This window comes from Rhinatrema bivittatum, chromosome 8, assembly GCF_901001135.1.
Source record: "Rhinatrema bivittatum chromosome 8, aRhiBiv1.1, whole genome shotgun sequence".
Taxonomy (NCBI): domain Eukaryota; kingdom Metazoa; phylum Chordata; class Amphibia; order Gymnophiona; family Rhinatrematidae; genus Rhinatrema; species Rhinatrema bivittatum.
Window position 1 is genome coordinate 10,540,883 of NC_042622.1, and position 129,642 is coordinate 10,670,524.

General features: G+C 49.1%; 2 protein-coding genes across 5 annotated transcripts; one reads left to right on the plus strand and one right to left on the minus strand.

Moving 5' to 3' along the window:
• The first annotated feature begins 10,558 nt into the window (after positions 1-10,558).
• NKAIN4 (sodium/potassium transporting ATPase interacting 4) lies at positions 10,559-71,888 on the plus strand. Of its 2 annotated transcripts, XM_029614148.1 has the most exons (7): positions 10,559-10,921; positions 36,791-36,928; positions 37,450-37,530; positions 56,574-56,771; positions 63,955-64,015; positions 66,586-66,670; positions 70,983-71,888. In XM_029614148.1, the coding sequence occupies exons 1-7, from the start codon at positions 10,868-10,870 to the stop codon at positions 70,990-70,992; spliced, it is 627 nt and encodes a 208-aa protein (XP_029470008.1). In that variant the 5' UTR covers positions 10,559-10,867; the 3' UTR covers positions 70,993-71,888. The 2 variants fall into 2 exon arrangements, with proteins under 2 accessions (XP_029470008.1, XP_029470009.1); XM_029614149.1 differs by lacking the exon at positions 66,586-66,670.
• A 15,687-nt stretch (positions 71,889-87,575) lies between these two features.
• BIRC7 (baculoviral IAP repeat containing 7) lies at positions 87,576-112,687 on the minus strand. 3 transcript variants are annotated; one of them, XM_029614361.1, is made up of 9 exons: positions 112,040-112,686; positions 110,221-110,379; positions 108,926-109,025; positions 107,769-107,835; positions 105,827-105,872; positions 91,462-91,653; positions 90,401-90,448; positions 89,134-89,341; positions 87,576-87,961 (listed from the first exon to the last, which is right to left on the minus strand). In XM_029614361.1, exons 1-8 carry the CDS (start codon positions 112,593-112,595, stop codon positions 89,142-89,144), a joined length of 1,368 nt encoding a protein of 455 aa, XP_029470221.1. In that variant the 5' UTR covers positions 112,596-112,686; the 3' UTR covers positions 87,576-87,961; positions 89,134-89,141. The 3 variants fall into 3 exon arrangements, with proteins under 3 accessions (XP_029470221.1, XP_029470222.1, XP_029470223.1); XM_029614362.1 differs by lacking the exon at positions 90,401-90,448 and having other exon boundaries at positions 112,040-112,687; XM_029614363.1 differs by lacking the exon at positions 110,221-110,379 and having other exon boundaries at positions 112,040-112,685.
• Between the last annotated feature and the right edge of the window lie 16,955 nt (positions 112,688-129,642).

Genomic DNA, 129,642 nt, shown 5'->3' on the forward strand with positions numbered 1-129,642 from the left:
TGCAGATGTCATATTCTAACTTCCCAAAGACGTGCTGTGTTCTCAGGCTCAGCTCGGTCAGGCCAGAGATCCACGACAACGAGGCCGCACTGAAAGCTGATCTCAAGAAAACAGACGTAGACGTCACAAGCTGAGAAAAGCAAGCCAGCAGAGCCACATCTGCCATCAGGTGTCAGCCTGTCTCAGGGCAAAGCGCTCTGCCCTTGAAGCTAAAAAGAGAAAGGAAGGGAAGAGACACTCAACAGCAGGAAGTTAAGCCATGAAAAACTCATTGTAGTGTAAACCTCTCCCCTGTGCCGGAGGGGCCACAGAAATAACTCCAGACACACCTAATGCACCCACACAACTAAGGGGTCTCCCTGGGTGGGGAGCAGAGAACAGAACGATAAGTGATGACATAAAGCCCATTGCCTATAAAATCAGTGCATGCACAGTTACACAGGCATTAGGATTCTTGTACTCTACAGCAAACACAGACAAATGGCATTGAAGTAAAAAAAAAAGAGAAGATGTTATCAACACGGAAAAGTGGGGAAAATCAGGTTGCAATATATAAAAGAAAACTCATTAGCCCTACTCTGTATCTCAGTTCGGTTCACTTGCAAAATACTTCAGACTCCCACCTCAATTCTGGCCAGAATAAGAGCACAAGTTCATCGTTAAGTCTCACGTGAGTTCTGCTTTCCTTTTCCTTAGGTCAGCTGCAGCTCCACTTTGTGCCTGATGAAGCCGATGCAGGTTCTTGAAATCCTGAGCTCCGAGATTGGAAGTCCCGGGTCTCACAAAAAAATATATATAAATTCCCTCTCTACTCGATATAAAATCCTGACAAATCTTCTGAATTTCCCTGTGACTAACGGGCCGATTCAGTATAGTCCGTGGGAGAGCGGGCGAACGTCCACTCTCCTGGCGCGCACACAGGCCACTCACCTGTGTGCACGATACAGTATATAAATTAGGCCCGGCGGTAGAAACGGGCAAAAGGAGCATCGGCTGTCAGCAGCTTTGACAGCTGATGCTAAATTTTGCCGGTGACAGTTCTCGAGCCAGCTGACAGCCACGGGCTCGGAAACCGGACGCCGGCAAAATTGAGCATCCAGTTTTCGACCCGACAGCCGCCGGCTGACTTCAATTTTTTTTTTTCACTTTTTTTTTACTCTTTGGGACCTCCGACTTAATATCGCTATGATATTAAGTCGGAGGGTGCACAGAAAAGCACTTTCCTGCTGCCCGAAGAAATTAGCGCCTACCTTTCTGAAAGTAAAATGTGCGGCTTGGCTGTACATTTTACTTTCTGTATGCATTTGCATGTTGAGGGCGCTATTAGGTTCGGCGGGTTGGACGCGCGTTTTCCGCCCCTTATTGAATAAGGGGTAAGGGAAAACGCACACTGTACTGTATCGGCCCGTAAGTCAGCCTGATACTGAATGTATGCAGATCCTATTCTAAATACTGCTCTTCTACATGAAACAAAAGGCCACTAAAACATAAAAAACTGAATCACTGCTTTCTGGACGCTGCTGGATAATTACTATTGTACAGACGATGGCTAGGAGGAACGCTCTCCTCTGTCTGATCCGCCCTCTCTGTTGTGGTAGCAACCATGTGGCTGGGATAGGAACCTCACCTCATTGCTGTGTCCTTCTGTCCTTTCCTCACTCTGCCTGTCTGACTGTGCACCTATTTTTTTTATACCTAATTAAAAAAGTACATTAGCAGTCGATCCCTTGCTGCTCATTGGCTCTGCTCTGGGATCACACCCCAGGTTCTGACTCCAAGAATTGCCGTTAAGTCCATTCAAATCAAAACGTTCCTTCTTCCAAAATATCCAGTTAACCTAAGTAATTGTAGGCAGGTCCAGTTGGTGTCACTGCGGCCCAAGAGATAATAGCACTGGCCATGTCATCTCCCCTTGTAGTGCAACCAGAGGGTAATGTAACATTTGTATGGGCAGCGAGGACTTCTGTGGGCTTCAAGGGAACTCATTTGCATGGCTCCTCTCTGTCTGACCACCAAGGTACTGCTAAGTAATTCACAGGTCAGAGCAAGAACAGTATCTTAAGCGTCTGGTTTACAGTGGCCTGTGCTAGAGGGGTTTGTGACTCCTGAGCTATCTGACAATCCATACAAGAATATAAGAAATGGCCTGCTGGATGAGTCACTAATACCTGGCAGATCCTACAAAATACATCCTCCCAGGGAGAGCAGTGGCTTTCCTTCGTCTACCTGGGTTAGAAAGTGTTCTGGACTTTTCCTCCAGGAACTTGTGCAATCCTCTTTAAACCCTGCTATGCTCGTTGCCTCGACCACCAGCAGATTCCACAGCTTGAAAATGCGCTGAATGAGAAAGCACTTTCTCCGATTTGTTTTAAATCTGTTGGTTTCATGGAGTGTCCCCTTGTTTTAGAATGATTTTAAAAGGATAACTAACCCTCAATAATGTTATAATGATAACTAACTCAATAATGTTAACTAACTCAATAATGTTCTCTCTTTTTTAATGAGGCAGGTTTATTTACCTTGGTTCTATTTACCTTGGTCATTCTTTTGTTATCTCAGTGTTAATCTCTCTTTTGCCTTCTCTTCATTCCAAGTTGCATTTTATCCCTGTTTTATTGTAACTGCTACCTTATTCTTCTATCACATGTTAATGTTTTTAAGTTATTAAGTATTTATTCTGTTGTCACACCTTGTTATTTGTAAACCAGCATGATGCGACTCCCATCGCGAATGCCGGTATATAAGAAATTTAAATAAATAAAAAATAAAAATAAATAAACCCTCCTTTATTTACCTGTTCCAGCCTATGAATGATTTTGTAGACTTCTGTCACATCCCCTCTCGGCTGCCTCTCTTCCAAACTGAGGAGCCCTAACCTGTATAGGGAGCTGTTCCATCCTATTTCTCATTTCCGTTGCCCTCCTCTGCCCTTTATTAGATGAGTGACCAGATCTGCACACAAAATACAATACGTAATGTCAAGTTTAGAAAGCTGGTAAAAAAAATGGTTATTTGAATAAGCGTATGATTGTGGATGAAAAACGTCTTTTCTCAGATGTGCTCCTGGGCTGCTCTATTTTGGGGTTTGCTTTATATTTTGTTTGGTTCGTTTTATGATATTGATTTGTTGTTTTTCTGTAATTATGTATGTTTTATTTTGTTAATATACCTGGAGGCTTTGGTTAATGGCTTATCTATCTATATAAATAAAAATGTAAATGTTCATTTGTTCAAAATCTTAAATCTCCGAAAGTTCTTCACCGATTGCTTTGAAATTTTGACACAACGTTGCATTTGAATATGCGCGTGTTTTTATATCCCTATATTATATAGATGTCACACCTGTGACAGGTAAAAACATGCTTTTTTGGAAAAACAGCGCCATCTGTTGGACGTAAAAGCAACACACGCTATCTACAATATAAATGGGCTCTGACCGACGGACCGCAAATGCGCAGTACAGAGCATGCTCTACCGCGCATGTGCGGACTATAGAGCTCTGCGCTATGTGCTGGGTGTCACAGAGGGGAGGAGGAAAGGGCAGACGAGTCGCCGCTCCTCTCCTACTCATCCTATATACACTCTCAGATCTCTTCTTCCTACACAAATATAAGGACATAAGAACATGCCATACTGGGTGAGACCAAGGGTCCATCAAGCCCAGCATCCTGTTTTCAACAGTGGCCAATCCAGGCCATAAGAACCTGGCAAGTACCCAAAAACTAAGTCTATTCCATGTTACCATTGCTAATGGCAGTGGCTATTCTCTAAGTGAACTTAATAGCAGGTAATGGACTTCTCCTCCAAGAACTTATCCAATCCTTTTTTAAACACAGCTATACTAACTGCACTAACCACATCCTCTGGCAACAAATTCCAGAGTTTAATTGTGCGTTGAGTAAAAAAGAACTTTCTCCGATTAGTTTTAAATGTGCCCCATGCTAACTTCATGGAGTGCCCCCTAGTCTTTCTACTATCCGAAAGAGCAAATAACCGAATCACATCTACCCGTTCTAGACCTCTCATGATTTTAAACACCTCTATCATATCCCCCCTCAGTCGTCTCTTCTCCAAGCTGAAAAGTCCTAACCTCTTTAGTCTTTCCTCATAGGGGAGCTGTTCCACCCCCTTATCATTTTGGTCGCCCTTCTCTGTACCTTCTCCATCGCAATTATATCTTTTTTGAGATGCGGCGACCAGAATTGTACACCCTCACTCACTCACGTCTCTCCCTCTTCCACACACACATGCCCACTCACTTTCACACCCATGCTCACTTGCACTCAGCTCTCTCCTACTCACCTACATACACTCTCAGATCTCTTCTTCCTACACAAATACACCCTCACTCACTCACGTCTCTCCCTCTTCCACACACACACGCCCACTCACTTTCACACCCATGCTCACTTGCACTCAGCTCTCTCCTACTCACCTACATACACTCTCAGATCTCTTCTTCCTACACAAATACACCCTCACTCACTCACGTCTCTCCCTCTTCCACACACACACGCCCACTCACTTTCACACCCATGCTCACTTGCACTCAGCTCTCTCCTACTCACCTACATACACTCTCAGATCTCTTCTTCCTACACAAATACACCCTCACTCACTCTCACAGACCTGCTCATTCATTCTCTCTCCTCCTTTCAAAACACACTAACAACAGCAGACTCTGACTTTGCCTCCTGTGCTGCGGAAGTGGACGCTGCCTGTTTCTTACTCCTTGTTTGATGCACGGGCAGGAAATCGCAATGTCGATTGGCCAAGGCCAACAGGATGGGGCGGGCAAGTGGCTGGATACAGGAAACAGGTTGCACAGGAGCAGGTGGTGTCACAAGGAAGCGAGTTAAAAAGGTCCAGAGATGGTAGAAATCAATGTCGATTGTCGAGTTCCTCCTTTTTCCAGCGGCTCAAGACCAATGACCTTCCTTTCTTCTTTCCGGGTCCAAGCAGATTGGTTTTGCTGCAGCTCCCGGAAATTTCCGGTGTTGGCCTGGAGACTCGGGAATTCTTTTAGAATTCCCGAGTCTCCGGGCCAAATCCGGAGAGTTCCCAGGTATGCCTGCAGCTACACACACAAAACAAACAGATTTTCGAGGGGATGCCCCCTCGAAAATCTGTTTGTTTTGAGCGACATTGCGGACGGGATAGAAGGTAAGGTTTGTCTTTTTGCGGATGACACTAAGATCTGCAACAGAGTGGACACGCTGGAAGGAGTGGAGAGAATGAGACGGGATCTAAGGAAACTGGAAGAGTGGTCAAAGATATGGCAGCTGAGATTCAATGCCAAGAAGTGCAAAGTCATGCATATGGGGAGTGGAAATCCGAATGAACTGTATTCGATGGGGGGGGAAAGGCTGATGTGCACGGAGCAGGAGAGGGACCTTGGGGTGATAGTGTCTAATGATATGAAGTCGGCGAAACAATGCAACAAGGCAATAGCTAAAGCCAGAAGAATGCTGGGCTGCATAGAGAGAGGAATATCGAGTAAGAAAAGGGAAGTGATTATTCCCTTGTACAGGTCCTTGGTGAGGCCTCACCTGGAGTACTGTGTTCAGTTCTGGAGACCGTATCTACAAAAAGACAAAGACAAGATGGAGGCGGTACAGAGAAGGGCGACCAGGAAGGTGGAGGATCTTCATCGGATGACGTACGAGGAGAGATTGAAGAATCTAAATATGTACACCCTGGAGGAAAGGAGGAGCAGAGGTGATATGATACAGACTTTCAGATACTTGAAAGGTGTTAATGATCAAAAGACAACGACAAACCTTTTCCGAAGGAAAAAAATCAGCAGAACTAGGGGTCACGATTTGAAGCTCCAGGGAGGAAGATTCAGAACCAATGTCAGGAAGTATTTCTTCACGGAGAGGGTGGTGGATGCCTGGAATGCCCTTCCGGAGGAGGTGGTGAAGACCAGAACTGTGAAGGACTTCAAAGGGGCGTGGGATAAACACTGTGGATCCATAAAGTCAAGAGGCCGCCAATGAAGAGTGGGTGACTCGCCAGAATGATGGCTACTGCCTGGAGTCAATACCCTTATTAAATAAACATACACATGCTTACTGTGACTCCAACATCGCTCTAAGCTTCAACAGCAAGAGGAAATGTGGAAAAAAGGATTCACACTCACAAAGAGGGGCTTGTTAGCTGGCTTGTTACGGCGGTTACTACCCCAAATCAAATAAGCCTGATACTTCACTTTCAATGCATATACAGCAAAGTTCTCTGATTCAACGGCAGGGGAGAAGAAAAACTGATACTTCACACATCCAGCAGAGCTCTCTGCTTCAACGGCAGGGGAGAAGAAAAGAGGGTTCGCACTCACAAAGCGGGGAGTAGCTGGCTTGTTACGGCGGTTACTACCCCAAACCAAATGTGCCTGATACTTCACTTTCAATGCATATACAGCAAAGTTCTCTGCTTCAACGGCATGGGAGAAGACTTATACGTCACGCATATCCAGCATAGCTCCCTGCTTCAACGGCAGGGGAGAAGAAAAACAACCAATAAGAGCTAATAACATAGTCTGGGTAAAACAAATAAGCATGGGTGCAGCTTGCTTATTGCGGCGGCTACTACCCCTAACGAATCAAGCTAGATATTTCACTTGGATGCAGCTCCATCACTGCTCTCTACATTAAAGGTGGGGGTGGAAGGGAAATAGAACCAAGAGCTAAGAGAAACAGATAAGTATGAGAGAAAATATGTGTGAAGCTTGCTGGGCAGACTAGATGGGCCATTTGGTCTTCTTCTGCCGTCATTTCTATGTTTCTATGTTTCTATGTTTTGTTTTTAATTAAACATAAATGCATAACACAGCAGGTTTCACTAGGACTTCCATACATTTTGGATCAATAAATAATTATACTTTACCACACTGTAGAATGTCACCACATTTACATAATATATTATCACTTTTACTATGGATATAATAACATAGTAATGATGGCAGATAAAGACCAAATGCTCCATCCAGTCTGCCCAGCAAGCTGCTTAGGGTAGTAACTGCCACTCTTTGCAGGTTACCCCCATGCCTTCTGTTAAGGGTAGTGACTGCTGCTCCATGCAGGTTACCCCAATGTTTCTGTTAAGGGTAGTAACTGCCGCTCCGTGCAGGTTACCCCCATATTTTTGTTAAGGGTAGTAAATGTTGCTCCGTGCAGGTTACCCCCATATTTCTGTTAAGGGTAGTAACTGCTGCTCCATGCAGGTTACCCCCATATTTCTGTTAAGGGCAGTAACTGCCACTCCGTGCAGGTTACCTCCATGCCTTCTGTTAAGGATAGTAACTGCCGCTCCGTGCAGGTTACCCCCATATTTCTGTTAAGGGTAGTAACTGCTGCTCCATGCAGGTTACCCCCATATTTCTGTTAAGGGTAGTAACTGTTGCTCCGTGCAGGTTACCCCCATGTTTCTGTTAAGGGTAGTAACTGCCACTCCGTGCAGGTTACCCCTATGTTTCTGTTAAGGGTAGAAACTGCTGCTCCGTGCAGGTTACCCCCAAGTTTCTGTTAAGCACAGTAACTCCCAATCCATGCAGGTTACCCCTATGTTTCTGTTAAGGGTAGTAACTGCCGCTCCGTGCAGGTTACCCCCATATTTCTGTTAAGGGTAGTAACTGCTGCTCCATGCAGGTTACCCCCATATTTCTGTTAAGGGTAGTAACTGTTGCTCCGTGCAGGTTACCCCCATGTTTCTGTTAAGGGTAGTAACTGCCACTCCGTGCAGGTTACCCCTATGTTTCTGTTAAGGGTAGAAACTGCTGCTCTGTGCAGGTTACCCCCAAGTTTCTGTTAAGCACAGTAACTCCCAATCCATACAGGTTACCCCTATGTTTCTGTTAAGGGTAGTAACTGCCGCTCCGTGCAGGTTACCCCCATATTTCTGTTAAGGGTAGTAACTGCTGCTCCATGCAGGTTACCCCCATATTTCTGTTAAGGGTAGTAACTGTTGCTCCGTGCAGGTTACCCCCATGTTTCTGTTAAGGGTAGTAACTGCCACTCCGTGCAGGTTACCCCTATGTTTCTGTTAAGGGTAGAAACTGCTGCTCCATGCAGGTTACCCCCAAGTTTCTGTTAAGCACAGTAACTCCCAATCCATGCAGGTTACCCCCATGTTTCTGTTAAGGGTAGTAACTGTTGCTCCGTGTAGGTTACCCCCAAGTTTCTGCTAAGGGTAGAAACTGCTGCTCCATGCAGGTTACCCCCAAGTTTCTGTTAAGGGTAGAAACTCCCAATCCATGCAGGTTACCCCTATGTTTCTGTTAAGGGTAGTAACTGTTGCTCCGTGCAGGTTACCCCTATGTTTCTGTTAAGGGTAGTAACTGTTGCTCCGTGCAGGTTACCCCCAAGTTTCTGCTAAGGGTAGAAACTGCTGCTCCATGCAGGTTACCCCCAAGTTTCTGTTAAGGGTAGAAACTCCCAATCCATGCAGGTTACCCCTATGTTTCTGTTAAGGGTAGTAACTGCTGCTCTGTGCAGGTTACCCCTATGTTTCTGTTAAGGGTAGTAACTGTTGCTCTGTGCAGGTTACCCCCAAGTTTCTGCTAAGGGTAGGAACTGCTGCTCCGTGCAGGTTACCCCCATGCCTTCTGTTAAGCACAGTAACTCCCAATCCATGCAGGTTACCCCCAAGTTTCTGCTAAGGGTAGAAACTGCTGCTCCATGCAGGTTACCCCTATGTTTCTGTTAAGGGTAGTAACTGTTGCTCCGTGCAGGTTACCCCCAAGTTTCTGCTAAGGGTAGAAACTGCTGCTCCATGCAGGTTACCCCCAAGTTTCTGTTAAGCACAGTAACTCCCAATCCATGCAGGTTACCCCTATGTTTCTGTTAAGGGTAGTAACTGTTGCTCCGTGCAGGTTACCCCCATGTTTCTGTTAAGCACAGTAACTCCCAATCCATGCAGGTTACCCCCAAGTTTCTGCTAAGGGTAGAAACTGCTGCTCCATGCAGGTTACCCCCATGTTTCTGTTAAGGGCAGTAACTGTTGCTCCGTGCAGGTTACCCCCAAGTTTCTGCTAAGGGTAGAAACTGCTGCTCCATGCAGGTTACCCCTATGTTTCTGTTAAGGGTAGAAACTGCTGCTCCATGCAGGTTACCCCCAAGTTTCTGTTAAGCACAGTAACTCCCAATCCATGCAGGTTACCCCTATGTTTCTGTTAAGGGTAGTAACTGTTGCTCCGTGCAGGTTACCCCCATGTTTCTGTTAAGGGTAGTAACAGCCGCTCCATGCAGGTTACCCCCATGCCTTCTGTTAAGGGCAGTAACTGCTGCTCCCTGTAGGTTACCCCCATGCCTTCTGTTAGGGGTAGTAACTACCACACATGTTCATTCTCTTTCAAGTTAGGAAAGCCTTCATATTATTAATCATTTACCATTTTTTACCTGCCTAAACAATATCCATCTCCCCCCGCCACACACAATATTTATTTATTTAGGATTATTTGCTACCATGGGCAGGGTACAATAAAACATACACAGGCAAAATTTAGAAAGAAATGACAGAACAGGAGTGGCAGCAGATGACTGATAAAGAACCTTAATCATTGTTATTAAAGGACAAACGAAAAAAATGCGTTATTGTAGGGAAAATTGGTGTGGATTATTTTTCCTGCAGTCATCCCTCCTCTTTGAAGTTTTGTGAAGTTGGGAAAGGGACCGCTGTTGCCAGTTAGGGACACTGAGGGATTATCAGGAGAGTGCGCATTCAGGCTAGGACGCCCCTTTGCGCGCCCACCTCAGCAGAATATTTGCAGAATTGCAGTCTGATGCGGTTGGGAGAGGAGGTGCCTGAGCCTTCTCACTTTCACTAGTGAGGCTCGAAGATGAGAACAAATCTGAATAAAAGATTCCCCCCGGTAGCGAAGAAAATAATTCCTTTGCAGGGGTCCCAGAGAAGAGCTGTGCCAGCCTGGGTTTCTGCCTTTACATGGACCAAAATTCGGGGTTTAGGATGTGACCCCCATTTATCCAATGTAAGCAAACTGTCCTGTGGATGGGTGGAGGTGCACGGATCCTACATGTTTTCATTTCTAATGACCCAAATATAGCAGCACTAGTTGGACCGGAGTCGGAAACCAGTGCAGTGAGCGAGCCTACAGCCCATCCGGGATAAGTAAGAGCGAGTGTGGGTCCCTAATCCCTGGATGCACATAACTCGTGCTCAGGTCCTACTAAAGGGAACGGCTATAGCTGATCTTCAGAAAGTGCTCCACCGTCGCTCACCCAGGTCCTCTACTCCACGGACCCAGCTTCCTTTCTAAATCCAGCCCTTCTTTTCGGGGCACCTGCCGCTGGTCTTCCTCTGACGCTAGACTTGCCTTTAATGACGTAACCGCACCAAAACACACGTCACAGGCCAGCCCCAGGAGTGGCATTGCCTCGAGCCAGGACGGGCGAGCCGCTTAAAGAGGTCGGGCAGTTCCCAGCGGGCGATGCCCGAAACCCCTTCCCGGAATTTCGCCTCCTCCCCTGCGGAGTTCCGGGCTGACGTCACGATGCCGGGGATGACCTCATCGCAACAGCTGCGGAGGGCGCCTTAGGTAATGGAAGCTCCGCTCGAGTCCCGGAGCACGGGCTGGGTCCGCGTGCCTCTGCCTTTCCATCTGTACTGCGGCTGGGGGGGGGCCTCGGCGCTTATCTGATGGGCACGGGCAGGACCTCGCTTGTTGCTAATCGAGGCATTGCCCTTTTAAGCCTTGGCCCGCTGTCTCCTCCTCCTCTTTCACCCTTCATCCCCGTTCTCCGAGCCAAGCAGCAGTGCAATAGAGAGAGGGAGAGAGAGGCGCAGCATCTGCTCTGCCCTCTCAGCGCGAGCGGTGGGGGCGGGGTGCAGCCCGGGACAGGTCGGGGGCAGCATGGCTTGCTGCACCGCCCGCTGCACCCTCATCTTCCTCTGCACGCTGCAGCTGGTAAGTACCTGCCGGAGGGGGAGGCAAACTTTCCGGAGGGAGACCCTGCTGCCAGGCAGAACAAAGGAGAGGAGGGGGGGTCCCTCTTTGTGCTTTCGGGGCCCCCACCCCAATAAGTTTCTCCCGACGCGGTGCCCTGCCTCTTCCAGGCAGCTGAATCGGGGACCCGGCGTTATAGAGGGGGGGAGGAGTAAGGCCGGGAACAAAGGCTTCCTCCAGCGAGCGGGGAAAGCTCTTTCGGAATAAGGCTCCGGGAGTCTGCACTGCCCTGCCCTGGCAGGGTCCGGGCCCCTCCCCGCTCCGGCCTGCGCGCGCATGGGAACGAGCAGGGGGGGGCTAACAAAAGACTTCTTATTGTCTCTGGAAAGGCTCCCGGTTCCTATCTGGAGGCTTCCCCCGCTAGTCGATGGCTACTGGACCACAGGGCTTCCCCTGCTCTTAAAAGGGCAACGGCAGGACCTTCCCGAGCTGGCGCTGCAGGGGTTGAAGGAGGCTCCCGGGGCGTTTTAACGCTGGAAATCCGGCACCGTGCAGGCGTCGACACTGAACGCCCAGCCCCGCATTGTAGCCGCGCTCAATGGCGTTTGCCCTGCTCCCTCGTTGGATCCCTCGTCTCGGGATGCTTCAGGCTCCCAGAGCCCAATCTCCAGGGGGGTCACAGGTTGCAGAGCCTCCAGGGAGCCCCAAAGGGAAAACGTGGCCGCAGGGCGTTTGGGGGAAGCAAACCCAGGCTGAGAAAAAGGCACGCGCGGTGCATTTATTTTCCAATCTCTCAAAAGTGGTACCAACTAAAAGGTGCCTGGACGGAGCTGTGCACTGGGTGAGGGGGGGCCTGGCAGAGGGGGTGCATGCCGGGGCTTCACCTCCCGCCTCTTCATCCTTGCCCCTGGGCATTGCATGAAAATCCGTGCCCTGTAGCTGCTCTTGTCCGGCGGTATTGCTGTACCCTGATCGGTTTCCCGGGGGACTCTTGCCCTGCTCCCCTCTCTGCAGGGACCCCTGGTGCTAGAAGTGATTTGTAGCAGCGGCGGCGCTGCTCTGTCTCCTTGTGCACCGGAGAAAAGGTGACCGAATGTCATTCAGACACAGAAGGGGATGGCTTGGTGCAAGTTTGAGAGCTGTGAGCTGGGCCGCTCGGCCAGGCCAGCCCTGGCGCTTTCACCACTGGCACCGCTGCACGCACCTTGCACACTGCTGCTAATGCAAGCCGTTTTTTGTTTCTGTTTTCTTGCTCTGCTGCATCGGCTTCAGTACTCCCCCCCCCCCCCCCCCCCCCGACCCCTTCTCTTCCTGTTCCCTGTAGAGGGGGGGACGGGACAGGAGGGAAAGGGCTGGATTAGGGAGGAGGGTGGCTCTTGTCTGCTCCAGCTCACCACTTCTTTTCCCTGCAGGCTGCCTGACAGGTTGATGCAATAAAGTGCACCCAGACTAGCGCACGGGTTTATGCGCGGTTGGGCGCGCTAGATTAGCACCCGAAGCCATAAGGAGATCGGGTGCATGTTTTGGACGCACTAAAGAAATGCATAGCCAATAGCGCTCATCATATGTAAATTCCATGTAGATGAGGCTATTAACTACAGCAAATCGCTGGGCACCCAACTCCTGCTTTTTTAATATGGCGAATCTAACTCCAGCCCCAGAGATGGCATAAAGTCAATCCGCGAGTCACGGGCTCATGAGAAATTAAAAAGTACAGGCCTCTGGGGTTCCTCCTCCTTAGTATCGTTATGACACTTAAATTTACTGCTTGTGCTGTTGAAAAATAAATGTATATTGGCTTGATTTAAAAAAAAAAAAAAATCTTCTGGACACACACTTTAAATGCCCCTAGCAAGGGGCGCTTGGCTGTGGGCGTTTCCCGTCCAGAAGCGGGGATTAAGAACGGACGCTCGCCTTCAGCGCCCCATGCGTTTGAGCACCAGGGACTCCCAGTTCTCCCTTTTTTTTTTATGCAGCCCCTCATTTAAACGCCGCGTCAGGCGTCCAGGGGATATGACTGCGTGCGCGTCAGGGAAGCGGGCCCTCGGCACGCGCGTCCATTTTAACCCGCATCTTATTGCATCGGTGAACGGGAGGCACTGAGCAGGACGCTCCCGCTGCTCCATGAAGTCTGAAAGGAAGTGGTGGAAGTCGGCTTGCAAATTTAAATTAAATTCTCCTAACCTCGCCTCTAAGAACTGCCAGCCTGGGTCAAACTAAAGGCTCCCAGCAGCGGGAGCGGCCATAGAGGGAAGTGAGCAAGGCCCAGGGGATGCGATGAAGCCAGGGTGACAGCCCCGATGGTCGCCTGAAAAAGCCCGTGACTGAGCTGCCTTCCGTTCATCCGTTTCAGCCTCGCGCGTACTGCAGCCTGGCTGAAGAGGGCTGCTCACAGGGTTTTGGGAAGGGCATCTGTCTGCAGCTGTATCTTCGGAGGGCAGCGAGTCCAGCTTTCTGCCCAGGCGGGAGATGCTGGGATCCCTCTCCTGGGAGGCACTAAGGCAGCAGTGACTCGCACTGTAGTTGGAGGAGCAGTGCTTTGGGCTGCTGTAATATTTTTCAAATCTGATTTTTTTCTCTTCTCTGCATAAGGGAATCAATGAGGAATGCCTCTGTCATTTCCCCTGGATTCCTAACTGAATCTGGGGCTTTCTTCAGGGATGCCTGTGATAAAATGTGCACTCTCTGCATCAGACGCATCCCTAGGAGTCCTGGGAGGGGTTCGCTTTGCCCAGAGCCTGGCCCCACGCGCAGCTCGGAGCCGGGTGTGCCTGCTGATGCGCAGGCTGGGATTCCTCCCCGTGTGGCGAGGTGGGCAGGCTGCCATTCTTCTCTGGCACTGCTCTTCCATGCTATTCCCGTGGCTTTCAGGAGACCTCTGTGAGCTGTGCAGGGATCCGGGATCTTTCCATGAATTTTAGAAAAGCCGCAGGCGCCTGATCCGTCCTAGACATCCGGATGTGTCTCTGATGCACCCCAGAGCCCCCAGAAATCCCAGGCCTTTGCCGAAATCTGTGCTTTGCCCTTCACTCTTAAGATAAATCAGAGAACTCACGAAACGTTTTGTATACATATTTATTTATTTATTGATATTTTTACAAAGCAAACTTTGCTGCGGAAGCAAAAGTGAGATTTCACAGAAAATTCCAAGAATACAACAAAAATAGAAAAAAAGGAAAGAAGTTAATAGCAGGATCTGACTTATCATTAGCCCAGGAAATTGAGGGCAAAGAGTGGAAAACAATAGGAGATGACAAGATTTGTAATAATTTCCAGAAACACGGACAATCCTGACCTTCTCAAACCGCAGCGCTTAACCTCTACCTCAGCCGTCACGGGGGTGGGCGTGGAACGCTTTTTCACATCAAGGAGAACCGTAACTGATCTGGCGCAAACCTCCCCCCCCCCCAAAATAACTCGCTGCCTTCAGCGGGGGCATCTGAGAAGAAAGGAAGCCGGGAGAGCCGTCTCTTCCGAAGCTTTCCCCTCCTCTCCTGGAAATAATGCAGGCAGGGAAGCTTCAGAGGAGTCGGGGGACCGGCTCGTGACTTTCACAGAAGTTCGGGATTCGCCTGCCGTTCTTAAGAAACTGTGTGGAGACCCCCCAAGGGTTGCAAAACTGGGACTGGGTTGGGGGTGACTGGGGAATGGCGCTTCAGTGTCGGGCTGTGCTTTGCAGGGGATGTAAGGGTTATTTCCCCACAAGAGCCCGGTGTCCCCTGCCCCGTGCGGGGGAGGGGGGGGTCTATTCCTCAGCTGTCTGAGCCACCTCTCATGGGATTGCTGGCGCAGGATTGTTCTTCTCTGATCACAGCCACTGTCGAGGAAACTATTGCTTTGTTTCACTTTGCTTCAGGTTTCCTCCTTTCTTAATTTTTTTATGGTTTCATTAGGGGAAATTTTGTGTTTTACATTTGTCGTGTGGTGTGCACTCTTTTGAGTTGGTGCGCACTCGGGCCAATGCAATATTGGTGCAAGTTGAATGGGCGCTCGCGATCTCTTAATGCGCGCCAATCCACCTCTCCTGGGCGTCTAATTTAATATTTAAATGGTTGCCCGCGGTAAAAAGGAGGTGCTAGGGGGAATGGTGCTCATTTTTCCCATAGACACAAAATGGCAAATAAATGACCCCCTAAGTTTGTAGCTGAGGCACTGGAGGGTGAAGTGACTTACCCAGGGTCACAAGGAGCCTCGGCGGGATTTGAACTCTGGCTCCTCTGGTTCTCTGACCACTAAGCTGCTGCTCCTCTGCTGAAGACGGACTTTCACCACAAGAAGAACTGTAATGAGTTTGTTTTATTGGAAAGGGGGTGGAGGATCTGCAGTGACACGATTCACAGAAGTTTGGGGACGGAGACTCGGGGGCATTTGGAGAAAAGTTTCTTGTGTGGGAGGAAGAGAGAGAGAAGGGAGGCCCTGGGCTTTAAGTGCGTCTGAGCTTTCTTGTAGCGTGAAATGGTGAGGCTGGCACGCTGCCCGTCGGAGCTGATGCAGGAGGGATACTGTGCCAGCAGCCTAACTCCTTTCCTTCCTCTTCTTCTGCTTAATAAGATTAGATAGCTGGACAGACAGTGTGCACGTGGCTGGACGATAGAGAACTGGAAGGCTTCTCCCTGCCGTTCAGCCTCATTCACGGCAATGGAAGAGCTCTGACAGCCAATCAGGCTGTGGTTTTATACAGCTCCCCATCTGAAGGCACATTAAATGCCAAAATTGATTTTTAGCTATGTAAGATGTGAATTTACAGTCCTGGGCTCTTGCTTTACAAAGAGGTAATCAGGAGCTCATCAAACAGCAAAGTGGTTAGTGCGCATCTGAGCGGAGCAGCAAGCCTGGAGTTTATTCTCTAGCGACACCTGCTGGTCGCTTAGAGAGCAGCATAGAAAATGGCTCTGGTGAAATCTGCAGGCCTGTGAAAGACAAAGGCTGCAGTGCTCAGCCTGTTTAAGGACAGAGACAGGAAACTGCAAATCTGGAGAGCCACAAGCAGGCTTGGCTTTCAGGCCATCCACTCTGAATATGTATGAGAGATATTTCCATACGATGGATATCCTGAAAAGCAGGCCTGTTTGTGGCACTCCAGGACCGGAATTGCCCGCCCCTAGTTTAGGGGCATGAGAGGCAGATAAAAGAAGGATCCTTCAAGCAGGATTCAGCATAGGAGTAAGTCTGAGCATGCTCCTCCACGCACATTGGAAGAGTGGACTGAGGTGAGAGACTCTGCTCCCAGCAGCTGCCCTAAAATGGCTTAGAGCAATGAAACCAAAACATTAACAAATTCATATTAACACACTTTGGGGGTCATTTTCCAAGGAGTTACCGCAGGAGATACTTCCGCAAATCGCGCTAACAGCCGTTAACGTGATTTGCAAATGTATAATTGTGTATTCAGGGGGTGGAGCATATGTTAAGTAGGAAAGAGTTATTGTGTGCCACAAAGGAACCACAGTTCACCATGTTTCTGTACAGCCTCTTTCAGTATCCCACAGGGGGGGATTTTGAGAGAGAGAGACTCGAGGTGAGGATTAGGTATGAGTGTAGGGGGTTGGGGGCCACTTTGACATTCAACGTGAGACGTACGAACAGAACAGTGCTCTCTTGTGAAGATTTGCTGGCCTTCGGAGTGAGGAAACTCACTCCAAGATGAGATTTGGGCAATGTTCTCTCCACCTAGCTTGTTGTTGCCCAGGTAGAGTGTCCATCAAGCTAGGTGGAGAGAACATTGGCCAAATCTCATCTTGGAGTGAGTTTCCTCACTCCGAAGGCCAGCAAATCTTCACAAGAGACCACTGTTCTGTTCGTACGTCTCACGTTGAATGTCAAAGTGGCCCCCAACCCCCTACACTCATACCTAAACCTCACCTCGAGTTACTAGGTGGGCCTCTCATAGGGATACAAATAGTTGTCTAGGGAAGAGACACTATAGCAACTCCCTCTGCCTCTGCCTCTGCCTCTCCTCTCTCTCTCTCCCTCTCCTTTCCCCCCCCCCCCCGTGGGATACTGAAAGAGGCTGTACAGAAACATCGTGAACTGCGATAGTTTGTTGGTTGTTTTATCGCGCACGAAGATGGATTCGCGAATACATTTGCGCAACTCGCGAAAACATCGCGGCACGCGAAGTTTCCCCGCTGCACGAAAAAAGCCTCATTTGCATGGGAAACGCCCCTTAATGCGTTACCAATGCGATATTGGAAAATGAGGCCCTTTGTTGCCGCTGCTCTAGTGATGGGAGTTGGGTGGCGGTTTGAAAGGTTGTTGGTCCCATAACTCTGCTGCTCGTGGATGTTTGTAGGACAGTGTGGGAGTGTAAGATCCTGTTGGCGTTAATGTGAAATTCTGATCTACCCCTCTTTGGAAATCAACACCAAGTCATATAGTAAGATCTGTGGGCCCTTGTTGCTGTGGCGAGATGGGCTCAACCTACGGGGAAAGGCCTTGTAGGCTCTGGCGGAGCCACGCAGGGAAGAGACAGACTGGGAGCGTCACCTATTCCAACCCCTTTCCCCTTAGGTTCTGGGGGCCAGCAGGTCAAAGGTGAGAGTCTCTGTGGCTATAGGGAAGGCGTTGATCCAGGGTCAGAGGCAGGTGAGACTGGTCAAGGTCCAGGCAAGAGTCAAATCCAGCAGTCATACGAAGGACAGGCGAGGAGACGAGGTAAAGCTGGGGACCGCAGGAAGGAAGCAGCACCAGCACTGCACGGCCAGCGTAGGAGACCCGTTGCTGAGGCACTGGAGCACAGTCTGAGGAGCCTTTATATAGTAAGGGCTGAATGACGTCATCGAGGGGCCTCCCCAACGAGGGCCCTTTAAAGGGAGGAGCTGTGTGCGTGCACCTATGGATGCCTGGGGCAGGAGCAGGCTGGTGGCGTGAGAGGCCACGCTCGGCGGCGCTGGGAAGTCAGTGGTGTCCTCGCCACAGGAAGGCATTGACGGCATCCGAGCTGCACCGGGTGGCATCAGGGTGAGTACCTCAGCTTCCTAACACAAACATTACAGCAACAGTATAAAAGGAACATATTGTAACATGTGGAAATATATTATTTTAACATCGTGCGTGTATTAATCTGATTTTGAGAATAAACGATAATTAATTCAGGCACATTTTGTTTTTGCTTGATGATATATATATTGTGCCTGGGGATAGAACCTGCCGCTGTTATATATTTATTTAGAAACTTTTCTATACCGTCGTTTAGTAATGTACCATCACAATGGTTTGCATTTAGGCACGAAATAGGTTTGGTTTCTAAGTTATCCATGCGGTGCCAATATTTTACGGTTACATAGTTCAGTAATATACTCTAATTGAGAAGTGGGTTGGGGTTGCCATTTATATGATTGTCAGGATAATCATATATATGTGTATGCTGTTTTTAATTTAATATTTAATTATGAGTAAAATAATAAAATAATTTATATATATATATATATATATATATATAGGTGACTTTCAGCTGTGTTCATTTGTTATATATTAGAAAACTGAAACCCCGAGCAGCCCCAGCTGCTGGACAATGACCCAGGGTGGCCACATGCAGGTTCTGGTTTTCAGGACTGCAGGAGAGAGCCATTGTATGTAAATATGTCTCATGCATATTCATTGTGGCAGAATAAAGGAGCTCTCTAAGCAGCTGTGGAATGTCAGTTAGAGGCCCCTCCTCACCGGGAAGCAAAACGAATTTGCATAGCTGCAGGCTGTGGGGTTCTGGGGAATAATGCATTCCCTGCTTAGAGAGTCTGCGGCACGAAGCATCCGTTGCCCCCACTAAGTCCCAGCCAGGCAGAGCCCGCTGACCTCCCTCGCTGAAGGGTCACAGAGTGTGGCCTTTGCATCTTTCCTACAGACTGGAATTCTCTCTCTCTTCAGACGGTTTGTTGGGAGCTTTTTGTTTGCTGCTGCCATTTGCATTTTGACTATCGGGCAGTCTGTCCAATTCCTTCCTTCTGTGTTTAAAAGACCAAACTTAATAACACCCTGCAACCGAAAAAGAGGTTTTCAAAATATGGGACTCCAGATGCTGACTGGATGGTCAGAAGTTCCTCTCACAATGCATTAGAAATCGGTCCCTGCCTGAGGAAAAGGTGAAAGGTGAATAATCTGTGGCTTGTGCTGTTTAATGGGTCTGGGCGTGCGGACTCCACAATTCACAGTTCTGGTATTTGCCTCCCGCCCATGCCATCCTCACCAAGCTATTAGTTCACTATTTTTTGAAGCACTAACAGCGGCCGGCATTGTCTGGGAAGGTGCAGGGCTCTTGCTACCTCTGGCAGTCGGGAGGAGGAACTGAAGCAGCGGTGCCCACCCCGAGGGGTCTCTGTCTCTTTCCTGGGCTCCCCCTTCAGCTGCTCATTAGGATTCTTAGTTCTGCCTATGCAGGTTCTGACTGCTCTTGCTTAGAGAGAGATTTGCCTTCCTGGTGTTTATCCCACCTTCTTTTGAATTCTGTCACCTTCACCCCCTCCTCCGGGAGCGCATTCCAGGCATCCCCCACCCTCTCCGTGAAGAAATATTTCCTGGCATGTTCCTGAATCTGTCCTCCTGGAGTTTCATGGCGTGACCTAGACTGCTGCATAAGGATTTCACATTAGGTGACCAAGTCAACCTTCGTGCGATAGCAAAAAATGGTTATTGTGCTGATAAGCCTTGACCGGCTTGATAAATCATGAGGTGACTTGATAATATTGTGTGGTTCAAACTTAATAACACCCTACCACACAATATTATCAAGTCACCTCATGATTTATCAAGCTGGTCGGGGCTTATCAGCACGATAACCATTTTTTGCTATCGTACGAAGGTTGACTTGGTCACCTAATGTGAAATCCTTATGTAGCAAGTGAGATATATAAATATAATATATATAAATATAATAAATATATATATATATATATAATATATATTTCTGATATTTGCTACAACTTGGGTCTTTTCTTTGAAGTATATGACCTAGACTGCTACAGCTTCCTTTCCATTTGAAAACATTTTGATTCCTGTGCAATTTTAATCCAAGTCTTTTGATGCAGACCCCACAACGTTTTGGTCGCCCTTCTCTGGCCCGCCTCCATCCTGTCTCTGTCCCTTTTGAGATACGGGCACCAGAACTGAACACAGTACTCCAGGTGAGGCCTCACCGAGGCCCTGTACAAGGGGATTATCACCTCCTCTTTCTTCCTGGTTATTCCTCTCTCTATGCAGCCCGGCATCCTCTGGCCTTGAGCACCTTTTTATCACATCGCATCACTACCTTCAGATCATCAGACACTGTCACCCCGAGGTCTCTCTCCCGATCCGTGCACATCAGTCTCATCGCTCATTGCATACTCTGCACTTTTTGACACTGAATCTTAACTGCCAAACCTTAGAGCATTCCTCAGGCTTTCTTAGATCTCTCTTCATTCTGTCCACCCCCTCAGCTCTGTTACGGATCTTAGTGGCATCCACAAAAAGACAAACCTTTCCTTCTGCAATATCCCTCACAAAGACAGTGAACAGAAACCTAGAAACGGGATGGAAGCAAACAGCCCTATAGTCCATCGAGTCTGCCCATCCACACCATCAGTTTAGCTCCGACATCCCCTGCTTTATCCTGTACTTTCTTCAATTCAGATACTGTTTGTCTCCACCGCCTCCATGGGGAGGACGTTCCATGCATCCATTTTCCTCTCTGTAAAGAAATATTGCCTTAGACTACTCCTCAATCTGCTCCCATTCACCCTCATTCTAAAGCCTTCTTTTCTGTCTCTATCATATCTCCCCTATCTCGCCACTCTCTGGACTGACTCCAACTGGTTTATATCATTTTGAAGGATTTTTCTGGATTTCCAGAAAGCATTTAACAAAGTCCCTCCTGAGAGATTTCTTAGGAAATTAGAAAGTCATGGGATAGGGGGCAGTGTCCTATTGTGGCTTGCCAACTGGTTAAATGATAGAAAACAGAGAATAGAGCTAAATGGTAAATTTTCCCAGTGGAGAAAGATGAATAGTGGAGGCCCCAGGGATCTGTTCTGGGACCGCTGCTTTTTAATATGTTTATTAATGACCTGGAAATGGGAACGAGTGAGGTGATCATAATTGTAGACGACACAAAGTTGTTAAATCACAAGAGATTGTAAGAAATTACAAGAGGAGCTTCCATGACTGGGAGATTGGGCATGCAAATGAAATTTAATGTGGCCATGTGCAAAGTGATGCACTTAGGGAAGAGTAACCCAAATTATAGCCTCATAATGCAAGGTTCCACTTTAGGAGTCACCATTCAGGAAAAGGATCTAGGTGTCATCGTTGATAATACGTTGAAATCTTCTGCTCAGTGAGCAGCAGCAGCCAAGAAAGCAAATAGAATGCTGGGGATTATTAGGAAAGGACTGGAGAATAAAACAGAGAATATCCTAATGCCTCTGTATCACTCCATGGTGCATCCTCATCTTGAGTATTGTGTGCAGTTCTGGTCACCACATCTCAAGAAAGATATAGCAGAGTTAGAAAAGGTACAGAGAAGGGCAACCAAGATGATAAAGGAGATGGAACTATTCTTCAGCTTGGAAAAGAGACAGCTGATGGGGAAATATGCTAGTCTAATGAGTGCAATTTATTTATTTATTTAATTTCTTTTCCTATACCGATGCTCAAGACTAGGTCTTATCGTACCGGTTTACAATGTAACTGAGGGGAAACCAATTAACATCAAGGTAGAAAGTAAAGTTACATTAAACAGGGAGCATAAAACCTGGGCAATGGAAGACAGTACAGAGTTTAAACTAAGAAACAATTAGAGAGAGATAAATATATAAATCAACAAAAACTGTAAGATACAAAAACATAGGTTTATCCTAGGCAGTTATTAGCCTGGTATGTCCAGAGGGAGAAGGAAAGGGTGAGGTTGGGTGGGGGGAAGGGATTGGGGAGGGGTGGGGGAGTGAGAGTCAGTGATGGTTGAGGAGATCCTTCAGCGGTAGGCTTCTGCGAAAAGCCAGGTTTTCAATTTCTTTCTGAAAGTTGAATGGCATTGTTCTTGGCGTAAGTCTTGTGGAAGTGAATTCCAATGTAGTGGACCTGCTGATGAAAGAGCTCGCTTGTGAATAGTGTTGTGGACCGATGATTTGTTGGGGGGGCCTTGAGCGAACCTTTGTAGGCAGTTCTGATCGGTCTTGCGGAAGTATGTAATTCAAGTGGGAAGGTGAGTTGGAGAGTGGATTGCTGGTATACTGATTTGTGGATGATGGTGAGAGCCTTGAAAAGTATTCTATATTGGATGGGCAGCCAGTGTAGAATTTTTAGTATTGGTGTGATATGGTCCTTGCGACGAGTGTTTGTAAGGATCCTAGCCGCTGCGTTTTGCAGCATCTGAAGAGGTTTGGTGGACGAAGCGGGCAGACCAAGTAATAGAGCATTACAATAGTCGATCTTTGAAAACAGTATGGCTTGAAGCACCGAGCGGAAATCCTTGAAGTGCAAGAGCGGTCTAAGTTGCTTCAGGACCTGTAGCTTGAAGAAGCATTCTTTGGTTGTGGCGTTAATGAATTTTTTGAAATTCATTCTGGAGTCAAGGGTGGCCCCAAGATCTCTGACCTGGTTTGCTAATGGGATGCTAGCATTATTTGCGAGGGGGTTGTTGTCACAAGGGGAGATAACCAGTAGTTCCGTTTTGGAAGTATTTTGGAAGTATTTTTGGAAGTATTTAGGACCAAATTGAGACTCGAGAGCAGAAGGTTGATGGCGTGTAAGCAGTTGTTCCAGAAATTTTGCAATGGAACGAGTAAACATTAATCAGTTGGTTACTCTTTCAAAAACTACAAGGACTAGAGGACACACAATGAAGTTACTAAGTGATACATTTATAACTAATAAAATAATTTTTTTTTATTCAATACATAATTAAGCTATGGAGTTCATGGCCAGAGGATGTGGTGAAAGATGTTAATATAACTGAATTTAAAATGGTTTGGGCAAGTTCCTAGAGGAAAAGTCCATAAACCATTATTAAGGTAGATTGCAGAAATCCACTGCTTATTCATGAGATAAGCAGCTTGGAATCTCTCTATCCCTTGGGATTCTGCCAGGCACTTGTGAGCTGGATTGGCCATTGTTGGAAACAGGATACTGGACTTGATGGACCCTCGATCTGACATAGTTTGGCATTTCTAAGCCTAAGGAATGAGATAATTACCAATCTCATAACCAGTTATTTATTATTTATTTGTTGCTTATTTCCGCCCTACCTTTCTTCCTGGCTACTCTAGCCCCCAAGTTCAATGCCCCTGTTTTATGTAACTTTGCTTGATTCAGCCTTCTTGTTCTTGGTTACACTTGTTTTTCCCCCAAGTTCCATGTAAACCGGCCTGATGTGAATTTCTATTCGTGAAGTCCGGTATAGAAATATATATTAAATAAATAAATAAATTTCTTATGTTCTAAGATGCAGTCTACCAGAATTGTACTCTATACTCTAAGTGAGGGCTCACCAGGGACACTATTTATTTATTTTATTTATTTAACGAGTTTTATATAACTCCATCATAACGGTTTACAAAATAAGGTTATAGGGATAAAGGGGTTAACAAGGGGTGTAAAAACATAACATATTATTAGGCTTAGTAGTAAACAAATTCATGCTTAAGATCAAAACGAGTTCATTCTTATTTTAGAAAAGTATAGTTGTGCTGATATTCATTTAATCATGAGGTTGTAATGGAGGGCGTTGATGATTAGTTGATTCTTTGGGTGGTTTGATATGCTTTGTTGAACAACCAAGTTTTTAATTCTTTTTTGAGTGTTTTTAGGTTTTCTTGAATTCTGAGTTTAGTTGGGAGGGAGTTCCAAAGTTTTGGGCTGCCAAGGGATATCGCTCTATTTTGAGTAGAGGTGAGTTGATTTGAGTGTGTTGGTGGTGTTTTTAGGAGTCCTTTATTTGCTGACCTCAGGTTTCTACTTGGGGTATGGAGTTGAATGTAGGGGCTTAGCCAATTTTTCTGTTCTTCATATATAATTTTATGTATGATGGAAAGGACTTTATATTCGATCCTGTATTTTATTGGCAGCCAATGAAGTGATATGAGGGTTGGGGTGATGTTGTCATGCTTTTTGGCACCTGATTCTGATGAAGGTTGATGGATTGCCTCCCTTTTTCTGCTGCCCATTCCTCTCCCTGTGCAGCCAAGCATCTTTCTGGCTTTTGCGGCCACCTTAGGACCTGGCCCCAGAGCTGCTTCCCGAGGCGCTCCCCTAATCCGCTTTCTCTCCCCAGAATGACTTCCATTTATCATTACCCTATGTTTCCATCCGTCAATCAATTTCTAATCCAGCCCACTCCCTTTGGGACCCCTCCCAAGCTTCTCATTTTATTCCTGAGCCTGCTATGTTGGACCATATCAAAAGCTTTGCTGAAATCCGAGGAAAACACACATAGCGCCCACTCTTGATCTAATTCTCTGATCATTCAACTGAAAAAACCCATTAGATTTGTTTGACACCTTGCTACCTTGAATCCTGCAAACCACTGGATGTAGATGCTTCACAATCCTATGCTTCAGCAGAGTCTCCATTAATTGCCCCGCCACTGAGGTAGTTTCCAGCCTCCTCTCTGCTGCTACTTTTGTAAAGAGGGACCAATTCCACGGCACCACTCCCGTTGCAGTGGATCTACTGCCAGGAGCTCCCGTAGCATCCTCGGATGGGTCTCCTCCGGCCTCAGGGCTTTGGCCACTTTAGTTTTGCTCGCTCCACTCCACACAGATGTTGTGCTCTGTAAATGGGGAGGAATCTACCCCGCTCTCATCTGTATCCTTCCCCAGGTTAGTGGACACTTAGCCTCTCTGCTTGCTCCTCACCGTCTTTCAGGCTTACAATTCCACCTCTGGCTTCCCTCATTTGGAGAATGTTTAGTCACCTCACCTGACCTCTTTAGGGATCTTTTCTTCCTCTCGCGCTTTTGCTTACCCCGATTTCTTTCCTGGTCTCCTGCAGCTTTGCCAGATCTTCTTCTTCATCTCGTCCTCTTTGGCAGTTCCTTTGAACGTTTGAATTGCTGATCTCGTTGCCTTTACTTTTTCGGCCTCTTTGGAGAATTGAATTTGTGTTCTTTTCTTCCTCTTATTTACTTTTCATACGGAAAGATTTGTTGCCTTTCCTAAGCTGCTCCTCTCTATTTTTAGTAAAGTTGGTATTTTTGAAATCCAGGACTTTGAGCTTTGGGTGACTTCTCTCCTTTATTTTGGGACCATCCCGTCTGATCTCTGATGCTCAGGTGGGCACCTACCTTGTCTCCATCTGTGAGTACCAGATCAAGTGTCGCCCTTTTCCCTCGATCCAGTCTGCCCATCTACAATCCCTACCTCTCCCTCACAGATCTCCTGTGCTTGTCCCAAGCTTTCTTGAATTCAAACTCTGTCCTTTTCTCACTGCTATTCCATGCATCCACTACCTTCTCTGTAAAAAAAAAAAATAAATCATTTTCTTAGATGACTGCTGAGTCTTCCTCCTCTTTTCACTCTCATTCCATGACTTCTTGTTCCAGAACCTCCTTTCCATTGAAAGAGACTCATCTCCTGTGCATGAGGTATTTAAATGTCTCTATTGCATCTCCCCTATCTCGCCTTTCCTAACCATAATGTACATGTTTAGATCTTTAAATCTGTTTGCATTTGCTTTAGAAGGAAGCCCACTGACCATGTTAGTAGCCTCCTCTGGAGCGACTCCATCCTGTTTCTATCCTTTTGAAGGTGAGGTCTCCAGAACTGGACTAGGTATCCCACGTGAGGTCTCACCAGGGAGCTACACAGGGGCAGTGTCACCTCCCTTATTCTGCTGACCTTTCCTCTCCCTATGTGGCCAAGCATCCTTCTGGCTTTTATTGTCACTTTATCCACCAGTTTAGCCACCTTAAGATCACCAGATACAGTCACCCCCACTATACTGTACTGCTCCCTTGCGATTTTGGAGACCAAATAAATGAGATAAAAAGGAAGCATTTTATGGTGGGAGTAGTAGTTTTTTCCTGCCACTGTGCATGGCCTGGGAACGTCCTGCAGCAGAGCCGCTCACTAGCCTGATCTGGGTTAAATGTACAGAGCAGCACCCAGGCAGGGGGCCTCAGCCAGCTGCCCCTGCCATTCTGCCCCTTCTGCTGTTCTCTCCTGACTGCACCTGGCTCTGCCTCCTGAATGGATTGAAACGTGGGAACCTTGACTTAGACATTATTATTGAGAGGGCTTTCTTTATTTAGAATTGTTACATTTAATTAATGAAAAGCTTAATTAATTATTCAAACCCTATGGATCTCTTCCCTGAGAGTAATCAGGACAGAAGAGGCTGACTCGGCAGTTGTTTGGGAAGGAACATTTAGGGGATGAGGTCCTGCTCTGGAAAGGATCCATCATTGTACAATTCATCAGGCACACTAACCTTATGCACATCAAGCCAGACCAGCGGATGACGGGCTCCCATAGATGAAGGAAACTGAGCAAGAAGGTAGGCGAGGTGGCTGGAAGCCATGGCTGTCACCACATGATTCCCTGAGGAGGGCCAGCTGACTTGCCCATCTGCACTGAGATGGAACTGAAATGAATGTGGCTAGACTGGGACAAGCGGGAGAACCCACTACTCGAAAACTGTTCTCTAACCCTCTACTACAAGCAGATGGAGCGGTTTGTAAAAGAGTTAGACGTGCAACTTGTCACCTGGGCCTGAGGGATAGCAGGAATCCTCTGCAAGCTGATCTGCACAAAGGGTACAGCGTGGAACCTGTGAGCAACTTCCTGGAAGCCACCTGCACCCTAGTGTGGCTGGAAACTGACCACCAAGTGCAGAGATGGTCACATGGGGTGGCCTGTCTTTAATGCCACTTCTGTACAGGAGGGAGGCCTTAGCAAGTACAGGACACTTCCTGAGGAGTTTCACGTGTTCATCTCTTCTGGTGGTGCGCCTTTGCACAGGGCTTCCTGAAAATTATTATGGACAAATCATTCACAGGCTGCATTTTAAAGAATACAAGACCCAGCAGTCTATGTTCTGTGGATTGTTCCCAAAGTAACCCAGGAGGCTGTGAGGCTCCTCTGCTGCATCCAGAGCTGCCGCCTCTCACCCCAGATGGAGACTGCACCTGTCCAGGCCTGCCACAAGCTGAGCTGCTGCTTGCTTTGTGCCCACACCATCATCAATAGGCCTGAGGAGGAAGACGAGGAATGGAGCCAGTGACCCTGCAGGCCACAGGATAGCCAGGCTGGTACCAACAAGTTAGAACTCTCCAAAAATCAACTGGGTCAGCACCAGCAGGTTGGTGGCGATCGAGCACTATCTACCTTCCCATCTTTACCTACATTCTGTGAATACTTTCTATAATCTGCCACACACATCACGCATGTAACCTGATTTTTATCTAACTGCAGTGCATCTGGTACTGGTGCAAGAAACTCTACCAGGTGCTTAAGTTTTTTTGGTTTTTTTTTAATTCAGCTATTTTGCTCCAGAAACGCCTCACGTAATCTGCCACTTATTACACTTACAGGTAGATGTTAAAAGCCTTGCTTGCGCAAAACCACCCATATATGTGCACCTGCAGGCCACGCACCAGCAATGCGGATTTTAAGAAGCCGCAAAGTATGTGCGTGCATATCCATGTGCTCATCAAGAAGGGGGCGGGGCATGGGCGTTCCGGGGCGGGAAGCTCGTAGATAAGTAGGCGAGAGTCCAACCAACCGCAATCAATAAATAATACCAAGAGGAAGGACAAACACATCACTCACGCCCTTTCAAGTTCAGAAACCATCTTTTAAAAGATTGTCGTTTTGTTTATTATTTACTTATTCATTCCGGGCTGGGGCCAAGACTTGTGCGCGTGAAAAGCCGAGCAAGGCGCGCGTCGGCCTGTTATCCGCGTAACTTTACTTCCGGTCCTGATGAGGAGCGCGTCTGGAGATCTCGAGGTTTAGGGCTTTTAGCACAGCGTTGAGGGTTCACGTTCAAGTGGGGGACTTGCAGGATGAAGACCTTGGTATGAACTGGGCAAACTGGTGGACTGCTTGGAAAAACTGTTTTGGTTTGGTTTGGGTTTTTTTCCCCTCACACAAGCATCTTTTAAAATCCACCTGCATACATGCAGAAAAGCCATTACAGCCCTAGCCGAAATACGCGCGGGACATTTTGGGCGAGCCACCTGTAAAGATCACCCTGACACGTATGTGAGGGAGGGGTAGTGCTTATCTCCGCTCGTTCGCCAGTGCGTACGTATAATGGCATTCACATGGTCTTTTTACAATTACCCGGTCTTGGTTGTTGATCTCATTGTAGGTTGACTGCATCTTTGTGCTGCGTTAACGATCACTAGGGTGAAGTGTATATTTATTTTTTTGATTATGAAGCATATGTGTGTGCATATGCCTTGGAAAGTGCCCTGAATTCTGGGTATCATACAGACAAGCCCTCGCTGGCCTGGCCTGAGAATCCAATCATCAGCTCTTCGCCTCCCCTGCGTGGGGCTGTGAGAGCTCCTTCCGCAGGGGGGCACAGTGAGCCGCAGGTGTGCCGTGGCGATTGCTTCCTGTACCTGCGGGGAGAGACACGTGCCAGAACATGCTCTGCATACGTGTGGTACGGTTTGCTCTCTCGCTGTGTGATCGGGCTTGGGATACGGGGCGTTGAGGGCAATCTGTTTGTGTGACACTGCCGGTCCAGCAGTGGCCTCCTCATGAAGAGAATGAGAAGCTTTGCTGCCCGGGGCAGCTGCTGAGACGAGGAGCCGAAGCCTAGCTTAAGGATTAGAGTTCCTTGTGACCTTGGGGTGAGTCCCTTCACCCTCTGCAGTGCCTGAATGTAATTCACTTTCATGTGACTGAGAGGTGGAGTAGGAAGCAGCAAACCCGAAGCCTTGGCTGTTTGCTTATTTCTGTTCCCCCTTTAGTAAACAAGACCCCTATATAAAGCTACTCCATGTCCGACTCCCCTGCTGGTGCACCGGGACCTTTTCTGTGCCTGAGCAAGCGGGAAAGTGAGGGGGGAGGCTGGAGAGAGCCGAAATGTGCAGGGAAACATTTTTATTTCAAGGTGTGGGGGTTGGGTTTTGATTTGTTGTAAGGTTTTGTCTCCATTTGGTCCATTTGTTGAAGCGAAATAGACCTTAATTTTTTAAAGGATCCTTCGCTGCTCCAGCTCCCTGAGGCTGAAAGGCCCTGGAGCGACCCTGCTCCCCAGATCTGACCGCCCCCGCTGGGTAATGTGGCGGTGAGGCAGTACCACCTGCGGCCAGCCAGCCCCGAAAACCAAAGCCATTTATTTTACCAGCACGGGGGGAGGGGGTCGCTGCTGCCCCTTGCAGCCTTCACGGAGTGCGGACGAGGAAGGTGGGGGCGGCAGCTGACACCCCCCCCCGTAGACACGTTTTGGGGTTTTTCCACGGCGCCTCATTTTGCTTGGATTCCATTTTAGTTTGAAACGAGGCGAGCGTGCCTGGGGCCCAGTGAGATCTGGCGAGAGACGATCGGAGCAGCACCAGGACCCCCGGGCACTGCGCAGCTTCTCACCCTCCCTGAATCCTTCGGCCGGGAATGTGAGGCGATTTCTCATTCTCTGATGGGATTGCGGCTTATTTCTTTTAAAGAACGAGAGCTTACCTTGGGAAGGTTAGAGGCCCGAGGGCCTGCTCCCTGAATGCTTGACCTGCTGCAGGCCTCGCCCTGGCTTTTAGCCACGTTTGGGGTTTTTTTCTTCCCTTTTAATGGCTGCTTCTTGCTCTGCCGTCTCGTAATGGCATTTCTGTATATTGCAAGGCCACGCTAAATGAACATTTCTTCCCAGTAATTGTCTGATTTACGTTGGCTGAAACCTGCATTGAGGCCATACTTGGTAAAATGTGTAAATAAGCAAATATTGAAAATCGAGGGCCGGCCGTAGGGGCTGTAATTATTTTCATTAATCTCTCTTCTGCTAATGGACATCCCCAGTAAGCTAGCGACTGCTGGCATGAGAGCACAGTCCATTAAAGTGACCCCTCTGCTTGACTTGGAGAGTCCGTCTGTAGCGGTGCCAGCTGTTCATTGTCCACAGAGAGTCTTTCTTCAGATAGTAAGCACCAGTTCCTTAGAAATTGTTTTCTAGCGGGGACTGAGCATCCGATCCAAGCTCAGGATGCAGCTAGGATGGCATTGCTAGCGCTGCTGGGTCAGTCACGGGAGGACACTTCACTACTCGTCTACAGCAGGGCTCCCCAGACCCATCCAATAAGTCCCTCTCTCAAAGAGCTTACAAGCTAACTGGCTCCCCAAGACAGCGGGAGATGATGTGACTTGTCCGCGGTGGGAGAAGCTGCTTTCCTGGGGTTCAGCCCATTCCTCTAAGCACTAGGCCACACTTCCTCCTTGGATAGGCTCCAGCATTTGCATACCGATTGCAGATATCCTGAAAAGCCGACTGGCTGTGGGGTCCCCCGGGACAGGTTTGGGAAGGCCCTGGCCTAGACGGGTGGGACCGCAGAGACCTTTTTCTGTGATGGCTGCATGACGAGAGCCTGATGGGAAGGAGTAAGGGGAGAAACCGTGCCTGATGAGAGCTGGATAGGAAGGAGAGAAGCTGTGCAGGATGTTCCAGTCGTGTCTTGCTAGGCAGAGGTCGCGTGGTGAATGTTCCTAGGACTTTCAGCCGGTCTGTAGCTGCTCTTGTGAAACCGTCTGCTCAGGGGCTTTACTTAGCAAATGCTTTCTTCGTTTGACCTAATTAGTTGGATCAGCAGGAGCTCTAAGCCAAGGCAGCCCAGACAAGAAGGAGAGACCAGGTTGACGTGAAAGTATGGGGGAGGGGACAAGAGGAGACGGGACTAGAGAGACTCAGGAAGAATCCTCTCTTTCGGGCCGATACAGTAAAGTCCGCGGGAGAGCGGGCAAACGCCCACTCTCCCAGTGCGCGCGCACAGGCCACTCTCCTGTGCGCACAATTCAGTATGCAAATTAGGTCCGGCAGTAAAAACAGGTAAAAGGAGGCGCTAGGGACACTAGCGCGTCCGTAGCGCCTCCTTTTGGACCGGAGCGGCGGCTGTCAGCGGGTTTGACAGCCGACGCTCAATTTTGCCGGCATCGGTTCTCAAAGCTGCTGACAGCCACGGCTTCGGAAAATGGACGCCGGCAAAATTGAGCGTCCGGTTTTCGAGCCGTGGGCCGACTTCAAATTTATTTTTTTTTTCGCCATGATATGAAGTCAGAGAGTGCACAGAAAAGCAGTTTTTACTGCTTTTCTGTGCACTTTCCCAGCACCGGCAGAAATTAGCGCCTACCTTTGGGTAGGCGCTAATTTCTGAAAGTAAAATGTGTGGCTTGGCTGCACATTGTACTTAGTGAATCGCGCGGGAATAACTAATAGGGTCATCAACATGCATTTGCACGTTGCGGACGCTATTAGGTTCGGGGGTGTTGGACGCGCGTTTTCGGCCCCTTACTGAATAAGGGGTAACGTTAGCGCGTCAGAAACGCGCATCCAATGGAGGGTAAAGGGTGGGCTGCGTCGGATCGCACTGTCCTGTATCGGCCCGCGTGTAAAGATGCCAGGGATGAATAGTGAGCTGGGTGTCTCATCGTCCAGGAGCAGCCCAGGTACCTGCGGAGGCTCTGCCGGGACCCTGGGAAGGCCCCGAGAGAGGGGGAAAGGCCACAGATACATTTAGGGGTGGATTTTACAAGGTGCGCGGTTCCACGTGTGCATGGTTCCCTGCGTATCCGCGCACAAGAGCAGGCGGGGGAGGGGGGGATTTTACCGAATTACGCGCGGCGACACAGCGGGGCCTCCCCCAGTCCCTCCAATTAAAGAGCGGACTGGGAGGGAACTTCCCTAACCCCCTACGTAAGTTAAAGACCTTTTTTAATTTTTTTTTTACGTTACTGCTCCACTGAAGCGGAAGCGACTTGTGCGCGCGGTCCCGGCCGGCGCCCGCCCCTTTCTCAGCGCCCGGCACGTGTGCGCATAGCGGCACTTAGGCGCGTGGCTGGGGCCCGGCCTTGCATGGGGCCGTTTTTAAAATTCGTCTGTTAATGAATTGAATTAAACTTTCTTGCTTCTCGGTGAGCAGCGGGTTGAAGCCTTGATGAGCGGCGTTTCCATCCTCCGTGTGAGCGCAGATTTCTCTTGTCATGAGCCGCACTGGGCAGAGCCTGCAGCGCACACATTAATCCTGGTGCAGCAAGGACCTCTGTCCGCAGCCGGCTGCTCCTGTGGGCAGGCACCTTTCATGTTAATCCCATGCCCCTTCAGGAAGGCATTGGCTGTTATCTGTGCAGAGAGCTGCCCAGGCCTCACCTGTTTCACTAACTCCTGGGCTCACGTTGGTCTCTGAGTGGACTCTTGGGATTTATCTACACACAGGAAACCATTTTTGTGTGCATAAATCATATATATATATATATATATATATATATTTAACTTTTATGTTTATCAATTTCCAAATACATAAATCAAGTCAATACTTGAAAAAGAAAAAGAACTCAGAGTACATTGCCTGAGGATGTGGTGAAAGCTATTAGTGTAGCTGCATTTAAAAAAAGGTTTGGGCAAGTTCCCGGAGGAGAAGTCCATTAACCATTATTAAGGTGGAGTTGCAGATATCCGCTGCTTATTTTTGGGATAAGCAGCTTGGTCTCTCTCTCTCTCTCTCTCACACTCTCTCACTCTCTCACTCTCTCACTCTCACCCTTGGGATCCTGCCAGGTACTTGTGACCTGGATTGGCCACTTTTGGAAACAGGATACTGGGCTTGATGGAGCTTTGGTCTGACCCAGTATGGTGGGTCTTATGTTCTTACATAATTACAAAGCAAACTACAGTGTCTCAGAAAAAAAAATCACTCAGCAGTCTTATTAGCGCACCAAAAAGTGGATCCAAGTAGAAATGACCACAGAGAGAAGACAAATATAAAACAGAAAATTAATATCCCAAGAGCATCATTAAATGTATTAGAGACTACAACTTCCCACAGCCTCAAGAATGAAGCAAGCCAAGTTGGGGAAGCTTCATAAAACTATAAGAAGAATTCTGCATCCCAATAAAGCAATTTCAGGGAGAATGAAATATGCAGAGAAAATGTGATTTGTGGGCACAAACCACGTAATCTGTACAATACATTGTAGAGGTGGGGGGAGGTGAGCAGGTTCTCTAAATGAGTTTATCTAGCGCATAGCTCGACAGGAATGACCCTCATTCATAAACCAGGGGACGTTGGGGATAATTTCAATCTCTCAAATGTATTGCTAATGCCCTTCTTAGTACTGACATTGTGCCAAAGAGCAACCTCCTGCAGATCATAGAGAGTCACTTTATAGGCAACTTAGCAAGGTCCTCTGACTCAGGCCAGTGGCACCCAATAAATGTAAGACTAGATATCTTTCTGCCACATTTTCATGCTCTCTGGTTGCATCTCTTGGTACGTAAGGTTCTTTGCTTTCTCTGTATGATCCACAGAATAATTCCTGGGTACTGATACCTCTATCACCGGTGCCGTTCTTGTGTTTCTCCTTCACCACAGTATCTGGTTTTTGCACATTGTTCTTCCTATCGGTGGGAATAGGTGATCACAGCTTCTTTATTCTCTATTCTGTTTGGGTTGCGCTCCCAATATTTGTTTGGTGCATCAGTGCTATAATGTTTACACAGCTTCCAATGAATAAGCTGTGCGACCTTGTTGTGCCTTTCTGTGTGCAGGCCTTCTGACATCAGCACATCCTATCCGATGATGAGATGTGGAACCGTTGCCAGTTCTGTCTCACAGAGTCTGTATTAGTCTGTTAGGCCCGTACGTTTCCATGCTGGCCGTGAACCACTCATCTGTGCTCCACTATCCTGTGCTGCAATTACCAATCTCTCATCCACAGGTTTGAGTTCGCCTCTCCTCAACCATTGCTGTGCCAAACCTTGATCCACCTGGGGTTGCTGAAGTAGCTCTCTGTACCTGCCACTGCTGTGAGGGTTGTATGGTGGCCACACCGTGCACCTTCTTGGAAACCTGATGTAGCTGAACCCCTAAGCACACCATTCATCTCCAACTTACATAACAGAAAGAATCAAAACACAGCAACAGCTATTCAAAAGCAAGGCATCCCTAGAATGCCCCAGAAACCCAACATCTTTCTATCGAAAACTTTCTTCAACTGCTGGCTGCTCTGCAATCTATGAATTATCCAAGAGCTTTCAAGGTCCTTTCTTCCTCTGAGCCTTGACAGTCACTCCTCCTCCTCTAATGAGTCCACACTTGCTAAGAAAATAGGCCTGTGCGTTTCGTTTTCAAACAAAACGAAAAATGCAACATAAAACTTCTGTTTGGGTTCCTTTCATTTGGAAACGAATGGAAAGAACGCACCAGCAAAACTCAGGAGTTTGTTTCTTGACTTTAGTTTCAGAAAGTCAGCAGAAACCCCAAACCCTTATTTTGCATTCTTCCCACCCCCAGGCCCTGCGTCCTTTTCCCAGTCTGTGGCGTCGCCCTAGTCCGACCTGCCCTGGGGCAGAGGCTCTTGCACTATACTAGAGCGCTCCACCCGCTGCATTTTACAGCCGGGAGCCTCTGCCCCACTTGGCCTGCTATAGCCCCCTGCATGGGGTAAGCTAAGAAGGACGAGGGGGGGGGGGAATGTTCTTATTTGTTTTCTGTTCTTTTTGTCTTTCAGTTTTATGGTTATTTCTTTTCATCTAAACACAATGAAAGGAAAAATACAACAAAAGAAATTGTGTGTGCAGAGCATGAAGGGGTGAAAAGAGATGTGAGCACCCGAGCACTCATTTCTGCTTTTACCGCTCCATTTTCTAGTAGAGGTTTTTCCTTTTTTTTTTTTAGTAAATACAGAAGAAAACACAATTTAAGAATATTTTAAAGCTTAAAATGAGTAGAAAATAAGCATAAGAGTGGGAATAGTGGGCTTACCAAGTGCCTGGGTGACCCCCTGAATGCGGAAGGAGCAATGATCTGATCCCTTCCCAGGATAGGAGGGGAGGGGGAGAGGGTTCACTATTTCCATGGGGTCTCTGTGCCGTACTCTCCCCACCCCCTCCTCTCTCTCTTTGGCTCTGCTGATGCGGCTGCCTCCCATCCTCTTGCTTCTGCTGCGTGCGTTTTTATGTGAGAGAATCGCTGTCCAAAACCTTACGTCTGATTTATGGGCAGATGCTAAGTGAAAAATCCCGCTACAGCTACAACACCATTTAACATGATCTGATAACATCCTGCCTTCTAAAGAGCCATCCATCAGGCAGCAAACCCACAACGATGTGGATGCAGAGAGTCTCTTCCATGGAAGTGCCGGCTGTGGAATATTCCAGCCGACAGCCGGTGTCCTGGGTACTGATCCATGGACCCAACGTTTGGTGTGACCTGGAACAAATCAAACGAGGAGCTGCCTAGTCCCCCTGAGAGGAGAGGGACGTGACTGGCCAGAGTGCCTCTCTTACAAACTGCACCCCAGACTGCTTTCCCCAAACAGGGAGCAGTGACGTCAGCACAGAGCTATCGGCGCTGCTGGGACTGGCTCTGTGTGTTCTAGGCCAGGCTTTGTGCTTTTGGTTGTGGAAGGGACTTTTGCAGCCGCATTCCTCTCTCTGCTCTCATCACCTGTCACTGGCATTGCCCTCTCTCACACCCACCCCACTTCCTGCCTCGCTTCCGTAGGTTAGGACAGGGGCCTGATTTCGGCAGCTTTAATCAGTTACCCAAATGATTTATGAAGTCACTTTTTCAGATCACATCTAACTACCTGTCATGTAATGTTTTTATGCAAAGCCTTTTGTTTTATTTCTGTCTGTTTTTACTAGACTCTAAACTCCATGGAGCGGGCATTCTGTTATGTGTTTCTGTACAGTGCTGGGTTCACCTGGCAGCACATTTACAAAGATTAATAACTATGAGGTGCTTATCTAAGACAGTGGTGCTCATAATGGCCTTTAGGCCACCCTTAACCAGTCACGTTTTCAGGAGACTTCTAATATATGCGCATGAAATATAGTTGCATGTACAATATATGCAAATATAGTGCATTAGAAAATGGGGATATGTTGAAAGCCCGGCTGCCTAGAGAGGACCTCGGGATTGGTTTCAGTACATTGATCTAAAAGAGCATCAAAAGCCAATCAGATGCTTGATGGGATGCCAATGTAGACCCCGAAGTGAAATAGCTTCCAGGTCCACTTCCATTGCCATGAAGATTGCTTCATTGATTCTTTGCTCACAAACTAAATGTTTATATTTTTTTTTCTTCTCAATTCCAATGAAATATAATATAACATAACATGGATGTGCTTGGCTCTGGGGGCACTGTGTGCTAAGTCAGAATGCATCACGGCTCACCTCTGCAAAGAGCAGATTGCAAAGCTATATTTTGTTTTATTAACCAAGCTGGTCTCAGGGGAGCTACGGCCCCCAACCTGTCCTCACCTGCCTCGCATCAGGGAATCAACAGGTCAAATCTTGTCCCCGGTTCCCCGCAAATACATATGTCTTGTATTAATATTTGAAAAAGGTGGTGTAGAAATGTATGAAATAAATAAGTATTTCTTACTGAGAGTGTAAAGGCCACAGAGCAGGGACTGTCTCGTGTGTATCTGTACAGTGCTGTGTACAGTGAGAGGAGCCCTGTTTCCTGCCCTGCAGTGGGATCAGGGGTTAAAGTTCCTTCCAGTGCTGCTCTGTGCTCGTTTACTAATTGTAAGGCTGATTCCTGGGTCTCCCTGTCCTCCAGGACTGCAGTGTCAGGTTTTGGACCCTGGGGTTTACGTGGGACGGCAAAGCTCTGAGCAGTGGTCCGGAGGGAGGACCGATGGAAATGTAATGCTTTGGCCTGCCCTGGGCTCCTCCGTCCTGCTGGTTGCTGGAAAACGTGTGGACCGTAGACATTTTGCAAGGGTCCGGCTTATTCTTTCCCTTCTTCCTCTCACTAGCTGGCTGCACTGGAGAGACAGGTCTTCGACTTCCTGGGCTATCAGTGGGCTCCTATCTTGGCCAACTTCCTGCACATCATCATTGTCATTCTTGGGCTGTTTGGGACCATTCAGTACCGGCCGCGCTACGTTGTGGTGGTAAGTGACACTGCTGGACAGAAATGCAGGGGGCTCCGAAGATCGGGGCAGGCGGTTCTGGGTGCTCCGGTCCGCTTGATAAGCCTTCAGGGCACTGGCTCAGTAATATCTGCTTTCTGGCCTTGCTGTAAATGGATGCCAGTGCTGGGAACTGGATTGTGTCTCACAGCAGCAGGAAGATCGTAAGTAGGAGCTGCTGGGACTCCGTGGGCTGCAAATGCAGGGCCCGATCCATACCGGGCAGGAAGCAATGAACAGCTGCGTAACCCATCCCTAATGTTGTTGTTTTATCTTAGATAAAGCTGAGCTGTTTTACTGGCAAAGGTATAGCTCAGGACGTCTGACTTCTCTGCATGTGTCTCGTTTATAATGAACAGGATTCTAGCTCCGCCATTCAGACTGTTTCCGAGGGTGGTGGAAGACGCTCTCTCTCTGTCCTGGGACTGACTCACACATTCATCGCTCACATCTACTTTTTTCTCCTTCCAGCTGTAATTTCTGTTCTTTCTTTCCCTTTCTAGTACACCATTTGGACTGCAGTTTGGGTTACCTGGAATGTCTTTATTATCTGCTTTTACCTGGATGTGGGCGGACTTTCCAAGGTAAGAGAGAGAGAGCTGGTGAGCGATTCATCTCCTTACCTAACCCACCTGACACTGAGCCTGCTTTACAGTACACGTACCCCCAGGCGCCTATCGTAACCCCTGCCCCTCCCAAAACGTCCCTGCCCCCATGCTCCTGTTATTACACCCTATTTGATGCCCCTCCTCTCCCCCTGCAGATCACTGCCGGCTCCGCAGTCCCATCCTGACAGCAGGCCCCCAGAGGCTGCTGCTATCCCTGCTTCTGTAAGATGCTCTCTGTCCTTGGAGCAATCTCTCTGCCTTCTCATACGAAGCTGATTCCCCATCTCCTCAAGTCCCTCTTGATCTGGAACAGATTGCTTTAGGAATTGATTCGTTTTAATGCTGAGTAAATCCTGCATCCAGCAGAGCTGAGCTGTTAGAAGGACCCTTCTCAATACCAATTCACCTTGCTCTGTGCCCTCCTTTATCTCCCCTGCCCACCCATGTCCACTCTGGCAGAGCTGTGCTAGTTTTAAATAAACAGACAAGGGGGGATATAAATCAGTAGGGCTGCAGGGAGGAAGGGTGACCAGGGCTGTGCCAGCTGTGGGGGAGCTGGATTATGACCCCCCCTGCACCTGAAGGGGGCTGCCAGGGAGCTTCCCAGCATTACAAGCTGAGACGTGCATTCTCCAGGCTTCAATCTTGGGGGATCCACAGATTGGCCGATGAGAACATCGTATCCCTAACTTACAGGTCGATCCAGTAACGTGCAGTTAAAGATTGCCCGTCTGTAATGTGCTGGGAGCGCACAATACAGACGAGTAAGGCCATCCAGCCATACAGTCTCCAGTTTCACGCGTCCTTAGCGCTTCCTAAAATAAACACCTAACCCTTTCCACACCCAGCATGTAAATGAACGAAAAAGCTGTATAATGAAGGAATTAGCTATTCCCCTCCGATACTGTAACGGGCGCTGATATTATCTCCTTAACCTGTTAGTTTACCGCCTCCCCCTAGTAGGAGTTAGGACTGTGAGTCTAGTAACAAATCCATCGACACCGCTTAAGATACTCAAACACAATAAAACAATAAGCCTGGCACCCTCCTTGATGTAGTACGTCCCGGATGCCCCCCCCCCCCCAGCGCGCCCGCCACTACCCCTTTCATCAGCTGCATCCACCCATTATGCCCCTCACGGGCATGTCCCGCTTCACAGAGCGCTCCCACTCAAATCCGTTCATGGGTATATACCCTTTCGCCCCCCTCACAGCGCCATGCTACCACTGCGACCCGGAGGAGGTGAGGCACAGCGGCGAAGACAGACGGGAGAGGAGAAAAAGCAGAGCCGAGCAAAGCAAAAGCGTGCAGCAAGCCGGCGAAATAGACCTGCGAGCAGAGGCAATAGCAGCGGTTCGGTAAGCCTGGCACCCTCCTTGATGTAGTACGTCCCGGATGCCCCCCCCCCCAGCGCACCCGCCACTACCCCTTTCATCAGCTGCATCCACTGCGACCCGGCAGTCCCGTGAGGCCTACAAAAAAAAAAAATCCCCGGCTCCCGCGCCCCCGCACTGGCCCGCCGACTCTAACCCCCCCCCCCCCCCCCCTCTCCTCCCGATCGGGCAGATAGGCGGCGGCGACAAAAACCAAAGCAATTTTTTTTTTTTTTTCAAAAAGCAACATCACACATTGCATAAAATAATTTCTCCAGCCTTAAAGTGACTTACTTTTCTGAAGCCATCAGGAACATGATCTTAGCTCCTCCGGACGAAGACGAAGATGGCCGCCTGCACGGGGAAAGCGTGCAATTGGCCGCTGAAGACGTGACCTCACGTCTTCAGCGGCCAATTGCACGCTTTCCCCCGTGCAGGTGGCCATCTTCGTCTTGAGCTACGATCGTGATGGCTTCAGAAAAGTAAGTTACTTTTGCGACTTACTTGACAGATCCCAAAAGTAAGTCGCTTTAAGGCTGGAGAAATTATTTTATGCAATGTGTGATGTTGCTTTTTGAAAAAAAAAAATTGCTTTGGTTTTCGTCGCCGCCGCCTCCTTGCCCGATCGGGAGGAGGGGGGGGGGGGGGTTAGAGTCGGCGGGCCAGTGCGGGGGCGCGGGAGCCGGGGATTTTTTTTTTTTTTTTTGTAGGCCTCATGGGACTGCCGGGTCGCAGTGGATGCAGCTGATGAAAGGGGTAGTGGCGGGCGCGCTGGGGAGGGGGGGGCATCCGGGACGTACTACATCAAGGAGGGTGCCAGGCTTACCGAACCGCTGCTATTGCCTCTGCTCGCAGGTCTATTTCGCCGGCTTGCTGCACGCTTTCGCTTTGCTCGCACGCTTTCGCTTTGCTCGGCTCTGCTTTTTCTCCTCTCCCGTCTGTCTTCGCCGCTGTGCCTCACCTCCTCCCGGAGCAAGGCTGCTTTCGCGCCCTGCTCCGGGAGGAGGAGAGACACAGCGACGAAGCAACAAAGACTTTTCGTGTTTTTTTACACTTCCTGGTGCCTGTCATTCCAAATGTCATTTGAAATGACAGGTACCAGCGCACCCTGGTTACTGTATAGGCGTTGTATTAAGCGCCTATACAGTAAAATGGGTTACGCGGGCATAATCCTTCCCTACCGCTTTAAAGCCGCGGCATGCATTTGCATGCGATTAGAGGAGAGTATCGGGGAGTTAGTGAAGAGAGCTGTGCGTGCGGGGAGGAAGGGTGCGCCTGACACTGCCGCACTGTTTCTACCGCGGCCTTACTGGATCGACCTGTGTGAATGTAAAGCAAATTTCAGAACAACGGAGTCAACAGACCATCCCCAGACACCCAGAGCTGAAGATCACCAACCTTCCCCTTATACTCGCAAACTCAAGAGGGGGGTGAACCCCCAGGCTCTCTTGCAACTGGGTCTAAAGTTAGGCAGGATCAACTGGTACAGTGCTGGGGCTGAGTGACACGATGTTATGTTCTTAAGCTTGCTAAGACGCTCGGACACTTTAAGCACTTGCTGACTTATCCCGTCCCATGGCCATCAGACCTGTCTCAAGACATCGCTCACCTTCCTGCTTAAAATCCTTTCCAATTTGGCAAAGACTTTGTAAAAAAAAAAAAAAAAAAAAAAGAAGCTGGCAGCTCATTGATCTTTCTCTCTGCGTGAGCCGTGCACCACGGTGTTGGCCGGGCAGATCTCTCTGATTCCTGAGGGGCTCGTTCACCAGAGCACGCCGTGTAACCCGCAGTCGTGTGCACGTGTTTTGTGTGCAAACTTTACTGCTGATGCAGCAAACGTGTCTACAGATTAGTGCCCCTGCTAGAAATCCCATGCTAATGTATTTATTTATAATCCGCAGGACTGGGTGGGTCACAGCATACATGTATAATACACGTAAACACATGTATAATACACGTAAACACACTTATCACCTTCACAAGACAAACTAACGTAATTGCGCATAAGCAAGTGAAGGCAATGCTGCCCGGTGCTACCTAACCGCCCACCCAAGCTGAACGGTGCAGTCTGGTAAGGCCAGAGAAGACAAGCGAGTCTTCAGAAGTTTCCTGAAACACAGAAGGTCACTTTCTTCCTTGAGACTATCTGGAAGCTCATTCCATAGTTGGAAGCCGTCACTCCAAACATCCGTGCAGCAGGGATGGTCAGCAGACCCCTGAGAGCTGAGTGCAAGGGGCGAGCTGGACGGGAGACCACAGGTTTTGAATATTAATGTTAGGGCACCTAAGATTAGCTGTCGTTCCCCAGTGCAGAGAGGGGCGCTGCCGGTTACCTCGTGTTTTCTTAACCCTGGAAACTCGATTCAGTCTGAGGTGGAGTAAACTTTTCAGGACTAATGTTAGTCTGTCAGGGGAAGCTGGGACCTGTAGTTGGGATTTTATGCACAGAAAGTAAGCTTTGTGCATGTTCTCTGCACTTAGAATACGATGTGTGTGCACAAAGCAGGTTAAAGCTGAGCGCACACTGGGGCCGAGTGCACTGTTTAACCCACGGTTGGGCGCTTGATTTGGATGCGCGTCCTCAGCCTCTTATGCTATAAGGGGATTAGCACGTCCAACCCCCCTGGCGAAACTGATAGTGCTCATCACATGCAAATGCATGTTGATGAGTCTAGATTAGTTATTCACCCCAAATGTGTAAAAATAAAAAATGTGCCCGACCTGCACATGTTTATGCTCAGAAAATACTGCTTTTCTGTACATCCTCTGACTTAATATTGTGCCGCGCATGGCCAACCTCTTCTGGGTGCTAGGGGCGCACAATTAACCTTAGCAGCGCGACCCCTCATTTAAATATTGCATCGCGCACCCAGGAGAGATGCCTGGGCGCGCGTTAGGAAAACGGACGCTCAACCCTGAGTGCCCGCTTTCCTCGTTCGTTTATTGCATCGGACCCTCCCCTCCCTGTAACTGGGTTTGGCTGCTTTAACTCCCCGTGCATTCGCTTTCCATTCGCTAACGCAAGGAACGTTTGCTTTCTGTGTGGGTTAAAAGCCTGTGTGCTGACTCTCGGTGCGTCGCTTTAGCACGCGCTTCATTGCACCGGACCCTGAACGAGGCGCCCTATAGATAGGAGAGCGCGCAGAGCGGAGCCTGCACCTTCAGCCAGGAGCACGGTGACATCCTGAGCTCTGGTTTAATAGTGGCCGGCTCACAAGCCACTCGCCCGCTTCCATGTTATCTTTTGTTTCAAGCGCTGAGAGCGTCGCCAGCCCTTTCCCTGGGCACAGGATAGGACTCCGTTTCTCACTCGTAGCCTTCCACCAGAATTGTATGGCGCTGGATTGTCAGAGCATCTTTCCTCCATGGGCACGCAGAAGGGGAAAACATTTGATTAAATCATGGTGCAAGTAGTTTAAAGCAGCATCTCGGGCATCTCGCACATCGGCTGGATTGAAAGTTTGCCTGCAGTGTAGCACTATTTGAGCTTCCTGAGAGAGAGATTCCTCCAGGGCCTCTGATGGGGGTCGAGAGCGGAGGAACAACGTAAGATGAGTCCCTTAGTCAGGGTTCCAAAACTGACGGCAAAGAGGACATTTTGGGGGAAGGCCTAGCTCCTTGCAGTGCTAGACAGCCCCGGGCACGCTGTCCCTCGTCACTGCTGTGAGCTGCCGCAGCATTAAGGAGACCTTAGTCAGGCACCGACAGCTTCTAGGGGAGTGAGGTTAGGAAGCCAGGCGGTGCTTGCCGGTTTAGGAAATGTAATGGAAGCATTTTCCTAGGCCCTTAATGTGGAAGGGAGCTGCCTGTGTGCAGTGCTGAGCACCACAGAGCGTCAGAGTCCCGTGTGGGGGCCCATGGGGAACCTTGCAGAGGTGAAGCTGAGCTCATTGTGTGTGAGCAGGCTGGCGCCAGCCCACACGTTTAAAAATGTCCACTCGCAGCACAGCCTTTTATTTTCCCTTTCTTTTCCTTTCTGCCCTTATGGACTGAGCCTTTTAACCTTCCACAATTTGCTTTCTCACTGCAGGTGGTTCATGCTTTCCTTTCTTTCAGCTTTAATTCCGTTCTTCCTTTTTAGCAAAGTCTCAGATGGTAGGATCGCTCCTCCCTTAGCTCCTCCTGCACCCTCCTTAGCACTAGAGTCAGCAGTCATCTTGCTTCCCATCACAGTGTGTGTGTGTGTGAGGGAGACTGCTGCTGCCCCCCCCCCGTGCTGTAATGGGGGCAGTGTGTGTGTGTGAGGGAGACTGCTACTGCCCCCCCCCCCCCGTGCTGTAATGGGGGCTGTGTGTGTGAGGGAGACTGCTGCTGCCCCCCCCCGTGCTGTAATGGGGGCAGTGTGTGTGTGTGAGGGAGACTGCTGCTGCCCCCCCCCCCGTGCTGTAATGGGGGCTGTGTGTGTGTGTGAGGGAGACTGCTGCTGCCCCCCCCCCGTGCTGTAATGGGGGCTGTGTGTGTGTGTGAGGGAGACTGCTGCTGCCCCCCCGTGCTGTAATGGGGGCAGTGTGTGTGTGAGGGAGACTGCTGCTGCCCCCCCGTGCTGTAATGGGGGCAGTGTGTGTGTGAGGGAGACTGCTGCTGGCCCCCGTGCTGTAATGGGGGCAGTGTGTGTGTGAGGGAGACTGCTGCTGCCCCCCATGCTGTAATGGGGGCAGTGTGTGTGTGTGAGGGAGACTGTTGCTGCCCCCCCGTGCTGTAATGGGGGCTGTGTGTGTGTGAGGGAGACTGCTGCTCCCCCCCCCCCCCGTGCTGTAATAGGGGCTGTGTGTGTGTGAGAGGGAAGCTTGCACTGCACTGCTGCTGCCTCTTTTCTATCTGTTCTGTGATGGAGCTGTGTGTGTGTGTGTGAGGGAGACTGCTGCCCCCCCCCCGTGCTGTAATGGGGGCTGTGTGTGTGTGAGAGAGAGACTGCTGCTGCCCCCACCCCCCAGCTGCTGCCTCTTCTATCTGTTCTGTGATGGAGGTATGTGTGTGTGTGTGTGTGCCTTAGCTGTATAAGTGTGGAAAGTGCTACTTGTCCGTTTGAATAGCGCTTGTCAAACTTACCCGGCTGGATAAGTCTGAAAAAAGAGCTGCTTAGACGGATAAGTCACATAGCTGCATAGGTCAATAAAGCTCTACCTACCTGGCTATGTAGTGGTTGTAGACTTATCTGACTCTCTGATTTAACCAGATAAATAGCATTTTAAGAAGTGCTTTTTCCTAGACTTCTCCAGCTATCTTAGCTGAGTCTGACAAGTGCTACCTAAATGGACACGTAGACTTTTCACTTATCTGGCTAAGCATCGTTTTCTCAGACTTGTACAGTTCAATGTCCTTGTTGGTTATTGTCTGAATGCAAATCCTCTCTTCCACATTTCCCCTGTCGTTGAAGCACAGAGCAATGATGGAGTTGCATTAACCGTGTGAAGGCTTATTGAGTAAGGGTAATAACCATCATTCCAGCAAGTTACCCCATGCGCTCTTTTCTTCATGTTAACCTCTTGCCTTTATGGATCCACAGTGTTTATCCCACGCCCCTTTGAAATGTTTCACAGTTTTGGTCTTCATCACTTCCTCCGGAAGGGCATTCCAGGCATCCACCCCCCTCTCCATGAAGAAATATTTCCTGACGTTGGTTCTGAGTCGTCCTCCCTGGAGTTTCATTTCTAGTTCTATTGATTTCTTTCCAGAGGAAAAGGTTTGACGATTGTGCATCACTAAAACCTTTCAGGTATCTGAAGGTCTGTATCCTCTCTCCCCTGCTCCTCCTCTCCTCCAGGGGTTACATATCCAGATCCCTCAGCCTCTCCTCATAAGTCATTTGATGGAGACCCTCCCCTCCATTTCTCTGGTCCGCCTCCATCCTGTCTCTGTCCCTCTTGAGGTAGGGGCTGCAGAATTGAACACAGTTCAGTTGTAGTACATGATTGTCAAATGTAAAAGTTATTTGAATTTGCTATGATGAAGGACGGCCTAAAATTATTATTTTGGTTTTCTGAAGCTTTAGGGAGAGTTTGTTGTGTGCGATAGTGGAAAAGCGGAAAGAAGTGACGCGTGCAGTGGCCGAGCAGGTGGATGTTGTCAGCATAAAGTCGAAATCCAGAATCGTGCGTTTCCAATAGTTGGACCTGCACTTTGATCACTTTCCGATTAGAAGTTGTTTCAGTAAAAACTGAATGCGTTCTTTTTCCGAGAAGCATTTAGTGATATTGTGAATTGAGGATGTTTTGTGATTTCTCTGCGTGTTTTGTGTTGCTTGTTTTAATAAGTGTTACTGTTAGCTGTAAAAAAGCTTCTTACTCTATATAATATTTACAATCCCCCCCCCCCCCGATGCCTTCCCAGCATCGGGGGGGGGGGGATTGTAAATATTTTAACTAAGGGAGAGCGGAGAGAGGGGAGGTAGGGTCGGGCCCTGGGGGACTCCAGCAGAAGTAGCAGAGTCTGTGTGAATCCTCCGCGACCGGTTCTGAAGAGATGATTTACAGCGGGAGGAAACTGTGCCAGGCAACCCAGTGCCGGCCAGGCGAGTGGGTAGAAAGCCATCCCTCACCCGAGCAATCGCAGCAGAATTAACATGGGAGGTTGAGGCGGTGGATGAGCTCCGTGAGAGGCGGAGGAACCGTCTCAGAGCCCGCGATTTCCTGCTCGAGCAGAGGGGAACCTGCCGCTAGAAAGAGCTTGGGGGATTCCAGGTTTTGCCATTGGTGCGGGAGGGGCAGGAGAAGATTAGGTTGGATGGAGGGCTGGGAAGATGTTATTTCCAGGGCTCCCCGTACACTTTCCTTGCCACATCATTTGCAGTTGGTTACTATCCCCGCGGGTATTTATGTCCAGGAGACTTTCCCCGCCTTATTCAAATGCGTTCTCCCCCCCGAGTCGGCTTTCTGACCATGGAACCGCCAGTTTTACCAATGAGGTCAGCGCAGCCGCAGCCCCCTGGCTCTGCCGCTTCCCCCGGTCACTCCTTCACTTCTAAGCCGCTTGTGATCCCTGACTCCCGAGGCTGAGCACGCGGGCAAGGGGCCACGTTCACTTATAGCGACTTCCTGGCGTGAGCGTGCCCGCCCGTCCTTCACACGTGGGCATTTAACCACAGGACGCTGCGTGCGCTTCCACGTGTGCCGGGGCCGCTTTCAATGCCTGCGGCCTTTCAACGTTCACCTGGAAATCAGGGCCCCCCTTCAATCTAGGAGGGGTGGGGGGGGGATTCTGAGGAGGACGCTTTGCCCGTCCCAATCCTCCTCCCTGCTGAAGGGCAGCAAGAATCAGGAGCCCCTCCCCCCCCCCCCCCCCCCCCCCCCCGATGCTGGGAAGGCAGGGGGAGGGGCGCCCACAATTTGGCCCATGGCCTCTCTTTTGTGAGCACAGGAGTTTTCCCCCCAGTGTCCGCATTGCTCTGGACACTTCAGTACAGGCTGTTCAGGCTTCCCACAACTCATTCTGCTTTCATTTTTTGCTTTTTTGTTGGGGGGGGGGGCGCTGTATTCTGTGTTTCAGTTAAACCTGCCCCCGCCCCCAAGGATTTTGAAAATTTGGCTCCTATGTGTGGGAAGCTTGCACTGCTGCTGCCTGTGCTGTCCCTGCTCTGAGACGAGGCTGTGGGGGAGGGGTGCTAGGAGGGTATTAGGGGGTATGGGGTGTCTGTATGTGTGGGAAGCTTGCACTGCTGCCTGTGCTGTCCCTGCTCTGAGACGAGGCTGTGAGTGTGGGGGAGGGGTGCTAGGTGTGTATTAGGGGTATGTGTATGTGTGGGAAGCTTGCACTGCTGCTGCCTGTGCTGTCCCTGCTCTGAGACGAGGCTGTGAGTGTGGGGGAGGGGTGCTAGGTGTGTATTAGGGGGTATGGGGTGTCTGTATGTGTGTGTGGGAAGCTTGCACTGCTGCTGCCTGTGCTGTCCCTGCTCTGAGACGAGGCTGTGAGTGTGGGGGAGGGGTGCTAGGTGTGTATTAGGGGGTATGGGGTGTCTGTATGTGTGGGAAGCTTGCACTGCTGCCGCCTGTGCTGTCCCTGCTCTGAGACGAGGCTGTGAGTGTGGGGGAGGGGTGCTAGGTGTGTATTAGGGGGTATGGGGTGTCTGTATGTGTGGGAAGCTTGCACTGCTGCTGCCTGTGCTGTCCCTGCTCTGAGACGAGGCTGTGAGTGTGGGGGAGGGGTGCTAGGTGTGTATTAGGGGGTATGGGGTGTCTGTATGTGTGTGTGGGAAGCTTGCACTGCTGCTGCCTGTGCTGTCCCTGCTCTGAGACGAGGCTGTGAGTGTGGGGGAGGGGTGCTAGGTGTGTATTAGGGGGTATGGGGTGTCTGTATGTGTGTGTGGGAAGCTTGCACTGCTGCTGCCTGTGCTGTCCCTGCTCTGAGACGAGGCTGTGAGTGTGGGGGAGGGGTGCTAGGTGTGTATTAGGGGGTGTGTGTGTGTGTGTGTGTGTGTGGGAAGCTTGCACTGCTGCCCCCTGTGCTGTAGCTGCTCTGTGATGGAGCAATGGGGGAGCAGGCGGGATTTGCACTCTGGCACCCAGATGATCCAGCGGGGGCAGGAATTGAGAAGAGAAGCTGTGTGTGTTTCTTTCCATATCAGGGCTGTGCAGAAGGGTGAAAGGCTGGGATGTTAGTGGCTTTTTCCATCTGTTAAGATAATTATGTCAAGAATCTGCAGCTGCCTGCCTTCCCCCTTAATTATTCATGCTGTCTGCGATCTGCCTGCCACGGCTTCTTAATAAGAGGAGGGAATGCCTCCTGCCTTTCAGTTTTTGTGATGTCTTGTACCAAGCTGAAGCCTGCAATTAATCCCAGCCCATACGATTCCCTTAAGGACTCCGGAGTCCCTCTCTTTCCAGAGGATGAGCTCTGATTTGTGCTTTCTGCAGTTCGTAGAGCGTTCGCCCATTGAGCAGAGATTTTGCTGAACGCACAGACTGGCAGAGACCGGGGCCCCGGCGTCCCTGCAGTGCTGTGCTCCATTACCCCAGCTTGCACCACCCGTATGGGAGCTGTGCGGTGAGGAAAGGCTGCCGCCTCCTTGCATGGCCCGCTCTCTTTCCTGGGGGAAATTTCCTCTGCAGCCACTTCATATCTTGCATGGCTCCTTCTAACCCTTCTGCAAGGAGCGATGAAGAGGACACCTAAACCCAGAGGGCAGTAAGTGGGAAATAGAGATTTATAGGGGGAACAGTGCAAAATGAATGATAAAAACCACTTAAACGATTATTCTGCTTGGCACAGAGAAACCTGTTCCTCAGCTTTCTCTGCAAACCAGGACAGCCTGCGATGGTCAGCTGTCCATGAGCCTTGGCAGGGTCAGCCAGCAGTGGACAGGGGAGAGAGGTGATGGACAGGAGCAGGGAGAGCTGCCTGCATTGCTAACCTGAAATGAATGTCACCTCATTGCCTCATGGCATTCGGCTACGGCTGACGCAGGCCTTGCGAGGTTGGACATTAAAGGAGCCCAGGGGACTTGTAAGATAGAGAACAAGAACAGGACTGGATGACCTCCCCCATTTATCCAGCACAATTTGGGAAAGAGTTTCCTCGTGACCATACTATTGAGCCACGAGGATCCACGAGTGGTGCAGAGTTCTAACCATGAGGCAGTGAGTGGCATTAATGAACTTAACTCCCCAAACAGCACCAGCAGCACCTACAGGGAATGCATGGCAGCTTCAGGCCTGCAATATCCCGGGATGCTCTGCAGTAAGTGGAGGGAGCTGACGTGCAGAAAATGGCCGTGCTCCATATCATGCAGTGAAGACAAGTGATTTTGCATCCAGTTCTGATCTGCGTCTAAGTACAAGTTGCCTCTTCCCCCAGCACACATATGAATCGCAGCAGCAAACTTGGAGATGGGAGCAGGGATACAGAGCCTGTCACCTCTAGGACTGGAGGGATCAGGGGATGGGAGCAGGGATACAGAGCCTGTCACCTCTAGGACTGGAGGGATCAGGGGATGGGAGCAGGGATACAGAGCCTGTCACCTCTAGGACTGGAGGGCTCAGGGGATGGGAGCAGGGATACAGAGCCTGTCACCTCTAGGACTGGAGGGATCAGGGGATGGGAGCAGGGATACAGAGCCTGTCACCTCTAGGACTGGAGGGCTCAGGGGACAACTGGAGGGCTCAGGGGATGGGCGCAGGGATACAGAGCCTGTCACCTCTAGGACTGGAGGGATCAGGGGATGGGCACAGGGATACAGAGCCTGTCACCTCTAGGACTGGAGGGATCGGGACGGGTGCAGGGATACAGAGCCTGTCACCTCTAGGACTGGAGGGATCAGGGGATGGGAGCAGGGATACAGAGCCTGTCACCTCTAGGACTGGAGGGATCAGGGGATGGGAGCAGGGATACAGAGCCTGTCACCTCTAGGACTGGAGGGATCAGGGGACGGGTGCAGGGATACAGAGCCTGTCACCTCTAGGACTGGAGGGATCAGGGGACGGGTGCAGGGATACAGAGCCTGTCACCTCTAGGACTGGAGGGATCAGGGGATGGGAGCAGGGATACAGAGCCTGTCACCTCTAGGGCTGGAGGGATCAGGGGATGGGAGCAGGGATACAGAGCCTGTCACCTCTAGGACTGGAGGGAGCAGGGGATGGGAGCAGGGATACAGAGCCTTTCACCTCTAGGACTGGAGGGATCAGGGGATGGGAGCAGGGATACAGAGCCTGTCACCTCTAGGACTGGAGGGATCAGGGGATGGGGGCAGGGATACAGAGCCTGTCACCTCTAGGACTGGAGGGAGCAGGGGATGGGAGCAGGGATACAGAGCCTGTCACCTCTAGGACTGGAGGGATCAGGGGATGGGAGCAGGGATACAGAGCCTGTCACCTCTAGGACTGGAGGGATCAGGGGATGGGTGCAGGGATACAGAGCCTGTCACCTCTAGGACTGGAGGGAGCAGGGGATGGGAGCAGGGATACAGAGCCCGTCACCTCTAGGACTGGAGGGATCAGGGGATGGGAGCAGGGATACAGAGCCTGTCACCTCTAGGACTGGAGGGAGCAGGGGATGGGAGCAGGGATACAGAGCCTGTCACCTCTAGGACTGGAGGGCTCAGGGAGTAGGCACAGGGATACAGAGCCTGTCACCTCTAGGACTGGAGGGATCAGGGGATGGGTGCAGGGATACAGAGCCTGTCACCTCTAGGACTGGAGGGATCAGGGGATGGGTGCAGGGATACAGAACCTGTCACCTCTAGGACTGGAGGGATCAGGGGATGGGAGCAGGGATACAGAGCCTGTCACCTCTAGGACTGGAGGGAGCAGGGGATGGGAGCAGGGATACAGAGCCTGTCACCTCTAGGACTGGAGGGCTCAGGGAGTAGGCACAGGGATACAGAGCCTGTCACCTCTAGGACTGGAGGGATCAGGGGACGGGTGCAGGGATACAGAGCCTGTCACCTCTAGGACTGGACGGATCAGGGGACGGGCGCAGGGATACAGAGCCTGTCACCTCTAGGACTGGAGGGATCAGGGGACGGGCGCAGGGATACAGAGCCTGTCACCTCTAGGACTGGAGGGATCAGGGGATGGGTGCAGGGATACAGAGCCTGTCACCTCTAGGACTGGACGGATCAGGGGACGGGCGCAGGGATACAGAGCCTGTCACCTCTAGGACTGGAGGGATCAGGGGACGGGCGCAGGGATACAGAGCCTGTCACCTCTAGGACTGGAGGGATCAGGGGACGGGCGCAGGGATACAGAGCCTGTCACCTCTAGGACTGGAGGGATCAGGGGATGGGAGCAGGGATACAGAACCTGTCACCTCTAGGACTGGAGGGATCAGGGGTTGGGAGCAGGGATACAGAGCCTGTCACCTCTAGGACTGGAGGGATCAGGGGATGGGCGCAGGGATACAGAGCCTGTCACCTCTAGGACTGGAGGGATCAGGGGACGGGTGCAGGGATACAGAGCCTGTCACCTCTAGGACTGGAGGGAGCAGGGGATGGGAGCAGGGATACAGAACCTGTCACCTCTAGGACTGGAGGGATCAGGGGATGGGAGCAGGGATACAGAACCTGTCACCTCTAGGACTGGAGGGATCAGGGGATGGGAGCAGGGATACAGAGCCTGTCACCTCTAGGACTGGAGGGATCAGGGGATGGGAGCAGGGATACAGAACCTGTCACCTCTAGGATAGCTGCACATATTGCACTGACCCTGCACCACAGTCAGCAGTCTTTTCCTAACCCTTGCCATCCATCCTATGACTTAAGTATTTCAGTTAGGGCTGTTCTTCAGGCCCCCATCTGAGAGGGGAGGGGCTGCAGCTGAATGAGCAGCATGAAACTGAGCAGAGTCTGCTTCAGGGCCTGGAAGAGGAGCAGACACTGACTCAGTCTCACCTTGGCTCATTAACATTCAGCTGCTAAAACCTCAGAACCAACTCCAGCTGCAAAGCTGTCCACGGGATGGACGTATTGTACAGTATTAGTGTCGCTGCCTGACAGGAGAGAGGGGGACGTTGTTTCACTTTTTTTTATGACAAGCTGAGGGCTGAGAGAGAGAGGAGAGGGATTTATTTCTTGTCCAAGAAGAGTGCAGTTGGCTGAGTGGGCGGGGGGTTGCTGATACAATAAGCCGCGAGGTAAAACCGACCCCTGGATTGAATGTCCGTTTCCTAACCCGTGCACATCCACCTCTCCTGGGCGCCCGATGCTGCTGCATTATAAGGGATGCACTAGGGAAAATCGTGCATCCCTAGCACTGAAACGCATGGGGAGCCCAGGAGCCCGGGCTGTGTGCCCGTCAGGGGAGAAACTCATCTGCAACCAATCAGAATCTGTGGGCTGGCATGGAAGCACCGTCCACAACTTTACAAACATTAGCAGCAAAGCCATCCCCATTTTTAATAGTTAAAACAGCAAAGCCCCCAAAACGCTTCAAAGAAAAAACCCGGAAGCAGCTCTTTCTGCAAGTCCATTGTTCTGGATGTTTGGAGCTGGAGATAAAAAGTAAATGAAAGCAATTGCACGCACGCCTGCCCTGACATTTTAAACTGGACACCAAGCACAAGTGATGAGGGGGGAGGAGTGGAGAAAGTCCGTCCATAACCCTGCCCCCAACCTCTTACCGACTGAAGAGTGGCGCATGCGCCCTCTGCCCTGTTCAGGTGTGCAAGCTGCGCCTAACTTTAGGGTTTCACCACTGGGGGTTGTACCAAAAGAAGAGCCAGGTGAATTCAGAATGATCCATCCTCTGTCCTTCCCGGAGGGAGGACCAGTTAACGATTATTTGGACCCCGAAGCCTGCTTTGTATCTTACGCATCATTTGAGCAGGCATTAGTTATGGCGAGGCGTTGGGGGCAGGGAGCATGGGTGGCCAAGACGGGCATCGAGTCGGCCTTCCGTTTGCTCCCATTACACCCCAGCTGTCTTCATTTGTTGGGGTTTCAATTTCAAGGTAAATACTACTTCGACAAATGCCTGCCGATGGGCTGCTCCATATCTTGCGCCTACTTTGAGAAGTTCAGCGCGTTTGTACAATGGGCGGTGGAGCAGGACATCGGTAGAGGAAAAATGATCCATTACGTGGACGATTTTTGTTCACAGGCCACAGGGACACACATGCGTGCGCCCAAGCCCTAAGGCATTCATCGGTAAGGCTGACGAATTAGGCATTCCACTAGCTCACCAAAAAGCAGAAGGGCCGGCCCAAATATTGTCCTTTCTCGGCATCGAGATCGACACACAGCAAATGGTAACGCGCCCTCCCACACCAGAAACTAGAAGCATTGCGTGGCGCCATCTTGGTTGCTGCAAGGGCAAGGAAGGTCACTTTAAAACAAATGCAGTCACTCATCACTCATCTTAATTTCGCTTGCAAAATCATGCCCATGGGTCACCCATTCATTAGGCGATTGTCCTGATCTACATCGGGTATCCAAGGGGCCATCATTTCATTAGGATCACCCAGGAGCTAAGAGAGGACCTGAGAGTCTGGCAGACATTCTTGGGGGAGTATAACGGGAGGACAGTACGGAGGGACCCCCTGGGTGACCAATCGGGAATTACAGCTCTACACCGATGCGGCAAGCAGCATAGGATTTGGAGCCTACTTGGCTGGGAGATGGTGTGCAAAACAATGGCCTTCGCATTGGGAAGGAAAAACAAAGGAATAGATGCCCGAAAAGTCTTTTCCAAATTCTTTAATGGGTGGAGAAGTATAAAACAATTGATAAAAAATCGCCCGACTCAGGCCGAGTTTCGCCACCTTCTAGTGGCTCCTCAGGGGCTATAAATAAACATACATATTGACACAATCAATCATAAATACTTAAACATGTATATCACAAACATAAATAAGTGTGTAAAAACAAGATAACTTTAAATTAAAAACATATAAAAAACATAAAAACAACTTTAAGAACCTCACATCAAACTAAAATAAATGAAACAGAAACCAGAAGACATCAAATGAAGATGTGTACATTGAATAAAAGAGCAAATAAACATCAATCTAAAAATGTACCTAAAAAGTCAAAGACCTATGTATATTAATCCATTAAGTATTAAAATTTTGATTAGTCATTATGAGATCGAACGCTCAACTCAGGCTATTTACTATACTCCATATGTGATTCAAATTTGAGAAGTCACTTTGAGGTACAATTTTTCATAAAAAACTTTCTTACTTTATAAAAAATGTTTTTACTTTATTTAGTAAATAGCCTGAGTGGGTCCGGGGGCGTGGTGACGGTTCGGGGACGGTCCCGAGTCCCCCGGCACTGCGGCCTGTGCTGGGGGATGCCGAGGCGGCGCGCGCAAGTTACGCCGGCTTCAAGCAGGCGTAACTTGCACAACAAAGGTAGGGGGGGGATTTAGGTAGGGGTGGGGTAGATAGGGGAAGGGAGGGGAAGGTGGGGGGACGCGGAGGGAATGGAGGCAGGCTGCGCGGCTCGGCGCGCGCAGGCTGCCGATTTTGCGCAGCCTTGCGCGCACCGACCCCGGATTTTATAAGATAGGCCCGGCTACACGCGTATCTTATAAAATCCGGCGTACTTTTGTTCGCGCTCGCGTACTTATTTAAGATCTACCTCTGTCTTGCCACCAGTCCACGTAATTTAAGGAAGGCCGGCTAGCCGCTCTCTGGCCTGCCAAAGGTTGAGAGGCACTGCCCTCTGCCAATCCTTGCTTCATGGAAGTAGGTAGTGTCTGATTGCCCACTGAAGCTATTGGCGGTCTTTCTCTCCACCCCCCAGGGACCTTAGGATCTGATCTTAGACTTTATCAAATACCATTTGCTGCAGTCTAATAGCTCCAGGCGGGAAGAGCTTGATGTAGGATAAAGCTGAAAGGTTGAGAGCAGCCTGCAATAAAAAGGCTCATCTAGCAGTGGTGACGAGGAAATGTGAAAGGGAGGTCAGAGCAGGGAAGAGGGGCAGGGCAGCTCCCTCTTACACCCAGAGGCTTTCCACATTGTTCCTGTTTAGGTTGGGACCAGGCAGGGTTAATTTTCAATCCGCCACACTTACACCTGGATTTAATAATCTCTGCAGCAGGAGCCATGAATTCCTGCCCCCGATGTGCACGCGTACGTTTCGGTGCACGCTCAGCTTTTAAAGCAGGGATTTAAAAAGGGTGCACACATATTTTACCCATTAATTGTAACATTCATGCATAATAACATTCAGTTTATGCGCAACGTCAAGAGGTTTATAAAGCTGGCGTAGCTCGCCTGTGAAAATATTGGCGTGCAGTGTGCCCACGCCCAAGCACCCCTTCCCCCCACACTCCACCCACCCAAAACCTTCAGGCACCAGAGAAGTCGGCTCTCGTTCCTGCGACTCGATTAGCAAGTGTGAAGCACACGTGTGTGTTTGAGTTCCCTGCGTACTTGGATGCACGCGCACTTCCAAACCCCGGCCAGGAACGCGCTCTGGCAGCGACAATGCACGCGTACTCGCTGCACACACAGGCCACTTAACCCACGCACATACACAAACCTCTGCTTAGAATTCACCCTGAATGCCAAGTTCTTTAAAGCGTCAACACCATGCTCTGTCAATTAAGAAAATAACCAAACATCTATGCAATGGTGGCCAGCCCCGGACGTACCCCTACTAGTGCTTCTCTGAAAGCTTCTGCAGTGTTCATAAGAAAATAAACTCTGACTGTAAACTGCTCTGAAATTCGTCGTTTACTACTGCCACTATTTTTCACTTCCTTAGTGTTACTTGTCCTCCGCCCACTGGAGTATTGCTTTGTACACTGGTATGCATGTCTAAATTAAACATTTCATACACAGTCCCTTAGAGCTGAAATAGCACTGGACGGCAGCCATGCACTGACCTGCAAATACCAACCAGACTGTGAAAGGATTTCAGTATTAGGGAAATGCCGAAACTTAGTGCGGCACTGCTGTAACATCAGAGTTGCCTAAACATTCACACGCTGGGGCCGATGCAATATCGCACACAAAAAAAACGTGCATCCAAACTGGTTACTCCTGGGCTGCCATGCTACAAAGGATGTGCCAGGGATAAATTGTACGTTCCTAGTGCGTCCTTGGCATCGGGTGGCCAGGAGACGTGGCTGTGTGTGGGTTAAACGAGCGTTTGTCTTATCCTGTGGCAGCTAATTCACCGGCATGATATGCACGCACAGTATACACGGCCTGGATTGTGTGTATTCTGCGTGTATAATGTATGCCCAGAAATGTTTTTGTTTTGTCAAGCCTTTTTATTTTTTTATGTATTTTTTATTTATTTTATTTAATTCTTTTTATATACCGACCTTCATGACGGGTGTCATATCAAATTGGTTTACATGGAACAAAGGGGTAAACATTCTTATCAACTGTTTAACAGTAAAATAATTAGAGGAGGTAAAAAGTTACATATAACAAGGAGATCAAACTTGGGAATAGAAGAAAGAGAAGGACAGAGGGATAACCCTTGTGATTAAAGAGTTTTGCTATGTAAGTTGTCCGGAAGGCTTGAGAAGTAGAGTTCCGAAAGAGAACTTTCTGTGGTTTCTCCTTCTTATTATCGCGATGATACTAAGTAGGAGGAGCCACAGAAAAGCAGTAGTTTTTTGGGTGTGTTTTTTTGTTGAATCCTTGACACGCAGCAAGACTTTACGCCTGCTCCAGGACAGGCATAAACTTTGACGTGTCAAAAGTATGCGTTGGGCACACGGCGATTTTTTTGCCTCATGGGGTAAATAGCATTTACATGGGATGAGCACTGTTAGCTATGTGCTTGTATGGACATGCTGATCCCGTTATTACATCGGGGGTCAGTCTAGCACACCCAAAATGCGTTAACCTGTGTGCTAGGCTAGGCGCACTTTATTGCATCGGCCCCACTGTAATACACGGTGGGGAGGGGGCTGACGTCATCAGACACAGAATCCCTGGACAGAGGACGCCGAAGTGCCTTAGTGTAGTGCTTCTCATGTACTGAATCCCGGGGTTACCATCAGGCTGAGAACGAGGAGAAGGATTTTGGTTTTCAGTAGGAAAGTCAGAGAACAAGGACTAGATAGATGATACTTTATGGGCATTACGTGACTGACCTGGTGACTCCAGGCCCCTGATCGGAAGCACTCCCAGACAGCAGGATACATGGAAAGGTTATCATGGCCTCAGCTATTTAGATTCTCTCAACCATTTGCTTCCGGGAGAGTCCGAGGACTTCGGCAAAAATAATAATCTCTCGTCCCTCCTCAGGACAGCGAGCTTCTGACCTTCAACATCTCTCAGCACCAGTCCTGGTGGAGTGAGCACGGTCCTGGTTGCGTGAGGAAAGAGACACCTGTGGCCGGCATGAAGGGCACGGACGGTCACTCCTACGTTTCGGTGATAGGCTGCACCCTGGAGTACCAGTACATCGAGGTCCTGCAGAGCTCCCTGCAGATCCTGGTGGCGGTAAGCGTTTCCTTATCACATGCATGCATGGTGGGGAGAGCACCGGGACGCGGCTGCTATGAGTCACTCCGGGCCTCTGGAAGTGCTTTACGGAAGAGGGAGTCTCTTATCCCTTCTTATATGTTCTGTGGCTTTGGCCCCACCGCCTGGTCTGTGAGCCCTCTCGCTTATACACACAGGGATGTGCGTTCATTTGAAATGCAAGTGTAATACAGGTCAAAGGATCCTTCGTTTCAAGAAAACCAAAAAATGTAAAAAAAAAAAAAAAAAAAAAAAGTATATTTTTCACTTTCCGCAAGTGGCGTGCACCGTTTGCTGAAAATGAAAAATACACATGAAATAAAAATATAAGAACCCCGAAAATAAAGCATTTACCATATACTTCACTTAAATGGAGCTTTCAATATTTATAATCGTTCAAATGCATTTGAAATAACTTCCTCTTTATCGAAAGTAGCTTTCCCGCTATTTATTATAAAGTTTCAAAGCTTTTTTTGAACTGTGAGAAAGCTTCGCACAAGAAATCCTTATCTACCAACTACTAAAGAGGAAATAGAGAGTTTCTTGGACATGTCCTCCCATTGAAAGATCTGCGCATCAGTGTTACTTCTTCCAGATAGCAGCTATAGGCTAGGTAAAAAGATGCTTCACTGTGATTTGTCCTCCATCTGGTCTCCTTACCACCTTGTCCTGCTGCGGCCCCCAGGAGACTGTAGTGTACACAGGCAGGAGTTGGTTGCTATGTTTCTTGCACCTGTTTATTTGTTCACTGCTCACGGCACAACCATCGACTTGAATGGGTAACGTAAACGAATTAGATGAAAACCTTTGTTTAAATTCATGGGACCCTCTCCATTCATTTTGGGAGTCCACGAATGAAACAAAAATGAAATCCTTCACTGCATTTTACTCATTTGTTTCAAGTGAATGAACATCCCTATTGTGTGATGGGCAATGTATTTTTCCAAAAAGGTTTCACACTGGTTTTGTTCAATAGGCTGTTCTCATATTTAAAACAGTGCTAATGACAGAATTAATTTTACTGAGATGCTCCACCGCTTACCCTCTTCATAGTTATAAAAAAACCCTACAGCACATCACAGACAGCCACATGTGCTGAAAACCAGTAATCGCACGTGCAGCACATCCATGTGAAATTCAGCCCCAGCTGCTGTAGTTCTGCACTGCAAGGGCTGGGCCCTTCCATTAATTTATCAGAAGGTGTCATCCCACAACCTTTGCAGGCTTCAGGGATGGTAATAATTGCTGCAATTATTCAGCTCTGTCTCCATGTGGAAAATATTATTTGCATTCCTGTGGGTGCAGAGAATAAACAGCCCTAAATCCTTCTGCAAGGAAAACCTTTCTCCCAGTTGGGAAAATCATCTGCTGGTACGGCGGCGACAGGGTGGCATTCTTGCTAAGGGCAGGAGCATCCGTTTTCCTTATCTCTTTATTATTTTTTTTTTTTTTAATTTTTATTCCAGGCAAAAGCCGATTACGTCAGGGTAACCTGTCCAGCTCCAGTACAGTACATGTGAAGCTGCAGGAAAACACAGACGTCACCCTTAGTGACTGTCCGGAGACAGCAGTTCCCTGCTCCTCCTGCCAGACAATGCATGTAACCTTTGCACCCTCGCTCACTAGCACTGAATCACTGAATAAGCAAAGATTGATTATCCATCCTTATGGTCATAAAATGTTTTTAATCCTTGGGGTTTAGGTCAAAGGGCAGTAAATTAGACATCAAAGGCATGCCTTTATAACGAATGGCTGCCACAGGCTCGCTTTTCCCACTGCCATCCTCAAGCAAATGAAGTGAGAAGGAAAAAAAGCTTGGCGTGGTGCCCGAGGTTACAGTCGTTCTGTGTGACACGGGGGAAAGGTGTCCTTTAAAGGAGACTTGCTGCGTACATGGCTGCAATTGGCTTGCAAGAAATGTTGGGTTTCCCCAAAGGCATGCACTAGCCAACTGAAAAGCATATTCTCTTGTATCTTGCAGGGCAGGCCCCACATTCCCAACACTGCACAGGTTAGAAAAGCCCAAATGCAACTCAAGAATAAAAAATTCCATAAACAAATCATTGCTTAAGTGATCTGAACTTCATTTACTGCGAGCAATGACCTGGATCACCAATAAAAGTGAAACCCAGATAATTATTCTCAAGGTCATCTGGCACAGACCCGCTCCAAACCACGACACATTCTTATATTCTCGGGAGAGGGAGAAACATTTTAATCCAGCAGCCTATCAAACACTGAAGTAAATCAAGCAATGTAGCCACGTCATAGAGGGTCATTAGAAATCATTGAATCCCCGGTCTGGCACCTCTTACTATAATGTCAGCGCTTACAAAGTTGCACATGTTAAGCCCCTCATCGGTCCTGGGTAATGGGAACAAGATCCTTCAGCAGACACAGAGCAGTTGTGCCAGCAGCTTTCTTCATGACCCGGATTCTTCCCAGGAAAATCTGACCTGAGATTGAATTCAAGTTTGCCTTAAAACCTCTCTCGAGTGCTAATCACTCATCCGAGCCAGCTCTGCGGATTGCTTTGACGTTTGTTTGAGCACTGCTGTAGCCGGTCCTCACTCCTTATTGCTGACATATTTCATTCATTTCAGCAGTGAAGTCGGATTCAATTATTGGTGCATGGATATTTTTTTTGGTGGGGGGAGTTTGTTTTCAGTTGAGAAGAAGTAACAGGAGTGAGGATGGACAATAAATCACGGTTGGCAGCGGGAGGTAGGGAAACGGAGCAGATCTGATCAGCAGAGCAGTGACCTCACACTCCGTTGGATACCCCCTGCCCCCACGTGCAAGGGCAGCCTCAGAGGGTGGTAAACGGGGAGACATGATTGTATCTCTAGTATCTTCCAAGAGTATTAAATAGATCCACCATACTACTTTAAAGTCAGGTTCATGGAGAGGCCACACAAATTGAAATAGAAAATGTCTTAATTTGCTTAAAAGGCCAGGGGTAAGCAACTCCAGCTCTGTGCGGGATATCCACAGTGAAGGTGCTTGAAGTGTATATGCAAATGCATCTCATGAATATTCAGTGTGGATATCAACTTGGGGCCCTAGAGGACGGGGGTTGCCACTCTTGTTACAGGTCATCAGAGCCATATTCAGCAGCATGTAGCCACATAACGTGTGAGGTAGCCACGTAACGTGTGAGGTAGCCAGCTGACGTTTGAATATTCCTGCCACTTGTCCAGGAGAATGTGGGGGCTTTCTGGGGCAGAGTTAAGGTAGCCAGATGAGTTAGATGGCGGTCTCTGATATTCGTGCTGTAGAATAGTCCTAAGGTTACCAGAATGAAGTACCCGGCTCACTTTAAGAGAGCCAGCTGTGCCGCCGGATACCCTCCATAGTTACCCGGCTCACTTTAAGAGAGCCAGCTGTGCTACTGAATATCCCCCAAATGGACTGATACAGTAAAGTCTGCAGGAGAATGGGCGAACGCCCGCTCTCCCAGCGCGCACACAGGCCACTCTCCTGTGCGCGTGATACAGTATGCAAATTAGGTCCGGCGGTAGAAACGGGCAAAAGGAGGCGCTAGGGACACTAGCGCGTCCCTAGCGCCTCTTTAGGGACAGAAGCGGCGGCTGTCAGCGGGTTTGACAGCCGACGCTCAATTTTGCCGGCGTCGGTTCTCGACCCCGCTGACAGCCATGGGCTCAGAAACCGGACGCCGGCAAAATTGAGCGTCCGGTTTTCGGCCCGACAGCTGCTGGCCAACTTCAAATTTTTTTTTCTTTACTTTTTTTTACCCTTCGGGACCTCCGACTTAATATCGCCATGATATTAAGTCGGAGGGTGCACAGAAAAGCAGTTTTTACTGCTTTTCTGTGCACTTTCCCGGTGCTCGGAGAAATTAGCGCCGACCTTTGGGTAGGCGCTAATTTCTGAAAGTAAAATGTGCGGCTTGGTTGCTCATTTTACTTTTTGTATCCCGCGCGCATACCTAATTGGGCCATCAGCATGCATTTGCATGTTGCGGGCGCTATTAGGTTCGGGGGGGGGGGGGGGGTTGATGCGCTTTTTCGACCCCTTACTGAATAAGGGGTAACACTAACGCGTCGAAAACGCGCATCCAATGGCGAGTTAATAATGCGCTCAGTCGGAGCGCACTGTACTGTATCGGCCCGAAAGTTAGCCGGATAGCTGTGCGAGCTGGCCAGCAGCTGAATATTACCCCCAGGATGTACAAAGCAGAGCTCTTCCGCCTCCATTTCCAGACCCTAAATGCCACATGGGGATAGGGAAGTAAACGTTGCCCCTCCTGTCATAAATCCTCTTTAGTCATTAGGCGCATGCACTTACCCTTCTGTGCTGGGTTTTGTTTCATTTGAACTGAAATAAACCAACAATTACGGGGAAATAAAAACGCGTGCCTGGGGGTGTCCCCCCCCCACCCACCCCACAGAAAAGATCAGTGCTGACGACGCAGACACTTGAAGAATAAAGGCCCCGCCCCCAGCACCAGATCCCACTTCTGACCTGTTTGGGTTTTTGCAACAGCGACGGAGGGGGGAAGGGCTGGAACTTGTCACGGTTTCTTTCCACAGGGCTGACGTCTGCTTCGCCAAATGAAATGGAAGAAGCGTGAATGACGTTGCGTTTCCAAACTGCAATGTGGAATGTGCTGTTTCCTCTCCCCGTTAGTAATGCTCCTGCTGGTCTTCAGTGGTTTCTCCAAGGAGCATTTACTGCTCAGTCCACGCTGATGCCCAGAACTAGCCTCCTGCACAATTGCCCATCGCCGTGTTTGCTTTTGTCAGGCTCACATTCCCGGGGCGGGGACTGAGGAGAGTTTTGGAGCTGCCTGCATGCAAACTTTCAGGAATAATGTCCACACTCGCTGGGACAGGTGCAACGCTTGCGGGGGGCAGATTGGACGCCTTCATTTTCAAAGCCGACCTCTGCATGAAAGTTCACTTTGAAAATTAGTGTAAGTCACATGAATTTTTTGCTGACTTTCTTTTGCCAACTCTTACAGGCCAAAGCAACAGGGGCGCGCGAAAAACGCTCTCCCAATGTGCACCCACCCGCCCCCCTCTCCCGGGTGCACGGTGCAGTATACGAATGAGCTGCTGTATTATTACGGGAAATTGTGCATCCCTAGAGCCTCCCTGGCATCAGGCACCCAGGAGAAGTGGCTGTGTGCTGGTTAGGAAAATGGACCCTCAGTTTTATGAGCACAACCACAGCTTAGCAAAACGGACGCTGGTAAACTGAGCATCCGGCTTCAAAACCTGCCTGCCATCAAGGCCTTTTTCTTTTTTTCCATGTTGCTGTTTTATGTGGCTCCTCTGACTTAATGCCGTGATGATACTAAGTCGGAGGAGCCACAGAAAGGCAGTATTATCTGCTTTTCTGTTATACTTTTGGGGCTCCTCAAGGCTTAACACCAGCTCCGGGGCTGCCATTAATTTTTGAGGGTTAAAATGTGCGCCTGGGGGACACAGTTATTTTTTAATTCGGGGGTACGAATAGCCTCATCAACATGGCATTTACATGTGATGAGCGCTATCAGCTACGCACTGATCTCCTTATTGCATCAGGGGTTATGGACGTGTGTCCTGTTGCGGGTTAGCCTGGGCACCCGGTATTTGCATGGGCCTGACAGTGTCTCCGTACAAGAGTGGCTCTGTCTTCCCCAGGCCAGCGCCGCACTTGCACAGGAACAGTCATTGGGGCACATCTGTGTCTGTGCTACGTGCAGGCTCTTTTTCAGCACCATGGTCAGTTCCCGGCACAAAGCACTGGGAGAGTCATTCATGGTCATTCACCATATTGTCTGCTCTGCTATTCGATAGAAAGGAGTTTGCTGTGTTCGTTTTTGAAGGGAGGGACGTGCAGGCTCTTTTTCAACACCATGGTCAGTTCCCGGCACAAAGCACTGGGAGAGTCATTCATGGTCATTCACCATATTGTCTGCCCTGCTATTGGATAGAAAGAAGTTTGCTGTGTTCGTTTTTGAAGGGAGGGACGTGCAGGCTCTTTTTCAGCACCATGGTCAGTTCCTGGCACAAAGCACTGGGAGAGTCATTCATGGCTGGGGTCACCATATTGTCTGCTCTGCTATTCGATAGAAAGGAGTTTGGTGCGTTCGTTTTTGAAGGGAGGGAGACGGAGGGCATTCTCTTAGGACCCTTACTGTCTTCTTTAACCTCTCAAATGCACTTGTGACCTCCTAGGGAGACAAAACAGTAAAAGGGGAGCCTTTCACACAAAGCCCTGATGTCCGTGCTCTGCTGGAATCTGCCGGGAGGTGGCCACTTGGTGTGTTTGGATTTTAAAGTGCTTTATATTTAACTTATTGCAATTTGATCTTGCAGAAAGTAATTTCTTTGCATCATATTTCCTTTAAACCACCACCGGTTAATTATGAAGGTAAACCCAGGACACTGAGGCAGATACTACAACACTAACTACAGTGGGACATTGTCCACATTTTCGATAAACAGCTTCGCCAGTGCACCTCACTCTCCTCACTGCTATTCCAGTACTGAGACCCCTCCCCACCCTACAAAACTCTGCCAATCCTCACTCCTGCCCTGCAGCAATCACTGCTATTCCAGTACTGAGACCCCCCACTCACAGCTCTGCCCTGCAGCACCTCCTGCTATTCCAGTACTGAGACCCTCACACACAGCTCTGCCCTGCAGCACCTCCTGCTATTCCAGTACTGAGACCCTCACACACAGCTCTGCCCTGCAGCACCTCCTGCTATTCCAGTACTGAGACCCTCACACACAGCTCTGCCCTGCAGCACCTCCTGCTATTCCAGTACTGAGACCCTCACACACAGCTCTGCCCTGCAGCACCTCCTGCTATTCCAGTACTGAGACCCTCACACACAGCTCTGCCCTGCAGCACCTCCTGCTATTCCAGTACTGAGACCCTCACACACAGCTCTGCCCTGCAGCACCTCCTGCTATTCCAGTACTGAGACCCCTCCCCACCCTACAAAGCTCTGCCAATCCTCACTCCTGCCCTGCAGCAATCACTGCTATTCCAGACCCCCACTCACAGCTCCTCCAATGCACCTCACTCCTGCCCTGCAGCAATCACTGCTATTCCTATGCTGAGAACCACATACACCTCCGTCCTGACTTAGGTATTAATGGTGCTGAGATGCATTAACTGACAGTTTTTTCCTTGCTCTTTTTAGCTGGTGGGATTCGTCTATGCCTGTTACATCATCAGTGCTTTCAGCGAGGAAGAGGATAGCTGTAAGTATTGGGATCAGGAGCTGCAGCCTGGGGCCTTCTCGGTTGTAGCTGTGTGAGTGGATGGTGTGAAAAAGCCCGAGGCGCTGCTTCATCTTCTCTCCCAAGCTCTGGCTCTGCCTTATTTCTTGAGTGGCTGAATGATCCAGTGTAACACCTTGGGGTTTTTTACTTCTGGTTCAGCATGAGGCATGCGGTGTCACTCTTACCCGAAAGGATTATAGGTCAGGACAGATTTGTGTTTCGAGTGTCCCCCCACACAAACACCACCACCATGGATCTCCGCTTCCCCACGCTATGAACCTGTGATCCTTTACCTCCCACCGCCCCTCACAGAGCTCAGGGCTCCTGCACCGGGGCTGCCGCTATCAGAAACTGGTGAGTGCAGGGCCTGAGTCAGGCAGGACGATCACATCTGGGCTTCCAGGTGGGGCCTGAGCGTGCGCGGCTTGATGTGCCTCAGTCCCCGGCCCCGTGCTGACAAAGGTAGTGCCGGGGAGGGGAAGCGGGAGAGAATTAGGCTGCGGAGGGGAAGAGCGGTGGTGAGATTTACTGGTCCTCAGGGTGGAAGGGGACAGGAACTGTTTGCTGCCCTAAGGCACAGGCCTAGTCTGCCTCTTGGGAAAATCCAGGCCTGATTATGGGGATGGGGGTGAGTTGACTCTTTCTACGAGGAAAGAACGCAGCAGGTGCTCTCGTCACTCTTAGGGTGAGAGAGGAACCGGAGTTACCGGGAGACGACTCTTATAACAGTAAGAATGTCTGTCTGTGGGATCCCGAATAAACTCGGCGTGGGCAGCAAAGAAGGGAAGGCGATTTCTTCCCTGGATTATGTGGGGAGGTGGGACGGGCCCGTACCTTCATTCCGAGCTCCTGAATCCTCACCTTCCTGGCGTGGGAGGGGTGTTCTCCCCCCTCCCCTCCTATCTCTCTCTGCACCGCCGGGGGGGGGGGGGTAGTGTGTGTGTGTGTGTGGGGGGGGGGGGTCGATCTCGGTCGGCCTGGATTTCCACCTGCAGCAGCAATCGGGGATTAAACCTTTTTCCTGGCGCAAGCTATTAAAAGAGAAGGCGGGGGTCACCTGCAACACGGCTGTGGTTTTCAGATTATTAGCAATAAATTCTATTCTTCAGCTTGCGTCTGTGGGGCTGGAAGAATTGCCCTCCCCGTGCCCTGCCCTGGGTTGAAATGCCAGCCTGAGTAGTTAACGGTGACAGCAGCCATCAATCTTTCACACTCGGGCCCGCGGGTCCCTGCAGCGAGCTCAGCAAACTGAGACTGCATCTTAATTTCCTTTTCCATTTGCGGCTCCTTTTAAATGTTTCTTTGGTGAGCAGCACAGAGCAATTAGCAGGGCCCGAGCGCACTGTGCAGACGGTGGCACTGGATTGCGTTTTCAGGAATAAAAAGTAATACGATGGTAAAATCCGGATCCTCCAGCAGCCGATTAGTGACCTTGGGACTGGAGGGAATGAGATGGTCCTGGTGCTGCTTCAGAAGACGGAGAGCAAAGCTCGGGGGGGGGAGACCGTCCCAGCTGCCCCTAACTCCCAGTGCATGCTGGGATGTGCAGTCCTTTCACGTAGCTAAGGCAGAGTATTCGTTCCCAGAGCGGTCGGTTTTAAAACGAGCGCTCGTGCGCCCTTCCACGTGCATATTGGCGCGTGCGAGGACACTCTCTGGGATTTGCAATCACGCTTGCACTTATGCACATATGTTTTAAAATGCACCGACTGCGCGCATGTACGCTGCTGATATTAAGCTAGCGCGCGTGTCTTCCAGGGGATCTTGTTGACTTATGCGCACGTACGTCTGCGGATTTCAAAACAGGCTTGCGTTTTCCAGCTAATACCTGCAGGCTGCCCCGCCGACCCTCGCCCTGTCCCGTAAGCCCTAAAGCTCGAGACCTGCGGCAGTAAAGTTAACGCGGACACCTCGCGGGCACGCGCTGCGGGTTTCGTTCCCCTCCCTTTTCTGTCCCTTACTCCTCGTGCGTGCACAGGCGCATATTTTGTGGCTTTTGTTAAAACTCGCACGTGGCCCGCGGATGCGCGAGCAATGCTTTTAAAATCGACCCGGGAGTGTCCAAGTGGGGCGGGGTGAGGCCCCTTTAATAACAACAAAATCCCGAAGCGCATACTTCCCGCTCACAGAGCTGAAGTGCTGTTGGTTCCCTAACTTGCTTTTCACACGTTTAAGGAGATTGCGATAGCAGCGGCTCCGCAGTTTCTTCCTTGGTGAAGTGGGATTGTGAAACCCGAGGAGCGCCGCTGCCCAAACAGCTGGAAGAGTATTTGCACAGAGCTGTCCAGCCGTAACCACGGGCAATCCTCGAGGCCCTAACCCTGCCACTGCGGAAACAGCCAAGCCCCAGGCGTGCGAGGCCTGCAGGCAGGGAACCTCCCTGACCTCGGCTCTCTCATAGTATCAGCCCCGACCCACCCTTTCCCATTCCTGGACTTACAGAACCCTCTTCGCCTTTTCGTTGTTTTATACCATTTGGGGGTTGCGTTACTGCATGTGCCATTCATTTTTGGGGGCGTTTATTTGCTTTGGATGTTGATTTCTTTCAGTTGATTTCATTGGCGGATTTGACCCCTTTCCTCTGTGCCCTGTCAATGAGAAACCCAACCACCAGTTGTTCAAGGAGAGCTGCCTGTAAGTATCCACCATGGGCATCGTGGATAACGCTGACATTATGGCCAGGTGTCTGCATGCCGCAGTACAGAGACCTTCTCTCTCACTATTAAAGCTTATTAGCAGAGGCAGGGAGCTTCTCTCTCACTAATAAAGCTTATTAGCAGAGGCAGGGAGCTTCTCTCTCACTAATAAAGCTTATTAGCAGAGGCAGGGAGCTTCTCTCTCACTAACTCCCCCTGTCCACAACCTAAAGGCAGGACCCTTCTAATCTCTGGCAAGATGAATGCAATGTGCTGCCAGGAGATTTCCTCTCACTAACTCACCCTGTCCAGTGCAGGAGCTTTCTGCTGTGCCCAGTCATGCCTCGGAGGCAGGGAGCTTCTCTCTCACTAACTCCCCCTGTCCACAACCTAAAGGCAGGACCCTTCTAATCTCTGGCACGATGAATGCAATGTGCTGCCAGGAGCTTCTCTCTCACTAACTCACCCTGTCCAGTGCAGGAGCTTTCTGCTGTGCCCAGTCATGCCTCGGAGGCAGGGAGCTTCTCTCTCACTAACTCCCCCTGTCCACAACCTAAAGGCAGGACCCTTCTAATCTCTGGCATGATGAATGCAATGTGCTGCCAGGAGATTTCCTCTCACTAACTCACCCTGTCCAGTGCAGGAGCTTTCTGCTGTGGCCATTCATGCTTCGGAGGCAGGGAGCTTCTCTGCCTTTCATAAGAACAGATGACGCCTGATGGTCAACAGGAGGCAAAAAAACCCAGGTTTCTGCAGGAGCTGAGATGGTGCCTAATTGAACAGCTAGCATTTCTTATGTGAATGCAGGACCCTCTGATTTGCCCTCCCTGTTGTAAGGTGGGGTACGTGAGGCTGCTGAGAACCAGCCTGCCCTTGCTTTTCCTACCTGCTCCGTGGAGGGGGGGGGGGGTACCTCTCCACTCTCCCCCCCCCTGGTTTTGGCATGCAATGAAATGTATTAGCGGTGCTAGTTCCAGTATGGAAAAGACTTCAGGACTGCACATGCCAGCGAGCTCCGTGAAGCACTAGAAGGCACGGGTGGGGCGGCGGGTTTCTGGATGGGAAGGGGTGGATTGCAGTCACAGGGGAATTCTGGGTACCTGTTTGGCTCATCCAGGCAGCAGCTGCTAAGCACTCAGGGCTGCAGCTCTGGAAGCTAGGAAATGCTTTCCCGTACGTTTGCCCCCGTCGCCCTGGGATGGCGTTGGCCATGGGTGTTACAGAGTTGGAAAGGTCCTGTATGGGCACTGAGCCGCTGCTGACCGCTCGGACAGGCACCAGTCCTGGCTGCGGAGAGAGGGTGTGGGGAAAGAGACCTGCCAGCCAAAGTCTGGGTGATGGGCTCTCATGTTTATTGATTTAAAAATACTTACGTCCCACAACTTCCAAGGGCGGCTCCCGTAAGTGCATACATACTACATAAGTATCTGGAAGTAGATAACAAAGACCACCCCTCTATTTCACAAACATTACATAAGGTGAACGCGTCTGGCTAATATTGTACCCCCTTTCCTGAATCCTGCAGTCCTCTCAACTCACCTGGCAGATTAGTCCTCGGTGCTGGAGCGACACATGGGAAAGCTCTGGAGTGAGGCTGAGATAACCTGCCCTCTTTCCCTGACGGCCAGCCCCGCGCTGGAGGGGAGCAGGGCAGCGGTGGTGGGCAGGATGCTCCATGCAGGCAAAGGGAATAGGGCAGCTCCTGCCTGTCCTGGAAGAGCCCAACCCCCCCTCACTCCACACCTCTTGCTTCCTCACTGTATCGATCCCCCTCTCTCCACCACGGACGCTCTGCCTCCCCCCATCACGATATCACTAATGGTCCTTCTGACTGTGACATTGCAGCAATGTAAAAGGGAAGCTCCCAGAGGCAGCAGTGAAGCCCTTTAAGGTCAGCAGGGAGGGAGACTTTCAACTGGCTGAATGAGAAGCGATCTTGAAAACTGGGCAGAGATTATCTCTCCAATGCCATATTTTAAAGTTAAAGTAAAGAAAAGAGGATGGACCATTTATTTTAAAGGCTTCTCAGCTTTATGACTGGGGTCAGCGACCTTCCATCAGTCTAACTGCTGGACAATCATAGGACTGCATTAATGGCTAGTGCGTGCGGGCCCATCTCCTATCAGTGTGTTTTAGTTTGTGAGCATCTAGGTCAGACCTGCCGCCGCTGGTGGGATAGGAAAGGAACAGACAGCTCTGAAAGGGGCAGTGCCGTGAGCTTCCCAGACTGACTGCTTGGGGATCAGGACCTACAATTGTAACCGAACCCTACACACAGTCAAACCTCTCCAGTGTAGTTTGTAATACAGATTTCTGTTTTCAGTGGCCTATAAACACGAAGGTGCAGTCAGAGCTGGCACCGTCTGCTTGAAGTGTAGCGTGACAGCAGCCTGTGCTCTGCCTGAACTACGCTGGCCTCTCCTAAATATTTGTGCATGGCTCCTGAAATCTCTTCCTTGGGTAAAAGCCTCTGCTTGAGTCTGCTCGAGGTGGGGTTCCCAATTCACCCCAGTCCTGTATTTTTAGGCTACCATATGCACAGACTTCTAGTTCTGATGATCCTACTGATTTCCCTAAGACAGGAGTGGTCACAAACAGGCCTGGTTTTCAAGATATCTGCAATGAATATGCATGAGATAGGTTTGTATGTGCTGCCTCCATTATATGCAGATCTGTCTCATGCATATTCATTGTTGATATCCTGGAACCCAGGCCTGTTTGTGGCTCCTGAGGACTGGAGTTGGCCACCCCTGCCCTAAGAAAATCTGAGCTAAAAGCCTCTGCATCAGGGCTTCCCAAACCTGTCCTGGGGACCCCACAGCCAGTCGGGTTTTCAGGATATCCTGAATATGCATGAGATATATTTGCATATACCGAGTCTCCATGGTATGCAAATGTATCTCATGCATATTCATTGTGGGTATCCTGAAAACCGGACTGGCTGTGGGGTCCCCAGGACAGGTTTCGGAAGCCCTGCTCTGCGCACATTGGGGCAGATTTTAAAAAACTACGCCTGCGCGTACTCTTGTTCACGCGACCGGCACAAACACAAGTACGCCGGATTTTAATAGATACGCGCGTATATTTTAAAATCCGGGGTCGGCGAGTGCAAGGCTGCGCAAAATCGGTAGCCTGCGCGCGCCAAGCCACGCAGCCTGCCTCCATTCCCTCCGAAGCCGCTCCGAAATCAGAGCGGCCTCGGAGGGAACTTTCCTTCCACCCCCCCTCACACCTTCCCCTCCCTTCCCCTACCTATTCCACCCCCCAGCCCTATCTAAACCCCCCCATGTTCTGGTCTGGGGGCTGGTCTAGAGGCCGCGGCCACGCCCCCCCAGGAAAGCCCCAGGACTTACGCGCGTCCCGGGGCTTTGCGCGCGCCGGCAGCCTATGCCACATAGGCTGCCGGCGCGCGCAGGGGGAGCTTGCGGCAGGTTTATATGCGCGTACCCCTTTGAAAATCTGCCCCAGTGAGAGAAAGCCAGGTGGGGTTTATCATGCTCCTGCCATGGAGCCGGTGGGTCACCCTAGTTTCTAGTTAGGGCAGAGAGGTCACCACCCCAGGAATGGCCTCCAGATCAGAAGCTTTTGGCTGGCTGCTTGGCGTGACTCCTGCTGCCTGGGTGACCAGGGCTGCTTTCCTGAGTGGGAGTGGCTGAGGCCACTGAACGCGCCTTTTCACATCCGCTCTGTTTTGTTTCAGTTTAGATTTGGGAGGGGGAGATGCCTGCCATCCGGCTTATAATTGCAGAAAGATCTGTCTGGCAGTGTCTGAATTGCCCTCAGGACTTGTGCTGATCGCAGGGCCGTGTTCCAGCATTACTTGCCATGGCAGGACTGTGGCGGGAGGGATTCTTGGTTCAGCCTTCCTGAGGCCCATTCTGGCTGGGCTCCTCCACTTACAGGTGGAGGAAACGCTGAAGTGCGCTCTCGTCTTCCTGAATCCTCTCACCAGGGCTCGATTTAAGATTCAGGGAAGGGTGCTGAGTAATCTGCTCTCGGTGTGGATGTTAACGAGAGAGTGCGTATATTCAGGGGGGCATCAGGGAATAATGTGTACGTGTGTCCTGGGCAGATCATGAGACGGGACTGGCCTCAGCTCTGGATGGGACAAATCTCAGCACGGCAGGTGCCACCAGCAGGTCAGGGCTGGGAGAGGAAAGCGGTGATCTTTGTGCATCCCGGTGCAAGCTCGGTTCTGACCTCTGCTCGCAGCTGGACGTGTCTGCCCAGTGGCCCTACAAGAGTTAGGACTGCAGTGACCTTTTCTGCTTTTAGTGACTCATTTCTGGCTTTCGTGTCTTCCCCTGCAGGCCTGCGTAAGTGAAGCCCCCGGCCGACGAGTGGGAGAGAGCCTCCTTACCCAGCGAGCCGTACAGACCACAGCGAGAGGACAAGGCCGTTGCAGACTGGGAATGTACGTTTCCTACCCTGGCACCGCTCGTCAGGAACAGCCCGGCAGTGAATTAATCTCACGGGCCCAGTGGGGGTTGGCAGGGACAAAACTGGCCGGTGCATGGAGTTACTGGCCCGAAAGCTCCTGCTGCGCCCACGTGAACTGTCTCTTTCCATGCTTGCTGGGGTCCCTGCTTGTGCACAAGTGCAGACTGGATTCAGGGATAAAACGAAACAGTCCTGCTTGCCTTTCGTTTGCTTTGTACTAGCCCCCACCTCTTGGAAACTTGCCCCTTCTCTCTGCCCTGTCTCTTGTGCATCCAAGATGTGGAACTGGAAACAAGGGAACGGCTGCTTCTAGCCTGGAGGGAGAAAGTGACGTAAAAGTGATAATGGAATATTTATAGATATTGCATTATTTTACCATCTGTAACCGTACCCCCCCCCCTGAGGAAGCATGAAGTGGGCACATAAGAACAGGCTGCCGCACAGAACGCCCTCCGCCGGCTCTGTAAATACTCGGGAATGTTTGTGAGAGTGAAACCGTGGACCCATGGTAGGAAGCAGTGACTGACCTGTGCACTATATAGTGCTACGCGCTGGGGGAGGCTCTGCCGCGGGGCACAGGACTCCAGCCTGAATTCCAGGGCAAGGGGGGGGGGGGGGATTTCACAAAATCCTAACCAGCTCTGCCTTATCTTCCATGCAGTAATCGGGGATGGGATGATTGAGTTGCTGCACACCGTTCTCACTGCAGGGTGGACGGTTTATTTCTGGATTTTTCTCCCGAGCCTACTTCTGCAATAAATAAATTACAAGTGCTACTTATTTTTCAGCTCCAGCGGTGGGGAGAAAGCACCAGCCTGGGGCAGAGAGAGTTGTGCCTCTGATAACTTTATGCGGAGGACCCTGCTGCATGAAATAACAAGGCCACCTTCCTTCCCCAGAGGCTTGCGCCAGGGCGCTCAGGCTGTCCTGTGTCGGCACAAACGGCCAGCGATGCCCCCGCCGCCCGACCCAGCAGCCGGGCCCTAGTGAAGCACACGTGCAGGTTAATAATGTGAGGACGTTGCACCGTCAGCCTCGCCTCTGCGGCGGGGCGAAGGAAGGGCTGCCCCGCTGCTTCTCACGCGAAACCGCACGCTGCCCGCTCGTTGCGAGAGGGCTCCAGAGCCGCGCATACTTCTATAGTAAGAGAGTAAATGGCAGCAGAAAGAGGCCATCCAGGCTGCCCCGCAAGACTGGAGCCGCCCCTTCACGTATCTCCTCCAGCCACTAGGGATCCCGCGTGTGTGTCTTCCGCCTTCACCCCCTCTTCCAGGAGGGCAGCCCGTGCCTCTGATGCTGTTCCCGAGTCTTCCCTCTTGAAACTTCATATCCTGACTCCCGGTTCTCCAGTTATAAAGGGGTCTCTGCCTCACGCCTCCCCCCGTCCCTCAAGGTGCACAGATTTAGCTCCTTCAGACTCGCTGCAGAAGGCTCTTGATGCAGCCTCCTCACCCTGTTAGGTGCCCATCCATCCAGTCTCCATGAAACCGAGGCCTCGCTAGCGAGCTGTACAGAGGGAATGGCGTCTCCTTTCCCTGCTGGTTCTGCCTCTCCATGCAGCCCTCTGGCCTTGTGGCATGGCTTGGCTGCCTTCATCACATCCTCCCACACTGTCACCAGTCCGCGCACATCAGCTCCGTTGGATTTCCGCACCCCTGCTGCAGGACTCTGCACTCCCAGCGGCCGGACCTTTCACCGTTTCTCGAGCTTTCCCAGATCACTTTTCATACGCTCCACTCCTTCAGGGGTGTCCACTCAGTTGCAGATCTTGGTGTCACGCACAAAAAAGACAAACGTTTCCCGCTAAGCCTTCTGCTGTGTTGCTCACAAAGACTGAACAGAACTGGCTGCAGCTCTATCCCTCGGGATCCTCCACGTAGCCCTCGTCTCTCCTTACCACCCCTCGCTGTTCTCTCTCACTCTACCATTTCACTGCCTTAGGATCCAGTCCCAAACGTTTCAGTTTGTTCATGAGCCTCCTATGTGGGACAATGTCAAAAGCTTTGCTAAAATCCACGTCAATCCCATCTAATTCTCCGGTCACCCAATCCAGAAAGCGCCCGTTCATTTGCTCTGGTAAACCTATCCTGCCTCAGGTCCTGCACGCCATTGGATTGAGGATACATGAGCAGCTTGTCCTTCAGCAGTTCTTCCATTAAATCTCCCCCCCTGCGAGGTAAGGCGATCCAGCCTCTTCCCTGCTCTCACTTTTCTGAAGCAGAACCACCACGGCCCTTTTGCAGTCTTACAGCACCACTAAGTCGTTCAGTGGAGGCGCCAGCACCTCTCTGTCCTGGGCTGATGCCCACGCTGCCCCGTGGTCTGGAAACGGGCACTGCCAGCTGGCAATGTTTAGTGGACTCCAAACTGAAGTCTTTAATATTTCTGCTTTCTCCTCCTCCACTCATTGCTCCCGGTCTCTTTTTAATCTTACAATAGACCTCCGATGTATCTGAAAAACGTTTTGTCACCTCCCTTTACCTCTCTGGCGATCCTTTCTTGCTCTCGAGCTTTTGCTATCCTGATTTCTTTCTTCCCGGCTTCCTCTTCTCCAGTTCCTTTGAACTTTTTCACTGCTATTCTTTTTGCCTTTATTTTTTTTTTCCGGCCACTTCTATGCAGAACCACAGTGGCTTCTTCCTCTGCCTCTTACTTTTATTAATTGTTCTTACAGTCAGAGTTGTTCCTGCGATTAGAGCTCCTTTTAATTTGGGCCACTGTTGTTCCACTTCAGCCTTCTTCTCCCAGCCTTCTAGGCCCTCTTCAAGGTACATCCCCCATTTTCCCAACGTCCGTATTTTTGAAATCCGAGACTTTGAGCTTCGAGTGACTTCTCCCCATCTTGGCTGCTTTACCAAGCCACCTTGCGGTGGTCACTGGTGCTCAGGTGCCGCCTCCATTTGTGAGTATCAGGTCCAGCACTGCTTCTCCCCTCGTGGGTCCCAGCACGGTTTGCCTAAGCAGAGCCGCGTTTCTCTACTTGTTGCAGGTTCTGCAGAAGAGCCACTCCCATTCCTATCCAACATCTGGCCTTTCCTTCCCACCTGTGCTCTGACTTCAGCCGGATCCTCTGCCCGAGTCGCAGGCTTGTAGGCTGCACCAGTGTAGGCAGATGTACCATCGTCTCTTTTTAATACAATCCACAGGGCTGACTCCTTCCCCCAAATCCCCTTTATTTCCACTGCTCGGATATTGTTCTTGACATAGAGAGCTGCTCCTCCCCCTTTTCTGTCCTCTCTATCCTTCCCCGTTATGATGCAAACCGAGCCAGGCCTCTGCAACAGCAACACGATCCAGGTCTGCCTCCACTATTGGTGCCTGCTAGAGATGCGTATCGGATGGCCCGATCGTTTCGGGCTTCGTTATCGGTTTTTTTTGGGGGGGGGGGTTTCAGCTGACCCGAACTTCGGGTTAGCTCGCGCGCCAACTCCCCGTTAGTGTGCGCTATCATTGCAATGTAAGCGCACACTAACGGGAGTTAGTGCGCGCTATCATTGCAATGTAAGCGCGCACTAATGGGACTTAGTGAACAGTTAACCCTTCTGAAAAGGCAAAGGCAATGGTCTGTCACCATGTGCCCAAGCTGCTTCCCTAGAACCTGAAAATGTCTTTGTACTACTTGACTGCTGTTTTTAAGATCAAAAGGACATAAGAAATTGCCATACTGGGTCAGACCAAGGGTCCATCAAGCCCAGCATCCTGTTTCCAACAGTGGCCAATCCAGGCCACAAGAACCTGGCAATTACCCAAACACTAAGAAGATCCCATGCTACTGATGCAATTAATAGCAGTGGCTATTCCCTAAGTAAACTTGAATAACAGCAGTTAATGGACTTCTCCAGGAACTTATCTAACCTTTTTTAAACCCAGCTACACACACTGCCCTAACCTCATCCTCCGGCACTAAATTCCAGAGCTTAATTGTGTGCTGAGTGAAAAAGAATTTTCTCCGATTAATTTTAAATGTGCCCCATGCTAACTTCATGGAGTGTCCCCTAGTCCTATTATCTAAAAGAGTAAATAACCAATTCGCATTTACCCATTCTAGACCTCTCATGATTTTAATGACCTCTATCATATCCCCCCTCAGCCGTCTCTTCTCCAAGCTGAACAGCCCTAAACTCTTTAGCCTTTCCTCATAGGGGAGCTGTTCTATCCCCTTTATCATTTTGGCTGCCCTTCTCTGTACCTTCTCCAGTGCAACTATATCTTATCAGCGACCAGAATTGTACACAGTATTCAAGGTGCGGTCTCACCATGGAGCGATACAGAGTCATTATGACATTTTCTCTTTTATTAACCATTCCCTTCCTAATAATTCCTAATATTCTGTTTGCTTTTTTGACCACCACAGCACACTGAACTGATGACTTCAATATATTATCCACTATGATGCCTACAGCAAGGGTTATTTTTCCCTATATGCAAACCTTGCACTTGTCCACATTAAATTTCATCTGCCATTTGGACAGTTTTGCAAGGTCCTCCTGTAATGTATCACAATCTGCTTGTGATTTAACGACCCTGAATAATTTTGTATCATCCGCAAATTTGATAACCTCACTCGTCGTATTCCTTTCCAGATCATTTATATATATATTGAAAAGCACCGGTCCAAGTACAGATCCCTGAGACACTCCACTGTTTACCCTTTTCCACTGAGAAAATTGACCATTTAATCCTACTCTCTGTTTCCTGTCTTTTAACCAGTTTGTAATCCACGAAAGGACATCGCCTCCTATCCCAGGACTTTTTAGTTTTCTTAGAAGCCTCTCATGAGGGACTTTGTCAAACACCTTTTGAAAATCCAAATACACTACATCTACCGGTTCCCCTTTATCCACATGTTTATTAACCCCTTCAAAAAAATGGACCACATTTGTTAGGCAAGACTTCCCTTGGGTAAATCCATGCTGACTTTGTTCCATTAAACCATGTCTTTCTATATGCTTTGTGATTTTAATCTTTAGAATAGTTTCCACTATTTTTCCTGGCACTGAAGTCAGGCTCACTGGTCTATAGTTACCCGGATCGCCCCTGGAGCCTTTTTTAAATATTGGGGTTACATTGGCCACCCTCCAGTCTTCAGGTACAATGGATGATTTTAATGATAGGTTAAAAGAGAAATCAGAAATTTCATTTTTGAGTTCCTTCAGTACCCTAGGATGCATACCATCCGGTCCAGGTGATTTGCTACTCTTTAGTTTGTCAATCTGGCCTACTATATCTTCCAGATTCACCGTGATTTGGTTCAGTTCATCTGACTCATCACCCCTGAAAACCATCTCCAGAACTGGTATCTCCCCAACATCCTCATTAGTAAAAGCGGAAGCAAATAATTCATTTAGTCTTTCTGCAATGGCCTTATCTTCCCTAACTATCCCCTTTAACTCCTCGGTCATCTAATGGTCCAACTGACTCCCTCACAGGTTAATTGCTTTGGATATATTTTTTGAAGTTTTTATTCTGAGTTTTTGCCTCTACGGCCATCTTCTTTTCAAATTCTCTCTTCGCCTGTCTTATCAATGTTTTACACTTAACTTGTACGATATCAATCACACTCAATGGCTCTTACGCATCCAATGTACTTCGGGCACCGATATATAAACCATATAACAAACTGCTAATGTGCCTGGTTTCTCTTTAATTCCTTTTATTCCAGCTATCACACCATAAAGGACTGTCTTGAGTTTTGTAGGACCACTAATCAATTTACAAAAAATATATATAAAGTAAAATGGACCTGAAACCGTAAAGAGAGTCTGGTAAAATACCTTGACCCTATGAGTAGTGGTCCTACAAAACTCAGACAGTCCTTTATTTATTTATTTATTTATTTATTTATTTATTTGCTTTTATATACCGACATTCGTTTGGGTACATCACATCGGTTCACATTATAACAGGATAATAGCGTGAAAGGTCAAGCTATTTTTACATTGTAACATTATGAACATAGAAACATTAAAACATAAAGCATGGAAACATGAATATATGCGTAGGAACAGATTAGCAGGGAAATACAGTGAAACATAGAGGCAGAAAAAATACATGTATTTATTTATTTATTTAACACTTTTTTATACCGACCTTCATAGTAATAACCATATCGGATCGGTTTACATAGAACAAGGGAATAACAAGAGCAATAAATAAAGTAAAAACCAATACAGGAGAATAAGGCAAAGTTACATTTAACAAGGAGTAAAAAACTTGGAGGCTTAAAAAGCTGGAAGAAAGGTAAGGCAAGTAGTTGTAGCATAATTCAAAAAGAATGTGGGTTAAAGCTTCAGTTGCTTTAACCTGGGAGAGCCTGAGTCCATCGTTCGAAGGGATAGGAGACCATTCGTCCATGTGTGAATAATGACGACTAGTGATTGTCTGGAGGATCAGAGAAGGCTTGGTGAAAGAGCCACGTCTTGAGTTTTTTCCTGAACGTTATGAGGCAGGGTTCTAATCTGAGACTTGAAGGGATGTTATTCCATATAGATGGACCTGCTATTGAAAAAGCACGGTCTTTGGTTGAGGAAAGGCGTGTGGCTTTGGTTGGGGGGAAATTCAGAGTACCTTTGTGGATATCTCTAATTGGTCTGTTGGAGGAGTGTAGTTTAAAGGGGATTTCAAGGTCGAGTTGGAGTTGATGATGGATGGATTTGTGTATTAAGGTGATTGATTTGTAAAGGATTCTAAAATACACTGGTAACCAATGTAGATTTCTGAGGATGGGGGAAATGTGATCGCCACGGCTAGTGTTGGTCAGTAATCTTGCTGCTGCATTTTGTATCATCTGCAGTGGTTTGGTGGTAGATTTGGGGAGGCCAAGGAGAAGGGCACTGCAGTAGTCTATCTTGGCAAATAGCAGCGCTTGGAGGACTGTCCTGAAGTCTTGGAAAAATAGAAGTGGTTTGAGTCATTTTAGAACCTGGAGTCTAAAAAAGCAGTCTTTAGATGTGGTGTTGACCATTTTCTTTAGGTTTAGTCGATTATCTAGAAGAACCCTGAGGTCTCTCACATGCTTATGGGTGATGTAGGAGTTGTGTGGAGAAGATGAGGGAATATTTTCCTCGTTTGACGAGATGAGGAGGAGCTCCGTCTTCGAGGCATTAAGTACCAGGTTTAAACTATTAAGGAGGCTGGTGATAGATAAAAGGCAGTAATTCCAGTGGTTGAGCGCTTTTGAGATAGATTCTGTAATAGGGATTAGAATCTGCACGTCGTCCGCGTACAGATAATGAATTAAATTAAGATTAGTTAGCAATTGGCAGAGGGGGAGGAGGTATATATTAAAAAGGGTTGGAGATAGGGAGGATCCTTGTGGTACCCCGCGGGTGGATTTTGTTAAGGGCGATTCTTGATTATTAATTTTAACTTTGAAGGTTCTATTGCCTAGGAAAGACTTGAACCAACTGTGGGCTGATCCGGAAATACCGATATCTGTTAGGCGATCCAGGAGGATGGCGTGGTTGACGGTATCAAATGCCGCTGAAATGTCTAGCAGGACTAATAAAAAGGAGTAGCCTTTGTCTAGACCCATTATGATATGATCTGTAAGAGAAATGAGGAGGGTTTCCGTGCTGCATGATTTACGGAAGCCATATTGTGAAGGGTGTAGGATATTGTGGTCTTCTAAGTACTCTGAAAGCTGAGTGTTTACCAGCTTCTCCGTTAGTTTGGCTAAGAAAGGGAGATTGGAAATGGGTCTGAAGTTGGCTGGTTCATTAGGGTCTAAATTGTGTTTCTTTAGGAGTGGTTTGAGTGTCGCGGTTTTTAGACAGTCGGGGTAACTCCCTTGAGTTAGAAGGCAATTTATGATACTTGTCAAAGGTCCTGAAATCGTATTTGGAATGAGGAGCAAGAGTTTCGATGGGATGTTGTCCGCTGGATAGTAGCAGTAAGTAATCAAATTGATTGGAACTTATATATTGTGGCTTATTATGCCTTTCTTATATGTGTGATAGCTGGAATTAAAGGAATTAAAGAGAAACCAGGCACATTAGCAGTTTGTTATATGGTTTACACTTAACTTGCCAATGTTTATGCTTTTTCCTATTTTCTTCAGATGGATCCTTCTTCCAATTTTTGAAGGATGTTTTTTGGCTAAAATAGCCTCTTTCACCTCACCTTTTAACCATGACGGTAATCGTTTTGCCTTCCTTCCACCTTTCTTAATGCGTGGAATACACGTGGACTGCGCCTCTAGGATTGTATTTTTGAACAATGTCCACACCGGTTGTACACGTTTAAGCTTTGCAGCTGGTCATTTTCCTCAGATGGATGATGATGATTTTACAGTCCTTTCTTCTTTGATTGCACTGACAATCTGCTTCACGTTACTGGCAGCTGAGGATCCTCAGAGGCATCTGTGTGCCCCCCACTTATTGCCCTGATAGAGGCGCCCAGCAGGAGGAGGTTTCTGTTTTGAGGTTAAACATGGGCTGTCATTTTTTATTTTTGATGCTACTTCAGTTTCCATGTCCCGACTCCATTGCAGAAAAGGAATTTGGAATGGGTGTTGGGCGAGGGAGTAGGAGACTTGCTGGATAGATGCTCTGTGGGGGGAGGGGGGAGATCTTGTAATGGAATTTAATTTCTTTTGGGTCCCCTTACTTGAAGTTAATTCTGCTTTAAGTTGCATCACCTCCTCTTCTGAGAGACACCAATTCAATGATTGTGTAAGCTCGGAGCCTCCGGCTAGTATGTTTTAGGATTAAAGGAAATTTGTTATTAGATTGGATAAGTTTATGTTAATTATAAAAATAATTGTTCTCAAATCTTAAGAAATTAGGACCCTGTGACCACTCGATGTGCTTGAAGATCTTAGGTTATCTTCCTGTATAAGAAAAAGAAGCTGTGCAGTGCTTGGGCCTAGTAACAGGAAATCCTTAGTATACACAAGGGTAGTGACAAACAGATACATTCAGAAGCAGCACTTCCCCAGTGGGAGTCCTGGACGCCCCTTTAGTCAGCTGCACCCCAACCTGTGCACCCAGCTATTCCCTCCCCCCGCTCCTTCTCTCCTACCTTGACTTCAATGGTTCCTCCCTGTAGAGACAATTTCCACACTATTTATTTATTTAGAGGTTTTTATATACCGCAGTACGTAAGAAGATACATCACCGCGGTTTACAATCAACAATAATTTAGCAACAGACTTTACAGATAACAGGCTTTACAGACATTAAACAGTAAATTAGTAAAAAGAAAATTTTAACATACCATAATGATTTCGGCTGTAACTAATAAAATCATTTAGGAACAGAAAACCATAGAAGATATAACTCAATAACAAGCTGAGCCAGGGGCAGAGATGTGCTGAATAGGGAAAGGTTTCTGCTGCTCTCCACGCGTTTAAGACACCCACCCCAGTCCTTTTGTGCATTTTATGGGCTACGACCGTACATTATTACAATAAAGGCTAGCACCACTTTCCCTCTCCCTGAATTGTGCCTTGCTTGGTGTGGCTCCTCCCACGGCTTCAGTTAAAGCTGGGGCCTGCTGCCCTCTAGGGGGAGAGGAGCGGGCTGCAGCTTGTGGCAGAGATTTAGCACCTGAGTTACTAAGCGTCCCGTGCCTGAGGCTGTGCTCTGGTAACCCTGGCAGAGAGAGAGGGGGCAGGGTCCGTGCAGTCTGCCCTGCAGCAACGCACTGACAGCAGATAACGCAGGCAGCGCTGTCCTGGGCACTGGGCTTTTCCCTTCCGTCTGAGTCTCAGTACCGCAGCCTCTAGAAGTCAGGGCCCAGCAGTTGTTGTTGTTGTCTGAACCCAATTCCCCCTTTCTGCCCCTGCAGCAAAGGCGGATGGTGCAGTTATGTCAAAATCCTGTGAAGTAATTGGTTAAGGGTAGTAACCCCCATCGTTTCTGGTAGGGGGGAGCGGCTGCCACGCCGTGCACCCTGTCCTTAGTTTCCAACTCTAGGCTTTAGGGACCTACAGGTTCTTGAATGTGATTACTGTTTTTATCTTCACCACTGCAGCAGGAAGGGCATTGCAGGCATCCACCACCCTCGGAAGAAATAGTTTATGTTTATTCTGATTCTTTCACCTAGAATTTAATTTCATGAGCCCTAGTGCTACTGTTTCCTTTCCAATGGAAAAAGTTCAAAGTAGGTGCATCTTTATATTCTTTCACCTATCAAAAGATCTCCCTCGCAGCTCCTCTCTTCCCTGGTGTCCATATTCAGATCATTCAGACGCTCAGGTCTTCCAATATAGACCCCCACACCACGTTGCTTGCTCTTCTGTGACCCCCCTCGCTCCTGACATTTCCCCCCTGCAGATACATTCTCCACAATGAACACAGTACTGCAAATAACTAAGGCCTCACGAACGACAGCCACAGCTTTTGCTTCCTGGTTATTCTCTCTGCAGCCCAGCAATCTTCTGCCTTTAGATATCACCTTGAGCCACTGATTCACCACCTTCAGGGCTCCAGCCACCACCGCTCAAGGTCCCTCTCCCACTCCCTGTGATTCGTCTTTCATCGTCCCATCACATAAAACGTTTTTGGACTGCAGCATCCCAGATACTGACTCTGCACTTCTTGGCATTGAATCCCAGCTGCCAAATCTTTGACCACTCTTCCAGCTTTCTTAAATCACTTTTCCATCTCTCTTCTCCTTCAGGCGTGTCCACTCTATTGCAGATATTAGTACCATCTGCCAATAGACAAACTTTATCTTCTATCCCCTTTTGGCAATGTCACTCAGTTATTGAACAGAACCAGTCCCTGCCCTGTGGCCCTCCCCGTAACACCGCTTCCATTTACCATTACACCATCTCCTGTCAGTGAATAAGGTTAATTGCACAGTCCCAAGCTTCTCATTTTATTCCTGAGCCTCCTGTGCAGGACCGTATCAAAAGCTTTCCTGAAAGCCAACTAAATCACATCTAAGGATCTTCCTCGATCCAATTCTATAGTCACCCAATCAAAAGAGAGTCCGATTTGTCTGACAGGACCTTCCTCTGGTGAATCCATGCTGCTCGGGTTACCTCGGGTCCAGCAATCCTCCTGACTGTAGATAGTTCACTATTCTCTCTTTCAACAGTGACTCCATTACTTTTCCCACCCCCGAGGTGAGGCTGACCGGCCTGTAGTTTCCAGCCTCCTCTCTGCTCCCACTCTTGTGAAGCGGGACCACCACCGCTCTTCTCCAATCTCTCGCCACCACTCCCGTTTCCAGGGATCTATTGAACAGGTCCTGCAGGGGACCCGCCAGCACATCTCTGAGCTCCCTCAGTATCCTGGGATGAACCTCATCAGGCCCCATGGCTTTGTCCGCTTTCAGTTTCCCAGCTCTTCCCATACATTCTCACCTGTAAACGGAGTTTCATCCACTCCATCCCATCCATGGTCTTGTCATTCAGCAATGGTCCTCCCGAGAACACAGAACTGAAGTATTTGTTTAAGAGTTCCGCTATTTCTTTGTCACTCTCTAAAAGATGACAAAGACCACTGTGTAATTTCACTTCTACTCATGGGGGATTTCCATGCAAAAAAATTTAAAATTCTGCAAACTTTATATTGGTCAAAATAAAGACTATCATGTAAATTGTGTTAAGTAATAACATTTTAAATTAATACAGAAAAAGGTTATTACTTAAAGATGCAGAATTTTATATATTTTGAGCAGAAATTTCCCTACAAATTCACTGTAAGATTGTCCCCCTTCCATTCGCTCTCCCTACTCTCCTGGCCACTTTGCCCTCTTAGGCATCAACTCCTCCACCTGCCAGTATCTCTCCCCTCCACCTCTAGGCTCAACCCCTTCCACTCTATCGCCAATCCCAGAGTTTGACCCCGTTCCCAGTAGTGCCCCTCACACAGGCTCTCTCTGTCCCTCCCTCTCTCTCACACATGCTCCCTCTCTCTAACAAACACATACATCCCCTCATACAGGCAGCCGAACTCTCGTACACACACCCCCACCTACATCCTCACACAGGCTCACTCTGTCCCTCCCTCTCTCACACACCCATGGTCCCTCTCTCTAACAAACACATCCCCTCATACAGGGAGCCGAACTCTCGCACACACACCCCCACCTACATCCTCACACAGGCTCACTCTGTCCCTCCCTCTCTCACACACCCATGGTCCCTCTCTCTAACAAACACATCCCCTCATACAGGCAGCCGAACTCTCGTACACACACCCCCACCTACATCCTCACACAGGCTCACTCTGTCCCTCCCTCTCTCACACACCCATGGTCCCTCTCTCTAACAAACACATCCCCTCATACAGGGAGCCGAACTCTCGCACACACACCCCCACCTACATCCTCACACAGGCTCACTCTGTCCCTCCCTCTCTCACACACACATGGTCCCTCTCTCTAACAAACACATCCCCTCATACAGGCAGCTGAACTCTCGCACACACACCCCCACCTACATCCTCACACAGGCTCACTCTGTCCCTCCCTCTCTCACACACACATGGTCCCTCTCTCTAACAAACACATCCCCTCATACAGGCAGCCGAACTCTCGCACACACACCCCCACCTACATCCTCACACAGGCTCACTCTGTCCCTCCCTCTCTCACACACCCATGGTCCCTCTCTCTAACAAACACATCCCCTCATACAGGGAGCCGAACTCTCGCACACACACCCCCACCTACATCCTCACACAGGCTCACTCTGTCCCTCCCTCTCTCACACACCCATGGTCCCTCTCTCTAACAAACACATCCCCTCATACAGGGAGCCGAACTCTCACACACACACCCCCACCTACATCCTCACACAGGCTCACTCTGTCCCTCCCTCTCTCACACACACATGGTTCCTCTCTCTAACAAACACATCCCCTCATACAGGGAGCCGAACTCTCGCACACACACCCCCACCTACATCCTCACACAGGCTCACTCTGTCCCTCCCTCTCTCACACACACATAGTCCCTCTCTCTAACAAACACATCCCCTCATACAAACTCCCTCACTCTTGCATACACACCCCCACCTACATCTTCACACAGGCTCCCTCTGTCCCTCCCTCTCTCACAGACACATGGTCCCTCTCTCTAACAAACACATCCCCTCATACAGGCTCCCTCACTCTTGCATACACACCCCCACCTACATCTTCACACAGGCTCCCTCTGTCCCTCCCTCTCTCACAGACACATGTTCCCTCTCTCTAACAAACACATCCCCTCATACAGGCTCCCTCACTCTTGCATACACACCCCCACCTACATCTTCACACAGGCTCCCTCTGTCCCTCCCTCTCTCACAGACACATGGTCCCTCTCTCTAACAAACACATCCCCTCATACAGGCTCCCTCACTCTTGCATACACACCCTCACCTACATCCTCACACAGGCTACTTATGTCTCTCTCTCACACATACACAATCCCTTTTTCATACACACAGGTTTCCAATCTCACACACACTCCTTCCTGATCTCCTCCTATAGGCTCCCTCACTCCATCACCCTCCTTCTCTCACCAGCAGGCCATGGGAGGCAATGTTCACAGTGAAGATGGAGGTCCGGGCACCCTGTTCACGGTGAAAAGGGAAGGCGTCCGTGTGCCACGAATGGCTCACCAAGGCCTTCATCTTCGCTGTGAATGGAGTGCGTCCCGCCGGGGTCTCTTCTGCTATTTTCTGCACAGGGGGAATTCTATGCAAATTGTGGGCTCCGCAGTAGCGCAAAATTCCCCCAGCACTGCACTTCAGACCTCCCTTTTCCCTGATGTATCCTGAAAAATGTTTTGTCTTTGGCAATTCTTTCTTCCTCCTGACCTTTTGCTTTTCTGATTTCTCTCATCTCCCTCACTTTCAGTGCTGTTTTTTCACCTTTATTTTTTCAGCCACTTCCTTAGAGATCCAGATCTGTTTTTTTTTCCCTCTTTTGTTTACTTTTCTACCACAGATTTGTTGCCTTTGTAATTGCTCCTTCTAGTTTGGCCCACTGTTCCTCCTTGCCTATTTTCTCCCAGTTGTTCCTTCAAACATCTCCATTTTGACAAAGTCCATATTTTTGAAATTCAAACCCCAGCTCTTGGTGTGACTTCTGGCTGCTGAATACCGCAGGATGATCACAGGTGCTCAGGTGAGCGCTACCTGCACATCACACACCTTATTCCCATTAGTGAGCACCAGATCGAGGATCACATCCTCTCTCGTGGGTTCCTTTACCATTTATTTGATCAGAGCCCCATGCAGGGCATCCACCATCCCTCTACCTCTTGTAGATTCTGCAGGAGGGATTCTCCAGTCCAGCTCTGGCAGATTAGACAAGCAATCCTTCTCCCTTCTTTCCCACCTTTTGGATGACTTCCACCAGATCCCAGTCCAGTTCTTCTGGTTGAGGCTGAGGCCTGTAGACCACACCCATGTAAATGGAAGCACCATTTTGGTTTCTGGGACAGCCCATACTGCTTCTTCCTTACCTCCTGTCCCTGCAGGTCAGATGATTGGATACTGTCTGACATAAAGAGCTCCTTCTCCCCCTTTCCTTCATTAAGTTATAGCCCAATCCTGAGACTCTGTAACCCATGATTAACAGCAATAACTTCCAAGTCTGCCTCCACCTCTGGGATTTTATTGCCCAGACTGCAAGCAGTTGTGGTCCTAGCTTGTTCTGCTCTTCCTAATCACCTTTTAATAAACGCTGTAGGAACAGGAAGATACCTATAGTACCAGATGTAATCACAAAACAGCAGAACATGCCACTATTAATTACTTCTACCCTATCAAATGCCAGCTCTTAGAATATCTTATCCTTGTATTAAGAGAGCTGTAGCCATCCACTGGCTGCTGAAAACCAGGCTCAAGAACTTGACTTTTGTCAGAATGCACTGTTGTTAAAGCTGATATTTAGCAATCTGTAGTTATTTAGAATAGTTGGGGGTGGATCCTTGGACCAGTGGCAGATGACCACACCCCTGGGGGAAGATACCAAGAGGGACCACTGGTCAGGCTTAGTATAGGAGACAGACACACCAGTTCTTATTAGACAGTATATTAAACCACCAGAGGTGGCAGTAGTGAGCTGGAAGCGCCCGGCTGGGCTGTAGTCCCTCAGGTAGTGGAACAGCGATCCCTGGAGGCTGAGCTGTAGAGAAACTAAGACACTGAGTAGGCAGGGTATGCAGAGTTCTGGAACAAGTCTTTGATGGTAACACATAATAGTTTCTTGAGGCAGGCCCAGGAGTTGGTATGCATTAGGCCCTCGAGCAGCAAGTACCTGGACCCAGGGAAAGCTCTGAGAGATAGATGGAAACTCACTGATGTAAACAGTGATGACTTCTTAGCAGAAGTGGTATCCAGGAACAAGTCCGGGACGCGGGCCCTCGAGGAGCGAGTACCGGTTCCGAACTGCAACCTGAAAAGAAAGAGAGCGAGGCCTCCCCCGGACGAGGTACCTCTAGTGAAGTCAGAGGAGGCAGAGTAGCTAGGGTTGTGGAGAGCAAATCTCATCCACAGCGACCAGGAGAAAGCCAGGTAAACCAATCCCTTGCTAACGCATCTTGTTAGCAAAAACTGAGACCTTAAATATCTGGAGCTGGTGATGTCATCTCAGGGGGGATGCCCATGAGGTTCACACCAACGCTGGTACATCAGTCACGTGCACCCTTAGGCATCTGGTCAACATGGCAGCGTCAAGCCAGTCCGGGAACGCTTGAGGCGGATGGCCTGGAGGCACCGCAGCAGCTAGCCTTCCATCAACCCCAAAGGGAGTCACCAAGGTAAGGTGGGCAGAGCAGAGAGAGACAGACAGCCAGCAACAGACTGTACTGTTTTCAGATTGCAAAAAATAAACACCCAACCAACCCTTTCCAGCACAGCTCATCACTTATATAAAAAAGCATCATACCAGCATTGGTAGAGAAATAGCAAAAATTCATACAAAATAGCTCAACATAGACTCTTCAGCATGACCTCTCAAATGAATAAAGTACAAAATCCATCAACTCAGCCCTAGCACATAGGCATACAGAACAAGCCCGCTGTGCATCTCTTCCTTAAAGATCAGAGCAGGTAGAATCATCCATAAGCATTTTCTCCATTGACAGGAGGCTCCTATAAGTAAGTTTTAAGAAGGCCAAGCCACCTCACAGCTCATCCCTTCTGTCCAAATGCAATCCCCTGCACTAGGAAGATGTTACTAGCCATGAGACTGATGGAACTTAATGCTGCCACTATTCTCAACCATAGAAAGTGCAAGTGTCAGATTTTTTATTCCACTTAGGACTACAAGAACAAAACAAGCGAGTGCTGGCCCAGGATACAGGACAGTCCGGCATTTCCCCACTCCCCAGACGGGCTTGAGAGTACTCCAGGCTAGTGTGCAGTCCGTGTACCATGGGGAGCGAGTGCAGGGGCTTTGCTATTTGCTTTCTTTCGTTTACTGAAAACCATGAACTGCTATAACCCATAGTACAGCATCAGACTCCTTTCCCCCACCAACTCATCCATGATTTGCCAGATCAAGACAATTACATTTTTATTGCACACACTTTGAAAAAGTTGTTTAAACAAAATATAGTTTCACAAACTGCATTTTACACTTTTTTTTTTACACCGTCCACCTTAATACACTGGACATGAACCTTTAACGGCCTGAAGCCTCATTGCAGTAAGTGCTGGGCCCAGGACATGGCTTTCAAGTCTCCATAAGCCAGCACAGAGCTCCGAATATCCTTTTTTTTTTTTTTTTTAAAAAGCTACTCCCAAAAGTCAGAATGTGGCCAATGGTTCCCAGATCCTTCAGAAAGCAGCAGGGACATCCAGGAGACCAACACATCACAGGTTGCAAAACCAGTAAAGGGCACAGCCCAGGCATCTTCTGTTGGTTCCATACCCAGGGCTCCGCCGCCAGCCTTACCCCTGAAAAATAAAGTGCATTTCTTTCAGATCAAGTTCTTTGACTACCTCACCCTGCTACTTTAGGGCTAAAGGATTGAACAAGTTTAAGTTTTTAACACAGTATCCAGCAAATATTAAACATCTACAGGGGGAGAGTCATAAGAGGATTTCCAACCAAGTTCAATTTTGAAAATAGTTACTGGTGAGGAAGTCACCAGAATCATGAGCTGCACCCTAAGCCAGGGAAGAGGCAGCACACAGGACAAAGGTTACTTATGGTGACCCACCCCATGCCCTTACAGCTCACTGTGGCATCCTGGCACTCCCCAAACCCTCCCAGGCTTGCAGCCAGAAAGCATAAGATAGGCCATGCTGGGTCAGACCCAGGGTCCTGTCTCCAACACAAGAACCTGGCAATTACCCAAACATTAGATAAATCCATGAACATAAGATGCCAAGGGGTAGAGAGTCCAAGCTGCTTATCCCAGGGATAAGAATGGAAGTTACAGTAAAGTTACCCTATGGCATCTAAACTTCACATTTCTGCTTGGGAGAGGGGGAGCCTTAAATTGTTTGCTGAATGACCGTTTTGGTCTTTATCTGCTATCATTCACTGTGTCTCATCTACCTTAATGGTTTATGGTTCAAACCCTAAGCCCATCTATGCTGACAGACGTTCCCATATCAGTGGGGAATGCTTCCTGCTGGATAAGTTAAAAAAAAAACGACAAGGGAACATTATATGAAGCCGACAGGAGCAATGCCGGGAGAGAAAAAAATAAGCACTACCATGCACGGGTAGGCACCTGGCACAGGCTTCCAGCAGAGGTTTTAGGAGCCCAAGCAGTGGCAGAACTCAGGCATGCACATGATACATAAGAGAAGGCGAGGAAAGCAAGCAGCACCACAGCAGATCGGCACTAACAGTCGCACCAAGTCATCCTCATCTGCCACCATCTTGCTCTTCAGTTGAGTAAGGCCACATGAGCAGCCTGTGTGGCAGAAGATGGCAGCAGTTCCAGCCTTGATAGAAGGCACTGGAGTAACCAAACATCCTCTACATCCCTTAAGAGATTCATTGCCAGGAAAAACATGCAAAACAAAGCAGACAGTGGCCCCCATCCCAAACGAATGACCAAGTAGGTTAAAGGTCCTCTCCCCAGTGCAATAATCCAGATATGGCACAGCCTCACCTGGGACATCAGGACATGAACGTCTGGACGCGGGAACGGATGGCTGCTCTGCAAATGGGGCAGCACTGCAGGTTGGGGGCACACTCCCCACACAGCACCAGGTGCCCACAGGGAACCAAGACTATGGAAACGTCCCTGTCCATGCAGATCTTGCACGTGCGCTCCTCCTGCAGGCGCTGAAGCTGCTCCTCCATGCTTGGTTGGGGCTCTGTAGAAGAAACAGGCAGACGGGTTCCTCAGGCTCTCTAATCCCATCACTCAGAAGACTGCCCCTCCTGACTGAGGTACAGAGAAAGCACAGTCACTGGCCCTTCTCACCCTAACCTACGTTTTCCAACTGTCTCATGTGTTTAGAGCAGGTTGATCTGTCCCAGCCTTTATCCCACTGCATGCACACACTTATTCAGGCTTCTCTTTTGGAAGTGAAACTATCCCTGCATGCAGTGAGGTAAGAGCAGGACCGAGTCAGCTGTAACATAATATACCAGCCCAGTCACCTTTCCAGCTCCAAATGGGATGCTTTTATCCAAGACTATAGAATAAAGCATTTCATGCTGAATTTAACCAAACAGGCTGCACAGTATACGATGAGATTATATGATCATGCACCATAGAATGGTGGCAATGCAAGCAGCAAAAATGAACGTTGAGGAACAATATCCTAGAAGTGTAGAAGTTCACATGTGGGAGCTGGGCAGACTGAATAGGCCAATTGGTTTTTATCCATGATCTGTTACTATCACCAGTGACTCATCAAAACATTCAGACTCCAGAGCTAACTTTTCTGGCCAGGTAAGTTACAACGAATGCTAAGTGCAGTATCAGGAGCTCTCTCCTCCACCCACCATTTCTAGACTGGTTACTGCAGCAGTGGTCCCAGGGGTGGGAACCATGCAGACGGGCTCATTCCAGGACCTGCATCACGTGATCTAAGAGTGGCTATCAGCGTCGCTCAAGAAATGACCGTGGTTCCTCCCGCACCTCCCGGATGTGAGCACTGCTTCTGCAGCATCCCCAGCCCAATGGAGATGCAGGCGGCCTGCTCTGGGAACCCTCCTTAGTGACTCTGCTGGGCATTGCTATGAACTGCAAGGCCTAATGCCATGTCTACCCATTTCTTGTAAGCTGCCTCCACCCCCTAACTGGCATGAACCATCCGTCATGCAATATGAATTCTCTTCCAGGCCCTCTGCTGCTGTAGGAAGGGCAGCAAATCATGAAGAGCTGTGCCCCCCTTCCCGTCACCCACACCATGTGCTCCTGTTACCTCTGTCAAGGTCTTGAGGTTGTGTGTCTGCTCTTAATGCTGGAGAATCTGCAAAACAGGAATGCCAGCACTGTATGTGTTACTTCTAGCGCAGTCCCTGTCCCCTCCCCCAATAAATGCAGACCACCAGCACTACACCACCCACCCCCACTGTTCTAGGGAGCTTCAAAGTGGCTTGACAAGCGTCCATCTTAACCTAAATGTTTTACAGTGAGCCATCGAGTTCTGAGGTAAGAACTGATTGCTCCGGAGTCCAAAGATCAACAATTCAGTCCAATTCTGAAATAATGCCATCAGCATCCATTACTCCCAGATCTTTAAAAATAGCCCTGTGCAACCTCTTCCCACAGCAAGGTGGGAGAAGCCTTTGGTCATGTACTATATTTAAGTTTCAGTGAAGCTTGTGTCATTTTCACACATATGAGGCTCAAATAAAGCTCGAGCAGCCTGGGGTGGGCCTCCATTATGGCTGCCTAGGTTAGCCAAGAGAATCTAGTGAGAAATGGAGTGGAGGCAATAAGGCGGCCATCAGTCCTAGAGCTGGCTCTGCTCAATGTTTTTATATTGAATGCAATGGGGTTAGCAGGAAGAGAGTTTGTCTAGGCAGAAAATAAGAATCTGCAACAGAATTAGACAGAAGGAAGCAGTTTTAGTAAGCTTGAGGTGTGGTCAAGTGCTTGGCAGCTAACAGTCAATGCAAAAGGAGTGAGAATATGCACCCAACAGGAAAACCAAGTCTTAAACACCCAAAGTTAGGAATATGAAACGTGCCACTGTGTCAGCAGGCACAGATAATACTCCTTCCAGGTCTCAATCCACTGAATGGGCCATGTTCCCTACTTCATATCCCAGCATGGGGAAACTGGCTTTTCATTCTTCATTGGACACGGTGCACCACAGGACACTAGGGCTATAGCTGAAAGTTTAAACCTGTGGATATGCACCCGCACCCAAATTAGAATAACTGGCAAAGCCTATGCCATTCTGAAATTGCACATTGAGCTTCAGCATCTAGAACCGGAGACTTGAACAGCCCCAGTGCTGTTCAGCGTAAGTCATACCTTCAACCCTGCTGTGTTCTTCCATCTCAACCAGATCAGAAACCAGGTCCGGAACAGTTCTGTAGGTCATACCACAGCTCAGGTATTTACTCTGCACCAAGTTCTCCACCCTGGTGCTGTCAAAGCCCATCTGCAGGGCAGACTGCACCACAGACGACTGTAGGAGGGAAGCCAAATCCTGATCCTCCACATCTGCAATGGACAGCCAGAAAAGGATACTTTACCAGAAAGTGGGCCTTTGCACCAGCTAAGTCCTCAGATGTTCTGCTCTCAGCTACAGCAGAACCAGAACAAAAGAATCTACTTCATGTACCAGATTCAGAGAGACCTGAAAAGCAACCACAGCCCCAACCACCATTGAAACATCACAGATCCTGGTCGTACTGCAGCTGAGTTCCCATGTAGGAGAGCAACGTTCAACTGTCCGAGGCATCAAGCCTGGATAACCAAAGGTTATCCAGGTGTCACTGGGAAGGCTGAATGCACAGCAATTGCAGAAGTGGGCTGTGCTAAGGTCGTACCAGCATCATCACAGGAGCCAGCTTCTCAAAACCATTGGGGGAGGGGGGTGCTACATTCAGTACCAATTACCCCTTTCTGGGCACAATGAAGAAGTCTGCACCCTCAAAACTGACATCTTTGGTACCATTTAATCACATGGTTCTCCAGCCATCTACAACAGGCTGACCCCGAAACAGAACCCTCTTAGCACATTCAGTGGAATATTTAGATATTTTATATACACCATCATTCCATGTACAGATCACAACCTGACATTCAAACAAAAATCAGGTATGGGGTGGTATTCATATGCAGGCAATACCTAGCAAGTTACATTTTATTTTTAGTACAGATGGCAAAGAGCATGGATAATTAAAATGAAATTATGTTTTCACATCTCACATTATCTTTTGATTTCTTCATGATCTGAATATTATCTTTTGTCTTTGTGGTTCTCTATATTCTGATGTTTAAGTTAAATTATATGCGTTTTTGAATAGCAATGTTTAATTCACATTTAAATTTAAATCTTTCTATCCTGGTAAGATACATAGCGTTTCAGGCAGAGAATTCCAGAGCTTTGGATCTACTATGGAAAATACTTGATCTCTTATTTGCATCAGATATGTGCTCTGTATTGTAGGAATAGTCAGTAGTCCTTTATTTTGAGATCTTAGTGTTTGCTGAGGATTGTAAGATTGTAGTGACACTCCTAACAGGCCGGTGTTATTTAATTTTTTTTTTATGTGCCGACATTCATTAGAAACATCACATCGGTTTCCATAAAAGAATAATGCAGCCAACAGAGCTTTACATTGTAACTGATGTTAAAACTGGGGAAGTGGAGTGGAGGGGGAATATGAACTATTGTAATGAATGTTGAATATTAATGTTAGTATTCTACAGAAGATTCTGGATTGTACTGGTAACCAATGCAGTGACATCAATGAGGGTGTAATGTGATATTTCCTGCAGCATTTTGTAATATAGTTGTAGTGATTTTAAATGACTTGCTGGAAGACCTAGTAGTAAGGAGTTGCAGATGTCCAGGTTTGAGAAGATTAGAGTTTGAAATACAATATGGAAGTCAGTAGTTCTACCGATGTAGTATATGCAACTTGGCATAACCTGTTACAATCCTACTGCTGTGCATTTTCATTGTGAGGTTCTCATCTAGTTGTACACGTAAATCCTGTACTTGATTTGCAGGATTAAGTTGAAAGTTACCAGGATCAAGGGCAGGGCAGATGGTTTAATTATCAATGAGTTTCTACTCAGCCAAATGATTTCAGTCTTTTTAGGGTTTAAAGGAAAATTTGTTCTCACCTGCTAATTTTCATTCCTGTAGTACCGTGGATCAGTCCAGACAGTGGGTTGAGCCTCCTGTCCAGCAGATGGAGACAGAGAAAAAAACTAAAGGGTATCCTATATCAGGACAGAGCCTACGCTGCATCCCTTCAGTATAAACATTATCAAAGCAGAACAATTGAAAAATGAACCACAGTAAGATCAAGCAAGTAACAAGCTTTAACAGTCAATTGGAACCCAGTGCTTCAACAGGTAAGTGGAAGCTCTTACATGAAAGATAGCATAATGAGTACCTCTGGTGCCGTGTAGTGCAGGTAGGAAGTAACCAGTCCAAGATTCTGTGAAAGAAAACAGTCGAGTGGACAAAATATGAGCAGACATATCAAGGGTGGGAGTCTGGACTGATCCATGTAACTACAGGAAAGAAAATTAGCAGGTGAGAACCAATTCCCCTTTCCCTGTACGTACCTGGGATCGGTCCAGACAGTGGGATGTACCAAAGCTTCTCTAGACAGGGTGGGACCCAGACAGTCCCACTCGAAGCACTTGCCTGCTGAAGGAGCCCAAAACTGGAGCCCAGACATCAAGGAGATAATGAGCAAAAGCATGCAGAGATTTCCAAGTAGCTGCTCTACAGATTTCTTGCAGAGAGACCGACTGACTCTCCGCCCAAGAAGCAGCCTCTGAATGCAAAGAATGATCCTTTAAGCCCTCCGGCACAGACATATATGCCGACGCAATCGCCTCCTTTAGCAAGTGAGCAATTGTAGCTTTAGAAGTCTTGTTTCCCTTATTTGGACCACTTCTGCGGTCCGCAGGGAGAGGTTAAGGAGAGGTCTGGAGATCAAGCAAACTAAAGCATAACCTCTTTCGATCACCTCGAGGACCCACTGGTCTGAAGTAATCTTGACCCATTCCTCGAGAAATAGGGACAGCAGACCACCTAAGTCTGGAATGGAGGAATGGGCTGGCCTCATCTCATTGTGAGGGCTTGAAGGCGGAGCTTTGGTGGGTGGTGTCATGGAAAGGTCGCCGGCTTCAAAAGGACTGGGACCATGCTTGACCTCTAGTATTGTGCTGAAAAGCTCTCCAGGGCCTGGTGTATCTACGCTGGACCCGGAAGCGAGAGTGCGACGGAACAAATGACCTGGACTGTTTGGGGTGGTCCTCTGGCAGCTTAAGGACCTTGCTGCCCAAGGATTTAATAAGCTGTTCCAGGTCCTCACCAAAAAGCAACTTACCCTTGAACAAGAGAGAGTGCCCAACTGCACTTTAGAAGAGGAGTCTGCAGTCCAATTCTTCAGCCAGAGAAGGCATCTGGCAGATACTGCAGAAACCATGGCTCTGGCTTGCACCTGGAGAAGATCGTAAAGGGCATCAGCCCCATACGCAATTGCGCCTTCCAGTCGTTCTGCCTCTGTATACGGGAGGTCCTGGGTGCTGAGTAATTGTTGAACCCACCCGAGGCTTGCCCGCTGCATGAGACTGCTACAGACTGTCACCCCGGACTCCAAGCGTCAGAACTTCTAAGATCCTTTTGAGGTGGAGCGCCAGCTTCTGATCCTGAAAATCCTTCAATGCCGTGGACCCTACCACAGGGATGGAGGTACACTTGGTGACTGCGGACACCGAAGCATCAACCTTAGGTACTTTAAACATCTCCAGGCATTGGTCCAGCAGGGGGTAAAGCTTGTCCATCGCCCTGCCCACCCGGAGACCTGACTCGGGGGGGGGGGGGGGGAACGGGACTCCCACTCATAGCAGGAGCTGCATAAGCATGGGGTGGAATGGAAAAGGGCATGGTGGAGCTCAGTCCCGCCAGGACTGGGTCCACGGTGTGAGAAGACTAAGGAGTGGGTGGCTCCTCTGGGGGAACATTAATTCCCAGCTCATCCAGGACAAAGAATGAGTGGTTCCAGCTTCTCCCTTTGGAACAGTTGCAGGACCCGCAGAACATCTCCGTGGACCGAATCATGATCCGAATCCGGTGATGGAGATGGCTGGGGGGGGGGGGGGGGGGGGGGGCTGGGGAATCTGGAAAGCCTGGTATGGTCTTGACCCTAGTAGTGACCTGTGAATCTGGGGCCCTAGGCACCCACCCAAGGGACCTTAACCGGAGGGATAGTCTTCCTCCAGACTAGCCAGAAAGGACTTATGCAATAATAAAACAAATTCAGGGGACAGCAATGCTGAATTTTGCTAGGTAAGGGGGGGGGGGGGGGGGGGGGAGAGGGACTGCAGGTTAAAAGCCAGGCCTGGAGAACCTGTGGGGCTGAGAATGGGCAGCAAAGTTAAAATTCAGCTCTGGAAAGTCAGATCTGTATTAGCAGGCAGCTCAGACAAGATGGCCACCGTTCCCATGGTTTTTCATGTAGGAGCCTGACCCCGAGCCGGAGAATTTAGTTACTGCCCCGGAGGGTCCCTCCCCTCCAGGGAGAGCCGAGAGGCAGGCTGACTAACACGGCAGGACTGTTGGGGGGCTCCACACTGGAGCTGTGAGGAGAAACAGCAGTACCTGGCTGACCACGAGCCAAAGCAAGGAAGCTAACCCTGCTTCGCTCCTCCCCCAGAAGCTGAAAATAAAAAAACCTTCGCTGATCACCTGTGAGTCTGCTTCTAAGAATGGTCTCTTTTTTGCTGTAGAACTTTAGGCAAACAGAGGAGAGCAAACACCTCCTTGCAATGGGACCCGAGGCAGGGGCCTCAAAGGGTGCGTGACTGGACCACCAGTATCAGCCCTGCAGCCAGGTCACCGGGAAAGTGAGTCCCAGGCTGAATCAAGGGGACAAGCCCCCCCTGGGACCCAGTAAGAGCAAGGAGACAAGTCTTTACAACTTTACCTCTTTTTTTTAATTGGAAATACTTGCTTGATCGAGAATCAACCCAGTGGGAAGAAGAGAAAAATTCTGAAGGAACAGAAAGAAAACTAGGGAACCACATGTTCTACCGTCTGAATCTGCTGGAGACAGACATACTGAAGGGATGCAGGGTAGGCTCTGTCCTGATATAGGATACCCTTTCGGTTTCTGTCTCCATCTGCTGGACAGGAGGCTGAACCCACTGTCTGGACTGATCCAGGTACATACAGGGAAGGTCAGTTTAAGTTGCGATAGCTCTTTCATACAGGTAGAGCGTATCGAAGCTGTACTTTCACAGGATCTGGAGAGTTGGATGTAAAACTGTATGTCATCAGCATACAAGAAGAAAGTTATTCCTAGATTTGTCAGTAATTTACACAGTGGGCACATGGAGACATTGAATAATGTTGCCGAGAGGGCTGAGCCTTAAGGGAACCTGTATCACACTGGAAAGTGTCAGATGTGGTTGCCCAGTTTGACCTGGAATGTTCTGTTAGATAGAAATGAAGAGAACCATCTGCTACCCCTGCCATCGATCCCAATGTTTCTCAACTGATGACATAACAGGTTGTGGTCCAGTGTCAAAGTCAATAAGATTCATCTGCGTCAAGCCCTCATAAAACCCTTAGAGGAGTAATGTCTCAGATGAGTGATGTTTCCTAAATCCAAAAGTTTGGGAAGAGAATATTTTGATCTTCCAGGTGATTCACAAGTTGGGATAACACTGCTTTCTCAAGAACATTTGCTAGAAATGGCAAGTTGGGTATTGGTCGACAGTTGTCCCAATCATCAGTTCTACCAGTCTTATTTTTTAGGCTCGGCTCTATCACCGCTTGTTTTAACCCATTTGGAACAGTTCCTTCTGAGAGAGTCAGGTTAACTAATGTGAGTGATAACAGTGTGTACTTGTTTCAAGGAACTGGCTGGTATTGGGTCACAGGTTTAATTTTAGCAATGATTTGACTCATTTCCAGTTCTGATTCACTTAACCATGCCATTCAAATCTTCAGTTGCTTTTGTTGGAGACCAGATAGACAAAATCAATTCCCTATGAGTGGTGGCATTCATTGCAAGAGGCCTTTGAGAAGTTGTAGCTTTGAGATGAAAGATGGGTCTTTAATTACATTTTTAACAACCTCAAAGAGCAGTTTAGAATTAATTACCCCATAAATCTGCTTAGCATGGTAATCTTTTTTGCCTTATTGGTTAGTGAACAGTATGTTGTAAGGAAAGATTTATATTTTTCTAGGGATTCAGCAGACAGACATTTCCACCATTGTTTCTTTAATTTTCTGAGGTGCCTTAGTGCTTTTTTATTCTTAACAGTTTTCATCTGGACAGGGACAGGGCTAAGGTTTTCAGCTGTCAGTCATTAACTTGTCCCAAGAATCAAAAACTGATGTGGAATTGAAACATAGAAATGATGGCAGAAGACCAAATGGCCCATCCAATCTTTATCCATTTTTTTTTTCCCTTTTTCTCTCGCCCACCTATTACTACTGGCTTTCAGTACCCTCCAGCCCTAATTCCCCTCCACCCATGTAGAGAGCAGCGCCGGATCTGCATCCAAGTGAACATCCAGCTCAATTAGGGGTAGGAACCACCGCAACAAGCAGGCCTCACCCCTGCCCCATACTCTTACCCACCCGTTTTTTTTTTGGAGATGGCAGCCCTCCATCCTTCCGCTCCGTGAAGGTGGAACACTAACCACTGGCATCCCGCTCCATGAATGCCTGTGGCTACTGCCGCTCCATGCAGTGTTTTGCTGCCTCCTCTTTATTCACGCCCTCTAGACTTGATGGATCCACAGTGTTTATCCCATGCCCCTTTGAAGTCCTTCACAGTTTTAGACTTCACCACTTCCTCCGGAAGGGCATTCCAGGCATCCACCACCCTTTCCGTGAAGAAATACTTCCTGACATTGGTTCTTAGTCTTCCTCCCTGAAGCCTCAGCTCATGACCTCTGGTTCTACTGATTTTTTTCTGATAGAAAAGGTTTGTAGTTGTCTTTGGATCATTAAAGTTTTTCAAGTATCTGAAAGTTTGAATCATATCACCCCCTGCTCCTCCTTTCCTCCAGGGTGTACATATTTAGATTCTTCAATCTCTCCTCGTATGTCATCTGATGAAGACCCTCCACCTTCCTGGTCGCTCTTCTCTGTACCGCTTCCATCTTGTCTTTGTCTCTTTGTAGATACGGTCTCCAGAACTGAACACAGTACTCCAGGTGAGGCCTCACCAAGGACCTGTACAAGGGAATAATCACTTCCCTTTTCTTACTCGATATTCCTCTCTATGCAGCCCAGCATTCTTCTGGCTTTTGCTATCGCCTTGTCGCATTGTTTCGCAGACTTCATATCATTAGACACTATCACCCCAAGGTCCCTCTCCTGCTCCGTGCACATCAGCCTTCCCCCCCCCATCGAATACAGTTCATTCGGATTTCCACTCCCCATATGCATGACCTTGCACTTCTTGGCATTGAATCTCAGCTGCCATATCTTCGACCACTCTTCCAGTTTCCTTAAATCCCGTCTCATTCTTTCCACTCCTTCCGGCATGTCCACTCTGTTGCAAAAAGACAAACTTTACCTTCTATCCCGTCCCCAACGTCGCTCACAAAGATATCGAACAGGACCGGTCCCAACACCGATCCTTGCGGTACACCACTTAAAACCGCTCTCTCCTCAGAGCAAGTTCCATTTACCATCACACGCTGTCTTCTGTCCGTCAACCAGTTTGCAATCCAGGTCACCACCTCGGCCCTCACTCCTAAGCTTCTCGTTTTATTCAGTCTCCTGTGCAGAACCGTATCAAAAGCTTTGCTGAAATCCAAGTAGATGACAGAGCGCTCTTCCTTGATCCAATTCCTTGGTTACCCAGTCAAAAAAGGCAATCAGATTTGTCTGACAGGATCTTCCCCTGGTAAATCCATGCTGCCTCTGGTCTATCAATTCTCCGGACTGTAGATAGTTCACTATTCTCTCTTTCAACAGTGACTCCATTACTTTTCCCACCACCGAGGTGAGGCTAACCGGTCTGTAGTTTCCAGCCTCCTCTGTTCCCACTCTTGTGAAGCGGGACCACCACCGCTCTTCTCCAATCAATCACTCGGCACCACTCCCGTTTCTAGGGATCTATTGAACAGTTTGGTTTGATTTAATTTTCTATTGCTTCAGCAAGTACTTCCATCTTTTTCCTATTATGGATTTGGTTTCTTAAGGCTATTTCCACCTTTATTAAATTGGTGATCAAACCAGGGCAATATTGATTAGGCAATTACTGGTATTTGCAAATTAGGTCTAGAGCGTGGCCTGCTTTATAAGTGGCTATTGAGACAAATTGTGACCATCTCAGGGCTTCTAAAAAACAATTTCACAGGCTAAGGTTCTGTGTAGGTTAAAGTCTCCTACAGTTAATGTAGATTCTGGTGATGGAAGCACCTTGGTCGATTCAGTCAGAGGTTAGCCGTCTTTCTGCAGTTTGCCTTGAGGACAATCCCAGTCCTATGTTTAGTTGTGGCGGTTTAAGAATTGCCACCTCATAGGGAGGATTAATCTCTACTTTATACGGTACAAGCTTAAGGTCTTTTTTTTGCTAATTAGAAAGCCCCCACCTTTTCATTTAGCTCTAGGAAAATGAAATTGACCACCCTAAACTATAATGTAAGAACATTATCTCTGTCTTAACAGAAACATGGTGGTAACATGCACGGAGCGGCAGTTACTACCTTGGGAAGCTTGCTGGGCAGACAGGATGGACCATTTTGGTCTTTCTGCCATCATTACTATGTCACTATGTCATTTAGCCAGGTTTCAGTGGTACTGAAACAGGAAAATTGGTTATCTGCTAATTTTTGTTCCTGTAGTACCACGGATCAGTCCAGCAGATGGAAACAGACAAACTGAAAGGGTATCCTATATCAGGACAGTGCTCACCCTGCATCCCTTCAGTATAAACGTTAATCAAAGCAAGAAAAGGTAACGTTAACCAGTAGAAGATCAAGCAAGTAATAACCAACATGTAATGTGAACTACCAACACGTGAAAGAACCGCTCTTACATATATATCCAGCTGGGAAAGACTTCTGGTGCCTTGAAGTTCTGACAGGAAGTAACTGGATCCAAAATGCTGTTAAGAATCAAAAGAAAAAAACGAAAAACCTTCGAGCGGACGAATCAAAAAGAAACCACAGCCCGGGCGTGAGTCTGGACTGATCCGTGGTACTACAGGAATGAAAATTAGCAGGTAAGAACCAATTTTCCTTATCCCTGTAGGTACCAGGATCAGTCCAGACAGTGGATGTACCAAGGCTTCCCTAAAGAGGATGCGATAGAGACAAACCCGCTCGAAGCACCTGCCTGCCGAAGGAGCCAAACACTGGCGCCTGCACGTAGGGGCGAAAATGACGAGCAAAACGTATGCAGAGACTTCCAAGTAGCCGACCTGCAGATTTCCTGAGGAGAGTGACTCTCCGCCCAAGAAGTAGATTGTGCGCTCAAAGAATGGGCCTTCAAGCCCTCCGGAACCAACCGTCCATGAGAGATATAAGCTGACGCAATGGCCTCCTTCAACCAGCGAGCAATGGTAACCGTAGAGGCCTTGTTACCACTATTTGGGCCGCTCCATAGGACAAAGATGGTCAGAGATGTGAAATTTGTTAGTAACCTGTAAGTATTGGATAGGACTCTCTTTACATCAAGACGCCCGAGGTCCCCCGCCAGGCGTGTGTGCAATGTCTTCAAGAGAAAAGGCAGGAAGCTACACTGATTGACATGAAAAGACGACACAACCTTTGGAAGAAACACCTGAGTCAGAAAAGTGGAGAAAGGGCTCCTGACAAGACAAGGCTTGGAGTTCAGACACTCCTGGCTGAACAAATAGAGACCAAAAATACTGTCTTAAGAGTGAGGTCTTTCAGTGTGGCCTGCTGGAGAGGTTCAAAAGGCGCCTTGCAAGGGCTTGAAGCACCAAATTGAGGCCCCAAATAGACAAGTAGGTTTAAATGTTTGGCCCCGTTAAGGAAGCGAATGACACCCAGATTAGTCGCCCCCACGTAACCATCGATACGCCCAAGGAGAGAACAGAGGGCTGAAACCTGCACCTGCAGAGAACTGAGACACAAACCTTTGGAGAGACCAGACTGCAGGAAGGAAAGGACCTGAGACACTGGAGCATTGCACGCCTGGACTCCAGATTCAGCATATGCATTCTCAAATACTCAATTTGTGGACGTAAGCAAGAGAGGTAGAGGTCTTCCGTGCCCGCAAGAGAGTGGAGATAACTTCCTCCTTATACCCTTTCTTTCTCAGGCACTGCTGCTCAAAAGCCAGGCCGCTAGACAAAAACGATCCACCTGATTGAAAAATACTGGTCCTTGGCGGAGCAGGTTTGGGAGGTAACAGAGGTGAAGAGGACCGTTGGTTGCGATGTTCACCAGGTCTGTGAACTGCGGTCTCAGAGCCATTCCGGCGCTTCGAGAAGGACCGGCCCCTTCTGGAGTTCTATCCTTCTGAGTACCTTTCCCAGAGGCCAAGGTGGGAACATGTAGAGAACGTTGTGAGGCCAGGTAAGAACCAGGGCATCCACACCTGCCAGCAGTGCTCCCATCTGCAGCTTAAGAATCTGGGAGCCTTTGCACTGTTCAGGGTAGCCATCAGGTCGAGGTGAGGAACTCCCCACTTGCGCACCAGAAGATTCGTCACCTTGGACAACTCCCACTCTCCGGGGTCTAGGTGTTGTCGGCTGAGGAAGTCCGCTTGCACATTCTCCATCCCCACAATGCGGGAAGCTGCCAGACGACTCAGGTGTCTCTACACACAGGAGAGCAGCTTGCTGGCCTCCAGACAACTCCTGGTGCCACCTTGGCGATTGATGTAAGCTACTGTGGTGGTATTGTCTGAGAGGACCTGCACGGCTTTGTGACTGAGCAAAGGCAGGAATGTCTTGAGTGCCAGATGGACAGCTAGGGCTTCCAGACGATTGCTCTGCCATCAGGATTGCACAGGAGACCACCGTCCTTGTGTAGACTGGTGCTGACACCGCTCCCCAGCCACAGAGGCTGGCATCACAACGATCCACTGGGGTGTCTCCAAAGGCACTCCTTTCAAGAGATGGACGAGTGAAAGCCACTGCTGCATGCTGGCAATGGTAGAGTCTGAGAGCAGTAGGGATGTTTGGAACTCCTAAGAGACCAGCTTCCAGCAAGACAGTAATGCTTTCTTAGAGGATGCATATGCACAAAAGCCCAAGGAACCAGATCTATGGTGGAAGCCATGCAGCCCAGGACCTGGAGATAGTCCCAGGCTGTGGGTACCAAGAGAAGATGTACCTGGTTCATGATCTTGAGCGCCCAGTGCTCTGGCAGTAGGACTTTGCCCACACAGGTGTCGAAACAGGCTCCTAGAAATTCCAGGACCTGGGAGGGCTTGATGTGACTCTTGGAGAAGTTGACAAGCCACCCGAGGGAGGAGAGAAAGTTACGACCCTGTCAACTGCTGCAGTGCACAGGTTTCTCAGACTTGGCCTGGATGAGCCAGGACTCCCTCCCGAAGGGAGGCTGCCACCACTTTCATGACCTTTGTGAATGTACGCGGTACGGTGGCCAGGCTGAACAGAAGCGCCCAGAACTGGAAGTGGTGTCTCAGAATAGTGAAGCGGAGATACTTCTGATGGTCATGGCAGATTGGGATATGCAGGTAAGCCTCTGTCAAGTCGAGAGAGGCCAGAAATTCACCTGAACGAACTGCTGCTGACCGCTTGCAGGGTCTCCATCCAAAAATGGGGCAGCCAGGGAGCTCGGTTGACCCTCTTGAGGTCCAGGATTGATTGGAAGGAGCAGTCCTTTTTGGGCAGGATGAAGTAGATTGAATACTGGCCAGATCCCTGTTCCTCTATGGGTACAGGGACTATGGCCACAAAGCTCCTGTAGCCTGTCCAGAGTCTGGCACACCACTGGATACTTCCGAGAACTGCAGGGAGAGATTAGAAAGTAGACAGGGAGTTCCTGAGCAAAATCTAATGCATAGCCATTGGCAATCACATCAAGGACCCACTATCCAACATGATGTTGGCACATTCCTTGAGAAAAAGGGACAGACATCCACCTAAGGTGGGAGCGGAGGAATGGGTTGGCCGCATTTCATTGGGAGGACTTTGAGGTGGAACCTGAAGGGTTTGTATCCCGGAATGGCCATCTGCCATGAAACGAATGAGACCAAGACTAGGATCTAGTGGAAGTGGGTCTTTGGGCAGCCCCTCTCGGCCTGTTGTACCTGCGCTGACCCCTGAACTTCAGCAAGCTAGGATTTGGCTTGCCGAGGGCAGTCCTCCGGCAGCTTATGCACCCCATTGTCCTCAAGAGATTTAATAAGCTGCTCCAGGTCCTCCCCAAACAGCAACTTACCCTTGAATGGGAGCGTGCCCAACCGTGATTTAGAAGAGGAGTCTGCTGCCCAATTACGAAGCCAGAGGAGACGTCTAGCGGACACTGCTGAAACCATAGCTCTGGCCTGTACCCTGAGAAGATCGTAGAATGCATCTGCCCCCTTCCAGCCACTCTGCCTCTGCAGACGGGAGGGCCCAGGTACTGAGTAGTTGAATCCACCTAAGGCTTGCCCAATGCACGAGACTGCTACAGACTGTCGCCCAGACCCAGAGCACTAGGACCTCAAAAATCCTTTGCCGGTAGACCTCCAATTTGCAATCCTGAAGATCTTTCAATGCAGTTGCCCCCACGACTGGGACAGTAGTGCGCTTCGTGACAGCAGAGACTGAGGTATCCACCTTAGGGACCCGGAGCACATCCAGACACGGATCTGAAGCGGGTACAGCTTGTCCATTGCTCTGCCCACATGCAAACCGGCTTCTGGCATCTCCCATTCCCAGAGCAATAACTGCATAGCATCGGATGGAAAGGGAAGGTGCGCAGGGTGCCCTCAGGCTGACGAGGACTGGGTCAATGTTGCTAGGTGTGGCAGATGCGTTGCCCTCTGGAGGGGCATCTAAGCCCAACTCAGCCAGAACATGGGATTTAAGGAGATCCAGCTCTTCACTCTGGAAGAAACGCAACACCCTGGGGTCGTCCCCCTCTATTGGTAGATTCAGAGCGAGGACATTGGCATCTGGGTCAGGGTCCGGTACTGGAGCAGGTGGATCAGTGGAGGCTGGAGGGACCACCCGAACCCGTTTTTTCCCTTGAGAGTCTGGGGACCTGGGCCCCTGTGCTGCAGCCGATCTAGGGACGTTGGCAGGAGGAGGGCAGGCAGTGATGATCTGGTGGGTCATCCTGTTGTAGAAGGCTGGCAACATAAGCCTTATGCATGAGGAGATCAAAGTCAGCTGAGAAAGCCCTGGAGATTTGCCTGGGACAGAACTGGCATCTGGGGGGCCACAGGGCTTAAATCAGGGGGGGGGAAGAAAGAGGGGAAAACAAAAAAAAAAAAAATCAGGTCCCTGCCCCCAATCAGGCTCAGAATCTTCAGCGAGGTTTGGAGCCAAAATGGCCACCGTTCCCATGGTTTGCAGGAACTGGGCCATCCTTGCAGTGCGTCTGCCGAGCACAACCAGCTGATCTCTCCGGCACAGAGGAGCCGTCCCCTGCGAGGCAGGCTCTCCACACGCAAGGCAAAAGGCCGATCGAGGCATGGAGAGAGAGCGAGGGGCAGATGTGCCACGTGTGAGACGGCAAGAATTGCCGGTGCCTGGCTGAGAGCAGGAAGAGAAGTTCAGCTACCTGCTCTTCCCCCGATGGAAGGTTTTGTTTTTAACTTGATGATAAAGTTGAAGGAGCAGAGGAATGAACTTCTCTGCAGCAGACCCGAGGTATGCTTTGTCTCTGGGTCTGTGTGGGGGAGGGACTGGACCACAGGTTTCACCCCTAGACAGGCAGGTCACTGGGTAGGGTGCTAGGCTGAGGATCTCAAGGGGCAAAGCCCCCCCCTAGGCACCCAGTAAGAGAAAGGGGCAAACAGTTTATTTCTTGTAGGGAGTAACAGATTTTTTTTTTGAAAACTGAAATTAGAAATTAAGTACTTGCTTGATCCAAATTAAGACAGAAAGAGGGAGAAAGTAGACTTTCCTGCACAATCTAGCGACTAGAGGGAGCCACAGGGTCTGCCATCTGCTGGAGACAGAGAAATACTGAATGGATGCAGGGTGAGCACTGTCCTGATATAGGATACCCTTTAGTTTCTCTGTCTCCACCTGCTGGACAGGAGGCTCAACCCACTGTCTGGACTGATCCGGGTACGTACAGGGAAGGTAGGATTTAAGTCCTCTAGCAGGTCATTAATCGGGGGGGTTTGGGACAGAGACTGAGCATTTAGTAGAAGCAGAGTAAACGATAACTAGGAAGAGATAGTGGAAGAGTTTCTACTTATCAGAGGGTGGCCCAATACTGTGACAGTCCTTAGATCTGCATACTGACCCCGTCCATGCACGAGCTAAGTTATTAAAGGTACAAGCACCCCAGGTGTGCACGAAGGGGCAAGCTCCTTAGGCCAAGAAGTGCACACCCACACCCTTGGCGTCACCGCCGCAGTCTTCTCTGGTCTTCAGTGGGTGGGTGGTGGGCGCAACCTCCGTGGGACCGCCTGCGTGGAACACTCCACTGCCACGCTGTGCTGGAGCAGATTCTTCACTAAAGGTTCATACATACAGTGTTCCCTCTGCAGATAAATGTGATTCTTGCTACATACCTTGGGGTGAAGTGGTGTCCCCCTCTGCTGGTTGTGGGAAGCACCCCTGAAATTACCACAAGGGATAATCAGTCACCAGCGAGCAGAATTAGAGACCAAGGTTACACAGAACCAGCCCTCTGCCGTGGTTTGGAGATAGCTGAGCACTTAAACCACGGGAGGGAGAAGACTGGGCAGGTCATCTCAACTCCCAGCCAAGAGACAGCAGGAAGCCTGACTCACAGGTCTATCCAGTAAAGTGCGGCCGCTTTTACCCCGCATTCTACTCACTTTCCGGCTGCGTTATCCCTTCCTGCGATCCCAAATCCCCTTTAACCTACTCCTACCGCGTCCTAAAATCCCCGGGCAACCCCTTCCGCCCGCGGCATGTATACTGCATGCAAACGAGCGAATTAGCTATTCCCTAGCATCCCGTAACCCGCGCCCCGACTATCGCTATCTTTCCCTGCCGTTTTGTCGCGCGTTTAACCTGCTAAATTACCGCCTACCTGACCCCTGCGTTAGAGGCAGGGGTAAGGGTAGGTGGCAAGCTTTACCCCAGCCCCCGCTCACCTGCCCCGGCCGCGATCATGGGTGCCGGTCTCCGGGGCAGCCCCAGTCCTCCCCCCTCCTCCCGAAGCCAAAAAAAAAAAGCGAAAAAAACGTTGCAGCCCCCTCCGATGTCCGGAGGGGGCTGCAAAAAGTAAGTCGCTTCGCCGCTTCGTACTGCCAGCCCCTTCTTCCCTCCTCCCGGAGCAAGGCTGCTTTTCGTGCCCTGCTTCGGGAGGAGGGAAGGAGAGACACTGACAGTGTGAAGCGGCGAAGCGACTTACTTTTTGCAGCCCTCCGGCCATCAGCAGGAACGGATCGTGGCTCCCTTGCCTCCCGGCGAAGATGGACACCTGCACGGGGGAAAGCGGCCCCCTCTGCGTGCAATTGGCCGCTCAAGACGTGACGTCACATGCCGTGACGCCAAATGTCGTGACGTCACGTCTTGAGCGGCCAATTGCACGCACAGGGGCCGCTTTCCCCCGTGCAGGCGTCCATCTTCGCGAGCAGCTGGAGGCAGGAGAGGTCGTCCGATGTCCGGAGGGGGCTGCAAAAAGTAAGTCGCTTCGCCGCTTCGTACTGCCAGTCCCTTCTCCCCTCCTCCCGGAGCAAGGCTACTTTTCGTGCCCTGCTTCGGGAGGAGGGGAGGGGGGACTGGCGGTCCCGACTTCCTGGTATCTGTCATTTCAAATGACATTTGAAATGACAGATACCAGCGTGGCGTGAAGCCTTAGGCCTGAGCACCCAGGTTACTGTATAGGCGCTCTATCCAGTAAAATGGGTTGTGCAGGCCTAACGCTTCACGGACCCTTCTTGGACATGGTTTACATTTACATAAAATTAGTGTTCAGGATCGAGCGGTAGGTGAGCTGCACTGTGCGTGCAGCAACCGCGGGTGCGCCGGGCACTAACGCAGCTCTTCCTACCGCTCGGTACTGGATAGACCTGTAAGTGATTTATTCAGGCACATCTTTAACACCAAACCACAGCTCTCAGGGTGGGACTGGCCATTACCTGGCTTTACATACAAGCCTTCAAGAAAGAAAACTGATGCAGGAAATGAAGTAAAGGTTATGCGGCATAAAGCACTAAAGGCCTAAGTTTATAAATCCTTACTGAATTATTTCAACATTTTTTTTTTTAACTGTAGGCAACCTTCAGGACATATTGCTATGAAACACTTAATCCCCCTAATAAACGCCTTATTGTTACCGAATACTACTGGCACCACCTATGTAATGTACGACCCATATTGTTTTTTATTGGTGCCCTATTGTAAACCGTTGTGATGGTGAATAACTTAATGACTGTATATAAAAACTCTTAAATAAATATAGTTCAGCTGAATGACGGATCCTTTTATACCATTACTAGAGAGGATTTGGTTCTGGAAAACAAACATGCAGAGACTTACCGGCGATGGCAGGTCCTGGGTTTGGTTGAAATGCTCTCTTCCTTGGGCCTGCAGCAAGAACTCACAACTGGGGAGAGAAAAGGAAGTTTAGGGTTCTGGACCCCAAACACGAGTCAGGCCATCACCTTTCAGGTGGAGAAAAGGCAGTGGACCTAGACCAAAGCAATATTCTCCAGACATTTCAGGGCTTTCCCAAGTTTGAGAAATGAATGCTTGCAAAACATCCCCCACGTGGGACAAGCCCTGTAACAACGAGTATGCAGGCTGGACATCAGGTCAGGTCACAGCCAGAGCCCTGCAGAGTGGGCCTCACATGCACAAAAAACAGACTCCCTGCAGCTTCGTCAGAAATCGCTTCACTGCAGGTCAGGCCAGGAAACAGACAGCAGGTAGCCATCCTGGACTCACGCAGGACTTCCAGCAGTGCAGGCTCCATTCCCTAAGGCTGGAGATGCACACACCCAGGAGCAACATCAGGAAGAGTGGCACGGAAGAGACTCCCAGTGGAGGGGGAGGAGAGAAAAGCTCTGAGAAACCCTTCAGGAAAGCCATAGATTAACTGGGGACTGCGGCATCGTAGCAGGAATGGAACCGGACGTTCTAGAGAAGTGAGAGAAACAGGGCTGGGGCTTCCAATCTTGCAAACAAGCCACCCTTCAACCCCTCAAGAAGTGAGGATGATAAAAGGGAGCACGACCCAGTAATACTGCAGGCCATGGGGACACCAGCTGGAGACACCGGGTACTGTCCAGCAGGGCCACAGGAACCAAGGATGTCAGACATTCAGCCACCAGAACTAGTGGGGCTCTTCCTCATTTACATTATAAAGTTTTGTAGTACAAAACTGGGGTGGAGGAACTGAATATTGGATTCAGTATGGGATTTTCTACTCAATGACTCAGAAGGTAGAGAGCAGGTGATGAAAACTGCTTTGGATAAGAAGAGATCCTAGCAACAACCTTGCCCCGGGTGTTAACTCTGATCAGACTGATTATCCAGTGCAAGATCCTGTGAAATGGAAGAGATTCCTAGCTCTCCAGGCTGCTACAGACTACTTGCATGGAAAATGCCTTACGTAGAAAAGGGACTTTTATAGCATTTTCTCAAATAACTGTCCCGAGTAACAGGTGCATTAAGATCTTTAGTCCATCCATTACCTTGGAAACCATCTTGCATGCTCCGTCAAAGGATCATCCTCCACTTCCCAGTGTTTAACTCCGCCACCGCAGTAGAAACACGTCACGTGGTCACTGTGGCCTGCATGAGGTAGATGGACAACGAGGTCAGCACTTGCACCAGAACATTTTGAGCAGTTAAGGCTCAGGAAGGCGGCCTCTCTAATTACTGTAATGTCCTGTTATCCATGGCCAGGGCTAACAGTGTTAGATCTGTCAGTCACGCCTACAACGCTGCATGATAAGACAACGGGTGTAGCCAGGCTGTGAATCCTGCTTCTCCCACCGACATTCCCTGCAACGCGGGAAAGTCAAGTTATCCTCCAGAGCTCAGGTACCGAGTAGGGACTTATTTACCAATGTTTTCTCCTGTTGTGTCTATGGGCAAAATGCCTAGTAAATAGGATTGTAAGCTCTATGGCTCAGGGACTCTACCCACTGTACCTGAACATCTCTCACACACGGGTTTGGAAAGTGATTAACACACAGATTAGAGACCTTATTACTGAACACTGACCGGTAATACCCTAAGTACCAATTGCACTGTGATTTTTTCAGCCCTCTTTACTTGTGATGGAGAAAGCCAGCCTAGGACATGCATGGAGCTGGAAGAATCTCAGAGAAAGCAGCGGCAGTCCAGGACCCGACCCTCCCAGAATATCAGGGAGGAGCAGCGGGGGCGAGGCACGTTCTGTGTACAACGCAAGCTGCTCTTCCAGGACACCTGCTCCATTCCCACTGTAAAATGTAAGAGAAAGGCTGCCAGTGCTCATCAGATTGGGCGTCCCCTTTCCTAAGCGGCTGACAGCCACCTCGCTCCTGAGGCGGTGTTACGGGTGCGCACAGTTTCCCCTAGCGCCATGCGATTTAATTATTAAGAGCTGGTGACGGCGGGAGGGTCCCTGTGTTCTGAGTCCTGGCAGCACAGTTAAGCACGGCAGAGCTTGCACATGGGCACAATCCTAGCAGCAGCGCACGTGAGACTTTCCTTCCCTGTGCACCTTAGCAAAAAAGACGCCTGCTTGAGGGAGGCGAGGACACCAAGTAATCCTGCAATAAGTTAAACCCGTTCTGAGCCCTATCATTCTGTGGGGCTCCAAGTTCATCAGTCCTCAGATTGTAGCCAAATAATCCCGTGACGGGGCCACCCAGGGCAGTAAAATCAGAGAGGCCAGGTGGGAGCCCTCCTCGGTGGCTGAGCCTGGGACCCTGAGGGGACGCCACCTTTGGCCCTTCTGGTGATTTGACGTGCTGGGGAGAGCAGGGGGCAGGATTACCTGGGGTGCAGGTGTCTGGCAGGGAATCTTTCTCCAAGGCTGATAACCCTTGCCTCCTGCCCCCAATGTCTGTGCACTTAGGGAAGTGGGGGGCAGGGAGGGTGGATGGCCCCCTTGGTGCAGTCTCACGCCCCTCCACGCAGTCTCCCAACGCCGAGCCTAATGCAGAAGAGACACTAACTTGTAATAATGAGGACTTCCACATCTCCAAAGTCTGCATCTGTACCCCCTCCCCCAGCTCTGAGAGATATTGGGAGAGCAGTGCTGCCACTTTCTGTCTCCTTGGGGCCTGCAGGTCCCTCCAAAGCAACCAAAAATCCTTCCCGACTGTGCTGCAGCCTCCCCGAGGCCCCACCTCACCAGCAGGGTTTCAGGCCATTTAGCTGAGCCTTCAGACTATCAGGGGCAGCTCTGGCACTGCACCCCTCCCCCCCCCCCCCTTCGCCTCCGGTGCCCAGTGCCCTCTCTCAGCTCCTCCTCACCCGTGCGGCAGCCTCTCCACATCTATCCAGCATCGATTAGCAGCACCTGGAGGGTCCCACCCCACAAACCTCGGGGACTGCCTAGTTTTCCCAATGAAAACCCCATCCTGACTGCCAGCAATGCCTGATGCAGGCAAACAGTAAGGGGCTTGCGCCAGCAAACCCAACCTCGCAGCTCTAACTTCAAGGGTCTGAGCAGGCAGGCGCACTGGGAGGTGCTGCTGGTGCAGGACAGATCAAACCCCTTCTGCCACCGTTGCAGAAGGCCGGAGGAAGTTCAGCCAAGGGCCACATGCAAGTCTAGGGTCAGCGTTTGGGAACAGGCTGCAGCTTCCCCCTGCTGGGATATGGCGCAGAGACAGAAACCCATCCCATGTGCTTACAGAGTCCGCCCTTCCGGCTGCTTCCTAGAGAGGAGAACTCCGTCTTTTCAGATGAGACCGAAATAGTCCGAGTGTTAAAGTGCCTGACCTGGGGTGGCTTCCAAGAGTGTCTGCTGCTTAGACTGGCAGGGCCTGACATGCAGCACTCAGCCGGGGGGGGGGGGTAATGGTGGCCACACACACAGGTGGCATCTTGGCTGGCACAGTTTAATAAGTCTTACCTTCTGGCCCCTAGCAAGGTGTGAGTCATTCCCTAGCAGCTGTGATTGAATTGCACTTCAGAGCTGGGGGGGGGGATCAATGCCCATAGAAACATAGAAATGACGGCAGAGACGACCAAACGGCCCATCCAGTCTGCCCAGCAAGCTACGCACTTTTTTCCTTCCTTTCTCTCTCTCACACCTGTTACTCTTGGCTTCCAGTATCCTCCAGCCCTAATTCCCCTCCGCCCCACCACCAATTTAGAGAGCATCGCCGGATCTGCATCCAAGTGAACATCCAGCTCAATTAGGGGTAACAACCGCTGTAACAAGCAGGCCTCACCCCCACCCCTGTCCCCCCAGACTGTACGATCCACACCCCGATCCTCCCCTCCTCACTCCCCCTGCAGCAGAGAGCTACACTGGCCCTGCACCGAGAGTGAAGCAGCGGCCCAGCTACACCTCGCTTCCCCGGGAATACAATTATTATTTTTAATTGCCATCATAAGTGGTAACGGGTAAAGCTGGGGCAGGTTTGGACTGGACCAGAAGCTCATGGCATAGAAAGGAGGTCTCTGCATGCATTTATCTGCTGCCTTAACCACAAGGTAAGAGGTTTTACTCTCCAAACACAAAGCTGTTCTAGCATAAAGCGCAAAGTACACATTATTCCTACTAGGAGAGACGTTTACAGAGAGCGCTTTCCCCAAACGCCTCACCCCTCGCCTTAAGTCACGTTTAACCCCTCACCCACCTCCGTAGAAGAAGCCAGCTGTGGCCAGCTGCTCTGGACAGGCCTTAGCGAAGGAGGGCCAGGTGCGAAAGGTGGCGAGCCGAGCCTGCTCCATGTCCAGCTCCGGGTGCATTGCTCGGCTGGCAAAAGCCTCTTCCTCCTCCTCCTCCTCGCTTTCTAAGGGGCTGAAACAGTCCCAGTCCGCGGCATCCGCGCACTCCCGTGCAGGAGACAGCGGCAGGTTCCCCACCTTTTCCCCCGAGATGAAGGCGCACCTGGGGAAAGTCCTCATGTGCTCCAACAGGGGGCAGTCCCCAGGCCCCCAAACCCTCAGGATCCCCCCGCAGCAGAAACACTGGACTCGGTCAGAGGGACCCAGGAAATAAAAGCCAGCCCTGGCCAGGTCCGCAGCAGAAACGGGCGAGGCTCTGGGCCAGGGCCCGAAGCTGCGGAGCCTGCGCTGCTCACTCCGCATGCGCGCATTCTCCAGCACAACGCGCCGCGGAGCGCAACAGCGGTGGGACCGCGGAGCACGCGCCCAGCGCGCCTGCTGCCCTCTCTTCCACGCCCGGGACATCGCCCCTCGCAGCTGGCGGCAAAAACACTTAAAAATCAAGCACTAACGTGCACGCATGGCCATGGCCGTCGTCCAGCCAAGAAAGCCCAGCAAGCGCTGGAGCCTATTTTTAAGGCCGGGTACGGGTGGGGGGGGGGGGGGGGGGGGGTCCTGCCCTGCCCTGCCCTGCCCTGCCCTGCCCCCTTAAAGAAACAGGAAGAAAACCAAAAAGAATTAAGGACATTCTCTCCTCCGGCGCCCTCTAGTGAGGACACTGCAGACTAACAATAAAGAATGGGAAGGGGGGAGTGGTGTCTTTAAAAGACAGAGGCCACAGGTCTCCCTGGCCACTTACCTGTCTGAAGTCACATTCTCTGGGGAGGGCACAGGCACAACCTACCGCACCGGGAGCTTTCTCCTGGACACCAGCAGCCTCTGGTCCCTGCAACAGCAAGGGGGGAGCGACAGCCTCGGGGTAGTGGGCCCCCAATCTGCCTTCTGTGCGGGGAGGGGGGGACCACCGACCTTGGACAGGGTAAGGGAGGGGTAGTGGAAGGAGCCCCTCACCCTCTCACTTTGTTTCTGAGCGAGGGGGGGGGGGGGGGGGGAGACAGACAAAACGTGCACAACTTAAAAACTTAACCGCAACAAAAAGAACTCAAATCTTAATGATGAAATGAAACGGGGGAGGGGAGCAGAGCACCCGGCGGGCAAACTCCTCCACCCGCATGGCGGACAGCGCGCAGAAGTGCTCTGCTTTCAGCCGGGCGCGCACCGCTCCTCAGAAGGGGACCTCGCAACATCTCCTGCCGCAGCCGCCAGATTAAGGAGAAGGTTGACCCGGTCGTCCCTCTGGCGCAGAGCTCCCCTCCTGGATGCGCGCCCGTAAATCAGGAGGTGCAGGGTGAAATTCTGAAGCAGAATGGACAGGAGGGGTCCTGAACCGGCCGGAGCCCAGGGCCCCGTGCACCAACCTCCAGGAGCGGTCCCCTTCGTAGCCGGGGATCATCCCAGAATAGAACGATCCCCGGCAGGGGGCCGCCGCCCGGACTCCACACCTCCCGCCAGGGCGCGTCGAGCCAAGGGGCGAGGGCGAGGCGGTGCGCGGAATGCACCACCGGCCGGCTCAGGACCTTCCCAGACACGGTTCGGAAGTTCGCTAGGGGCAGTTCCCACAAGATCAGCTCTCCGAGGAGGCCCACCTTCTGGCCACCTAGGCCCTATCAGCAGCACCGGGGGCCAGGGGGGGTGCAGTCAGGAGGGGGATCCCTGGGCTGCGGGGCCCCCTCGCTCGTGGCAGTAGCTAGAGCACGGAGAGCGCCGGGCACCTTCACAAGGAGGCACTCGACATTGGCCGGGGCTTCTAGCAAGTCCCCGGCCCCGGTCACCCAAGCTCTGACCAGGTAGCGTCGCAGGGCCACATCCTCCAACCCCTCCAAACCCAGAGCGTGGTTACCAGCAATAGGTGGGGGGGGGGGGGGGCAGGCTCGCTGGCGCCTGACTCAGAGCTCAGCCCCAAACTGCCCCACCCAGCTAACGCCTTCCATAGGGGAAGGCAAGCGAGCCCGCCTGTACCGCTGCTCAACTGCGCCAGCCGCCAGCGAGCTTTTTTATTTATACAGGGGGAGGGGCTCTTTAAAGAGCCAGCTGCTGCCGCCTCTGGAGGGAGTAATGTGCAGCTCCCCCTCCTCTGTACAGGGGGGCAGGAAATCTGCACGAGTGGACGGAGGGTGTGCATCCCTGTGTCTTTAGCAAAGCATGCAAGAAACTGCTCACGTGGCCACACCCCCGTGGCTTGTACTACCCTGCGCTATACAAATGCGAAACGGTCCTGCCTCTGCACAGTTTGCAAACCAATCACGACAAACATGCAGGGCTTTCAGTGGCCAAATCTTTGCAATGAGTAGCATTCCTAACACTTTGCACGCTTGACAGCCGGACGTTTGATGCCACTGAGGGGGACAGCGGACACAAGTCTGAACTGGCAGACGAAACCCGATCAAGGCCCAGTTGCTTGTTGGCGCCACCACCTCAGGGTGATGCCTGGTTACCCTCCCCAAGCTGACCATAGCTAAGTGAGATCTGGATAGGTGTTGGTCTAGATCACTAACTCCGGATGCCAGCGGAACCAGAGGGGAGTAGGTCAGAAAACTGTAAACTGGATGAGCAGCAGGTTGCACAGTGGTGGTAACTGGAGTCCACGCTGGTGAAGGTAAAGTGACCAGTGGACTCCCCAGGGCTCAATACTAGAATTGCATCTTTCCAGGACCTTTATTACTGACCTTGCTGACAAACTTACCAGAATAAAATGTACTGGTATTCAGATGATAAAAAAATGTATAATGGAGAAGAAGGGCAGAAATGTGAAAATAATGAACAGAGACTTGAAAGGGTCTGGAAAATGATTGGGTGACTAAAGAACTGTATCAGTGAAGAGCACTTCATGTATTTTACTTGGATTTCAGCAAAGCTTTTGATATGATCTCGCATTGGAGGCTCATGAATGAAACAAGAAGCATGGGAGTGAGCGTCAAAGTGATGGCATGGATTAAATATAACTACCCTTATCAGAAAGCATGGGGGTAACCTACACTAAGCGGCAGTTCCTACCCTTAACAGAAAGCATGGGGGTAACCTACACTAAGTGGCAGTTCCTACCCTTAACAGTAACCTACACTAAGCGGCAGTTACTACCCTTAACAGAAAGCATGGGGGTAACCTACACTAAGCGGCAGTTACTACCCTTAACAGAAAGCATGGGGGTAACCTACACTAAGCGGCAGTTACTACCCTTAACAGAAAGCATGGGGGTAACCTACACTAAGCAGCAGTTACTATCCTTAACAGAAGGCATGGGGGTAACCTGCATGGAGTGGCAGTTACTATCCTTAACAGAAGGCATGGGGGTAACCTGCATGGAATGGCAGTTACTATCCTTAACAGAAGGCATGGGGGTAACCTGCATGGAATGGCAGTTACTATCCTTAACAGAAGGCATGGGGGTAACCTGCATGGAATGGCAGTTACTACCCTTAACAGAAGGCATGGGGGTAACCTGCATGGAATGGCAGTTACTACCCTTAACAGAAGGCATGGGGGTAACCTGCATGGAATGGCAGTTACTACCCTTAACAGAAGGCATGGGGGTAACCTGCATGGAATGGCAGTTACTATCCTTAACAGAAGGCATGGGGGTAACCTGCATGGAGTGGCAGTTACTACCCTTAACAGAAGGCATGGGGGTAACCTGCATGGAGTGGCAGTTACTACCCTTAACAGAAGGCATGGGGGTAACCTGCATGGAATGGCAGTTACTATCCTTAACAGAAGGCATGGGGGTAACCTGCATGGAGTGGCAGTTACTATCCTTAACAGAAGGCATGGGGGTAACCTGCAAGGAATGGCAGTTACTATCCTTAACAGAAGGCATGGGGGTAACCTGCATGGAATGGCAGTTACTACCCTTAACAGAAGGCATGGGGGTAACCTGCATGGAATGGCAGTTACTATCCTTAACAGAAGGCATGGGGGTAACCTGCATGGAGTGGCAGTTACTACCCTTAACAGAAGGCATGGGGGTAACCTGCATGGAGTGGCAGTTACTACTCTTAACAGAAGGCATGGAGGTAACCTGCATGGAGAGGCAGTTACTACCCTTAACAGAAACATGGGGGTAACCTGCATGGAGCAGCAGTTACTACCCTTAACAGTAACCTACACTAAGTGGTAGTTACTACCCTTAACAGAAGGCATGGGGGGTAACCTGCATGGAGTGGCAGTTACTACCCTTAACAGAAGGCATGGGGGTAACCTGCATGGAGTGGCAGTTACTACTCTTAACAGAAGGCATGGAGGTAACCTGCATGGAGCAGCAGTTACTACCCTTAACAGAAACATGAGGGTAACCTGCATGGAGCAGCAGTTACTACCGTTAACAGAAGGCATGGGGGTAACCTGCATGGAGCGGCAGTTACTACCCTTAACAGAAACATGAGGGTAACCTGCATGGAGCAGCAGTTACTACCCTTAACAGAAACATGAGGGTAACCTGCATGGAGCAGCAGTTACTACCCTTAACAGAAACATGAGGGTAACCTGCATGGAGAGGCAGTTACTACCTTTAACAGAAGGCATGGGGGTAACCTGCATGGAGCAGCAGTTACTACCCTTAACAGAAACATGGGGGTAACCTGCATGGAGCAGCAGTTACTACCCTTAACAGAAACATGAGGGTAACCTGCAGGGAGCGGCAGTTACTACCCTTAACAGAAACATGGGGGTAACCTGCATGGAGCAGCAGTTACTACCCTTAACAGAAACATGAGGGTAACCTGCATGGAGCAGCAGTTACTACCCTTAAAAGAAGGCATGGGGGTAACCTGCATGGAGCGGCAGTTACTACCCTTAACAGAAGTTCACTTAGAGAATAGACACTGCCATTAGCAATGGTAACATGGAATAGACTTAGTTTTTGGGTACTTGCCAGGTTCTTGTGGCCTGGATTGGTCACTGTTGGAAACAGGATGCTGGGCTTAATGGACCCTTGGTCTGACTCAGTATGGCATTTTCTTATGTTCTTATGTTCTTAAGCATGGGGGTAACCTGCATGGAGAGGCAGTTACTATCCTTAACAGAGGGCATGTGGTAACCTGCATGGAGCGGCAGTTACTACCCTTAACAGAAGGCATGGGGGTAACCTTCACGGAGCGGAATTTACTACTCTTAACAGAAAGCATGGGGGTAATCTGGATTGAGTGGCAATTACTACCCTTAACAGAAGGCATGGGTAACCTGAATGGAGCGGCAGTTACTACCCTTAACAGAAAGCATGGGGGTAACCTGGATGGAGCGACATTTACTATCCTTAACAAAAGGCCTGGGGGTAACCTGCATGGAGCGGCAGTAACTACCCTTAACAGAAGGCAAGGGGGCAACATGCACAGAGCGGCAGTTACTACCCTTAACAGAAGGCATGGAGGTAACCTGCAAGGAGCGGCAGTTACTACCCTTAAGAGAAGGCACAGGAGTAATCTGAATGGAGCGGCAGTTACTACCCTTAACAGAAGGCATGGGGGTAACATAGAAACATAGAAATGACGGCAGAAGAAGACCAAACGGCCCTTCCAGTCTGCCCAGCAAGCTTCGCACTTTTTTTTTTCTCATACTTATCTGTTACTCTTGTCTTAGTAACCCTTTGGTTCTATTTCCCTTCCCTTCCAGTGTTGGAGCTGCATCTAAGTGAAATATCTAGTTTAATTAGTTAGGGGTAGTAACTGCCGCCATAAGCAAGTTACACCCATGCTTATTTGTTTACCCAGACTATGTGATTCAGTCCTTGTTGGTTGGTGTCTGTATATAGATCCACTTTTCTTCATTCCCCCTGCCGTTGAAGCAGAGAGCTATGCTGGATATGCATGAAGTATCAGACTTTCTCCCCTGCCATTGAAGCAGAGAGCTGTGCTGGATATGCACGAAGTAGAGACTTTCTCCCCTATCGTTGAAGCAGAGAAGTACCTGCTTCTCTTGAAAGTGAAGTATCAGGCATATTTGGTTTGGGGTAGTAACCGCCGTAACAAGCAAGCTACTCCCTGCTTTTTGAGAACGCAAATCTTTTTCCACATTTCCTCTTGCCGTTGAAGCGTAGAGCAATGTTGGAGTCGCATTAACCGTGTGTATGTTTATTGAATAAGGGTATTATCTCCAGGTAGTAGCCGTCATTCCCGCGAGCCACCCACTCTTCATTCACGTCCTCTAGACTTTATGGATCCATACCGTTTATCCCTGCATGGAGCGGCAGTTACTGCCCTTAACAGAAGGCATGGGGATAACCAGCACAGAGCGGCAGTTACTCCCCTTTACAGAGTGCATGGGGATAACCTGCACGGAGCGGCAGTTACTATCCTTAACAAAAGGCATGGGTAACCTGCACAGAGCGGCATTTACTACCCTTAACAAAAGGCATGGGTAACCTGCATGGAGCAGCAGTTACTGCCCTTAACAGAAACATTTATTTATTTATTTATTTATTTTTAATTTTTATATACCGGAATTCCTGTATGCAATACAAATCAGTCCGGTTTACAAGTAACGAAAAGGTTGCCCTGGTCTGGTAGATTAGACTGGGGTTTTTTTACATAGAACATAGAACAATAACAATCAACTATTGAACATTATTACAAGGAACAGTGAAAGTAACAATAGTATTTAACAAACATATAATATTATTATAACATTATTCGTGTTCACGTTTTACAAGGAACTTTGGTAGCGTAAATAGTCTGCAAGTAATCGGATAAATAATATAATATGAAAAGGATGACTTAAATAAATAGATATTGTGAATAATCAAGTCCGTGTATGAAATTGAGTGTCAATGTGTTTGTGACACCTTGCAATGGTTGGATCTGAAAGACAGGAGGAGGTGCCTAGTTTCACTCTGGGAGTTGGAATGCTTGCCTGAAGAGCCAGGTTTTTAACCTTTTTTTGAACTCTGGTAGATTGGGTTCGAGTCTTATGTCTGGTGGGAGCGCATTCCATTGATGTGGTCCCGCAGTGGATAGTGCTCTTTTTCTTAACGTTGATTTGGCGGGAACTGCGACTAATGTGCCTTTGTAGGCACTTCTGATGGGTCTGGCCGATGATTGTAGACGAAGTTGGGTTTGTAGAGATATAGGTGCGACGTTATGAATTGTTTTATGGATAATGGTTAAGGTTTTATATATGATTCTCTGTTTGATGGGTAGCCAGTGGAGGTAGCTCAAGGTGGGGGTAATATGGTCTCTTCTATTAGTGTTAGTTAGGATTCTGGCTGCGGCGTTTTGTACCATCTGTAGGGGTTTGATGCTGTTGGAGGGGAGGCCCAGTAAGATTGAGTTGCAGTAATCAAGTTTCGAAAAAATAATGGATTGAAGAACGAGGCGAAAGTCATTGAAGTGAAGGAGTGGCTTTAGCTTCTTTAGGACCTGTAGTTTAAAGAAGCAGTCCTTGGTGGTTGTGTTTATGAATTTTTTAAGGTTAAGTTGATTGTCAAGCCAAGTACCTAAATTCCTGACGTCTGCAGAGAGCTCCATGTTTAAAGATGTGGTTTGTGCAAGACTAGGTGGGTGGTTGTTCGGGTTTTGTGAGATTAGTAGCAGCTCTGTTTTGCTGGAGTTTAGAATCAGGTTTAGGCTGGAGAGTAGTTGTTTAATTGGTTTAAGACAATTCTCCCAGTAGACGAAGGTTTTTTGAATTGATTCTGTGATGGGGATTAGGATCTGGATGTCGTCTGCATAGAGGTAATGAGTAAGCTTGAGTTGAGATAGCAAATGGCAGAGGGGGAGGAGGTAAATGTTGAACAGGGTAGGGGAGAGGGATGAACCTTGTGGTACGGTAACCTGCATGGAGCGGCAGTTACTACCCTTAACAGAAACATAGGGGTAACCTGCATGGAGCAGCAGTTACTACCCTTAACAGAAGGCATGGGGTAACCTGCATGGAGCAGCAGTTACTACCCTTAACAGAAGGCATGGGGTAACCTGCATGGAGCGGCAGTTTCTACCCTTAACAGAAACATGGGGGTAACATGCACGGAGCGGCAGTTACTACCCTTAACAGAAGGCAAGGGGGTCACGAGGGGGGGCCAGGTTTCATTCAGCAACTCTGGGGGGGCAGGGGGTGGGCTACTGTTTTTCGCAGGGCTGGGGGAGGGGGGCAGGAGAGTGTGGGGTGGTTAGTTTAAGAGAACTTTTGTCATAGGGTTGTTTTTTGGGGGAAGGGGGAGGTTCACACACAAATACATACACTAAACTTGCACGATCTCGGGAATGCACCAAAATAGCCCTCCCCAGACCACAAAACAAATTTGAAAGTGCAAATTTGGTTAGGCACTCACCTATTTGGCTACATTACGTGCACAGACGCCCAGGGACAGACCACAGGTAGCACCAACAATTTTAATTTCCCAGGTCTTGGGAGGGGGCAGGAGGGTGGGGGTTATTATTTGATTTAAAGGGTTGGGATTGAGGGGGTTTTTTTGGGGTGGGGAGGGTTCCCACAGAAATAGAAAGACAAAGGTTTTCTGATCTGAAGGGTAGGCAGTAGGCGGGGGGAGGTGACAGTGAGGGGAGGGGAATGAGGGGGGAGGTGAGTGTGAGGGGAGAGAGTTGGAGTGGGGATAGGGGAGGGAAGGGGGGGGTGAGTGACCAAGGGGGAGGAGGATGAGTGACTGAGGTAAATGAGCAAGGGGAAGGGGGAGGGAGGGTAAAGAACCTGACTCTGCCACTGCAATGCGTGGCCGGGCACTGCTAGTAGTATATAACAACATGGATTATACAGTATAAAAACATGGATTATACAGTATAAAGCATGGATTATACAGTATAACAGCATGGATTATACAGTATAAAACCTGGATCATACAGTATAAAAACATGGATTATATAGTATAACAACATGGATTATACAGTATAACAGCATGGATTATACAGTATAAAAACATGGATTATATAGTATAACAACATGGATTATACAGTATAAAAACATGGATTATACAGTATAAAACCTGGATCATACAGTATAAAAACATGGATTATATAGTATAACAACATGGATTATACAGTATAACAGCATGGATTATACAGTATAAAAACATGGATTATACAGTATGAAAGCATATATTATACAGTATATAAAAAATGGATTATACAGTATAAAAGCATGGATTAAACAGTATAACAACATGGATTATACAGTATGAAAGCATATATTATACAGTATATAAAAAATGGATTATACAGTATAATAGCATGGATTATACAGTATAAAAACATGGATTATATAGTATAACAACATGGATTATACAGTATAAAAACATGGATTATACAGTATGAAAGCATATATTATACAGTATATAAAAAATGGATTATACAGTATAAAAGCATGGATTAAACAGTATAACAACATGGATTATACAGTATGAAAGCATATATTATACAGTATATAAAAAATGGATTATACAGTATAATAGCATGGATTATACAGTATAAAAACATGGATTATATAGTATAACAACATGGATTATACAGTATAAAAACATGGATTATACAGTATAAAACCTGGATCATACAGTATAAAAACATGGATTATATAGTATAACAACATGGATTATACAGTATAACAGCATGGATTATACAGTATAAAAACATGGATTATACAGTATAACAACATGGATTATACAGTATGAAAGCATATATTATACAGTATATAAAAATGGATTATACAGTATAACAGCATGGATTATACAGTATAAAAGCATGGATTATACAGTATAACAACATGGATTATACAGTATGAAAGCATATATTATACAGTATATAAAAAATGGATTATACAGTATAACAGCATGGATTATACAGTATAAAACATGAACATAAGAACATGCCATACTGGGTCAGACCAAGGGTCCATCAAGCCCAGCATCCTGTTTCCAACAGTGGCCAAACCAGGCCATAAGAACCTGGCAAATATCCAAAAACTAAGTCTATCCTATGTTACCGTTGCTAGTAATAGCGGTGGCTATTCTCTAAGTCAACTTAATTAATAGCAGGTAATGGACATCTCCAAGAACTTATCCAATCCTTTTTTAAACACAGCTATACTAACTGCACTAACCACATCCTCTGGCAACAAATTCCAGAGTTTAATTGTGCGTTGAGTGAAAAAGAACTTTCTCCGATTAGTTTTAAATGTGCCACATGCTAACTTCATGGAGTGCCCCTAGTCTTTCTATTATCCGAAAGAGTAAATAACCGATTCACATCTACCCGTTCTAGACCTCTCATGATTTTAAACATCTCTATCATATCCCCCCTCAGCCGTCTCTTCTCCAAGCTGAAAAGTCCTAACCTCTTTAGTCTTTCCTCATAGGGGAGCTGTTCCATTCCCCTTATCATTTTGGTTGCCCTTCTCTGTAACTTCTCCATCGCAATTATATCTTTTTTGAGATGCGGCGACCAGAATTGTACACAGTATTCAAGGTGGAGTCTCACCACGGAGCGATACAGAGGCATTATGATATTTTCCGTTTTATTCATCATTCCCTTCCTAATAATTCCCAACATTCTGTTTGCTTTTTTGACTGCTGCAGCACACTGAACCGACGATTTCAATGTGTTATCCACTGTAACGCCTAGATCTCTTTCTTGGGTTGTAGCACCTAATATGGAACCCAACATTGTGTAATTATAGCATGGGTTATTTTCCCTATATGCATCACCTTGCATTTATCCACATTAAATTTCATCTGCCATTTCGATGCCCAATTTTCCAGTCTCATAAGGTCTTCCTGCAATTTATCACAGTCCTCATGTGATTTAACTACTCTGAACAATTTTGTATCATCTGCAAATTTGATTATCTCACTCGTCGTATTTCTTTCCAGATCTCATTTATAAATATATTGAAAAGTAAGGGTCCCAATACAGATCCCTGAGGCACTCCACTGCCCTCTCCCTTCCACTGAGAAAATTGTCCATTTAATCCTACTCTCTCTTTCCTGTCTTTTAGCCAGTTTGTAATCCACAAAAGGACATCGCCATCTATGCCATGACTTTTTACTTTTCCTAGAAGCCTCTCATGAAGAACTTTATCAAACACCTTCTGAAAATCCAAGTATACTGTATCTACCGGTTCATCTTTATCCACATGTTTATTAACTCCTTCAAAAAAGTGAAGCAGATTTGTGAGGCAAGACTTGCCTTGGGTAAAGCCATGCTGACTTTGTTCCATTAAACCATGTCTTTCTATATGTTCTGTGATTTTGATGTTTAGAACACTTTCCACTATTTTTCCTGGCACTGAAGTCAGGCTCACTGGTCTGTAGTTTCCCAGATCCCCCCTGGAGCCCTTTTTAAATATTGGGGTTACATTAGCTATCCTCCAGTCTTCAGGTACAATGGATGATTTTAATGATAGGTTACAAATTTTTACTAATAGGTCTGAAATTTCATTTTTTAGTTCCTTTAGAACTCTGGGATGTATACCATCTGGTCCAGGTGATTTACTACTCTTCAGTTTATCAATCAGGCCTATTACATCTTCTAGGTTCACCATGATTTGATTCAGTCCATCTGAATCATTACCCATGAAAACCTCTTTGGAACTGGTATCTCCCCAACATCCTCTTTAGTAAACACTGAAGCAAAGAAATCATTTAATCTTTCCGCGATGGCCTTATCTTCTCTAAATGCCCCTTTAACCCCTCGATCATCTAACGGTCCAAATGACTCCCTCACAGGCTTTCTGCTTTGGATGTATTTTAAAAAGTTTTTATTGTGAGTTTTTGCCTCTACGGCCAACAGTATACAGTATAAAAGAATGGACTATACAGTGTAAAGCATAGATTATACAGTATAAAACATGGATCATACAGTATAAAAGCATGGTTTATACAGTATAAAAGCATGGATTATACAGTATAAAACATGGATCATACAGTATAAAAGCTGTATTAGAACAAACACATGGAGACCCTCAGTGGTACAGCATTGGCTGGATGAGGGGCACATGGAAAAGAGAAGCGTGCCTTTGTCATGCATGCAGTTTGCTAGAGGAGACAATGTGTTATGATATCGAGGTGTTTGGTGGATTCTTAGGGGCAATAGTGTTATCTCCTATAGGGAGGAGCCCCGTAGGGAGACTGATGCACCGGGCTAGACTCAATAGCACAAACAGATAGTTTCTTTTATTGTACAGCTAGGATGACCACCAGAGGTGGCAGTAGAGAGCAGGTTAGCTGGTAGCTGTCTGTAATCCTTGGCGAGGGGGACCTGTCCCACAATGGTGGTGTAAGGCCCCGATGCAGACGTCCAATAAGGCACTGTAGGAGAGACAGACTGGCAGATGTTAAACACACTCCCGTAGCTGAGTAGAGAGAATCCCAGTGAGCAGTAGAGAGTAGGGATGTGAATCGTTTTCCATATCGTCTTAACGATAGAAATCGTGTGGCAGGGGCAAGAAAATCGTCTTAGGCACGATTTTTTAGTTAAAAAATCGTTAAAAATCGTTTTTTCCGATTAGTGCGCACTAACTCGAGTTAGTGCGCACTAACGGGAGTTAGTGCGCACTAACTGGGAGTTAGTGCGCACTAACTGAAAATGATACAATTTGACACTTTTCAGGTCAGTTAAGGTCAGTTTAGGAATGAATATGTATTCCTATTGGCTGCCCTCTTATTTATTCATGTTACCAAGTTTCCTACTGACAGTATATGGGGGATGGGAAATGGAAACAGTTGGTAGCTTGACAAAACAAGTAATGTGATCAGTCAATGTGACTAGAACTTGTGCCCTAACCCTGATACCAGGGGTATTGTGATCTTCCTGCACACAGTGCCCTATCCCTATTAATACCAGGGGTATTGTGATCTTCCTGCACACAGTGCCCTATCCCTATTAATACCAGGAGTGTTGTGATCTTCCTGCACACAGTGCCCTATCCCTAATACCAGGGGTGTTGTGATCTTCCTGCACACAGTGCCCTATTCCTGATACTGGGGGTGTTGTGATCTTCCTGCACACAGTGCCCTATTCCTGATACCGGGGGTGTTGTGATCTTCTTGCACACATCCCGATATCAGGGATAGGGCACTGCATGCAGGAAGATCACAACACTCCTGGTATTAATAGGGATAGGGCACTGCATGCAGGAAGATCACAACACTCCTGGTATTAATAGGGATAGGGCACTGCATGCAGGAAGATCACAACACCCCTGGTATCAGGGATAGGGCACTGTGTGCAGGAAGATCACAATACCCCGGAGGAGTGAGGGTCAGGCAGCTCCTCCCTGTCTGTGAAGCCAGCCTCTCACTAGTAATGCAGGGAGGGAGCTGTCTCAGACTTCACCATCCTCCCCCCCCCCCCCCCTCACCCACACACCATTCACTAGCTGGGACATGGGGGAAGTCAGGAGTGAGGGTCAGGCAGCTCCCCCCTGTCTGTGAAGCCAGCCTCTCACTAGTAATGCAGGGAGGGAGCTGTCTCAGACTTCACCATCCTCCCCCCCCCCCTCACCCACACACCATTCACTAGCTGGGACATGGGGGAAGTCAGGAGTGAGGGTCAGGCAGCTCCCCCCTGTCTGTGAAGCCAGCCTCTCACTAGTAATGCAGGGAGGGAGCTGTCTCAGACTTCACCATCCACCCCCCCCCCCCTCACCCACACACCATTCACTAGCTGGGACATGGGGGAAGTCAGGAGTGAGGGACAGGCAGCTCCCCCCTGTCTGTGAAGCCAGCCTCTCACTAGTAATGCAGGGAGGGAGCTGTCTCAGACTTCACCATCCTCCCCCCCCCCCCTCACCCACACACCATTCACTAGCTGGGACATGGGGGAAGTCAGGAGTGAGGGTCAGGCAGCTCCCCCCTGTCTGCGAAGCCAGCCTCTCACTAGTAATGCAGGGAGGGAGCTGTCTCAGACTTCACCATCCACCCCCCCCCTCACCCACACACCATTCACTAGCTGGGACATGGGGGAAGTCAGGAGTGAGGGACAGGCAGCTCCCCCTGTCTGTGAAGCCAGCCTCTCACTAGTAATGCAGGGAGGGAGCTGTCTCAGACTTCACCATCCTCCCCCCCCCCTCACCCACACACCATTCACTAGCTGGGACATGGGGGAAGTCAGGAGTGAGGGTCAGGCAGCTCCCCCCTGTCTGCGAAGCCAGCCTCTCACTAGTAATGCAGGGAGGGAGCTGTCTCAGACTTCACCATCCTCCCCCCCCCCCCCCTCACCCACACACCATTCACTAGCTGGGACATGGGGGAAGTCAGGAGTGAGGGTCAGGCAGCTCCCCCCTGTCTGTGAAGCCAGCCTCTCACTAGTAATGCAGGGAGGGAGCTGTCTCAGACTTCACCATCCTCCCCCCCCCCCCTCACCCACACACCATTCACTAGCTGGGACATGGGGGAAGTCAGGAGTGAGGGTCAGGCAGCTCCCCCCTGTCTGTGAAGCCAGCCTCTCACTAGTAATGCAGGGAGGGAGCTGTCTCAGACTGGTATCAGGGTTAGGGCACTGTGTGCAGGAAGATCACAACACTCCTGGTATTAATAGGGATAGGGCACTGTAAGAGATGACTGTAGTAGATTGAATAAAGATCTGATGTTTCTGCTCTCCTCACACCAAACAAAAACAACACACAAGCAGAGAAGCCCTTCTTACAAAGCTGAGCTAGTGAGTTAAGTAGGAGGAAAAGTAAACATACTGGTGCCAGTGTGGCTACTTAAAAAATACACTTACCAACAATCAATTACATATATTTGAACTGTGTACAGTTCCAGCCAGGACCACCTTTCTAAAATGCACAGTGATTGGCAAATTCAACATGCACTAGCATTTCAGGTGCCTGCTAACAAAAATAATAAACAAACAAGTTCTAGTCACGTGAGTGCTGATCATTACATTACTTTTTTTGTCAAGCTTCCAACTGTTTCCATTTCACATCCCCCCAACCATATTGGTAACATCAATAGATAAGAGCACAGCCAGCCAATAGGAATACATACATACATATTCATTCCTAAGTGACCTTTACTGACCTGGGAAGTGTGAACACTTTGTTTCATTTTCTGTTGGTGTTCGTTAGTTTCCAGTTCCATTTCCCATCCCCCCAACCATCACCTCAGTGGTAACCTTGGTAATATCAATAGATAAGAGGGCAGCCAGCCAATAGGAACACATATTCATTCCTAACTGACCTTCAGTGACCTGGAAAGTGTTTATTTGTATCATTTTCAGTTAGTGCGCACTAAATCGAGTTAGTGCGCACTAACGGGGAGTTAGTGCGCACTAACTCGAGTTAGTGCGCACTAACACGATTTAACGATTTTTAACGATAAATCGTTAGAATTTCTATTGTATCGTGTTCTATAACGATTTAAGACGATATAAACATTATCGGACGATAATTTTAATCGTTGAAAAACGATTCACATCCCTAGTAGAGAGGATAGGTGTTAGCAGTGCGTGGTCCTCGGCAGAGGAGACCCGTTCCACAATGGTGGTGTAGGGCCTGATGCAGAGAGGTGTCGAGGAACTGATGAGAGACAGACTGGTAGAAGTTGTACTCACTCTCTGTAGCTGATAGATGGATTTCCAGCAGGTTGAGGAATGGAGCCGGCACCAGGAAAGACACACAGGCCCTCGAGGAGCGAGTACCTGTAAGAGGATAGGCACCTGTAAATAAGCAGAGGGCCCCCGAGGAGCGGGTACCCAGGTTAGAGAACCCCAAAGGATGGAGATAGCTTCCAGTGGATGGAAGCGGCAGAGTAGCTTCAGTCCGGGGCATACCGATCCTTGCTAACTCGGCGAGAGTCAGCAAATGGGCAACCTTAAATATGCGGAAGCAGCGACGTCACTCGAGGGGGACGCCCCCGAGGTTCGCGTCAACACTGCTACTAAGGTAGGGACGTGCACACGTGCGCGCCCTAGGAGACCTCGGTTCAAGATGGCCGAACTCCGCATCAGAGCCGCTCCGGGGAAGCCGGAGGGTGCGGCAGGGAGACGCCACGGATGCCATACTCCCGAGGCTGGTGAAGAAAGCTGAGAGAAAGGTGAGGCGTGTCGGGCGAAGTCATCTGGGCCTGACGGACGCAACACAATGTGTCCCTGGTGCCTCACCGTTATGAACACGGTGTATGTATTTATATATATATAAAATGAGCAGACAGTGGCTCCAAAAGGTTTAAATCTGGCTAGTGAGTGGGAAGCTTTTTTACTGAATATTTCTCTGCAGTTGGGAAGTTTAGGAGGATTATGCAAGGGGGCTGGTAAAAATATTGTTCCCGTGGATGTAAGTGTACGGGAATGGCTGGTATGTCAATGTCTTTATCGAATGCTACCTCAATAAAGATTTTTTAATTTAAAGAGTGGGGCATAAATGCAGATGTCCAGTTGAAGGGTGATTGCCATGGTTGGAGAGAGGAAGGTTTGCTCCATTGTTCAGCTCAGCCATGGCTATAATGGACGTAAGTTTTAGCTATTGACAGGCAAGACAGTATTAAAATACGGAAAGTAAGGATAAAACTGATAAGTAATGTGGGATTTATATTTTCATCAAGAACGGTAATTCGTGCCACAGTCAGTGACCACTTCATCTAGACTCTGGGTAAGAGCGGAAAGTTATGCCTTGCTGCATCGCTGTATTGTGGCTGGACTACAGGTATGTTACGGTCATCAGGAGGGTTAGAAGACATAGCTGCTTTAAAACATTGAAAAGTATTGCAAAACTTTTTAAAGGAAGATTAATTATTTGTGTCAATAGTGGTAACCAGTGACCACCCCCATTGTTTGATATAAACAAAAGGGCATTTAAAATTGGTACTATGCGTCACACCATTAGGGTCCTGTACTGGAAACAGGATAAATTGGGCACACGATGTGAACAGATCGTGTCGGCAGGAGCGGGGAAAAGTGAAAAGAACCCTGTGTCTAGAATGCATGAATGGACGTTTCAATGTTATTGCAGTATGTGATGTACATCTAAAGTGTCAGATTGTTTGACAAGCAATGTTCCTCTGATGAAGCCTTTTGTTAGGCGACACGTAGGCCTTTGTTGGGTGGGTAAATTAGATTATAATGTTGTATTAGTGAGGTTAAATATGTGATATGTATGTTCAGTTCAATAAGTGATAAGACCGATTAAGGACTTTATGTTGTGCTGGAGGTGGACACTTGGCCTGGTGCAGGATTGGTACGGCCCTCTGGTCGGACCCAGAGAGCGCCTGCCATCTGGAGGCGGAGCACACAGGAGACAGAGGCTAGCTGGAGCTTCGGCAATAACAGTCCAGGGTTTCCGCAGGTTGAGCCCTTGGGTACCCGGACCGCCTGGACGTAGGTGGGCCTCAGATGGTCTCCCGGAGAGGTAGCAGAGTGGTGTGCCCACCACGAGCAAGAGTGCGCAGCTGATGCAGGTAGGATGGACGACCCGAACTGGAAGCTCTGGAGACCTCAGGGAGGTAACAGTTCAGGAAAGTACTGTGGGTGAGGCAGGCAGGTGTAGTCACGTGGAGGCCGCGGGTGGATTCCAAGCAGGT

Coding starts and splice junctions, on each gene's coding strand:
- NKAIN4 (XM_029614148.1), top strand. CDS start 10,868: ATGGCTTGCTGCACCGCCCGCTGCACCCTCATCTTCCTCTGCACGCTG. Junction 37,531..56,573: donor ATGTGGGCGGACTTTCCAAG/GTAAGAGAGAGA, acceptor GTCCCTCCTCAG/GACAGCGAGCTTCTGACCTT. Junction 64,016..66,585: donor CAGCGAGGAAGAGGATAGCT/GTAAGTATTGGG, acceptor GATTTCTTTCAG/TTGATTTCATTGGCGGATTT.
- BIRC7 (XM_029614361.1), bottom strand. CDS start 112,595: ATGTCCCGGGCGTGGAAGAGAGGGCAGCAGGCGCGCTGGGCGCGTGCT. Junction 109,026..110,220: donor GCCAGACACCTGCACCCCAG/GTAATCCTGCCC, acceptor TACCTCATGCAG/GCCACAGTGACCACGTGACG. Junction 105,873..107,768: donor CCCAGGACCTGCCATCGCCG/GTAAGTCTCTGC, acceptor TGGTAATTTCAG/GGGTGCTTCCCACAACCAGC.